Genomic DNA, 126,887 nt, shown 5'->3' with positions numbered 1-126,887 from the left:
ACATAGTTATGGATACTTATGTAGTAACAGCGTAAAAGCATGCTTTGCAGAAATAACAATCAGTTTCAGGGTCATGGTATCTTAGGGTGGGGGTGATGAGTGGGATCTGAGGAGTTCATAATAGGCTTCTACTATATCGGTAAAGTTGCATTTCCTTACAAGCATCTGCAGCAAATATGGTAAAGTTGGGTGATGGATACATGTTCATTATATCAATCTCTTAAGTGTTTGGTTCTCTGATTGCAAATGTGTCTAAGGAGATTCTGAAGCATTTATTTCATTTACTCACTTTGCCCCTGCCCCCCACTTCTGTAGGTTATTGAAACTGGGCTGAACCTCGACTTCTGAGCCTCCCTCTCTTGATGGCCAAGTTCAAGAGAAGCTCCTTAGACATGCCAGGGAGGCGGTTGGGTCCGACCCGGTTACTACAGCCTGGCATATGGCTCCCCAGCCTTCCTTCCCCACCTAGTTCCTAGACTTAGGTCTGTGATCTAGGCCAAGTTCTCCATTCGATCCCAGCTCCAAATGCTACTTAAAATTGGGCTATATTTAAAAATCGTTATTCTGTTCCATTGCTTTGGTGTTTTTCTTCAGGGACACTAACTTGACATTTGCGCAATTTCCTTTACTATCACTCCCTCTAATGATTTTTCTTACTTTCTGTTTTATCTTTTTCACTTCTATTTCTCTTCTTTATGTTTTCCAGAGTCCCTTACAGTCAGTGGTATCTACTTTCTCTTGTGTTTCTTGTCATTTTTTTGTTGTTTCTGAAATGTAGCTTTATTTTTCTTACACTTACTTTTTTTTTTTTTTTGAAGATTAAAAAGAAAAAAAGTTTTATTTATTTATTTATTTATTTATTTATTTTGGTTTTTCAATTACAGTTGTCCCCTTTTCCCCTAATTTCTCTCCCCCACCCAACCCACCCCCTCTCCCGCAATCATATCCCTCCCCGTTGTCCATGTCCATGAGTCTTTTATATGGGTTCTTTCTTACACTTACTTTTTAAATCTCCCTGTTTCTGTTCCATGCCCTGTTGTTTGGTCCTTCTGTTGGCAGACCGTCCCTTCGTTGAGTTCTTTATTTTTGCTTTGTCATCTTCCTGCCTAGCTGCCTCTACCTCATTACATTCAAAAAAGTTTAGAATGGAATGTTCTGTTAAAATTTTCTTCTGCTTTGTGGCCACATTTCTCTGATGACTTTTCATAGTCTGCAAGGAAGTTTTGTGGCTGCTTTTCAGATTTTTTTTTTCTGATAGTACCTTTGTGTGGATGTTTTTCCTACAGTGTCCTTGATTGGATGTTGAGTTATAATTCATTTATTTCTGAATGAGTTGGATTTTTGTAAACCAACTATTAGCAAGAGAATCCTATGATGGGAGTGAAGAAGCATTTCTTCTTCCTCAGCCCAAGGGTTTCCTCCTCTGTCATTATAGGCATGTGTACTTTATTTCATGGCACGTCGGTGTAGCCAGGCCTCCCCCGAATTTCGGGTCCTAACCTGGCTCAGGTGGGCTCTTACAGGTGGTCCAGAGCTTCCTTGGTTCCTTCCTCAGCCACTGGTACTGAGGCATCCTGTCCCTTCCTGCCAGTGTGCTTCGCTCTCTCTCCTAAGCTGCATCTGTGAGTCCTCCAGGTACTTTGGGACTTATTTCTTCCTCTCCCAGGGCTCCTGCCCTCTCCCTTCTCAGTCCTGCCTGCACCTAAGTTCTCTCCTCCTGGAGTTGAGTTTTCCCTGGGTGTTGCTGGGACCTGCATCCCCTGAACCCTTGTGTAATTTCTGGTCTTTCCTATGGCACCTGGTAAATCACATGTTGCAGTTTACTGTGCTGGCTCAGAGATGGCACTACACAGAATGTGAAATTTGAGTACTTTCTGACTAACTTGTTTCACTGAAGATATGTTAGTAGGTGTTTCACACCTTTGTTCTTGTTCCTCTGGTTTTCAGGAAAATTAGAAAAATTCTGAACAAAGTTGTTACCACGTCCCCATCAGTCTGGTGAAAAGTCCTTTGCCAGGCATTCAGAGCCATCCACAGGGTGGCCTTGGTTTTACTCCCTGCTCTTAAGTGTGACCCCTGCTCCAGCAAAACCAGTTTACCCCCCTCCCAGGAATGCATTGTGCCTGCCCCTTCTCTGTGTCCCTGCAGTTCCCATGACTGCCACAGTCCCTCCAGGGGCTTCATGGTGGCTGTTGTTTCTGGTCACCCAGCATGTTTAGATTTTACCCTCTCCCTTTCTTCTGGTGTCAGAACCTCTCCACCACCCACCAACAGGAACATAATCCCAGTTTGTGAATCATGGTGCTCCTTCTCTGACACCAGTTTCAAGGCAAGATAAGTGGTCCAGGCAGGGTCAGAGTCCCTCTCTGACTCTTCCTTCCACTAGAGCTAGCTGTGAAGTCTGCCTCCTGGCTTTGGAGTCACTGTGTTAAAGAATGTTCATCTGGAGGAACACCTCTTCGATAAAATTAAAGGCTTATGGGGACACAGAGAACAGAGGGAGAGAGTTTCCTTGCTTAAGTCCTGTATCCACCCTGAGGCTCCTAGTACCATAAGCCGGTCCATCACAGTTTAGCTCAAGAAATTCTGAGTTAGTTTTGTCTTGTGCAGCTGACTATCGTAACATGTATCACACTGTACGGTGATTGTAATTGCCTGGGTATTTTTCTGTATCCCACACTGGAAGCCCTTTAATGCGAGACCCGCCCTGCTTCACCACTGGGTGCCCAATACCCAGCATTGCACCTGTCTGAGACTCCAAGTTCTTCGTGAAGCCTTCCGCATCCAGTGAGAGAAGCTGTGTACAGCGCCTAGGACTGAACCTGGCACGAAGCAGACTTTCCCCACAGCTGCCTCCTTCCTGGCCCTAGTTACTTGAGTCAGAGGTGATGTCTCCCTCCTTGGCGCTTCTGTATCTCATTTAATCAAGTGGCATCTACTCATACCGTCTTACCTTAGAGTTATTTGCATTTCTCTTTTAAGTTTACAAATGTGATTGTAAATGCCAGGAAGGAAGGACTTAGCACAATGCCTCACACAAAAGAATCTGCAGTTGTTGAGTGAACAGCTGGATGCACAGTGACTAACATGCCAGAGGTGAGATGGAGGCCGGTAGTCTGTTTGTTATTGGCTTCAGGAGTCCTTATATTAAGTGAGTCACAGGGTAGAAAGGATCCTGCAGAAAGGGTAAATCTGAATCATACTTTCGCAGAATGTATGCATGCTGTTTGAAAATCTATTTAAGCCCTAACAACTGACCACAGCTGAGAAATAGCTGTGTTATCCCATATGCCCAGATGTCTTATTGCTTGGTGAAGACTGTTAACTTGTCCAAGCTGAATAACTGGAATGAGAAATAGGGCATGAGGAGGGCAAATGAGAGTGTGTAATGCCTTCAGTTCCGATAAGGGGAAACTGAGTGTTGTCAAGAGGCTAGAAGCTCTGTGTCTAGAACTATGTTTCTTACCTCTCACATCAGCCTCATACTTTTCTTTGGCTGGGTCTTCATTATGTAATTAGTAATAGTCTGACTGATTCAACCTTTCTGATAGAGCATACGCTCCAGAGGGCCAGGGACTTGGTCTATCTTGTTCAATGCTCAGTCTCCCAATACCTGAAACAGTGCCTGGTCCTACTGTGTGGAGCCATAGGGGGAGCTGCATACAAACTTATTGAATTCACATCCCTACAATACTGGTTGCAACTTTATTATCTTTCATGTATCTTGCTAAAGTATTTATATTTACATTTCCTTATCTGATACAGATAGATGTTAACAAAACATTTCAAGTCTAAGTTCTGTGATGTCAGTGACCTCCCCATATTAATTCACTAAGGTATTTCTAGTGCCTAAAACAGTAGACAATGTCAGTATTTATGGAACGAATGATTAGTGAAGTTTAAGTCGAGCAAACAAATGGAAACTAGATTTAGTAAGAATGCTATGCTGCATTTGCTTTAACACTTTTAGAGTTTGTAAAAGCAATCCGGCCAATATTCTCTCACTTGAATCTTGCAACAACCTTATGAAGTTTATTTTGTCAGTTTTATAGATGAGAAAAAGGCTCAGAAGCATGAAAGGGCTGGTCTAAGACTGCATAGCTTACAGGTGGTCTTGAACCCAAGACTTGATTCCAAATTTCTTTTTCATGGATACCTATGGAAGGTGAGACAGAATTAATAGAAAGCTATCAATATTTTATAATGGGAATTATAGAATCTTGGAGTTGGAAGTTCCAAGCCTCATTTTTCAAAATAGGAAAATAAGGATTGGAGAATTTCTACTTTCTATCTAAAAGGTACACCCCCAGCCTTCCCACAGAACTGGCACTTCCCTCTCAGATGGAAGGAATGGACTGAGCCAGCATGAAACCAAGCTGCCCTCTGCTTTCCTGCACCAGCGACCCCTGAAAGCCTGGCCCCTTTCTTTCGGGATTGTGGTCCTTGCTAAAGGAAACTCAGGTTTTCCCTCTCCCTTTACTTTCCCCGACATCTTTCTTGGTTACCTAGCAGGTGAAGGATGAGGGTAATGGAAGAGGCATCCAGCCAAGGTTCCCTGCTTCCTCCCCATGCGATCTGGTTTTGAAATGTTTACAACTCAGAGCCCAGTTTTGTGTTTCCTTCTTTCTCTGCTGCCCCATGGTACAGATTCCACTGGCTAACGGAGGGTTCACAGTGTCTGAAATCTAACGGAATCTCACCTCTGCCCAATAGGAATGACCTAATCAGGCCTTAGAGAAGACAGATTCCATTGTTTGGCCTCGCATCTCATTCTTTATGAGTCAAAACCTGACAGCAGTAGAGCACAAACCTACATTTTATCAGTAATCAAAGAAATGCAATGAAAAGCCAGTTTTCAACCATCACAGAGGCAAAAAATTATAGAGATTGATAATATTTCTTGCTGGCAAGAGAGTGAGTGAGCCCTCATACATTGCTGCTGTAAATATGAATTGTAACTTCTGGGAATGCAGCCTACTATTAAAATAAAAAATATGGAGATTACATTCAGTAATGTCATCTTTGTTCATTTATCCTGGAGAAATCAAGGTTCTGGTTTATAAGGTTATATGTTCAAGAAAGTTTACACAGCTTTGTTGTAATTCCAAAAACCTAAAAACAATGTGAATTTCTCTCAGGAAGTGTTGAATAAATTATGGTTTGTAATACAGGATATATTGCACAATTATTTTTTTAAGATGAGTTAGGGTTACACGTGTGGACTTGGAAAGCTGTCTATGAATATATCATGCGAATATAGTGACAAAAGTTGCAGAATAATGTTAATGGAGTGATTTTACTTTGAGAAAAATAAGGAAATCTATATGTGTTTATGTGATTATGAGTATGGAGAAAGAAGTGGCAGGATACCATTTTAGCTAACAGAATTTGTCTCCTGGAGGGTAGAATTGTAATGGAGAAGGAGATGTTAACACATCTGTATTGGTTGACTTGTACAACAAGCATGCAATGATATTGTGATTTATTTTAAGTGTAAAGTTTTTGAGAGATTGGATTTGAGAGATAAGACAGATGGGTTATAACCTAGTTTCTATCACTTAATAACTGAGAGGTTTGGTAAGTTACTTCAGCTCGGTTCTCTCTGTGAAAGGGGAAATAGCTACCTCAGAGTGTTTGATTACAGGAAGTAGAGTACACAAAGCATGTAGCACACTGTAATCCTTCTGTAAATGATAGGTGTTTTTTCCTTCTACACAAGCTATTTGGAGTAGAATATTAAAACACACTCAAAATGTGTTGGCTATGCTACTGGTGTGTTACCCTGACATTCATCTTGGCATTGGCCTACCAGAGAGGTCTCTATGGAAAAAAAATATCCTGGAGATAATCTCTATTTCCCCCTTGATTCTTACAAAGTAAGAATTAATATGCACTGATGCCTTGGCCTCCGGTTCCCTGGTACCTCACTTAAAAGTAACCCAAATGAGAAGTAGGAAGGAAGAGGGCCTCTGATAGCCAGAATGGATGCCTGAAGTTTTCACTTTTGCCAGATCATTTATTCTTATTCAGACAACCCAAAGAAGCTTTTCCAGCCCAGGCAGGCACCCTGAATGCAGCCAACAGGGACAGACAGCCTGGTCCAGGCCCCAGGTGCAAGTAGCTCAGCCTACTTTTGCAGTTTATGTAGTTGATATTATGTGGCAATGTTCTGTGACTTTTGTTCTTTCACAGGGCGTTTTAAGAAGTATCGATATTGATGTGTAGGGCTACAGGTTTTTCACTTTCACTGTTATATAAGTAGTCTATTACAGGAATGTACCACAATTTGTTCCATCTATCAGTGGTGTGCATTTGGGTTGTTTCCAGCTTCTGGCTAATGAACGTTCTCTACCTGAGTTTGGATGCACAGAGGCACACATTTCTGCATATGTACACATGAAATGGAATTGCTAGGTCATAGGGTGTGAATGTCAACAGCACACACACATTTGGTATTATCAGCCTTTAATTTTTGCCGATCAAGTGAGTATCATTTTAATTTGCACTCCTGTGATTAGTAATGAGGTTGAGCATTTTTTCAAATATTAATTGGCTATTTGAGGTTTCCTCTGAACTTTTTAATTTTTTTACAATTTTGTAAGATTTCTTTATATACTCTTGGTACTAGGTCTTTGTTGATTATGTGTTGTGGACATCTGCTGTGGCTTATCTCTTCATTCTTGGAGCCTTTCTTATTTTGAAATAATTTTAGACTTCCAGGGAAGTTACAAAAATAATGCCCTTCATCTAGCTTCCCCTAATATTAACAACTTTTACAACCACAGTATAATTATCACAATCACTTTTCATGACCCTGACACTTATGGTGAGTATTGGTCAGGTATTGGTAGAATGTCCCCAGTCTGGGTTTGTCTGATGTATTCTCAAGGATCAAGTTTAGGTATTTTGACAAGACTGCCTCAGAAGAGATGTGTCCTCGGTGTATTGTATTGAAAGAGTACATGATGTCAGTGCCTTATTGCAGGTAATGTTAGCCTTCATCACTGGGTTAATGTGCTATCTGCTGGGTTTCTTCACTATAGAGTTACTATTTTCATCTTTGTAACTGATAACTATGTTAAAGGAGATGCTTTGAGACTTTGATGCCACATTTCTCCTCAGATTTCTGCCCACAACTTGGTGACAACACTGTTGTGTTTGCCTAAAGGTGACTTTATATTTTCCTTGCTCTACTTATTAATTGGAATTCTTCTGTAAAGAAGAGTTCCCTCTTCTCGCCCATGTATTTATTTATATCGATAAAGAGCCATGGAAATTTCATTCTATGAGTGATACTTCAGTACTATAATTTATGTTGTTGTTCTGATTATTCAGCTTTTCACCATTAGTGCTGCATGAGCTGGCTCCTGTGTCTTTTTGGCATGCCTCATCCCTTTTCAAGTACTTCATTTTCTGGCTCCACAAGATGTTTCAAGATCATCTTATACATTTCCTGCGCAACCTTGGAATGAACCACTTCTTCAAGAAGCTTTGTTTGGTTCTTCTTACTGCAGAAATGATATTTAGGAACCAGATCTGGGCTCTTGGGGCTATCACTGTCCTCTCATAGGTCCTCTCAATGAAGTGTGTATAGTCACATGTATGCACACATCAATATTTTCTACATCTGTACATGTTAAAATTATGTTTACCTCAATACCCCTATTCCATTTTAACATCATAAAACTCATTCTAGTCTCCCCCACTTCCTGAGTTTAACTTCTTTCTCTGACAGTCTAATTAATTTTCGATGCTACATAAGCTACCACGCATGCAGTGGCTTACAGAACGCCCCCCACATATTCCCTCTGGATTTCTGTCATCAGAACTGAGGGTTCTGTGCTACCTTCTCATCCAGAACCTGACTGAGGAGGATGTGTCATCACACTCCTTTGGGTTTGGGCAGATTCACTTCCCAGAGGCTGTGAATTCACAGCAACTTTCTTTTTCAATTATGGCAATGTAGAGAGACTCTACTGCTTCAAGTCCATGGCCTCTAGACTCTCTCCAAATCAGTGCACAGAGCTGGTCCTCATGGTTTGTGTGTGTGTTTGAATTGATGTGCATTGGCCTTCACTGTGTGGATCTGCCATATTTTCAACCGTTCTCCTATGTTCAAGCGTTTAGGTTTCCAATATTTTGCATTTACAGACAATGCTGCAAAGAATAACTTTCTTGTCAGTATAAATTCTAAAGAGCTCAATTATCTTAGGTCTCACATCAAATTGTGAAACTGTGACATACCCATCCACACAGACCACCTTCACTCTGACTCACCTTTCAGGCTCCTGTAGTCATTGCCCTGGGGACGTGATCAAGCTGCTAGGCTCCTTGGCTACCCTGGTCACCTGGTATGTAGGCCTCTCAGAGCAACCACTCACCTGCCTTTCCAGGGTAGGCTCTTCTATTTCAAGCTGTTCCTTCCCAAGTCAACTTTTAAGACCTTATTTTCATCTTTAGGGTGACTGACTCCACTTCACCTCTGTTGTCATTTCAGCTGAGAGTTTGGGAGAAGATAAAAATCTGTCTTGAGCCCTGGCTGGTGTGGCTCAGTGAATGGAGCACCTGCCTGTGGACTGAAAAGTTGCCAGTTTGAGCCTCGGTCAGGGCATATATGTCTGGGTTGCCAGCTGGGTCCTCCATTGGGAGCAGGTGAGAGGCAACCAATCTATGTTTCTCTCCCTCTTTCTCCCTCCTTTCCTCTCTCTCTAAAAATAAATTTTAAAAAATCTGTCTTGAAATAGGTTATAGTTGTAGAATGCTGATCTTCCCCAAGGATTCATTAACTCAGGAGCTCTTTGAGCTTCCTGTTCAAGCATTCTGGGTGTTCACTGGCCTATTTAGACTAGAGCTCCCCAACAAAGGGCATAGTGGACACAGAGGATGTCCATACTGTCTTAAAATGTTTTCAAAGATTGTGTCTCCATTTATGTGGGAAAACAGCCATTGAGAATTCACTAAGATAGCTTTAAAAAGTCTAAGAACCAGCGTATTAAATTCTGTATTTGTTTTTTTAACACAGATTGGTTGGAGGGAAAAAGTATTGGCTTAGAGTTACCATCAAAATCATATTCATTTAAATGGTTATTTTAATATAATATACTTATTTTACACAAGTTTTTTAAAAATGTATTTAAAATGTATATTAATCACAACTTTTGGACAAGTAAAACTAAACAGCAAATATTTTAAGATGTACCTAGTTTTAAGACTAATGACGATAAAGAAAAAAATAAAAGAAGCTGACAAATGTGAAGTTTAAGGACATTTTATTTACTCACAAATTAAAAACTGTAACTCCAGGTGGTACAAAATGCACCACTGAACCCAATTACAAAGAACTGGTGTTAATACACAATTTTTAAGCAATGCTACACTTATTTTTGGCAAAGTGCTGTATTGTTTAGTCTGTGTATAAAACTGACCAGCTATGAATTAATCAGTATAAAATTTCTATAAAAACAGAAAAAATTTAGACAGTGGCTCAAGAAAAACAAGCTGCCATTTATGCATAGATTGATGTACAGTATAGAACCTAACCAAATGTCCCTTTGTAGTTTTCAAGTTGTTAAAAAAAAGTTTGTGTCCAGAAACACATCAAGAAGGCACATAGTACAATCTACAATACTCTTCAGTCTCTATAACTGATGCCCTGCCCTTGAAAAGCAAATGTTTTCACAATTTTACTTAAGAAAAAAGCCACTTTTTTTCTTTGAATAACACACACAATTATTGATTAAAGTTTCAAACCTCTGGAGGAAAATGCAACCAAAAAGCAAAACCACTCATACACAGCAAGCCTGGAAACATACACATCTAACCTCTCGAAGTACTGGTTTGGTTTTCAGAAATCCATCTAGAAAATGAATACTAACACTAAGGCAAATACAGAGCAAAACTGGGCATTTAATAATTATGCAAGTTTTAAAAAGAGTTGTTAGGGAAATTCTCAATGACATAGAAAACATTACTCACTGAAGCTGCTATTGCAAATAGAAAAAGATATCCTCATCTGTATGCCTTCCAGTACACCTCTTTCTCCACCCAAACCACTGAAATTGGTGTCAAAATTCAAGTGAAACTGCTACATGATAAGGCTGACACCAATGCATTATGTTGGTTTTCTAACTAAAGCATTTTAAATAAAAATTTAAGCATTAAAATAAGTAGATAATGATGCCATTTATAAATGCATCAACATGGGCGATGGCAGAAACCATCCGTGATAGTAGCCCTACTTTTAAAAGAATTTAATCTGTGTATGGGCCTTATAAAATAATTCTAAGGTAACATTACAGACATATGCTAGTATCTCCAATATAAGGAGCAGTCTCTTAACTGATTCTAAAAACAAAAACTAATACTTAGAAACTCTTAAATGTTCTGCATTAATCTATTTAAGTTTAAATGTCTATTTTTTAGCTGGAGTCCTTCATTTTTTTTTTTTTTTGTTTCTAACTCAAAGAAAATGAGGATAAGCAAGATACTCTTCTTTGCTCTTTTCTCTTAAGAAGATATAAAGACAACATATTTCCTTGAGGAGGAAGAGAAATAGGAAAAACAGATTCAACAAAGGCGTACAGGTTACCCACCAGTGTGCTACACAGATTTGAGAAGTGAAAAACAATGGGCAATGCTGAACGGCCCTCTCAAGTTTTAAGTAAACTTTCTTATTAGGATCAAAGCACTCATACAACAGAGAAGACATGTAAAAAGGGAAACTTTGCCTGGGAACTGGAGAAAAGAACAAAATGTTAAAAAAAAAAAAAAAAAAAAAAAAAAGCTCCCTGGAATAGGAAGTCAAAAATCGAATCACTTTGCACCTTCTGTAAACAATTCCCCACCCAGCCAAGCATGTAAATCCATTGCCACAAAAGATAAATAATGGATGGTTAATCTTCAACTTACAGTGCAGTACACAATTCAGTTACTTAGGGAAGAAGAAATAATAAACATAGAATATACATTATAAAATGTTTTATTAACAAAAACACAAACTCTGAGAAACATGATGCATTATAAAAACTAAGAAACTCATTCATAAGCACTGCTTGTGCACACCACACATTCCAGACTTTTTCCAAGTAACATTCTATATTATCAGTTTAGGAACACAGCACTAAATTCAAAGGGGTCTTCTTTCTCACTGCTTGAATTTTAAAGGAATATGCACTAAAGCACACTGTAAACCACTAATATTTACAAGAGCAAAAATAATAATTTATAATAAATTGTATTTTGGCTGTGTTTCAAAGAATATGTAACATGTTAATGTCATTCTGTGTTATTACTGGTCTTGTGCCTTGCACATATTAGATGCCTAACATCTAATGACCAAGAACTTCAACTGAATTATCTAACTACTTTCTTCAATTCTTACATGTGCCAGTTTTAGATAGAAACCACAATATTATATCACATACGGTGTGGTAGCCCTTACCCTGAAAAAATATCCCAAAGACTGAAATCATTTGTCTTCTACGAACAAGGCATAAAAAACTAGGCCCAGATAAGGAAAACAAAAAGGCAATAACTGACAGAGATGTAAATGTATTTAAGGTATCAAGAAATCTGAAAAAGGAAAAAATGTAAAAAAGGACCATTGTAGTTTTATACAGAAATCTGTTCATGCTGCCAAACAAATTCTCCTGACTGAACTTCTTTAGCTCATGAGGTACTAACAGCTTGCATGTAATATATTCAGAGGCTTATATCAAGAAAACATTTAGCTGGTCTATTTTCAAGTTACCAATAAATGGCCCTATAACAAACATGATGTAAAACATACACACCTTCATGAAAACTCTACCTTATCTCCCAACCCAGGTAAACACAAATAGTAACAAACTTCTAGCTCAATTTGACAAAACTTTACAGACTTGGCCCCTAAGAGAAAACAAATAAATAAAGGGGTGGTTGAAATGGAAGGGGAATAAGGAGAGAAGGAGGATCTAGACTCTTGTTCTATAGAGACATTCCTGGCACTTCATCAACGCCAGCAGAACAACCTAACACCACAGTCTAACTACACTATTTGACTGTTTCTGCCTCTAAACATCCCAGTCTAGTCAGAAAAGAGCAGAGCTCTTCACTTGAAAAAAAAACAACTCCCATGCTTGCCGGCATCAAGCTGCTACAGAGTTATGGAGAAATGTAATAATACTTTATATAACTAGATACTGCTTTTTCCCTTCGAACATTGTAGAGACGTGCACTTATTTAATGAGGGTTGCAGAGGAGATGGAAAAATAAGCTATTTGATTATGAAGGTGATACTACTGTTCTGTCAGCAGAATGTGCTTTGGATTGTAAATGTACTTAATTTAATTTCAGAAGATTTCAGTGAGTGTGGATGGCTCAGCAAACCCCATCAAAACTGCTAAAAGGTAAAGTGACTGACTAGAGGTAAGAAATAGATCTTCTCTGTGTCGAGTTAACTGGCCTCTGGGCATCCAGCCTGCACCCAGGCCTCATTAGCACCAACACTGAAGAACAGCTGTGGCAGGAAAATTGCCACAGGCCCCACCCCATCACTGCATTCAGTAGAGGCACCCTTGGAATTTCACACAGGTACAGTTGTGAAGAGCCCACTTCAAATCAGGATACAGTCCTCACAACAGCTGTGAGGGAGGTAACTACTACTGCCCCCCTGCTGTGGAGGAGACAGAGGCCAAAGTGGTTAAAGATTCTGCCTGAAGCCCGACTTAAAAAATGAAAACTCAAGGAAGCCAACCTGTCCCTCTTCATTTAGACACCATGAAAAGCTATCACCAGGAATTACTCCTCACCCTCGCTTGCCACTTGGCAGGACACACTCCATGGCAGAGGATCGATCACTGTATCAGAAATACAAAGCCTATCACTTTTCCCCGGGGCAGACATAAATATGAAGTCACTCAAGTGCCTGGAAAAGTACTTCTGAATTAGCTGATGTGAGGTGGTGAGTGAGCAGAGCTGGCAGGAAAGAATCCAAACAACTTAAATAGTGGACTAATGGGTTAGTTACAGACATACATTTTCCCCATCCAATTTAATCCCTCTGCACGTGAGACAAGTGATTTTGTCCCACGATAACTGTAATGTCTGTACCACGTCACACAGTAACATTGGAATTACTGAATGCACTGTTCACTAATACTTAATGTACCTGAACTCCAAAATGAACTGCATGGCTAATCAAGGGGGAAAGAACCCATACACACAAAAATATATCAAGTTTTCTTTCAAAAGAAAATTCAGCCATAATTCCATTATAACCATGGCAACTATAACCTGTTAATGCTCATGTTAGTGTGTAAAAAGGTACTTGTTATATACAGAAAAGATTATCAAGTACTGGTCAATAAAGTGTGTGGCTGACCCTGAGAATAAATTTTTGCTTACTCAAAAGATTAAGTAATACAAAATAAAATGAAAATAAAAGATGCCTATTCTCATACTTGAGAAGAAATGTCTTTAAAAGAGTAACTTATATATACACTTTAATAGATCTAAAGACATCCCCAAACACCAAACACTATAACTGTATTGATATGTTTCCAAAAATATTCTGAAAAAATTTACAAAAAAGTAAATGTTAAGAGCAAGGCATTATGTGATACACAGCATGTAAATCTGGTTTTTAAGATAGTGTCGAAACACACTGATAAAACTATGTGATTGGTCATCAACTGGCTGTAAAGAGACAGCATCCTCATCATCCAAACACACACATCCACACACATGTACAAACCAAGAGAAACAAACCAACGAAACTTGAAATCTTAGTAATTGTACTGACGTGGGCAGGGCTGATGGACAGCCCAGCTATTGTGCTTCACTTGCCGAGAGTGGCAATCCCTGGTAAGATTTTGGCGACGAAGGCTATTTCTGTTAAGAGACTGTCTTTCACTGTGTTCTTTTATCCACTGGGAAGGACGAAAGCTCTTGGGTTGTTCCAGAAAAGCTGTATGAGCTGCAACAGCTGCAACATAGCAATGAATATGCTGCCCCACTTCATTTTGAGCTTCCACTCTGGAACAGAAGAAAATAGGTGTGTACTAAATAACAGTATGTTATTAACAAAATTGCAAAGTTACTTAGCTATTCAATTTGCCACACTAATTTACAGTTGAATGAGAGCTTAGTGTCTCATGGCAGACAGACAAGTTTATATTTTGTGACTATTCTGACTGATAATGGTAGAAAGAAGCAGCCAACTTTTAACAGAACTATGCCTTAAAATCAACAGGTGGTTAATTAAGTAGACCATTTTTAAAAATTAAAAAATGCTTTACACTTTAAGTAAATTTCATTTACAAAGCAAACACATACATGCTTTTCTGGGAGGGAAACTAACATTTACTGAATATCTGCATTTGCCAACTATTTTGCAAATATTATGTATTTTAAATCTTACCATGATCTTAATAAGAAAATATTTTAATTCCTAAGTTTTCCTGATCAGAAATCTAAGGCTTAAAGATGTGTTTAGGTCACAATTATTAACTGACTTAGCCTGGATTCTAACACAGGTCATCTTACTCCCAAGGACCATGGTTATGAAGCAAGATGAGTATTGATGCACTGTGGCAACAGCACCTTCACAGACATTTTCTGAGTATAAGTAAAATTTCTAGGAAACAGGTTTACATCTGTATTTAACAGAACTATACATAAGGAAAATATGCCCTGGCTGGTTTAGCTCAGTGGATTGAGCGTCGGCCTGCGAGCTAAGTGTCGCTGGTTCGATCTTCCAGTCAGGGTACATCAGAGAAGGAAAACTCTGACTCCAAAAAACCTCCGCTGCCTTGCGGCATACCTCTTCAGGGGAAAGGCTAAGGGAGTAAACCCCGACAGAAAATCCGGAGCCGGAGTCCCTAAGGCGGTTTGACGTTGTAGTCAACACCGGCAACTCCTGCGGCGCACCTGAAGCCAAGCTGTATTGACTCCGTCTTTCCCTTGGACCCTTCAGCTGCGAAGAGAGGGGGGGTCTGCTGCATGGGCAACAGCAGACCCTCCATATCACCCTGCCCAGGCTCTGTAGCTTCAGCGTCATCGCAAGATGTCGATTCAACACGGGAGGAGACAGATACCGTGTCACTCCCGAGTCGGACTGCACAACCATTCTCGGCGGTGCAGATAGACACTTAAGAAGCTACACCATCGTCTCTCGAGACGGACGGCTGCCGACGACGACGACGACGACGACGACATAAGGAAAATCTATTCATTTAACACCTTTCTAGTAAGAAGCTATCTGCTTATTATTTATGTTGCAACAGGACACATTTTGGAATGACATATGCATAGCAATGTCATCAAGACCCTTGGCTACAAACTATATAATTTATTATGTTTTCTATAGTAAAAGCTAATCAAATAGGATATATATCTAAACTATTAACACAGAATATGAAGAGTTTTAAGATTTTTAAGGGGTATTTTACAGAAGAAGGAAAGTTATATATTCTGTCTATAAACACTAGAGGAAAACACTATTCTTTTTAAAAACACTATTTTTTTTTAAATAGTAGAATCAAAGCAGGTTGCATTAAGAAACTAATATTAAGCAACACAAACAAACGAACTAAATAGGCAAAGACTAGAATAGTAGTCAGTAGGGGGGAGGCGGGAGGGAGAGAAGGAGGGTAAGTAAGGGAAGGGTCTAGTCAAGGAACGTATATGAATGACTCATGGACATGGACAACGGGGAGGGATATAATTGTGGGAGAAGGGATGGGCTGGGAGGGGGGAACAATGGGGGGAAAATGGGACAACTGTAATTGAATAACCAAAAAATAAAATTTAAGAAAAAAAAAAAGAAACTAATATTGAGTGTCGGCCTGTGAACCAAGTGTTGCTGGTTCGATTCCCAGCCAGGGCACATGACTAGGCTGCACGCCAGGTCCCCAGTTCGAGGCGCGTGAGAGGCAACCACACATTGATGTTTCTCTCCCTCTCTTTCTCCTTTCCCCTCTCTCTAAAAACAGATAAATAAAATAAAATAAAAATAAAGTAACCTCGTTAAAAAATAAATTAATAAAAAAAACCCCACACTACTACTAATAAATAGAAGTTAAAATAAAGACTAGTTTTTAAAAGGTAGGCACTGTGAATCCTTAACTTCCCTGCTCAGACTCTTAACACATTATCACACAGTCTCAAAGGGAATAAATATAGTTATTCTGTGCCAGTGAGTCTTATAAGCAGCTTTCTCTGGCACTGCAGATGTTAAATGGTGAACTATTAAATCACTGGTAAGATTTAAAATGCTATTTAATTTTACTGCTAGGACATGGTCAACTTTATTTTAACTGGTTTACTATGGATCATTAAAGGTACATATATTACTTAATTACAGATTATAGTATTTATAAAAGCTGAAACACAATAAGACACACACTCTGAAGTTCACCTGTAATTATAAAGCACCTTATTTTTATGTGCTCTGTGGTAGTATCTCCAAGGATAGATAGGATGAAAATTACCTAGCTTTTGAAAGATATGATATATGTCCTGCTCAGAAAAGTTATTTATTTACTACATAGCCATTCTCCTAATTTTGGTAACACCTAATTTCTATCTTGATTTAGTGGGCCTTACTTATAAGAATTTCAAATCCAAAAATAAGGATAGTAAATAAGATTTTAATTATAATAACTTGCAGTACTTTCTTATATTCAAAAAGAATTTATATAAAGTTAAATATGCATTGTTTTCATCTGTTTATATATGGAAAAGTACCAATTTAACTTCCCTATTGTTATATCAAAACAAAACAAGATACACTGTATAAAAAAATGACATTTTTACTGCATCAAAACTGCAAACAGAACCAGATGCAGTGCAAGGTCCTGGACTGGATGCTGCTGTGTACAAACTAGATGAACTATTCTGGGCTCCAATGAGGTAATCGGTGCATGGTTTGTGTAGATTAAGTGAAATTTTAATTAAACAAACAAACAAAAAAACAGGTGGAGAACATTGCCTAAAGAAGCAGATTATAAAATAGTATATGCAACTGGATTCCATTTCGGTTAAAAATGGTGTGTGTGTGTGCCCACACGCATGCACGGGTACACAGGAAAAACAATCTGGACGGATGTGCCCTAGGGCCTCAACAGTATTCACCCCTGGATAGTAAAAGTGGCATTTTAAATGTCTGCATGTTTGCATTTTCTAATTTTCTACAATGCATATGTACTATTTGTATAATGTTATTTACAAAGCTGCTGAATACACACACACACACACTTTAAATACTGAAAAAAAACATAAATGCCAGTAAGTTTAAAGTGACTATTAATCATGCTAAATTCTTGAATGGAATTCCTCAGAGGTGAAAGCAGAATCAGGAAGAATTTTTAAGAACTGGAGAAATTAATTTGAATCAAGTATAAAGCAATTAAATCAATATACTCTCCAAAAAATTATATTGTAAATTTTTGTTGGAATGCCTCCTGATAAACTTAGAGGGCTGAATAAAGTGCCAGTTAAAGTAACATTTCCCATCAAAGATCTTACCTAGTAGAAAGCCTAGGTAACTATTGAAACAAACTGTTTTCCAATTTGTTACAAGTATATGTCTATCTTCATTCAAGATGAGCTACAATATCAAGACTTGACAGTGCAGTAAACTCTGGTAACTTAACAAATAATGAGCTGCTGGCTTTGCTTATATTTGACAAACAGGAAATACATACAATGGTCTAGTTTGTAGAGTCAGAGCCTAGACAATCAAAAAGGTCTTTTAGAGGCGATTTGGGCCCATGTGGGTGACTGGGAGTCTCCACTCCCCCTTCCTTCCCTTTTCCCCCTTCTTCCATTCCCCTTCCCCCATTCCCTTGCTTCTACAGGTCCTCAAGTTGGTCCTGGAGTTTCCTCTTACCTCTAACCCCTTCCCCTTTAAAAAATAAAAAAAAGGCATTTTGGATGACAGCACTAAATACAGGAATATCTGAACTGCTCCTAAGACTCAAATTCACCTGTACCGTTGACAGGCATTAAGGGAATTAATAAGGCAGTGCCAGTTTCCCCACAACATTTTAACACCATAGAGAACTTTCCGATAATGGACATCATGGACTAGTCAGACTTTGAGATAATTAACTCTGCCATGGGCTTTATTTTAGTGGGAGGGTGCAATCCTGAATATATTCCCTGAACCAAGGCCACAGAATGTCTCTAAGTTTGCTTTGGAACATACGAAACTTCACTGGCCAGGCACTCTCCTTGAACCTGTCCAGGCCCTCTAGCCCCCTGGCACTCATACAGCCTTTCAGACAACATGGGACCCCCATATGTCAACAAAACATTGTTTGGGTATGAAATCTCTCCTCTGCAAGGCAGAAAACAACTCTTTGAGCAAAATGTTTTAGTAAGACTGCCACTTTATTTCATGCTTAAGATTTCTCAGGGTTTCAAGGTTAAGAGCCATTTGATGTGACTTAGCAAGGACTACTTGGAAGAAAATAAAGAGTTTTATTTTTAGACATACTATTCTTGTTGAATTTGATACCCTCAAATAATCCAGTCTTATAATGCCAGAGTTATATTCTAAGGCACTTAGCAGAAATGCCAGTCTTTTCTTTCCATTCATTAAGAGAATATTATAAATGGATTAGCTCTATTATATAACTTGAACATACTATAATTTTTCTTTCTTTTACAGTATCTTATATTTGAATGTCATTTGTTTCCTACAAAATCATCCTTTTCCCTTACGTATTTACTGCTGAAAATCTCTCAGCATCTCAGCTACCTGCTTTTTTAAAAAAAGATTTTATTATTTATTTTTAGAGAGAGCAGAAGGGGGGGCGGGGACAGAAAGGGATTGGTTTATCTCTTAAATGCCCCTAACCAGGGACATGGCCTGCAACCCAGGCTTGTGCCCTGACTGAGAATTGAACCAGCAACCTTTTGGTTTGCAGGCTGGCACTCAATCCACTGAGCTACATCAGCCAGGGCTCAGCTACCTGCTTTTAAAAGGTTCTGCAAAATGATAAAAAATGTGTGTGTGTGTGTGTGTGTGTGTACACACACAGATACAGAAAGAAAAAATGTGGTGAAATGTTAACAAGGGCTTTGAAGACAATAAAAATACAGGTTAAGAGGATATGGAACTTTTTGAAAATCTCAAATGAACAAGTTTTTTAAAACTATCAATTACCTTGTGCACTATGCATATACTTTCATAAATCTCTAATAGAATTACTTTTGTTATCTTCTAAAAACTTAGCTTTGAATTTAGGAGAAATAAAATGCATGCTAAACAGAACTCCTGTGGGAAGTCAAATACTTACAACGTACCTCGGACTACCGGGGTTATGAAGCTCGTCAGTCTCACAGCTGGCCTCGAGACCAGGACAGGAGTTATGTACGGCATAGACAGACATGCTGGGATGTTCAATGAGAAGGTTTTCCATAGGACTGGTTTCCACTTTGATAGTGGTTAATCCACCTGCAGTGAAACACGGGGGAGGAGTGATAAACCAGCTCTCCTCCATCGGACAAGATTCAAACTGGAGGAAGCAGGAATCATTTGTATCAGCCAAGCACTCAAGAGATGCAGGTAAACAGGAAAAGACTGAAGGATGCTTGGTAGGTGCCTCTTCACTGATGTCTTCTTCCTCGTCTTCTGCTGCTGACAAGCCAGAGCAAGTGTCTAGATTAGAGTCCACGTGTGTTGCTGAAGTCCCACAGGAAGATGAGTGTCACAGTGGTATCACATCAAAGCACAGAAAAATAAGAGAGAGACACTGCTATTAGCTGATGCTCACATTCCTTCATTTAGGTCAGAAACAAAACTATTTACATTCACTTTTAACAAGTATAAAATAATTTCTGAGCACTGTGTGTGCATATGTGGTGTATTACTGTATGGGATGGATTGTTCTGGCTTTATGGGAAGGTTTTCAGACTGTTTCTGTTCTGCTGAGTAAACATATAACAGACCATATGTTACTGCTTGTCTAGCCTGAGGGTTTTCTATTAAAGTGCCCTGATTTCATCAGGGTGTAAGAGTTGCAAAACTGAGAAGTCTGACGTCAATCCATTTCATGGACTGATCACCTGGCACAGGATGTTTCCTACAATTTTTTAATACAAATTGTTTATTTACTTTTAATGCTTAAAAACCTTTAAAGTTACTAATTTACTTGTGCAAAAACTGAGATGCAAGTGTTTGCACTTGTGCTGTGATGATTAATGGCAGAGGATGCCTTACCTATGAAATCAACAAGAATCCATTCGTCATCTTCTTTCTCACTAAATTCGGGTTCTTGGTTGGAAGAAGTGTTGCTTTCACCCACAAACATTTTATTCAATCTCTGGAACATGTTTAAGGCAAGATTGAGACTTTGGCTGGATGTCTTTATAGCTGAGATTTCAAAACCCTGTCTTCAGTTACCTGACGGCACTGACAGGAGAATAAAGTGCACAAGGTGCTTATTCAACTTAGGCGAGAAGAACAGTCATTATCCCTAAAATGAAAAGGAAAAATAAGGTTATTTCAAATCAGCATATCTTTACATAATGTATGTGTGTGGTTTTAAAAGTGCACACACACATACATACACACGCTTAGAAGAAAGCACATGCCTTAGCCTTCAGTTACAGCGCTTCTTTTTCTGCAGGAGCCAGATGTAAGAACTGCAATATCTGTTATTTACAAAACATAAATGAGCACTTAAACACGACCTGTAAATATCTTAAAATGTGAAATAAAAAGGAAGGAGTTGGCATAAATACAGAGAACAGACTGATGGTTGCCAGAGGGAAGGAGGATTGGGGGACTGGGTAAAAATGGTGCAGGGATTAATTAGTACAAATTGATAGTTACAAAAACAGTCATGGGGATGTGAAGCACAGCATAGGGAATGTAGTCAATGATACTGTTATAACTGTATGGTATCAGGTGGGCACTGGAAATATCTGGGGGACCAATTTGTAAAGTATGACTATCTAACCACTGCGCTGTACACCTGAAACTTGTTTTATAATACTGAGTATCACCTGTAATTGAAAATAAAAATTTAAAAAGTTGAACGTGGCATTAGTGATTACAGAACTTACTTTCACAGCTCAATGCAGGCTGCTCCCCTGGCCTGTAGAGTTTCCATGGCCCCTCTCACTCTCAGACCCATCCTGGTGCAGAAGAGCACTTTATCACCACCAGTCTAGCACATAGCAAAGAGAACTTAATTTTTTCCCACAAACTTATGCACTGTCCTACATCCCTTCTCAGGAGCAGCAGCAGCACCCAGCAGTTATTCAGGCCCCAAACCTAGCAGCTACTCTTGGCTTCTTTTAAGTCCTACCAGGCTCCCTGCTCCCTACCCCACCCCTCCTTCAAACTATCAGCAAGTCCTCCTGACTCTTAGCTGCATGTGTGGCTCCAATCCACCTATGTCCCTCCCCCATTCTCATCCTAGTTGAAGCCAACCTTCCTGGTGTCTCTGCAGATTCTGCCAGTCACCACCTCCAAGATGGTCTCCCTGACTCTACTCTTATAAAATGAGATAACACAGACAACCTACTTGGCAAGGCATTTGGCACAAAGTTCTCAGTCAGTGTCAACTATTATTCTATAAATATTTATTGAGCACTATTATGCATTAGGTATAGTGCTAAATGCAGGGAAAGGGTAAATAAAGCCCTCCCATGGCAAGTGTAATGACTGGTATGCTACATGCCATGGAAGAAGTACCTGGTGTCCCTCAGACCTATGCAGGTAGAGGTCAGGGAAGGAAGGACTCCTTCAATAAATGACTTTAATCTTGAGTGGTTGGGAAGATCAAGAATGAAGGGGGTAAAGAAACACTGGGAATTGAGAATGAGGCACCTTCAGTATGGCTCAAGATCCAGATGGACAGTTGTGAGAGCAGGCTGGGGCAGAAGTTAAGGAGAGGGAAAAGTCAAGGATGACCCAGGCTTATGGTTGGCCAACTGGGAGGACGGTGAGACTATTTAATGGAACAGGAATACTGCAGAAGGTGCAGTTTGGGCATTTTAGAGAGGCTGAATTTGGGAAATCTTCAAGTCATGCACCTGGAGATGTCTAATATGTGGTTGAATATAGGGCTCTGGAGTTCAAAGGCACGGTCTCAGCTAGGGGCACAGACTTGGGGGTTGTCAACACAAAGGGGGTGACAGAAACTGTAAGAGTGGATGAGACTATCCAGGGATGATGAAAAGCACCTCACTAAATGACACTTCTTTTTCTGACGAGCATGAGGCTTGAATCATAACTTCAGACTTTTTTTTTTTTAAGAATCAGATAGGAACAATCAGGGTGTTGCAAGTTCTGATTACGCAGAAATACTAATTACAAGTCATCTGAACTCCAATCATCAATCTGCCCTCCAAAAGGAGGAATAGGTAAGGATTATCCTGATACAACTTCAGACTTCTGACATTTCACTTTCAAAACAATCATCTTCAGCTGTAAATGTAGTTAGAATCTGTAGCTGATTGAACTCTTGGTTCAATTCTTTACGTGCAAATTGGATTATTACAGTTGTCTGGCATGCTACTATAAATCTGTAGTACCAATGACTACATCTTCATATCAAAGACAGTTGAATACTTTTGTGGTTACAATCCATCACCCTCAGCCATTAAATATTAAAGGTGGGTAAACAGGAAGTGTCGCATGCATAACCAGTCTTCCTGAAACCCTTCTGGAAAGCGACACAGCCAAATCATGAAGGCTGGAGCTCTTGCATAAGAATTCAAATTCAGCTTTGTTCCATTTAAGAGAACTTAGAAGCGAAGTGGGCTATGTAGTTTGCTTAACCTCCTGTAGTATGACACATATCCCCAAAGAACTATCGCAGGGTTTAGCACAGAAGTTTTGAATACATAAGCTAAAAGGGAAAAAAGGTATTTTCAAAATCTTTTCCTCGTTTCTCTTAAATTATGGAGGCAGATATTGGCCCCAAGTACCTGTATATTTCTGTGTCTGCTGAACCAGTTGAGAGACTAATCCCAGTTCCCCAGAGCACTGGGCTGGACTCAGGCTCTGCACCAGATACAAAGCTGGGAGTGTGGGGGTGGGGGAGGGAGAGACACACCCCATAGGGGAACCCTTGCTCATCCTAAATAGCACCTTGTTCCCCAACTGTGATGCCACATGGGGCCCAGGCCAGATTAGTGGCAGCTACAGGGCAGAAAACATTGCTGGGGCCACTGTGGTTGGGCAGCTGGGGGTTCCCAACTGCTGACTGCCTGCTCTGACTACAGCTCCAACTGCAGACTGCCTGCTCTGGCTACAGCTCCAAACCCATGTGATGAAAGGCAACTTATTCTGGAACATACACAACTCCCACAGGAAAGGTGTATTCAGAGGGGCTTTCTGTGGAGCAGCACAAGTCAATCTTTTTCTGATTTCCTGCAGTTAGAGGCTGTTTCCAGATGTCCCATGCCGCCTGCAAAGGTAACCAACCGTGGGTGCAGTGTTCAGGAGCCCAGCCAGGCAAGAGAAGAGCTCATCATTATCTCTGCCAGTCGCTGTTGGTGTTTACGTAATACACCTGTTGAAGTCAGTGGGAAGGATACAGAATGGGAGTCTTGCCTATCCTGCCAATGACCCAGTGGCTGTCCCAGCCCAGTCACTGCTACTCTTCACCTTGGTTCCTGCCGAGGAACAGAGGCTCTCCACTGGGCTGGTTTATGTGCAGCTAAAGGGCAAGGCAGAACAGACTTCACTCCTCACTGCATGTCGCTGATTTTTTGATATTCACAACTCTAGGGCAATGATAAAACTAAAGTGAAAATTCCTAAAAGGACAAAATTACAAATATAGCTCTGAATTTAGTACAGAAGTAGAGGCAAAGAAGCCTAGGTGGGGTAGCGCTGCCTTTTTAGGGGGCACCTGCAAGCTTTCAGCCTTAACAAACCTCAGCGGAGCAGTCTCACCCCAGTGGAGAAAAAGAGACAAAGTGTCTGTCTGGGCCCGAGCATTTCAAAAAGGCAGCTTTGTCCCTGTAATCCAGCCTCAAAATACCTCCCTTTAAAAATGTCTTTATTATAAAATGAATGAAATCACATTAGAAAAAGTTTAGAAAATAGGTATTATCCCATGTCTTGTTGTAACCATTGTTAGTATATTGTACATTTTCCTTCTACAACAGTGTTTCATCATTAGTTATAGTCCAGTGAGTGCACAATTTTGTATCCTGCTTTGTTACTCAACATTTCATCATCAATGTTTTTTGCATACTTGAGTAGAAATGCTCTGTAAGCAGAGGAAGGTGGTTGAGTTGATACTTATGGGGAAGAGCATTCTAGTTTGAGAATTTAAAACAGGAGTTGCTAGTCTCCAAGAGCTTGCTAGCTACTCATTTTTGAGATAACACCAACCTAGAGGGAGTACGGCTCTGGAATTAGCCTGTTGTGTTTGAAATCCTGGCTCTGCTACTTGCATCTTGTGTGAACTTAAGATATTTAGTAACTTCTTGGTGCCTCAGTTTTCTTACCCCTAAAATGCAGATGTGGTGCCAACATGAGAATTAAGTGTGCATCACTTAAAATAGCACCTGGTACACAGCAGGTAAATATTAACCACAAGTTCATTCCAAAGCAGTTGTTGACTGTGAGCAAGTAGTTTAGCATCTTCAAGTCTGAGCGTCTTTACCTGCAAAATGTCTATATAATAGTTAGAGCTACAATTTACTGAATGCTTATTGTATGTGATGGGGCTTGAGGTACTTATTTGTCCCACTATACAAATAAGGAAACTGAGGCTCAGAAATTAAGCAATAGAGACGCTCAGGGCTGGAGTGGCATTAGAACCTAGGTCTGCCTCATTCCAAGTTCATTGCTTTTCCCTGCACATGATCTCTGAGGCTCCTTCCAGCCTCAAGTCTGGCTCTGTGAACTTCAGAGAACAGCGCTTTTTCAGTTGGTGTTGGCTGCCAGTAGGCGGCTCCAAAAACAACATTAAAAAAAAAAAAAAAATCCCACAACTTTGAGGATCTAACTTCAGGTACAGTTGTGGTTTCTTGACAGTTTCAAAAAACCAGGTGGCTAAACAAACCACATCTTTATTGAAAATCAGCCTCAAAATTATCCCTTTATATCCAGCCCCCCCCCCGACTTGTTTAGAAAAATAAACACGCTGAAAACGAGAAAAGTTGTCTTTGCTTGTTCCACTTTGACCTTTATTCAGCTACCTCCAAGAGGGTTCCTCTCCCAGGAACCTCAGTGTTGGCCCTGAGGCTGAGTGACAGTGGACAAAGACAGCAATAGGTGGTCATTCACAGCCTGTTGCCACTGAGTTTTGAAAGTAGGGCCATTCCCAAGAGAAATATAAGAGAGCACTCATAGGAAAGAACAAAAGAAAGGATGAAAAAAACAAGAGATGTTGGTTACAGAACTCTCTAGGACCCCGGTTCCAGGCAGGGGCCTTTGAGAATTATGCTGCCAATTCAGAAATACAGTGGCTGTGGCTTAAAATCTGAAGCTTCCCAAGTGCTTTTCACCACTGCAATGAAAAATCTGCTTCAATTACCAAGCAAGTGATGTCAGGATCTTGGAGCACCTCATAACTTCTGTTTAATGACCCCACACGCAACCCCTTCCCTCTCCCCAAAACTACTTTGTATTCAGAAAAGGTTTACTTTTAGTAATGTATGCCGAAATCCTTGGAAGTTACAAATAGAAAGGGGCTCTTCCATCATCTACTTAATCTGGAATTAACATATAAGATAATGAGCAGATATAATTAGGAGATTAAATAAAAACAAGGAACTGTCACTTAAAATTCATCTCCGAGACCTCTGAAAGAGAAAACACCATGTCCTTTAAATGGGCTGTGTGGCCTGTGTAAACGAGTCAATCTCCCTGGACCGCCGGTTTCGTATTCATAAAAGAGTAAGATAAAGCACTCAGTATACTGTATGGCACATCGCAAACCCTCAATCCGCGTGGATTAAAACGATTAGGATTTTAATTATGATGGGCAAGGAAAGTGCTCTTTATACAAGTGCAACCTCAAACATTGATGTGTAAGATGCAGCCCTCAGGCTGCTGTCGCCGGGTTCCGGGAGCCGCAGGGCCACGGTGCTACCAAGCGCGCCCAGGGCCGAGTCTAGCGGAGGGGACGAGGAGCCCGGGGCCGCGGACCGGGAGGGATGCGTCCCACGGCGGCGGCCAGGAGCCCCCAGGCGGGCCGTGCCAGCCCAACGGCCGAGTGCAGGAGCAGGAGTGGAGGGGAGTGAGGAGAAGAGGAGGTCCCGCCGCGGCCAAGAAAACAGGCACGCTCGGGGGAGGAGGCAGAAACCAAACACCCAACCGCCGCCCCGCGCCGCGGCTCGGCTCGGCCCGGCCCAGGTCCGCGAGGCCGCCTTTGCCCGCACCCGGGGTCGCGGGACCAGCCCAGGGGGTGGGCGGCCCGGGGAGGTAACGGGAGGCCGAGGAGCTCCCGGGCGGCGGCCCGAGGGCCGGCCCGAGGGCAGGGCGCGCGGATCCGGCAGCGCCGCCGGGGCGGCCGGGATCAGCGGACGCGGCCCCGGCCCCGCCCGCACTTACGTGGGCCTGACCGGCAGCGCGGACGGTGGCGGAACAGCAGCGCCCCGCTCCGCGGGGACCGGCGGGCGCGGCGCGGCGCGGGCCTGCTGAGGTAGCTGCGGGTCCCGGGAAGGCGAGCGCGGGGCCCGGCCGGCCCTCCTGTTGCTGCGCCGCTGGCAGCCGCCGGCCCCTCTCACTCCTTTTGTTGTTGTGCAGCGCTCGGAACAGCTGATCGGCCGCTCCGCCCGCCAGGGCCCCGCCCCGGGGCCGCGCCAGGCCTGGACCCACCAATCGGGGGTCCCGGGGCCCCGGGGCCGCCCTGCGAGAGGTTGTCTCTAACGCACGTGACCTGGCGCGGAGCCGGGCGACACTCTCAAGTTAGAAACAAGTCCGGGCAACAAAAGCCGGGCGCCGGGAGGAGACTATAGGGGCGAACGGAAGGGAAGGAGGATGGGGGTTTGGTGGGGCTGGCACTGGGGCGACTCGGGGACAGGAGAGAAGGGGCTGTGGATAAAGAAACGGGAACCCGCAGGAGTGTGAGAACCCGAAGGGCGAGAGGAAAACCCCAGATCCCAGCTATTCCTTTGGCCAAGAGTTTGTGGCACACACAAAAATTTTTTTTCCGTGAGAGGAAGATTAAGGACGTTGAAGGTTGTGGAGCCTAAAGACCCCAAGAGGCCCATTCAGGCCAATGTAGGGTAAAACCTGGACATGGAAGCGTCCGGCAGGCCCACTTCTTGGCTTTCCTGGAAGGAAAGTCTGGGTTCCAGTTATAGGGAATGCAGGGTTACCCAATCTCCTTTTAAAGGTAGGGAGCCGGGTCCCACCTTGCTGTGTTATCCTGACTGAACTTGCCCACAAGCTCAGGATTCAGCCTATATGGAAGGGCAAGGCAGAAGGGGCCATCAGACCAGGCCTGAAAGCCAAGAGGACAGGAGCTGGAGGGCCTTCTGCTCCGGCAGACAAGACCCCTGGAAAAACCCTGGAGGAAGAAGAGTTAGGAAAGCTGCTTCTTCCCAGGCTCTGCATCGAGGCTCTCCAGTGTCCCAGGGAGGTTATGACCTCTGTTCTGCTATTATCTGTGCAAACTGTAGGCATTTACACAGGGACCGCCTACTTATCCGATTATTTGTAGTGAGGGGAAAATGAGACATTGGGCTTGAAAATGCTTTCCAAAACAAAGCTGTGTATGTGTAGAGAGGGATTAGCTGTGTCTGGCAAAGATGGGAATCATGTTGATATGTATCCGCTCTCATGTGGATCCTGTTTAGACTGAGATGCAACTCCCTGATGTGGAGTGGAATTTGTAGCAATCTTCAACAGGTATGTACGTTACAGTACATACAGCATACATTACAGTATTTGGAAGACTCACATTCTGAAACTCATAAGAATCCTCTGGTTAATGTATTTCCAACAATACTGGCTTTAAAGGATGTAAACCAAAGTGCAGGGGATTAGCTGACACCCAGGAATAATAACCAAGACATGGTGGCCATTTGACTTTTTCGCAGGAGGTAGACCACGCCTATAACCTGTGGACTGGACAATCTCACAGAACTGAGCATGCTTTGAATTCTAGGTTTTGGTACATCAGGCTCATCTGTTTTTGCTTTGTTTGGAGGCCTATGATCTCTTGTTTCTTAGGAATGCATGAAGAGACTATCTTACCATTCAGAACCAAGGCATGATGATTATAAGGGTCTTAATTTGTAAAAGTCAAATCTAGACTTATCTTTTCCAAACTGATGTTTTATCACCATTAAAGGCAAAATGTGAAAGCACACAATACCTTGTAATGATTGAGAAAACAATGTGAGGTAGATGATATTTCCAAAGATGGTCACAATAATATCTCCTTCATCATGAAGTGGAGTCTTTTTCTTCCCCTTGAATCTGGGCTGGCCCTGTGACTGATTGGACCAATAGAATGTGGCAGAAATAATGTTCTAGGACTCCCAAGACCTAGAAGGCACTAAGAAGGCCTGACAACTACTTTGCACTCTGGGAAAAGCCAGCTACCACATAAGAAGAAACCACTGTGCTGTGAGGAAGCCTCTGTGGAAAGACCAGATGAAAAGAGTGAAATGCTTGGCCACCCCTAGATATTTAGCCCATTTCTGCTGAGACAGCAGACATATGAGTGAAAAAGCCCGCCAGGAAGTGTCAGCCCTAACAGAGATGAGGCATTCTCATTGAGACTTGCCAAAACTGCAGAATTGTGAGCAAATAAATGATTGTTGCTATAAGGCACTAAATGTTGGGGTAGTTTTAAAAGCAGCGTTGGTAACTGAAACACAAAACTAAACAGCAGAAAGGTCCATGGTACAAAGTGGAGTTTTAGATGTAAAAACATTTTTTTATCTTATCTTAAGCGTCATTTGCTTTCTGTTTACTCTCTTGCTGATTTATAATTTTTGCACCTGGTGCTTGTTTATCCCAGTGGTGTACGAAGGTACTGGTGGTGGGAGTGTGGGAGAAGTCTGCTCCTATGAGGGAGAAGTATTTTATCACTACCATTATTTGAAACCGTTGAGCATGAAAATAATAAAAAACAAGCCCTGACTGGGTAGCACAGTTAGTTAGTGTTGTTCTGATACATCAAGGCTGTGGGTTTGATCCCCACTCAGGGCACGTACAAGAAGCAACAATGAATGCATAAATAACTGGAACAACAAATCAATATTTCTCTCTTCCTCTTTTTCCCTTCCTCTCTTTCTAAAATCAATAAATAAAAAATTAAAAAATAAAAATAATAAACAAACTGACTTTTAGTCAGTTTTTAAATTCTCTACACACACACACACGCACAGAAATTCACTGCTCATTGCCTGTATCTGGGGTCAGTCTTTCCCACTGCATCCCTTTGTGGTCTGCCACTGGTTTACATGCACACATGCCCCGAGACTCAGGAGTGATGTCATCTCCACAGCAGAGAGCTGTCTGAACACAACCAAACTGTCAAATCACACAGCTGCAAACCAGCCTCTCATCTGTCAGTTGACAAAAACCCAGCCAGGTTCCCTGCCTGGGCAGACCAAGTGAATCCAACCATCCTTTAATTCAAGGAATAATTCTCAGTGGGTTGCTATAGTACCCACTTCCAGGCCGACCCCCTACTGTGGCAGTGACCCTTTCCCCATCTGTCAGAGTCCTCTGTCTGTTTTCCATGGAGCTCAATACACTCCCTTATCTATCCCAACAAAAGGGATTCAACCTCAAGTTTTTTGTTCTGAAGGACCACAGGGCAGGGCCATATTTATGCCAACATTCAGAAAGAATACAGCTAATGCCCCTGCCTCCTGCTTACAAAGGCAGGCTGTGGCATTACCCTCCCAGTTGCATCAAGGCTGCTAAAGAATATTGTTTCCTACCAAGCTGCAGATGGGGAACCCCATAGGGTGGCTAGTTGGGGCAACCTGGGGACAAGAAACAAGTCATTCAGTCTGTACTGAGGAGAACCTGAAAGTGAAGCCCGCCCAGGTTATTCTGAATCAATCCATCAACAAACACGGTCTCCTGAGCGCTGGCCACCCAGCCAGCATGTTGTCAAGTGTTTGGAAAAGACAGAATAGTTTTTGTTTTCATTTTTAATTTAGAAAAACAGTCACTTGGAATTCCAGTGAAACCTTTTGTCCTAAGAAAGGGAAGAAAGGGTCTGTCTTTGTCTCCAGAAAGCCTGAAACAGAAGGAAGCAAGAGGTTTGGTGAACTCCTATTTCTGAAATAAAAACAGAAAACAGAAAGCAAACTGGGCTGCCAGTTCCCATCTCTGGAAGAAGTCAGAAATGATACCGAGGCCAAAAGTGGAATAGCTTTTGAAGATCCTGGAACCTTTGTAGTTCCACATATTAGGTTTTTTAATCCTATGTCCACATGGTGATTAGAAACAAAATCCCGATGCCCTGGCCAGTGTGGCTCAGTTGGTTGGAGCGTCATCCTGGAAGGTCGTGGGTTTGATTCCCCAGGGTACATGTATAGGTTGCAGGTCAGTACGTGAGGCAACTGATTGATGTTTCTCACATCGATGTTTTCCTCCCTCTCTCTCTCCCTCCCTTCCTCTCTCTCTAAAATCAATAAACATGTTCTTTGGTGAAAAAAGAAAAAAATAAAAGAAATAAAATCCTGACAATGAAAAGGGGTCTGTGTGATGGTTAAGGCACCAGAAATGAGAAGGGGGGAGGGATTACCTCATGCAGCAGCCATTGTGTGGAGACAAGAGCCCTCAGGAGCTGTGGTAGCTTATGCTGGATGGTGAGTGATCCACGAGTTCCCCAGACTTACGATGCTGTCTCCAGTTTCTGTAAAGTCCTGCCTTTAAAGGCCGTTTGGTTTCTAGGTGAATGCACAATGTATCCCATTATTTAAAATTATATTAAAACCCATCCTTACAGCAGAGCAGAAAGCGAGTCACTCCTAAAGGGATGTGGTCTAGATACGTGACATAGGATGTGCCCATAAGCTTGAAGAGACCCACTGTGTGGGACAGGCCGGTCTGGTTCTGGGGCAGTTGCAGCGTTATCTCAAGTGTATGAGCAAAGCTCCCACTGCCAAAGCTACCTCTTCACTCACAGAGCCACTTCTGGGTCACTGCCCAGCAGTCTTCAGGTGCCAGAAACAGCTCCAGGTGGGGTCTGTAACCATGAATCACTCTGTTGTGGGGACAGCTTGAGTAGGACATGTCTTTCTGCCATTCTCAAAAGGATGACGCTGACAATATGATTGCTACTTATGTAAGCTACACAGTGCCTAGTCTGTCTAAGGAAAACTTGTTTATTGGGTTATTCTTTTCTCTGGAATTAACCACCTTAAATATCCATTCTATTTTTAAAGATTAATTTGTGTTCTTAAATGTCCAGGGTTTTCATGGCTTTGGCAAAGCCAGACCTAAACCTGCTGATAATCTGAGGCGGGAGGTTTTTGATTTCCAGTCTTTTGGGGCCTCTTCTCATGCTTTACTCCTCCTTGGTTGGAGTAGTCATATCTTGCACTTTGTAGATCAAGGTTGAATGCCATCCACCCATTCATTCAAGCCTAGTCTGTTCACAGCATCCATTCGTTCATTCAATGATTACTTAATGAGCACCTACTCTAATCCAGGCACAAAACAGACAAAGTCTCAGCCCTCAGGAAGCTTCCATCTTAGTGGAGAAGATAAACATAAGACAATAAGAAGGTACATATATAATGTAATAAGTACTGTGGGAAAATAAAAAAAGCCGGGTAAAGGGTTAGAGAGAGTCTGGTGGGGAGGTAGGATGGTCAGGAGGACTTTTCTGAGGAGGTGGCACTTGGGCAGCAAGAATGGAAGGGCTCGAAGGCAGAGGCAGCCCAGGCAGCCAGAACAGCCAGTGCAATGCCAGAGGCAAAAGAATCCTTGTGCTCAAGGATTAGCACTGTTCTCATGCTAAACAGTGTCACTGAGGGTTTGGTGCAATCTGGTATCTGACAGTTACCTGAGCAGACCCATAGGTCTACAGGTTGAAGAAGACTGGCCGCAGAACTTTGAATTCCTTTGCATTCTTTTGGGTTTTTGCAACAGTTCCAGAAAGGCATATAGGTCCCTGAGAAGTAACTTTTCATGTTTATCATTATATCATGAACCAAATTATAGAGCCCTGAGAACAGGTCTCACAGATTGAGTCTCAGGAAATCAATTGTGTTCCTTGAAGGGGAGGAAAGACCACTTAGGAGCATGTGCTATCTGGCAAGGAAGGAACAGGATATTAAATAGAGAGTTCCTGCTCTGTAAGAGGGTCAGTCACTTAGCTCCTGAGTGCCTCAGTTTCATCAATTGTAAAAGAGGGGAAAATAATACTAACTCAGAGAGACAATAAAAGCAGAAAAGTGCTCTGGCTGGTGTGGTTCTGGAGCACCAGCCTACAAACCAAAGGGTCGCTGGTTCAATTCCCAGTCAGAGCCCATGCCTGGGTTGCGGGCCAGGTCCCCAGTTGGGAGTGCACGAGAGGTGACCACACATTGATGTTTCTCTCCCTCTTTCTCCCTCCCTTCCCCTTTCTCTAAAAATAAATAAATAAAACCTTAAAATAAAATAAAATATATATTTTTTAAAAGCAGAAAAGTGCCTGGGACATGCAGGTGTTAAATGTTTGTTCTTACCATCACATAGAACATTTTCTAAGGATTTTATTTCTAATTACATTGTGAAAATAGAATTTTTTTAAAAGGAAAAATATTCTAAAGCTTAAAAGCTTTAGTAGCATCTGAGGACTTGAGCCAAAAAAACACAACAAGGTTAATAACAAAATAGCCTCATCTTTATTACATCTATAAGCAAGAACCACTGAGGTGGTCTAGACCCATGTTTGAATTTGTCCTTAGCTCATTTGCATTTTGTATTATCTAAATGTTTAAAGCCAGAGTTTGGAAAATAAACCCTTCCCTAGCACATACTGATACACATGAGTTACTTTACCTGCTCAAACACAAGTGCAGATGAAACCGATCAATCCTGAAAAGTAAACTCCTGGAAGCCATATTGTTCAGAAGTAAAAATAGCATTTAAAATGAGAAACAGCTGAACTAATGGTTAAGGGCACTAGTTCTAGAATCAGACCTTAATGCAAGTTGTATGACCTTGGGCTTGACCTCTCTTAGCTTCGGCTTCCTCATCTGTAAAATGGGGATGATAAGAATGCTTCATTAGGTTGTTCTGAGGATTAAATGAGATCATGCACATAGAGCACTTAATATAATGCTTGGTATAAGGTTACTAAAATGTTTTAAGTGCAACCTAAGTGTACTGAGTTCTGCAGCCTTCGGGAGAGTGATATATGAGACGGAGGTCAAGGAAGGCCTCTCCAGAGGTGAATTTTGAGCCAAGCCCTGAATGGTGTAAAGAAGTAAGTAGCTCTGTGAAGCTCTAACCAGTGACTGCTAGAGGCAGAAACAGTGGAGCTAGCACTGGAAGACCAGCAGTGCAGCTGGAGGGCAGTGAAGGGAGGGGGCAGTGGGAGGAGACAACTCAGAAAGATGGGCAGGGCACAGGTCATAAGGAACTTGTGAGTAGCATGAGAAGTTTGGATTTCGTTCTAAATGTGATGGGAAATTAGAGACAGTAGTCTGGAGTTTTAGACATGCTGAAATTAAAATGCTTTTTGGATACCCAGGAGGAAATGTTCAGGCAATTGAATATTTGAGCCTGGAGCTCAAGGGACAGGTTGGGGCTGGTGATGTAAATGTGTGACTTATCAACTTTTTAATAATATTTAAATCCATAGAACTGTATGGAAGTAACCTAGGGAGAGACTGTGGACAGAGAAGAGGACTGAGACCTGGGCCTGGACCTCTGAAATTTAGGAGAAAAAAGGATAAGGAATATTCAGTCAAGAAGCCTGAGAAAGAGCAGCCAATGCGGTGAGTGAAAGCTTAGTGTGATAACGAAATCCAAGAGTTGAAATGTCTTCAAGAAGGGAAGTGTGACCAGCTGTGGAGAAGCTAAATATGATGAGGTCAGCAAAGTGGGCTCTGGGTCTGACAAGACAGCCGTCTGCAGTAATCTTGGATGAGAAGTTTGATGGATGGGTGGCTACGGCTACGTAGCCCTGACTAGAGTGGGTTAACAAGAAAAAAGAAAATCACAAGAAAGAGAGATTAGGAGGTGAGAAAATGAAGAAAGTCTATTAGTTTGCTATGGCTGCTATAACAACATGCCATGGACTGGGTGGCTTAAACAACAGACATTAATTTTCTCACAGTTCTAGAGGCTGAAAGTCCAAGATCAAGGTGTCAACAGGGTTGGTTTCTCCTGTGGCCTCTCTCCTTGGCTTGCAGATGGCAGCCTTCTTCCTGTGTCCTCGCATGATTTTCCCTCTGTCTGTGTGGTCTGTGTTCTGGTCTCCTGTTCTGGTAAGGACACCAGTCATACTGAATTAAAGCCTGCTCCTACCGCCTCAGTTTAACTTAATCACCCCTGTAAGGGCCCTGTCCTCAAATACAGTCACATTCTGAGGTGCTGGAGGTTAGGGTTTCGGGGGGTGGCACAATTCAGTCCATAACACTAGGAAATTCTTTGTTAGGAATTTTTCTGTGAGGGAGCGCAAAGGATTGTGATGGAACTAGAGGTGATTGCAGGGGACAGGGAGCTTTTGTTTTTATTTTGAGATTTTACTGGGTGAGAAATTTCTGCTGCTATTATTGGTGAGAATGGCATGGTAGAGAAGCTGAAACTGTGACTGTAGGAGAGAGGGGGGTCATAACAGTTGCAAAGTCCTAGAATACATGAGAAAGGATGGGATCAAGAGGTGTTAAATGACTTTCAGTGGTCACTAACTTGTCAGTGGTAGGGCTTGCACTTGACCCCAGAAATTCTAACTCTGAGATTCTCTATCCACCAACTATATTTCAATACCTGTCCCTGGGAGCAATAATAACCATAACAATTCCCCAGGAAGGAAGCAGAGGAAACATGGTCACATATGGAATTATAGCTGCCCTGGCTGCCTACTGCCACCGCACTCAGGGCTCGGCAGTGGTGAGGGAGGTAGGTTATGGGTTCACGAAAGGGGAAGGAAGAGAAATAGAGGAGGCTCCATGTGACTGATGAACTAAAATACCCCCAGCAAGTCCAGTTTCAAAAGTGGTTAATATCTTGAATCTGTAACCCAGCATTGGCCTATTTATTTGACCTGACTTGTTTCCAGGTTAGCCCATTTCAGACATTTCATGTGTGGATTGCTGCCCTCTTTCACAAGCGCCAAGGAACACGTGGCTTCACAGCTTCATGATTTGGCTTCTACAAACTCTCTTATCATAGTACTTGCGTGTTGGAGCCCAGACATTAAACAAATCAGTCAATAAATGAGCCTTGGCTTCACATTTTGTACAGACAAATTTAACGGAAACACACACACACAATTTCTTAGCTGCCACACACCCTCTGTGTCATGGGGTCTTTGCCTGCAAACCCTTACTCTTCCTCCGCCTCGTCCTCCTTCTCTTCTTTCTCCTCTTCCTCCTCCTCCTTTTTTTGGTAACAGCTTTATTTAGATATAATTCACATATCATACAATCCATTTAAAGGGCATACTTTATTGGTTTTTAGTGTATTCATAGCGTTGTAAACCTTTCTTAACACTGTTGTTTTCATCTGAGTAGACAGGCTAATCTCCCAACGTTGGTGTGGCTCTGCCATTTTAGTCATGGCAATTTCCAAACCTGAGAAGGTTAGCTGGAGACTAATGTAAATCTGACTGGGACATTCCTGGTGTCTAGTGAGCAGCTGATGAATTGTACAAGGTCACTGGTAAAAACTGCTTAGTGCCTGTTATGTGGCTGTCTGTCTTGGAATGAATAAACAGAATTGAGGGAGTAGGTTTTACTACAGTGAGGGATGGACACTCTTCTTGGTGCTGAGAAAATGATGTCTTGGTATTTTTAATCCAAATGACAGAACACCAAATCCTGTCCATTTGTTTCACATATTTTTACAAACTGTTCCCCCAAATGCTCCATTTCATTATCCTCTCAAGTGTTTGTTTTGAAACCACGTATGTCCTCCTTCCTCTCATGGAAACCACCTGTAGCAGCAACCACTGGGGCTGGTACAAACATTTGTTTTTGATAAGAGTGTATTTTGAACGTCTGTGGTTTCAATTTCTATTTTTGTCCTTTGCTGTCGTAACTTTTTGATCTCTTTGTACATTTTACTGGTAGTTTTGCTTTTCCCAGGCATTTTGCACTCTGCTAAATGCGTCAGCTACATAACTGTGATAAGCCCGTTGCAAGATTCCTCTATCATTATTACCCCCAGAAAATATCTTGTGAAAGACATCAAGATTCTAAAAGGACAACACGTGGACATTTTTAGTCTTGTATTGATTATATACAATCATCCCAACCACTAGAGACTGTGCCAGGAGAATATCCCTTTCCTACAATAGAAAGGAACACAATAAAATAAAGCACTCAGTCCCAATTAGAAAATTTCTTCTCTGTATTAGTCAGGGTTCTACATCAACACATGAAATTAACCATGACACTTTCTTAAGTTTTATTTTTGTCTCTGAACTCCAGAAGTAACATGCCTCATACAGAACTTCTTCCTTAGCACCAGCCAACTTTTGATGTATTTAACAAGAACTTTTACAATTTTAAAATCAGTGTGCACTGGCCAGTGTATCTCAGTTGGTTGGAGCATTGTTCTGTATACCAAAAGGTCACAGGTTTGATTCCTGGTCAGGGCACATACCTGGGTTGCAGGTTTGATCCCCAGTCAGGGCATGTATGAGAAGGCAACCAACCAATGTTTCTCTCTCATATTGATGTTTCGATCCCTCTCCTTCTCTTCCTCTCTCTCTAAAAGCAATAAGAAATGTTCTCAGGTGAGGCATAAAAGAAAAATCAGTACAATTGTCCAATGATTTTCATTTTTCATCTACATTATTTAAATTGGTCCTCACAGCAGTTCAGTGAATAAAGTCAAGAGAATCATTATTATTTTCATTTTAGAAATCAGAAAACTAAGGTCTTCTGGCTGGCTAGTAACAAAACTTGCAGTAAAAAAATATGTGATTCCCACCCTGAGTGGTGTGGCTCAGTTGGTTGGGCATCATTCCACAAGAATATGTAATCTGAATTCTAGCCTAGGATTTCTTCCTGCCATAATCCTGGCTGTGATATATGACTATGATTCTCCAACTTCAGCTGAATCAGAATCACTTAGAGGGCTTGTTAGAACACAGATCACTGGGCCCTATCCCCAGCATTTCTGATTCAGTAGATCTGGAGTTGGGCCCAAGAATGTTCTCATTCATTCCCATGCTCCACCATTTTCTCCCTTGCCTTCCCTTTTTGAGCTTCCCTTGCAGCTAGGGGTGGTCATGTTACATAGTTCCAAATGATGATATGTCAGTAGAACTATTTTGGCAAAACCTGTGCTTTCCTGATGAACTAGGAGAAAAGTGACTCTTCACTTTTCCTATATCTCTCTGCCTAGAACGATATGTGCTTATAAGTATATATGTGAACTTATAAGTATAGCAGCAATACTGTGACCAATATATCAAAATTGGTAGGATAGAGAGATAGGAAGAAGCTGGGTGTCTCACATCCCTGAGCTGCTTACCTCCAAACTTCTTCTTATGTGAGAAAAACAAGATTCTAGTTAAGCCACTATAGTCAGGTTCTCTGTTACTTATACCCGAATGCATTTTCACGTGATACAGAGAAAAACTATAGAATGGCATAGAGAGTCCAGGGCACTATAGGAGAAATGGCATTTAACAAGCATTTGTGAGGCCCTGTTCTGTAGCTGACATTGTGCCAGGTGAATGAGATATGGGTCCCGCCTCCAAGGTATTCATAATCAAGGTGAAAAGGACACTATGTAAATACATGATAATATATTGTGATAAGCACAGAGGTATAAGCAAAATGCTATGGAAACCCGGAGAAGGAACCCTGCCTCAAGGGGTCAGGGAAGGCTCCCAGGAGGTGACATTCAAGCAAGCTCCTGAAGGACGAGTAAAGCGCTGTCAGGTAGAGAAGAGGGAAAAAAAACCTTTCTGTACTCATGTCCCTTTTCACCACTACCCTTGGGGGTTAGAGGCTGGCCTAGCTTGGGACAAGGACTATAGCAGGACTTCTACTTACACAATAGAGGATTCCAAACCCAAGCTGCCAGCAGAGTCAACAGCTCCAAAAGAAACCCAAAGTCCAAAAAGCAGGAGAGAAGTTGTGAAGGGTTGGCACATAAACCTGACAGGAGGTCTAGGGAACCAGAAATCTGGGGCCAAAAGACAAGAGCAAGAGATCAGAGGGCACACGGGGCAGGGCAGGGCAGCAGCCAGAGAAGATGGGTGAAGTTGCTTCTCAGGCAGGTAAAAAAATTTAGTGCACTAAATACCCCATTTCATTATGTCTTCTCATCCAATTTCATTTTTACTCTCAGGCCCCATCCTGTTAGGCTTGTAGGAAATTCAGTCTTAGTCCTTCCTGGGGCTTCCCCCTGCACTCAAGGCTGTACTGAAAGCCTGGTGTGTTACTCAGCTTGCAGAGCTCTTCAGTCCCCTGTGCTGCTTTTATTCTGTGTGACACCGGAACCCTGGCTGTAAGATCCCATCTCCCCAGTGTATCATGGGTATTTCCATCAAGTACCTGCTGCATCCTTCGGTGCCTACAGAAAGCAGGATACAGGTTCCTGATGCTGGTGGGCCCCAGAGACCTCTCTTTCCCTCCCCAGGCTCATACATTTCTTCTCGGTTTGGGGGAAATCCCTCCCTCTAGCCATGTTTCTACCAGAGACCCAGTCTCTAACCTCAAGCGCTCTTCAGCTCAAACAGATTAGGATCTGGGACATACGAACCAGGAAGGGAATTGCCTCCAGGCCAACTCTGCTATGCACCGGCCCAGCCTCTTCTGAGACTAAGAACAGATTCTTTTAGAATGGGTCAAGGAAAAGGGGAAAATGCAGGGGAAAAAACAAGTTAAGCTTTCAAATACTTATTGGGCCACGTATTGATGGTGATGGTTTGGTTTAAAGGCCTATGGGGTAGAACACACACATCCCAACATGTGTGAAGGCAGAGTCAGGAAAGGGTGTGATATGTTTGGAAAAGGGTGAATATCTGAGGAAGGATAAGAAAAAGGCTGGAGGGGATGTAATGGCACAGCCTGGCATGACCATTTGTGGGATTTTGCAGCAGAATCCAGGAAAGGTCAATAAGCTATGTTGAGACAAGATTCTGTGGGTTTTTTTTTTTTTTTTTTTTAAGGGGAAACTCTGATAGAAGGGTGGAAGATCAAGTTGTGAAAAGCCTGTTGTTGGCCATAGAAATAAGCCATATAAGGACTAGTAAGAGTTCAAACCAGTGAATAATAATGGAAGTAGAAAAGCATGGTCACAATTCTGGGATAAAATAAACAGAACTTGGTCACCGATTGGCTTTGGGGAAATGACAGAGAGAGAGAGAGGGAGAGAGAGGGGGAGAGAGACAGGGATGAGGAGAGAGAGAGAGAGAGAGAGAGAGAAGTTGAAGCTGACTCCAAGGTTTCTAGCTTATAAGACTGGCTAGTTGATAAAGCCATTTATTTACCTGAAGATGAGAAGACAGAAGACAGCAGACATTGGTAGAGGGTGGAGATAGGTGATAGAGTGGAGAGAAGTATGTAAACACATTTAGCAGATGAGACAACATGCCATGGGGGTATTTATGGAAAAGCATTCCAGGTCTACAGCAGTAAGTGGGTGCAAACTCCCTGAGGCAGGGACATACCTGGTGTCTTTAACAAATCATACAACCAATGTGGCTGGAGTGGAGTTAGCAAGGGAGGAAATAAAGTCAGAGAAGTTGGGTGGGAAATATTACGTATAGACTTGTAGAACATGGTAAAAACTTTATGAAAGGTTCTGAGCAGTAGTGTTGTTACAGAAACAGGGGAGTCCAAAAATCCCCAGAGTTTGCTGCTGGGGGATGGGGAGAAGTAAGCAGCTTTTCAAATGCTTCCACATGCTTGAGGCTGGTGGCTACTGTCTTTTTTTATGCAAAATGGCTTTAATGCATCCAAAGCCTCAGGCAGATGGGAGGAGTCTTGAACCAGGGGACGGTATGGAAAGCACACAGAGCCTACGTAAGGTTCTGTGAATGGTCAGAACTATTTGCAACGCCCACTGCGTCAGATGACGCAGTCAGGGATATATAAGCAGCTGCAGACATTTTAGCTCGGACTCTATCAGACTCTCTCAAGCTCTCGTTCGGGCTCTGGCTCTCACTGGCGCTCTGGCTCTGGCTCTCGCTCTCGCGCTCTGGCTCTGGTGCTCTGACTCTCTCTGGCTTTCGCTCATGCTCTCACTCTGAGACTCTAGCTCTCGGGCTCTCTCGCTCTCGCTCTCTCGTGTGCTCCCTCCACGTGGCTTGGTGAAGGGGCCTTCTCCATGTGGCTTGGAGAAGGGGTCTCCAGGCTGCTTTAAGAGGCTCTTGCCATGCAGTTTTGAGAAGGAGAGGAGATCCACACGGTTTGCAGGAAGAAGGCAGTTTGCAAGGAGGCTGAGAATCCAGGTGGTTCTGCATTGAGAGCTGGAGGGCACCACAGCACAGAAAGGACCTCCCCAATCAGGATTGAATGATTGGCAGCTGCTGGTAAAGCTGAACTGTGTTTGGAAAGTAGGGAAACGGTTTCTCTGACTTTCCTAAAACTAGCCTAGTCTGGAAGGGGGGAGGCAAGGATATGTGTTTGTGGGTATTTTAAAGAGCATAAGACTTAACAACAGAAATCCGCAAATAACTAAATCTATATAACTGTTAAATAAACAATTCTTTTTCTTTTCACCAAACTCTGGTATTGAGAGTTATAATTTTGGCGGCGGGCAATCGGGCCCCTAACTAAAGAGCCCGTGGGTTTGTTTTCAACTGGAGCAGCCCAGGGGTTCTGTAACAGTGTGACCTGATCTACCTTACTTTGAAAAAGCTGTATTATTCCAAGATGATACAAGGGCCAAGAGGGCAAGCAGGAAGACCAGCTGGGATTCTCCTGCAGTGTCTCAGGTGAGAGATGATGGAGCCTTAGATTAGGTGGAAGAAGTGATTGGATTCCAAATATATATGTGATAAGACTTGCTGATAGATTGGATTTAAGGTATAACAGAGAAGAGTCAAAATGACTTCACAGCTTTTAGTATGAGCATCTATAAGGTTGAGGTTGTACATCTGAAACTTATATAACATTGTATGTCAACTGTAATTAAAAGATAAAAAGTTGTTTTAGAAAAGTAGAAAAAGAAAAAAATTTGTGGTACAATCATACTGAAGAATACTACTCAGCAGAAAAAAGAATCAAACTCTTGGTACAGGTACTGATCTGGATGAATATCCAGAGAATTAGGCTTGGGTGAAAAAATATCAACCCCAAAATATTATATACTAATTCCATTTATATAACAATATTGAAATGACAAGAATGAAATTATACATATGGAGAACATATGAGTAGGTGCCAGTGTTAAGGAGGCAGTGAAGGTGGGTAAGGCTATAAATGAGCAACAAGAAGGACCCTTGAAGTGATGGAAAAGTTCTGTACCTTGATTGTCTCAATGTCAATATACCAGGTTTGACATTTACTATAGTTTTGTAAGACATTAGCATGGGAGGAGACTGGTAAAGGGTACATTGGCTCTCTCTGTATTGTTTCTTACAGCTGTATGTGAATCTACAGTGATCTCAAAATAAAAGTTCCATTAAAAGTGATTATAAGGAAAGTCTGATATACTTCTGGAGAAAAGTCTCATGCAGCTTAATAGGCTATTAAACAAGGCCCTGGCCCAGGAGCTCTCAGATGCAAGTTTACTGGTATACGGAAGTATTTTTTTTTTTTTTCCAAAAGGTCTTGGTAGTTTGAAAATGCTAATGGTCCCCAAAGCTAAAATTACTGCCTTTATCATGGGCAAGATGAAATCCAGTACATATAGAAACATCTGGAGAAAGTTGTCTAAATCCAGATGCTTTTACAGCCCTAAAATGGATATCAAAATGGTATTACAAGTATGTGAAATATATGTGCGTAATAAGAGCACATACTTGTAAAATAGTTTGGAGCATGTTATGGACACCACCTGTGAGTCTCAGCTCTCAGTTCCTACAATTCTGAGAGTAGCTTTCAGTGAGTAGCTGAGACTTGGATGTAGTGGCTGGTTCCTTCAGGAAGGCAGACTGACTGACCATCTGTTGAGTACCTCCCCTGCACTAAGGGCTTTACATTATTCAGTTTAAGTGTTAGCCCTATACTGGGAGTGGCTACTGTTACCCCCACCACAGATACTGAGTCCTTGAATGCCTCAGTGAAGACATTTGCCTCAAGTATTTACCTGAGTTTTAAACCCAAGGCATTCTGGGACTGAAACCAGTAAGTGGCGGCTAGGAAGTCAACCCCCAGGTCTGTCTCTTCATCGCTGCCTTTCTCAGCCTACCAAGGTCATCGCTTGGGTGGCTTGCACTGTCACGTGTTTGCCAGCCCCATCTGTGTCATACAAATTCAGAGCCGCCCCTAGGATAGAGCAAGTCCATTTACCCTCCCTATAGCTTCTGAAACCAGGCAGAGACTGAGAGGGGGTATGGGCGGGATGGAGGACCCCCATTCGCTCATACCTTGTAGGTGGCTTTCTTGAATCTATCTTTTTTCCTTTCAAGTTGTCCTAATTGTTCATTTTAACCAGGTTTTAATGTCCTAGGAGGGAAGTAGAGGGTGACACAGTGAGATGTATTCTTTCTTCCAGGCCCCCTCCAAGTGTGTTCTCATTGGGAGTTCCAGTGTGCCTCCCCAAGTTCAGATCCCACCAAGGCTCAGGGTGGTCAGAAACAGCACATTTTCAGAACTAGCACATTTTCAGAACTCCTGTGACCTGCAGTTGCTGGTCTCCCAGAAACTTTCTTTGTTGCTCTTGTTTGCTAGATTTTTGTGTTGTGCTCTTTTGACTATATTTACAGAATCTAGGCTTGGGAATAAGGAAGAGACGGAAGGCAGGCAGAGGGGAGGAAAGAGGCTGAACCAATCAGTGCTGGGAAGTGACACATCTAAAGAGACTGATGTCAAGGTCATGTCCAGTCTAATATTAGACCATTATTATATTTTTGCTGACAACAATGATAGGAATTTTATTTTCACCATCTTTAGCTGGTTCTTTCTTATGAGTATGTATTGTGTTACAGCTTCCTGTTCTCATTTCATGGACTTGAGTCCCTACTGAATAGGTACCTGAAATCAACCTGTGATGCATGGCTGCACATTGGAATCACCTGGGAACTTTAAAAATTACTGATACTGAGTCCCATCCCAACAAATTCTGACTTAACTGGGGCAGTAGTGAAATCTGGGAAGCAAGTAAGCCTTACCTGGGAGCAGTGGGCATCAGGCTCCTAAAAAGTCCCAGGGTGATTCTAGCATGCAGCTGAGACTGAGCATGTCGTCTCTGAGGATCTGAAATCTCCAATAAGTCCTCATTGTTCTGGTAACTCTTTTCCTAGGTGCCAGTTCCTCCTTTCACTGAGATTTTTGTCTCTTGGATGGTGCTGGCCTTTGTCAGACTCTGGGCTAGCTCACTTTCTGCCACCCGGGCAGCAACTGTTCTTCACCCTTGGTTTCACTTCCCCCGTGGCTCGGGTGTACTAGTTCCCACGTGGAGGTTGGGAGATGGGCACCTCCATTTACCATGTGGTTTTGCATCTCCACTTCCCTAAGGAAAGCTGCTCAGCCCTTATGGAGAGGGCTCTTTCTTACATTCAGGATAGCTATATTGTCTTTCATGTTCCTCACTCCCTACTTTCCTTCCTTCCTTCCTTCCTTCCCTTTTTTCTTCCTCCCTCCCTCCCTCTCTTCTATCTTTCCTTCCTTCCTTCCTTCCTTTTTTCCTTTTTGTGTCTTTAAAATCTCTTCTCAGAGCCTAATGAGGCAGAGATTTCAACATGAGTTTAGTTCACATTCTTGAAGCCTGGTAATTTTACTTTTACATTTTTTTAAACTTTATATACTTCAGTGTTATTTGAATTATTTCCCCAAAATGTATTACTAATGTAACAATTTTAAAAAATATTTTAATGAAAATTTACTAGGGTCTTCTGGTCAAGATGGTGGCATAGCTAAATGCAGGACTCACACCCTCATAAAACCACATCAAAATTACAACTAAACTACAGAACAACCATCATTCAGAACTGCTTGAAATCTAGCTGAACAGAAGTCTTATCACTAAGAATATAAACAAGAACGGTACCAGGGGCACAGAAGCAGAATGAGCTGGCCGCATACCCACGTGTGGCAATTAAAAATTGGGAGGGATATCTTAGCAGTGGAGATCTCTCCTGAAAAGCAAGGTGTCCCAGCCCCATACCAGGCTTCCCAGCCCAGGTTTCCAGCTCTGGAAGGAGAAGTCTGCATAACTTCTTGCTGTGGAAACCAGTGGGGAGTATAGTTGAGTGGATAGAGGGTATCTGGAGTCCCACGTGTTCCTCTTAAAGGGCCCCCATGGACTTAGTCAAACTCACTTGCTCTGAACTCCAGCGCTGGAGCCGCAGCTCAAAAGGCAGCCTTGCTGATCCCTTCACCCACAGAACTGGCAGGCAAGTGCCATATCTTAGTCTCAATTAACCTGGCTAACACTATTCCCCCTGCTCTGGCAATTCCCTGAGACCCTGACCCACCCAACTTTCAGGCCCACTCAGGTCTTTTCTAGTGGATTATCCAAACAATCTGTCTTGGCTCACGCTGTGGACTTTCATAACATCTCTCAAACAAGCAGCGTCTGGCCTCTGCGTACCCTTTACCTTTTGCTACGTGGCCCCAGGCCTGGTACTAGTAGCAGCAAGCCTTGATTTGCAACTTGGCCTCTCCCAGGCATCTCCAAGCCCAGCACAAGTAGCAGCCATCTGAAGATCACTTTCTAGCTTGTGCTAGGTGGCCCTGGGCAGACCAGCACCTCCCAGGAGATCCAGAAGCTGGTGAACAGCTTCCGACCATGCAGGGACATCACCATCACCTCTATGAGTAATACACTCAAGGGGCGGACTCAGTGGGCACCAGAGCCTCACTGAAGCAAGCCCTGCTTCATGGGGTCAGCACCTGCACAGAGATCCTCCACAGTGGTCATGGTCAGTCCTTGTAGTTCATTAGCCTGGAAATAAGACCCTCCCATTGATGTACCAAAGGCAATTAAGGTTCAACTAAAACAGGCAGGAGCACACAGCCCACATGAGATTTGGGGGTGCCCCTGAGGCACCGAACTAAGGTGACTGAGGAAGCTGCACTGCTGGGCCATATAGGACGCCTACTACATCAGACCACTCTACCAAGACTGAGTCATGTAGCAGCTCTACTTAATAAATAGAAACGAACACAAGAAGGCAACCTAAATGTGGAGACAAAGAAATGTGTCGCAAATAAAAGAAGAGGACAAAACTCCAGAAAAAGAACTAAACAAAATGGTGACAAACAATCTACCAGTTGCAGAGTTCAAAATACTCATTATAAGGATGCTCAAAACACTTAGGGGAAGAACTGATGGTCTCGGTGAGAACTACTACAAAGAGGTAGGAAGCATAAAAATGGAGATAGAAAACATAACAAAGAACCAGTCAGAAATGAAGAATACAGTAACTGAAATGAAGACTACATTAGATGGAAAAAGAAATAGGAGAGCAGTTCAGTGATTTGGAAGACAAGGAAGGAGAGAACACCCAAATTGGAACAGCAAAAAGAAAAAAGAATCCAAAATAAGAAGATAGCTTAAGGAGCCTCTGGGACAACTTCAAGCATACCAACATTCACACTATGGGGATGCTGAATGAAGAGGAGAGAGAGCAAGAAATTGAAAACCTGTTTGAAAAGATAATGACAGAAAACTTCCTTAACTTGGCTAAGGAAATAGAGACACCGTCTAGGGAACTCAGAGAGTCCCAAACAAGATAAATCCAAAGAGGCCCACATCAAGACACATCATAATTAAAATACCAAAGGTTAATTATGAAGGCAGAATCTTAAAAGTAATAAGAGAAAAGCATTTAGTTACCTACAAGGGAGCTCTCATAAGACTGTCAGCTGATTTTTCAACAGAAACTTTGCGCACCAGAAAGGATTACTACAAAATATTTAAAGTGATGAAAAATAAGGACCTATAACCAAGACTACTCTACCCAGCAAAGCTATTATTTAGAATTGAAGGACAGATAAAGAGCTTCCCAGGCAAGAAAAAGCTAACGGAGTTCATCACCACTAAACCAGTATTATATGATAAGACTGTAGATAAATATTTTGTTCTTCATATATTTTTATAATTTTATATATATATTAAAAGTGTATTATTTTTTATAATGGGTCAAGAAATTGAACTACACATGTTAACTTTGACAAGGTCATTCATATAAAAAGACGATTAATCAAGGCAATATGATTTTTCAGTATATAGTCCTGGCAACACTAGTTGGCTTTGGGATGTGATAGACCTGGGTTTTCACTGTCACTGTTCTCGGTATAGTCCTGGGAAGGCTACCTTCTCCCTAAGCCTCTGATTTGATTTTTCTACTATAAAGTGGAGATAACACTTTTCTCCTGAGTTAGTTGCAAGAACTGCATGGAACAATATCTACAAATCCTGAGCACAATAAATTAACAGCTACTTAGCAGTGGATTTTCCATAAAGCTAATGAAACTTCAGGGCCCTAGCAATGAGTTCACATGGTCATATGTTTTTGTAAAATTTGTAAATTTAAGATATTTCACAATTATTTTTCTTAAAACAGGCCCCCCAAATCTTAGAGAAATATTATTTTATTTTAATATAGGAATTGTTATCATACAAATGGGAAAATTCCCTAAGACCACACTGTGAGCGGTGGAGTCAGGATTCAAACCTGGGCATGCTGCATCTGAGGGGGCCATGGCTTCATCATTCTGTCTGGTTTCCCAAACTTACCTGGGCTGAAGAATCACCAGGGGCCCCCTATTGAAGTGCAGTTTCCAGGGCTCAACTCAGAGCTACCAAATTGCTCTTCAACGTGCTATCTCCATATAATGAGTTCAATACAAGTTGGCTAAGATTGTAATAAAAATTGTTTTTATTATAATAGAAGCTTCAATCTTGAGGTTTTCACAGAGGAGGCAGAATTTAAACTAACCGGTGGAGAACTGGCAAAACTTTGCAAAGAGGAAACAGGGGCGGAAACTCCTCTGTTTTTATCTTGTACCAAAAAAAAGTGATAAAATGTAACAACCTCTGTAATTCTGTTGTTTATGAACTGAAATAGACATTTACTAAGACCACTTAAACAGAAATGTTGTTTTCTCACCTAAAAAAATTTTGGTTAATTTTGCTCCTGGTTAAATGTTGCCAAAATCTGGTGTCAGCTGAGTCAAAATTATTATTATTATTTCTAAGTGAAATCCCATTTGGATCCCACATGACAAAGGATCAATATGGCTACAGAAGTACCCAACTGAAACAGAACTAGTGCATGTCAACATAAGAACTTCAACACAGCAGTGAGCTGGTAGATATTCACACACTACTACACTGGCACTTTTTTTTGCCAGCAGTAAATGGAAGAATAAAACTTCATGACACATTGAACTGGGGAGTGCAAAGAAGAAAACCCAACCAAACGGCCAGCAGATTTTGTGTCTGAATTGACATTTTGGGAACTAATTCCCCATATGTGACATTTGAATGTCCAGTATGCTTTCTCCTAAATACATAGCAATAGGCTTCAAAGGGTCTTAAACATGGAGAAAAAATTTGCTTTCAATTTTATTTGTGAAAATTCTCAACATACACAAAAGTAGTGTAATGCATTCCCATGTATCTATCACCCAGATTCAACAATTATTAACATTGCACTAATTTTAAGAAGCAGTTTAAAATTTATGGATACCAGTGCTTAGATGTTTAAGAATTTCAAAGGGTTAAAATGCCATTCAAATAATTTGGGAGAGGAATATAAATGCTTTTAAGTAATTTTCCTAATGATTTAGGCAAGAAAAAAAAATTAAATTAAAACACAGTGTAAAACAGTAAAAGGATAGTATTAACCTTTGAGGTAGCTCTTTAGTGTACTTCATAACCCTCCAAATACTATACTATATGGAGAGAAGCCTGTTTTCTATTATACTTCCTTTGGCAACACAAAGGCAAAACAGTTCAATTTAATTCACCAGACTTGTTGAGCCTTTGTAGACCCTGGGCTAGACCCCATGGGTAGAGTCCTAGTGCTTAGAGTCGCAAAGTTTGACCAGTTATTTGGAAGTCTTGATTGAGATAGTGGTGTTTGAGTGGCATCTTTAAGAGTGAACACTAGGCCTAAAAACAGATGTGGAAGGAGACAGAATCCCAGGCTGAGGGAACTGCATGTAGAAAGATGAGAAGCAGGAAGAGATAGGGTGGGTTTGGGGGTGTGGCTACATTATATTTTTTTGTGAAGGAAAAGCAATTGAAGAGCTGGAAGAATCTTAAAGGTGACGTCATGGAGCAGAAGGTCTGTCTATAGACGGACCCGTCTGGTCACCTACTGCCTTTGTTGACAGTGCTTGTTGCCAACCCAAGAGCCATTCCCTGTGTGTTTTCCTTGCTGGCAGAGCTACCCTTCTCTATAAAGGCTAAAAATGCCAGCTATTCATTTACCAGCCTTTCTTGTGTCTAGGGTATGGCCATGTGATCCAACTCTGGCCAGAGGGAATCCACAGGGATACTTCTGGAAAGAGTTTTCCCCCTAATAATAAAAGAAGACTCCAAAGCCAAAATTTCTTTTTGCTTCTGAACACAGTTGTATGACGATATGAGCTTTGGGGCTATGATAGCCATCTAGTGACCATAAGGACACAAGCTGAGGATGAAAGCCAAGCTGCTAAGGATGGTAGAGGAGCAAGATGGAAGGTGAGTCGGTCCTTGAAGACATCATTGTGCAACTCCACATATGCTACCCTATATTTGGAGCTAGATGTTATGTGAAATACATTTTCCTTATTGTGTGAGGGAACACAAAAGTGATTTTGGCATACCATTAGAGGAAAACATCTGTAAAACTCAAATGACAACATAAAGCTTATCAAGGACCTAGATTGGTTTTGCCTTATACCATATGGGATGAAGAAAACAGAAATGTCAGTAGAGCTCATAAGGCTCCTCCTGTCAGCTGCTGAAAAATAAAAGTTGGCTACGCTCTTTTGAAAAAAGATTTTATTTATTAATTTTTTCAGAGAGATGAGGAGAGAGGGAAAAGGAGGGGGAGTAAAACATCAATGTATGAGAGAAAGATCAATTAGTTGCCTCTCTCATGCTCCCAACTGGGGACCTAGCCCTCAACCCAGGCATGTGCCCTGACTGGGAATCGAACTGGCAGCCTTTCAGTTTGCAGGCTGGAATTCAATCCACTGAGCCACACCAGCCAGGAAAGAAGTTGGCTACTCTTAGAATTTGTTGTAAAGCAGGGAAGATTTGCTTTGTCATATCATCAAAGCTTAGTCTGACATCATTTTTAAAAATTAAGTAAAACTTCTGTATACAGAAAAAGTTATTGTAGTAAACTCTAGTATGATATTCCTCTGCCTTATCTAAATGTGTAAAATTATTAGGGAGGCAAGAGTAATCAGGATGAATTTAATAACATTTGCATCTGGCCCATGGAGTCTGGAGTTTGTGCCTTGGTAAACTGAAGTTGAATGGTGATGGTTGTTGACCTCTAATGTATTCCTTTTAATTGGGAATGTATTCTCTCTCTCTCTCTCTCTCAGTTCCCACAGACTCATTCAAATAATTGTGGGCTGTACACAGACAATAAAGAAGGGAGACGCAGAATTGGAGAAAGGGGCAGGGACAATGGTGAGGGCTATGTTCTACAAAGTACCATTTTTAAATTGATTTGTTTCACCCTCAAAATTCTAGAAAATATGAAGACCTTTTAAAGAACAATAACAAATAATGAGGGGACCACCTAGGAGGCAGTCTTAGAAGCTATGTTGCATTTCTCAACTTCATTACTATTGCAGAATTTTTCTTAGGTATGTATTTTGAAAGTAGAAATGAACATGAACCTTTAAGTTATGGGACCTAATAGATTTAATGGAATGAGCACTTGAAACCTGGCTTTAAATGATCTCGCCTCAGCCATTTACTTGTTTTAATTTCTTCACATATAAAATGAAATACACCATCTACTAATAAATGGGTAATTAAGATCTGAAATATCCACATAATAGAATATTATTCAGCCATAAAAATGAATGAGTGCTGACACATGCTATAACATGGATAAGCCATAAAACCAGTATGCTAAATGAAAGAAGCCCAACATGAAAGGCCGTGTATTATATGGTTCTTTTATGTGAAAAGTACAGACTAGCTAAATCTATAAGGACAGAGTAGATTAATGTATTAGCTAATAGGTGTGGATGGGGTTTCTTTCTGGAGTGGTGAAAATGTTCTAAAATTGAGTGTGGTATGGCTATATTCACAACTCTGTGAATATACTAAAAACTATTGATTGGTACACTTTAAATGGTAAGTTGTACAGTGAGTAAATTATATATCAATAAAACTGTCACTAAAAAAGAAATAAAAAAGGAACAATAATTTCTTCCCAGTTCAGATATGTTGTGACTTTCAAATAAGTTGTTTTTCAAGTAACAGAGGTATTTCAAATCATAAAATGATAATTATTTTTAGATTTCATTACTTCCTTAAGTTGAAAGCTGATATACTAAGAGTTTTCCAGAGATGACTGACATTTATAAGACCAGAGAGGCAGAGCTGCTTATAGCTGTGTGCATGAAGGTTAGATCAGAGGGAATATTTTAAAGTTCATGAGAATGTCTAGGGGAGGGACAAATAGCTGGACTGTCATGAGCTTCTTGAGCTCACAGATTGTTTCTGTCTTGTTCTCTTTTGTAATCTCAGCACTGGTATCTGTCTCAATAAGTTTAAATGAATAATGAATGGATAAGTAGTGAAACTAATTAACTGAGGGTCAACCAATGAAAATGATGAGACACCTTCACCTAGCCAATACACCATTTTACCAGCCAACACAGTCAAGTCTTGTTTTTATGCTAATAGTGAGTGGGGGATTTCGGTGTTATACTTATTCTACCACCAAGGGAGTGCTAATTCTCTTTCAAGTCTTGTAAATCACAATGGTTCTCTTTCCTCAAAAGTTAAAGAGGGCAAGTTGTACCCTATACAGTACTGACTTTATCAGGGTCATGGCTAAGATTCGCTTCATTTCTCTAAGTTGTGGTGAGTGGAGGAGAGGGTTGGTCTTGAGAGCAAAGCCTCATAAGGTCTGGTCTGGTCTGGTCATGCTGAGAGCACTGCGGGCCCCTGGGACAAGCTGGGAGGTCAGCTATGCTGCCAAGGCAAAGGCAAAGCATTCCTAAGGTGGTTTGAAATTAGGATGACAATTTTGTGTGGTCCTGGCACTGCAAGTCACTATAATGGGGACAGGAGTCACCAACCTCAGGAAGAAGCAACTACTCTTGATTTTTCCATCTGGGAAAAGTCCCGGGAAAGGACTCAAGAGTTTGGCCCAAGCTGGCATCATGTCAAACCAGTGCCACTGCAGCTGAAATGAAAGGGGACAGTAATCCAAGGAGAGGACTCTACTCTCTGTTACAGGTTCTTGAGGCTTCCCTCTCTCATTAAACTTTTTAATAAAAATCCTTGCTATCCACAGAGCTCTAATTAGACTCTCTGAAGGACACATAAGAAACAACCATAAACATATAACTGATGAACTTGAGGATCTGTACTGCTCATAACAAGAGCTACTTCATTCAAAGTCTGGATATTTCCATTTAGAAAATAAATCTGGCTTAAAAAAGATTTCCTCATGACAGGAAAAAATACAATTAGTTAATAAAAGATCTAGAACACACAGTGTTAATTTAACTGGGTGCCAAAGCCTTCTTGCAGATGGATGAAATCCAGATTTCTCTGCTTATGCTCAGACAGTAGGCCCTTCCCATCTGGGAAACTTGGCAGCAGTGATAGCAGAAGACTTATCCAGGAAGGGACTTTGCTTCACCTTTTATTTCTCTTCCTGTATCTCTAGTCACTTTCTTGGACAACATGTCTTGGAGCTAAATGGCATAAACTCTAAACCTCAAAATCCTCACTAAACAAATTACTTGCCTCAGGGAACTGTATGTACCTCATTAAGTAGATCATCTTTCCGTCCCCTCCTTCACTTATTTCTTCCAAAACAGACATCTAAAAAATCCAGGAAGTCAACAAAGGAACAAATAAACACAAACTGCCAGTAAAACCAGCCCAAATAATAAAAAATATCTCCCAGTCTCCAGCTCCCTGTATTTGTATAAACACCTTAAAAATATATTTGGCTATGACTTTTGATTATTCTGTCTTTGATGTTAGTTATTTTAGATCATAAATCTGAAGACCAGGGCCCATGTTTATTCAAGGGACAGTCTGAATGAAGTTGCAGCATAGACTTTGAAGTTAGGTGGAGTTAGACTGGGATCAGGCTCTACATTTACCAGCTTTGTAAGTTGGTAAACTGGGCAGTAAGTGACTTATTCTTTCTAATCTTCATCTGTAAAATGGGGAAAAGAATAGCTGCCTCAGACTTGGCATAGATTTTAATGACATTGTATATAAATGAAAAAGCAATCTAGAATAATCCCACCCTACCTACACCATTCTCTCCAGATAATTAATTCGATATGTTTTTTATCCTTCCAAAGTTTCTTTATGCACATATAAGCAAATTAAAAATATATTGTAAATATATTATATTTATATGTGTAAGTGTGTTCTTTTGCCTCCTTGTTTACATAAACAGAACATAAAACTGCTCTGTACCTTGTTTTTTTCACTTAATCTATCTTGGAAATCTTTCCATATCAGTACGAGGACAGCTTCCTCATTATTTTTTTTCTTTTTTTTTAAACAGTAGTACAAGATTCCATTGTGTGGCTGTAGCACAGTTTATTTAACCGTCCCTTAAAATGAGACACTTGGATTATTTCCATATTTTTTCTATAACAAATAAAGTTGCAGAAAATATCTTTGCATATACTGTCATTTTGCATGTGTGAGTATATCTAAAGAGTTTATGCATTTGAAATATTTTTAAACAACTTCCTGGAGGCATAATTTACTATATTTGTAATTTTGATAGTTTCCCCCCCAAATTGTCCTCTAATGGGGCTGTGCCATTTTGCACTCCCAGCAACGTATGAGAATGGGCCTAAACTCCTCCTAGAAGTGGGTACTTCCAAAAGGTGGGGGGGCAGGCAGAGAAGATTTTGACTTTCTTCCTTTAAAAATTACTACATATTAGCAAAACTTTTACATGTGGATATAGTCTTATGGTAAAATATTTCAAGCAGTAGAAATATATGGTAAGAATGTAAAGAACTTGACCAACACTGTTTTCTTCCCCGCAGCCAATCCCGTGTGCTGGGCTGTCCGGCTGCCAGATCCACTTCTCAGTCTCCACCCTCCTTGATTGACATTTGAGATCTCAGAAGACTCCCTTCCCAAGACTCTCTCTTCCTTTGCCTTACATTGAGACAGGCTAGTAAGCCAGCACAAGTGGAACAGGGAAACTGGGACAGATAGTTAAATGGCCAAGCAGTTTGCAGCCATCTAGTAAATGCCAAATCCTATCTTCCCTAACCAAGGACACTTAAGAGTAAATGTTACACTTGTCCTCTCTAACCAGAGAGTAAATAGCTCAAATCACCCTACTCAGGAAGATAGATAACAAACATCTAGTTAGCGCCATTTGTCCCAACCAAACCCAAGGATGGATGAAGTCAGGGGAATAAATCTCATTTTGGTGCATCAGCATAAAGCCAATGACTATACTATTGAGATCCTCCCCTAAACTCCCGGCTTTTAAAACCAGCAAGTCAAAGGGCCCAGCATGGGCTCTCCCTCCTGGGAGAACACAGTGAGGCATCTTCCCTTCCCTCTCATCTTCCACCCCCCACCTCACCCAGGTGCATTACCTTTGCCTTTCCCTCTCCTAAGCCCCAAAGGCCCTTCTTTTGCTTCTGTAACTCATTTCCTGACCCTACACAGCCCAGCTGGTTTACTTCTACTACCTCCGTAATTTTATAAATAAACTTTTTCTTCTAATTGAGTTCTTGGCTCTGAAATATTTCTTTGTCGAACTCAAGAACCGGAGTCCAATTTTGCTGCCAACACTGTGGGTAACACCATGACGTAAACATTCGTCTGGTTCTCTCGTGTTTCTCTGATCCTTCACCATCTTCTCTGGCTTCTCTTTCTTCTCTTGCCTTGAAAAACAGGTCTAATAACAGGCAATATTAATTGAACACTGATGATGCACAAGAACAACAGAACTCCAAACCACAAGAGGCTTAAGGTCTTGGGGCTGTGGTGGATTGTTGAAAAAAGGAGCTGCAACAATTTCTCACATCTCTCTAAGTGTATTAGTCTGCTTGGGCAGCCATAATAAAATACCACAGACCCAGTGGCTTAACAGATATTTTTTTTCCTCACACTTCTGGAGGTGATAAGTCCAAGATCAAGGTGCTGGCACGATTGATTTCTTCTTAGGCCCTTCCCCTCTCTTTGGCTTGTTGACTGTGTCTTCACGGTCACTCACACTGAGTTCTGTCCCTGTGTGTATCCATACCCTAACCTCCTCTTATAAAGACACCAGTTGTGTTGGGTGGGGCTCTCCTTGATGGGAAGGACAATGAAGCCATACTGTAAGGAACATGCTTACTGCTGTGGGCTGACTTGTGCCCCGCCCTTCCAATTCCTATGTTGGAGATAGCGTCTCTAAAGAGCTAATTAAGTTAAAATGAGGTCATTAGGGTAGGTTCTAATCCAACTCACTTGTGTCTTTACAAGAAGAGGAGATTAGCATACAGACCAAGTAGAGGGAAGATACTGTGAAGACACAGGGAGGAGAAGATGGTGGGGTGGGGGTCAGAACGAGTCACCCTGAGACGTACCTCTGTGGTCTGGATTTTTTTGAGTTAAAGGTAACTTTAGAACTGAGAAAATCCAGTGGAAAAAAAGGTAACTTTAGCTGCGGGCTCAAGAGAAGCTTCTGTTCCTCCTTTAACTACCTAGAACTTGAGTTAGGGGCCTTGACCTTAATAAGAGATTATCAGTTATAACCTTTTTGACCTATCTATAACTCAGGGAAGACTACTAACTACGGAACTTGTGCAATGCCCTTCTGAGGCCCCATGGTGCATTAACTTTACTCCCAGTCAGTATGTCTTATGGATCCATTTTCCCTCTCTGTCTCCAAACCTCTTAAGCATGTGGGGGTCTCTCATGTGTTCAGGGTTTTCATACATATGTATGTAATTTCATTTGGTTATTTTCTCTTTGTAATCTGTTTCATGCCTATTTGATTATTAGGCCAGCAAGAAGAAACTTGAAGGTAGAGGAATGTTTCTTCCTCCCCCACAACTGCTATCAACAGCCAAATAGAGAGGCTTCAGAAGAAAGTGTTTCTGGTGGTAGTTAGCTAGAAAATGGGAGGAAAGGGAACTAGGCATTGAGTTTAATAAACCAGGAAGCATAAGCCTGCTCGCTAGCCAGAAAGCTGCAGCTTCACACGCCAGGGGATTACAGCATTTCTCTGCCAAGAGGATTGACACTCCTCTCTTCTCCCCTCTGGTACCAGACGACCAGGTGGGAGTAGGGGAAGGCAGGCACATGCACAACAGAAGTCAAAATGGCACAGGGGGAGGTGCTGGATCAGAGAGGCCTGTCAGTCTAGCCTGGGGAAAGAAGGGATTGGTTGGGAGTTGAACCCACCCCCTGAAGCAATGGGAAGTGGCCTTTATCCTAGCCCTACTGAAGACAAGACTGGACTTTTTCCAGGGCCGATGAATGGAGATGGGACATTGGGAAGCCGGGAGGAGAACTGCCTTAATTTTACATCATCGATATATATACCACAGAGCTACATCCTCTCATCTGGGTCTCAGGAAATTCTTTTCCTTTAAATAGCACAAGAGCCCCACTTTCACTAGTAACAGATGGCGTTTCACCAATAACAAAACCAATCCTGCCAACACCTTTACAGTAAGTCAAGAAAAGAACTTATTTCAGGAAAGAATTTACATTTGAAAACATAAATCAGAAAGGGCCCATCTTAGGGCCAGCCCCTTATTTGGAGTTCATCCTCTCTTCTCAGGAGAGGAACATGGCAGACTCAGCCGAAGGGAGCAAGTTCCCCTGTGCTTTCAGAGGCAGCCACGGGGCAGGTCCTGGCCGAGGGCCAAGGTCACCCGCCAGCATTTCAGCAGGCACTTGAGAGAGAGAGAGAGAGAGAGAGAGAATATTAAGGAGACAGATTCTGAGCATATACTGTAAAAGAGAAAATGATCTTTTCTTCTAACAGAGATGCTTAGAACATCCTGATGATATTCCTAAAGTAGCCATGAATTTTTAAAAAATAATTTCAGTGACTTTAACAGGAGTCACAGAATCATTTCAGTGACTTTAACAGGAGTCATTTTGCTGGGGTTTTAAAAGTTTGCAGAGCTCCTCAGCCATTCTTGTTCCAACATGTAGAGTAGCTGACTCCCAATGAGTTGTTTTATTAAAGGATTCACAGGGCTACCTATTATTAGTGTATATTATTTTACTCAATGCTTCAGACACTTTGGCATTCATTTTACTGTTGCTATAGAAACCCGGGTCTGTAATAAGCAGCTCTTTTAATACCAACAATTAGGCATATATAAAAGAATGTTTTAATGAAGTGAAGCATTTGGAGAGCCCAGCCAGAGCACTGTCAGAGGAAGAAACTTGTTCTCCAAACGGTTACAAAATTAGCTTATCCTTTGTTACAATTGCCTTCTTTGACAACTGCCAAGTGTTCATTAGTCAGGCCTTCCTAATGATCTGTGGTTTTCCATAAAGACTGGAGGTTTGCGCATTTCTTAGAAACTGCAATTCCATCCACCCCCCTCATCCCCTGTCTCCTTACACCCAGGCTGCTCTCCTGATGAGAGGAAGAGGCCACTTCTCCTTTTTGCTATAAATCAGGAAAAGTCTATGTTTACCTTTAAGTTCCATAGACAATACAGTTTCTTAAAAAAAAAAATCAGTCAATAGAAAACAACTCTCTGTGTCTCCCTATTGATATATTATGGGATATTTGGAAGTCATAAATCTTGTCTCTTTTACATTCATTGCCTATAGCATATTTTGGAGAAATATTTACTAATTAATTTCACTGATAGGTGACCCATGCACATAGCACAAAAATCAAGAGGCAGATAGTGAAATACTAGTCTCCCTTCTATGCATGTCCCAAGTAACAACCATTGTTAACAGTTTCTCTGTATTCTTTCAAAGCTATTCCCTGTGATCAAACACACACACCGTGGCAGCATATTACATATGTTGTACTCAAATTTGGACATTATTCTACTTCATTGCACACAGAACTGCCTTCTTCATTATAAAGGCTTTCCTTTGTAATTATTTAAAAGTCACGCACTGAGTGCTACAGGCATCATGTGAGGTCTGGCAACATCAAGGTGGAGGACCACAAAGTCCTTGCTCTGAGGAGCCACACCAGTAGAAGCGGCCACCTGTGGAAGGGACGACAGTGATGGATCAGGTGGAAAGGGAGGTGGAAGCATGCAGGAGGCAGTCTGGCTTTGCTCAGAAGGGTCAAGGCAAGGCACTTAAGCAGCATCGTGAAGAGTAAGCTAGCCACCTCCCCCTCCTGGTAGACAACAAGGGCGAGTACATTTCATGTAAAGGAATAGGAAGTGCCAAGTCCCCTACAGTAGAAAATGGAGTGGTGTTCGGGGGAACTGAAAGCGGTTTGTTTTCTGGCTGGAGAGCCGGGGGTTTGTGTGTGTGTGTTAGATGAGATCAATGGCTCTCATTTTTTTTTTCTTTTACCACAATGCAGAGTTAAGAAATACGTTTTACATCCCCACAGTGTATGCAAAACGGAAACAAAATTTCATGAAACAATAATACCCTTATTACATGCACACTGTTTTGTTTCCTACTGCATTCTTTCTAAAGGGCCAGCTATGACTCACTACATTGATTTCACAAATCACTAATAGCCACAATCTGCAAGTTGGGAAATTATGGACTATATAGTGTCTAAAGTGTTACTGTATGAACTAGTTGGCCTTTCCCTGATTAACATGAAGGTGACCACTTTTAAAATTAGAATAGATTGACAAAACAAGCTTATCTGTATATTTATGTGGCACTACAATGTCTTAGATGTTGTGCTGCGTGCTAGAGGCTCAGTGGCAGGGCAAAACAAAACATGGCCTTTACTTTCATAGAACCAGAAATTGATCTCGCAGATGAATTATTTGATACAATAATAAAAATGTATATTTTAATATAAAAGCAATACTTATTGTAAAAATATTAAACTATGCAGGAGTATAACATACTAATCCCCTCTTCTTATAAGTGCACACACACAAAAAAATGTCCTTACTTTTTTGTGCATAAAATTTCTGTATTTATTTCACTACTATAGAAGGACTGAATTTTAGGTTGGTTGAATCTGTGACCCCTTGGGAAGTGTTTTTAAGGGGAGTGAAATTCAATTTCCCAGAATCTGATCACCCCTACTATGATGGTTAGCTATATGTATCATAAGCTTGACTGGGATAAGGGTTGCCACATAGCTGGTTAAAAAAGAAACATTATTTCTGGGTGTGTCTGTGAGAGTGTCTCTGGAAGAGATTAGCATTGGAATCAGTAGACTGAGTAAAAAAAAAAAAAAATGCCTTCATCCATGTGGTGGGCATCATCCAATCAGCCGAGGGGCAGACTAGAATAAAAAGGCAGAGGAAGAGTGAATTTGCTCCCTTAACTTGAGCTGAGACATTTGTCTTTTCCTGACCTCGGATATCAAGGATTCTGGTTCTTGTGCTTTCTCACTCCGATGGAGATGTAAGCATCACTTCCCCTCTCCCAGTCCCTGGCTTTTGGACTCAGACAGATTTACATGAATGGCTTTCCTGGTTCTCTATCTTGCAGATTGTGGGATTTTCAGCCTCCATGCCGCCTGAGCCGCTTCCTATAATAAATCTCCTCGTATATATCTCTATATATCCTGTTGCTCCTGTTTCTCTGGAAAACCCTGCCTGAATACACCTATCTGGAGAGAGTAGGTCTAATCAAGTTTCTGGCCCATTAAAGTTGAAGCTCTAAGCCTTTTGGTACCTCACCTTGGTAATGCCGCTTTGTGATGACATCTTACTGAGCAGCCAACCAGCTGGTCTCTCCATGTCCTAACTGTAACAGGAAGACTTTTAGGTGACTGAGGACACTGAACAGTGCTATTACAGCTGAGATGACATATAAGATTTGGGCATACTTCTCCGGATGCTTTTTGCCTGATTCGCCCAAGGCTGCTAGAGATTAGACTAATATTCCTGGGTTCTTGCATAAACATTTGCTTCAATTTGGCTATCCAGGACTGGACTCTTAAACTTGTGAAGGGGGGCTGAAGAGGAAACAATGTGAAGGAGTTGGATATGATCACACCTTCGGGGAGATTTCTTTGAATTGCTCACCATTCATTTAACAGATAGTCCCAGAATATCTGCACGTTGCAAATTTCTGTGTGGGTGGCTATGGGGGCCTCTGAGTTGAACAAAGTTCTCCCACCATATTTAACATAGAGCAGAAATAGCTTCATTGAGTGGTCTCTGGAGAAGCAGGGCATTTTATAGTCCATGTGTTTACCCAAGGTTAGACACACAGGGGATCAAGTTAACCTACCCTTATTTAGCTGTAAAAGAATTTGGAGACAATGGAAAGAGGATTTAGTGACTCCTACAGTGGCTAAATTATGTTCAGACAAATGTTGTTTTGACATTACTTTATGAGGGGTTTTATATTTCCAGTATATTTGGTTCCTGATCTATTTATAAAACGTTTCTGAGCTTGTTCCTCATTCTTTTGACACTTACTGATAAAAATATCTTTTGCTCTCAGTTTAGAGCTTGTTTCTCCAAAAGGGATATATGTTACTTTATTTCTCTTTTATTCATTTTCTATTCAAGCTAAGGCAATTTACAACATTATTTGTTGAACTTGTGCAGCAAACACCTCCAGGCCAAAAACTCGGTCTCATCTATCATTTTTCCTCTGCACAAAAACTGGCACATAGGAGTGCAACTTAGAACAGTTAACTTTTATTGAGCACCTACTACACAGATGTAAGCCCTGCAACCAACTTACTTATGATCCAGTAGGGAGAGATGGCCAAGGATACAAACAACTAAAATGAGAAACAGAATCTATAAAGTGTCACCAAGAATCACAGACAGTTGCTTTAGGGTTCTGCAAATGATTCTAATTGGTTTGGTGGTTCAGTAAAATTTTTATAGAAGTAAATGAAATTGGACCTGGAGTGGTTGTTAGGATTTCAACATTTATTTCACGTTATTGAACACCCATTATACTTGATGCTGGGATGCAAAGTCTCTGTGTCCAGTCAAGAGCTTAGAGTCTAGGCAGAGGGGATGACATGTATTCATCGAGAACCTTCTCAGGGACAAGTAAACAAAACCAAATCATGCTCGCTAAAGCAAGAGCCACTTAAATGGCTTGTGCAGTTGTGAGGTGCAGGCAGGTAAATGGCATCAGGCATAAGTAGATCTCAGAGGCCAAATAATGTGATCTCTGCTTCAGTCTCCTCCTTTTTCCCCATTACAATAGTACTTCCTCTATGTGGTACTGGTTAGGAGTCGTGGCGTGGAAACTGGCCACAGACAGCTTCTGGCTTACATCATCTCGGTTAGTAGACTTAAGCAAGAGAGATCTTTTTACTTCCCACTTATAGGATGCTGAGAAGAGACACTGATTGGCTGGACTTGGGTCATGTGCTCATAATTATAGCCAGGCAGGAGCCACATTCAGGAGCCACACCAGATCCACAATGAGTGAAGGAAGGGCAGTTCTCAAACTTTGGGGGACCTGTTACCAAAGGATGGGAGGGGCCATGGGGGAAGGGATGCTGGGCAGATGACTAATACAGATACACTCTATAAAAGTAAACAAAAAATTACAACAAAGTGTGACAAAGGAGGTAATAGAAATGTTCATTAAGTACCATAAGAACACTGGTAAAGGAGTGATTGATGTCATGGAGAGGGTGTTCCTGAGGGTCAAAAATAATAAGCAATGGAGTAAAGGTGAGAAAGCAGCGGAGATACTTACGGACCAATTTGTTTTCACACTGGGTGGGTAATCCAAGAAGAACAGAAGGAGCAGAAGATGACAGAGGAGGTTTTGGAGATATGTGCAAGCAATGTCTCTGGGCCCTACTGGGGAAGGCTTTTAATACAAGCTCAGTCTATAGTACATTGGTGGGTTCATAGGGAGGGACATGATTGGAATTGTACCTTAAAAAAGGTCCCCTGACAAGAGTGTGTGGCACACAGTGATGCTATTTACTTACTAGCCCCTGACCCTACTGGCCTCTCCTCCCCCACCTCCACAACCCTGGGGACCCTTGAACTTCCCTGTGGCCTCTGCCTCTTCAGCTTTAAACTCTCCTGCATCTCCAATTTTGTACCATCTAGGAAAACTCTAGACCAGGGGAGGCCCTCTTTCTGTGCTTTCTTCATATCTGACTTGAGGAGCTGAACAATGTTGCAGAAAGCCACACTCCAGGGCAAAGTGGTGCAAGATAAATTCAAGACAGCCAGCTTCCAACAACTCCACAGGCCTGACAATCCATCTTCGCTCCTGTTCACTCTTCCACTCCTTTAAACTTCTATCCTCCCCTCTCACTCCTCTGCTACATCCAGGTGGTGGACATCACCTTCTGCTTCACAGAGAGAACTGAATCCCCTCAACTCCCCACCACCTAATCTCTCCTTCTCCTCCTCTTGCTTTAGGGGTGAATTCCAATTTGTCCACACGCTTACCAACACTTATTATCTTCCATTCTTTAAATTATAGCCACTGTATTAGTTTGCTTGGGCTGCCAAAACAGAATGACACAGATTAGGAGACTTAGACAACAGAAATTTATTTTCTTACAGTCAGGAGACTGGAAGTACAACATTAAGATGCCAACAGGGTTGGCTTCTGATTAGGCCTCCTTTTCTGGCTTGCAGATAGCACCATCTTGCCACGTCTTCACATGGCCTTTTCTCTGTGCGGGGGTGTGAGAGTTCTCTGGTGCCTCTTACTCTTCTTACAAGGACATCAATATTATTGGATTAGGGCCCACCCTTATTACTTTATCTAACTTTGATTACCCCTAGCTCCAAATAGTCATATTATGGATTAGGGCTTCAACATATGAATTTGGGGGGAGGGGGACACAAGTCGGTGTGAGATGGTGTCTCATTATGGTTTTCTCTAGCCATTTTTGCTGTCTCCTTTGATGATTCAACTTCCTCTGTCTAGCCATTAAATGCTGAAGCTGTCAACACCAGGCCAGAAGCCTTATCCTCTTCTCATCCACTTCTTTCTCTCAGCCATTGTTTTCTTCCCTACAGTATCAGTTACATGTTAGTGACTCCCAATATTGAAATGGAGAACTCTCTTCTGAATTCCAGACTCTTATATTGAACTCTGTTCAGTACTTGTATACTTTACATATTTGTCTATTTTTAAATAAACTCTTCTATAGTGCTTACTATGTGCCAGGCACTGTTTTAATTACTTTACAATCAGCCCATTTGCTCCACCTAACAACTCTATTAGAAAAGTAATATTATTCTTAGCTATAGATGAGGAGACTGAGGCTAAAAGATTTCTGTTAACTTGCGTGTGTCCCCACAGCTGGTAAGTAGCAGAGCCTAGCTTCATACCTGAGTAGATGGCTCCACAGTTTATGCTCTTAAGCACTTTGCTATGCTGTTTCTCAAATAGACCCTTAAACTCAGCTTGCACAGGGTCTAATTTCTGATTTTCATCCCTACATTTGTTTCCTAGAGCTGCTATAACAAGTTACCACAAACTGAGTGGTTTAAGCCGCAGATATTTATTGTCTCAGTTTTGGAGTTAAGAAGTACAAAATCAAGGTGCTGGCAGCGTTGATTACTCCATGTCGCTTTCTTAGCTTCTGGTACCTGCAGGCTTTCCTTGACTTTTACATTGTGTTCTCCCTGTGTCTTTACATGGTCCTACCTTTATGCATGTCTCTGTGTCCAAATTTTCCCCTTTTAAAAGTATATCAGTCATTTTGGATTAGAGCCCACCCTAATGACTTCATTTTAACTTGGTTACCTCTGTAAAGACCCTATTTCCAAATAAGATCATATTTGAGGTAGCAGGGGTTAGGACTTTGACATAGCTTTTTCTAGGGGACACAGTTCAACCCATAACAATCCCCAAACCTGACTTACAACTTTTCCCAGCTCAGTGATACCTTAACCATTTGTTCAAGCCAGAACCTAGGAGCCATTCTCAGACTTCACTCCGTCCCTATGGCCACTGTGCGGCCAGGTCCTATTATGGCTCCTAAGTCATTCTTAGTGTCTTTCCTGCCCTCCATCTCCACTGTGGCCGTCTTGGGTTGTGCTCTCATTCTGTCACCTGGACTTCCCCAGTAGCCTAGAGTGGTCTCTACCCACCCCTCCCATTCAGGCTGCGGATTATAGTAACTGGTCTCCCCAAACAGTTCTGATATCTGACTGTGTCCACTCCCATCCTCATTCCTTCCCTGAATTAAAACTCTGTTGGCTTCCCACTTGCTGTTAAGATTTGCACCAAAATCCTTAACCTGACCCACAAAACCTTCCTTGATCTGCCCTGGCCCCGCTCCTGGCTATCTGCACTGTGCTTCTCTTTGTTCCTGGGATGAGCCTTGCTCCCTCCTTCCAGGCGGGCACTTTGCCCTGTGGTGCCCTCTGCTTAAATGCTCTCTCAAGTTTTCTCTCCTCTCTAATCTCCGCCTTTACTCTCAGCTCCTGTCCCTTTCTTGGGGAAGCCTTCCCTGGTTCTCAGAGTTGGTTAAGTTTCCTTCGTTATACTCTTTCTTATAGAACTGGGTTCCTTTTCTATACAGCTCCTACTTCTGTTTGAATTAGCCTCATTAGGGTTTTCTTTTTCTCAGCAGCCTCCCCCAAACTGTAAGCTCAGTAAAGGAAAAATGTGTCTATGACACATTCAGTACATATTTTTTGAGTAAATGATAGAGGGCTGGTTATTCTCTGTTTGCCCCTACTTGATCCATTCCCTGTTTCTCCACAAGGGGTGGCTGACCTCGGCCGACTGCAGACCTAGCTGACTTCTGAATTTTGCAGAGGGCAGCACCAGAAGATCAGAGGGCAGAAAGAGAGGGGTTTTCTAGCCGCTTCCCTCAGTTACTATAGCTCCTGAGGGGCAGCAGCTCTGGAACACTTAGGCCCTCGACATGGTTACAGAGTCCCACTGTCGCTTGTTTCTGGATGTCCCCCCATTACTTTTTAAAAATTCTTTAGCTTGCTGGAAATGCTATGAGTAGTTCTCTGACCCTGGCTAATAACAAATAGAGACCAGTTGTAAGACTGTTGTTTAAGTAGGAGGCAGTGAAGCCTGAGTCAGGAGGAGATACGAAATAGAAAGATGTGGTTAGATGTATAAGTGAATCCTACAAAGTTTAGTAACTGAGTCTATGTATGAACTGTATGCTCTCTAAGAACAGGCATTGTATTTCATTCATTCTTCAACCCCAATGCCTAGCCCTTAGTACAGCGGTTCTCAACCTGTGGGTCGTGACCTCTTTGGGAGTCGAACAACCCTTTCACAGAAGTCGCCTAAGACCATTGGAAAACACATATATAATTACATATTGTTTTTGTGATTAATCACTATGCTTTAATTATGTTCAATTTGTAACAATGAAAATACATCCTGCATATCAGATATTTACATTACGATTCATAACAGTGGCAAAATTACAGTTAAGAAGTAGCAACGAAAATAATTTTATGTTTGGGGGTCACCACAACATGAGGAACTGTATTAAAGGGTCGAGGCATTGGGAAGGTTGAGAACCACTGCCTTAGTAGGTGCTTAGTAGATGGAATGATTAATTGGAAGGGTCAAAGATATTCAAAAGTTCAAGCCTGGGTAATTCCCCATAAAAAGGGGGGAAGTCAGGTTAATTTGCAAGCAATAGTTAAAATAACAGTAAGAATGACATGGAATGATCCTGTAGAAATAGCATAATTTTTAGGGTTAAGTGGATCAAAAGCCCAACTTTCTGACCGAATCTCAGGCAAACTGACTCTTTGAGGTCAGTTGCCTTATCTAAAAATGTGCTGCTGTGAGGAATCCTTGAAATTATGCATGCAGAGCATACGCCCACCCTGAGAGATGTAACACAGAAACCAAAAGACATCAGGGACCATTCACAGATTTTCCTTTGAAGTATATTTCTTGTCACCATGGAATAAGCCATTACTTTCCTGTGTCTGTTACATTCCTTCCTAGAACACCACGATGGTTTATAATCTTCCTTCCACCTGCCTTTGTGGAATCCTAGGGAGTTACAACTTGTGCCTTCATTACTCAGTAGACTGTATTTCAGCCTTTAGAAATGTACTCGTAGGGCGGGGCTGCTGACAGGAGCCTTCCTCCTCCATTGTGCTTTTATTTTAAGCACTTGAGTTAAGACCATTAGGAGTACATTAACCCCATAGCAGAGATGGAATTCAGACTCACACCCTCTTTTCATCTTCGTTGCTAATTGTAGCCTTTTCTCCCTTATGGTTCTCCAAATGGCTTTTGTCAGGCCAATTCCTTTTGGCCTTGAAGATATAATTTCCCCACCCCTGCTTCACAGCTGGCTTCGTATTCCAGTCTATTAAGAGGAACCAATATAGTTGTCTCCAACATGCTGTATAGGATTTGCTGGGGTAGCTATGAATGTTTCCCTAGGAGACAATGCAGTTGTGGGAACTGGGCAAACAAGAAGTTCCCTTTCAAGATATTTATAATTCAAATAATGACCTCTGTTAACCTGCTACCCAGAATTAACCTTCCTTTCTAACTCATGAGAGTTGACTTCCTTATTGTTTTAATTGTCACTCCTCTCTCCTTTAAAACATCTCTGTGCTCAAGGCCTTGAGTGTCCGAGAACTTTCATTCTTCATGCAGTTTACTCTGGTTGAACATTCATAACTTCACACACGCTATTTCTATCAGATTACCAAGGCAGGTAAGTGACTTCAGATTGAGAAAGCATGCTTTGAAGGTGCAAATACTGTATATTATACATATGCATTAACACATTAGAATAGTAAGACTCCGTGAAGTGCGTAAAATCCAGTACGGGGTTGGTGGGAGAAATGCACGGAATTTTCATTTGAAACATACAAAAATTTCTTTCCTCCCCTACCCGCCCCACCAGATTTCTTAGACTATAGGTTCTTATATGAAAATGCTCCTGCTACTGTGTGGAAATATTTGCATCCTATCCAAATAATTTCAGGGTTTCTCAAAGCCTGAGAAAGATCCAGGCTGACTCTATTATTTTTGAGGTTTTTAGACTATATTAAATGTTCTTTTAACCCTAAAATTAGGTTTAAAACTTGTGTTTTGAAAGTTTACATTTCAAGAGTTGATGCCTTTAACACAAGAAAATTACAACACAAAACTGTTGTGCTAGTCAGAAGATAATTAAAAGATTTAATTTTAAAGTCCAAAGTATACTAAAGGTAATACAGTTTAGTTATTTATGGACTTTAATTTTAAATTTGGATAAGGGTGTTTTCTTTCAATCCCATCACAATATCTTTGTGTAACTTCCTTTTGAGGTAATGTCAAAAGCCTAAATTCAAGGCCCTTAATAAATATGGGGCCAGGACCAGGTGGCTTCTGATTCTGTGCTCTCTTATTTCCTCCTCTCCCTCACCACAGGCTGAGAATATTTAGTTAATAATTGAGAAACTATATTACTATTTAGTAATACATAATAAATTAAAGATAATCATCATCAGGTCTTATCCATTCCTGTTGTGTAAAGAAAAGCTTTGTATAATCTTTGCTTGGCTTAAGTACAACAAAGGGCAGATTCTAAGGCCAGTTTCTCCCCTAACTGCTAAAGCCAAGGTTTTCCTAAGCTAATTTTTATAGGTGTCAGTTTGATCTTTTTTTAAATTGTTATTTCCTGCTTTAATAAGGATGTCTTTATTGTGAGAAAAAAAGGTCCCAAACATCAGGCTGTTCACAAAAATAACCCACAGTATCAACTTTAGAAAACGAATCTTAAGACTATTATACTAATAATTATCCTAGAGAATGCATTTGACATGCCAGCTCTCATTCACAAAATACATTGTTAAATTGTGCTGAATAGCCCCACATAGCACTCTTACGTGGGGCTAACACATACACCTCTAACTCAAAGCTGCTCTCAGGTGCTACTCAACTAATAAGATTGCCTTTGCAGTTAGGGAAGCAACTACTGAACTCATGTATGAATGAAAAGAACTGTACTCCCTGCATAGCGAGATTATTTTGGAGACAGCTGATAAAAACCATGCATCCTTTTTATTGTTGAGTCGTAAAGAGGTATCAAAATTAAAAGCAAAAATTACAGGGTAAGAGTTAACTACTTGGAACGTCAGACGAAGTGAAAATGGGACTAGGAACAGGACAATTATGAATTAATGAGCATGGGAGCAACAAGGATGGGGAGAACGGTGAGCATGTGCTGAAGATACTAGGGGAGAGCACCTGGTGAAAACTTTGGTCTTAGACAAGCGCCTAGGTAAAGAAGTCATGGGATGACATTTCTAAACCCCACTATGTGTTAAGAGTCATCCTCACCATTGGCGCCATCTCTGTCATCCTCTCCTTCCTCAGCCTCTTTTGCATCATCCTTGATCAACTCCAGTTATGAGGAACAGACACAAATGGGACAGACTTAGAGGCACTTCATGTGTCCCCGATGCCCCTCCAACACCTCTTTCTTTCCTTTCCCGTGGTTTTCACCTAATCCTCCCCTGCCATTTCCATTATCATCAGCCAGTAGGTCCCCCTCCTCAGCAGTGTCATCTGCAGCTCCTCCCCCTGCAGACTCTATCTTCAGGTTAGTCTCATCTTTCTCCAGGGAGATGCTGCTCTGCTCCTCTTCTGACTATCCTTCTTCATCTCTACTCCTCATTTGCTCTGTTCCTTTTCAAGTCTTTCCAGTCTTTCCAGGGGAGAATCCACTTTTTGTTTTACCTAGGTCAATTCCATTTTTTTTAAAAAAAAAATTTATTTATTTGTTTGTTTATTTATTTATTTGTAGAGAGAGGGGAAAGGAGAAACAGAGGGAGAGAAACATCACTGTGTGGTTGCCTCTCACTCACGTCCCCAACTGGGGACCTGACGTACAACCTAGTCATGTGCCCTGTCTGGGAATTGAACCAGCAACACTTGGCTTGCAGGCCGATGCTCAATCCATTGAGCCACAGCAGCCAGAGCCTTAGGTCAATTCTTTTTTAATGCCTGAAGATCATCTTCTTTCAACTTTCCAGACTTGGAAGAAGATCCTCGCTGTCCACTCTTAGAATCGAAGCCACCTTTACCATTTTGTGAGGTGTTTCCTGATACACATGGGCATTTCGAGGGCACTCCAACCTGAGCAATAGGAGGAGGAATACGTTCATCCTGTCATAATAATCCTGTTGAAAGTCCAAGTCCAAGTCAGAAGAGGAGCCGTACATCTCTGCTGCAGATCGTTTCACACCTGCTTTTCCCCGGTTCACTTTTGGCTCTGCAGCCAGATTAATATCTAAGACCCAGCCAGCAATTATCCTGCCATCCTATCCTGCCACCACAGCCTGGGTATTTCTCTCATTAACATATTGAACGAAAGCAAAGCCCTTATGAACAGAGAAACCCACAATTTTGCCATATTTTGAGAAGACAGCCTCCGCGTCAGATTTCTTGACCACAAGAGTATTGAGATTCCCAATGAATACATGGGAGTTCATGGATCAAGGATATGTCTTGTTGGTAACATTGCTAGATATTGTCTTTGATGATTGGGTTCCTCTCAAAGCTGAAACATCACCCAGGAAGGGTGTGCATTTGTTCTGAAGGCCCCTTGGCTCCAGGTAATCCTGGCTGCTGCTGCTCCAGGCTGGGCACCCATGTTGCTGCAGCTTGTGGTTTGTGAGGGGTACTGTACAGGAAAAGCAGGGTGGGATTTCAAGGGAAACAGCAGGAAGATGGCTTCTGTAGCTGAAGATCAAACAAATCTCTCTGGAGGGAGATGCTAGATTCAATTCTGAATCTGCTACTCCCAGGTTCTACGTGGAGAAGATGTCTGCTGATTGAGGTCAGAAATATGGCCCCAGCTGCTCACTTTGTCTCTTCTCAAAAATGATCTATCTTTATCAATCATAAGCTCATTATAAAGGAACTCAATTTATCCTGAGCTATTACTAAAAATGCTAATTAATATTTTGGGGCACCTCCCATTTAAACTTTATTTTCAGATTTAAATGGGAAAACAATTTTTTATTCATGTCATGGGATACACTATTACACATATACATGTGTTTATACATATATTTATAGTTGTAGTAATATCCTGAACTCCATGCTTGTGAACACAGACACTTATCGCTGTTATCCAACACCTAACATATATATATGAACATGTATAAGTAAATGTCATTCACTCAAATTGATGCCGATAGCCTCGTGGCACACCCCCCACCCCTGGGCAAGATGGTGGCAGGAGGAGGCATTACATTGAGCATGCATAAGGCTAGTGAGACAACTGGATGGAGGGGGAAGCCCTCCTATTCCCTTCTGGTACTTGATTGGGGATAGTACCAGGGGAGGCCAGGCATACCTGCCATAGAGGGCAAGATGGCAGCAGGCGGAGGTGCTGTATCAAAGAAACCTGTCAGTCTAGCCTGGGGAAAAAGAAGGGATTGGTTAGGGGCTGGACCCTCCTGAAGTACATGGAAGTTTGGGCTAAGAAAAGCACCTGGTCTGGCCCACACAGGAAACTAATATAAACCCAGGGGAAGGAAGGGTTGCTTTCTTGCCCACGTTGGGAATGTACTGGCTGGTGTGTTTGTGGGATATTCTGGCCATGGAAGCCACATGGCCAGTGGTGCTGCCGGCCCCACACCCAGGCTCTGAGGGTGGAGCCTGAAGCTGGATAGAACCTGGGAACAAGCTAAGCCACCTGGATGATTGTGCAGCAGCTGCCTGAGGTTCCCAAAGGACAGTATTTTAAATGGGAGAAGGAACTCTGGACACTGCCTTTGGTTTTGGTCTGGTTGAGGGTGGTTGGGCTTTCCTCTGGTTTTCCAGAGGGGATGGGCTTTTGAGACAAGAGTCTGCCATTCTTTCCTTTCTCACCAACCTCTGCCTCTGGAATTTGCCTTTCGGTGGTAGTGGGCAACCAAATCCCCACTTGGTTCGGTAAGAAAATGATTGCCTTTGATTTGAAAACAACCTGTCTCAATTTTAGTAGCACAGAAAAGATGCTCAGCCATCTGCCTGTAATTTGTAGCTGAAACCACCCTTTTGTGTAGACAACTTGGCTGTTCCATGGTGTTGATGAAACCAGATATAGTTGGACTTAGATCATCAGTCATCTTGCTTTGGGAATTACTGGGTCAGTGGGTCATAGGAGAGAGAAGGTAGATGGTGCAGCAGAGATCCTCAAAACAGCAACAGAAAAGGGTGTAGGGACTGGGGTCTTCCTACAATGCTGAGCAATCTCTATAACCTCATCTGCTCCAGGCCAGCCTGGGTGGAAAGTAGATCAGTGAAGAAAGTTTAGGCAGCCTGGGTCCTAAGTTGAGCTTCTCTTTTTTTATAAAGTAGAAAGAGCCAAGTGGAGATGTAATTTCAGCAGAGATAGAAAAAGAGGGCAGAGAAAGGTGTGTTTAGAGAATAAAAGGAATTGACAAATTTATTCCCTATTAAACACAGAAAAACAATTTTGAATGTCAAGCTTCCCCTTAATATATTTAAAAATTTATTAAGCAAACAATAATTATTTATTAATGTTTCTTTTAAAAGTTACACATTTTAAACACATTTTTTATTTCCTCACAAAACACAGAATGCCCCTTCTCCCAAAAACATACTGCACTAAATTAATATACCTGTAAATTCCCCAGCACATAGACCACAAGGCCAAGTAGCCTTATGTGTTGTTTTCCTGAAAAAGAAAACTGAATTGTCCTTTTTAAAAATTCAACTGGTGAGTTGAAAACAATGAGAATGAAATTATATTCAAGTGAAAAAAGAATAAGATCCTAAAGATTGAGCTTTTTCTTCTCCCCTATAATAACTTAAATGCAAGTTTGTCTAGGTAGGTGTTACCACCTGGTTACTACAGTGCTTCTGAATAATGAAAAAACACAAGTTATAATTATTTGAAACAATAACTGTCTTTACTAAGACAATTGCAGGGTTGTTTTTGTTTGTTTGTTTGTTTTTGTAACTAGATATCTAGATTACAATTTTCCAGGGCTCTATGGACAAGTACTCTGATGCAAAAGGAAGGGTTCAAATTAGGATAAACTTCAAGATCTTTTCTTGTTCTAAAATTATGAGTATTGCTCATAAAAGTTAGAAAGTTTTATAGTAATATTTGCAGGTCCCTCCTGAATTTTTTTTTATTTCTCTTTAATACCCAAAAAAAGGAATGTGTTCCTGAGGGAATTTGTGATTGTTTACTCAGCTCAAGTTAAACAGTGACTGTGTGGCAGAGAACAAAATGGCAATTACTGGGCTTTAATTCCCAAACTTGACATTAAAATGAGACATGGTCCCTTCCAGAGTCTTAAAAAAAAATCCCACTAGTGTGAAACCTCAGTAGTTGCAAATGAGGGGTCTTTAGCTCTGCCAGCTGGGCTCTCTTGGGAGCAGGTGCTGAGGCAGGGAAGGGATGGGAAAGGTTTCTTTCTGGGGAAATAAAAACTGTGAGAACGAACAGGAAGAAAGCTGGTATAGGCAGGAGGAGCCACCCAATCTAGTCAGAGCTGACAAAGGTGAAGCACAGTTTGGAGGAAATATCTAGGCCTGTCCACTTCCTGCCTCAGTCATTGCTGTGGGCTGCCTGGGAAAGAGCAGGACCCCAGCAGTCTTAAGGAGCTATAAGCTAGCTGGAGGCTCAGCCAACCAGGCTCTTCTCTCTGGGTGACAAATGGTTTGGGGGCATCAGAGAACCTCCAGGTACCCTGTGCTAGTTTCACTTTCATCACATTTCTAGGTGAGCCTCCTTTTCTCTCTAAAAGCCCCTCAAATTTCACCCATTTCCCTGACCCTCATCTTCTCCCTTTCTCCAGGAGAAATCTAGGTTCTTCTCACTCTGTGAAATATCATATTCTTGACTGGTTAAAAACCAAATGGGGACCCATGTCTTTCCTATAGTAATTCTAGAGTCTTATTGATATCTATCATTTTGAGGGCTGCCTTTTTTTTTTTTTGTAGGATAGATTCCTAAATATGGGGTTTTTAGGTCAAAAACTCAGTTTATTTTGAAATTGAAAATATAGTTTTCACATACTGCCCCACGTCCAGAAATATGAGAGTGTCTGATTATTCACATTCTCACCAGCTTGGAAGTTATCAAACTTTTTAACATTTGCCAAGCAGATGGACAAAGATTCAGTTTTGTTATTATTTTAATTTGTATTTCCCTGGCTGCTGGCCAAATTGAGCAACTTTTCATATGTTTATATAGCATCTGTACTTCCTTTGATTCACTGGGTCATTTGTCTTATTGATTTATACAAGCTTTAGGTAAAATAAAAGATCTTAACTCTTTATTATGTGTGTATGCTGTAAATATTTTCTTTTAATTTACCCCTTGTCTTTTGATAGCCAGTGGGCCAGCAAAGACGCAGGCCCCCTGTTCGTCAGCTCATATTCCAATGGGGTGACATATGAAAGACACATAATAGTAATACAACTTGATAAAATTATACATAGATAATACATCTCAATAAATGACAGAGGAGTAGGTTAGCTTCTAATATCTGCAGCAGGCACAATTTGTTTTCACATTAAAAATACTTTTTAATGGGTAACGAACACAATGTAACCTTGTTGAAGGCCAATGGCAGACTTTTATCATGAAGTCAGGCAACAGGATCACTACTTGTAAATTTTGCCAGAGCTTGACCACTCTTAACCTCACTCAACTTCTACCACTTCTCACATGTCCCCTGCTCAGCCTACCACTCCCAAATTCCATTCTTCCTCAGAGTGTTTCTATCCACCTTCCTGTTTCCAAAGAAAGGTATTTGGTAGTGTTACAGAAATTTTGGATAGACCTCCAGTGAGTCTTGAGACACTGACTATACACATTCAAGACATCTGAGAAACCTTACTTTCTTTAAATAGTTAACTTTGCAAAAAAGAAGTTTCAGACTTTAGTAGTTTAAAATAGGAGAGCCTAGTTTCCTGTTTAGCATTCAACTAATTTAACACATATTTGAACATTATATTCCTATGTTCATGAAACTTATATCCTAATTGGGGGAGAGACATTAAGTTGGTAAAAACTTAAATTTATATCTCAGATTATGATGCACACTACAAAGAAAAATAAGGTTGCATAAGAAGAATGTTATGGGTTGAACTGTGCCCCTTAAGAGATGTTGGAAGTCTCAGTACCCATGAATGTTACTTTATTTGGAAATAGGATCTTTGCAGATGATCAAGTCAAGATGAAGTCATTAGAGTGGGTCCTAATACAATATGACTGGTATTGTTATTAAAAAGAGGAAATTTTTACATGGACAGACATGCACACAAGGAGAATGCCATATAGAGATGAAGGCAGAGATGTAGGTGGTGCTTCTATAAGCCAAGGAACACCAAATATGGCCAGGAAACCAACCAGAAGCTGGTAAGATGCATGAAACAGACTCTCCTTCACAGCCTTGAAATCAAACCAACTCTGCCAACACCTTGATCTCAGACTTCTAGCCTCTAGAACTGTGAGACAATAAATTTCTGTTGTGTAAGCCACCCATCTGTGGTTTTTATTAAGGCAGCCCTAGGAAAGAATACAGAGAGGGAAGGTAAGATTTTAGACAGGGTGACAAAGGAAGTTCACATATGAACAGAGAATAAAGGCAAGCAGATAACCTAGAGAAACGTATATCAGGCAGAGGGAACAGCAAGTGCAAATATATTCTGGTAGGGGTATGCTTGGCAAATGTGAGGATCACCAAGGTCAGGGTTATGAATACAGAATGAGCAAAAGGGGGAAAGTGGAAGGAGATAAAGCCAGACAATGTAGGGACCTACTGGTCATATGTGGCCAGTTAGCTTTTCTTTGGGTGAGATGAGAAGCCATTGGAGGGCTGTGGGCAGAGAAATGACATCCTCATTGTCATAAGTAGAGTATTCAGTTTTCTGTTAGGCAGAAAACAAATTCCAAGTTCCTCATTTATGGATTTGTTTATGCATCTGTATTAGCCATGACTCTTTGGGTTGAAGGGACAGAAATCCAACAGGACTCTCCTAAACTAGGGAGGGAACTTGTTAGTTCACATAATCCCAAAGCCCAAGAATAGTTAAGGCAGAGCTGGGAATAAACATGGGCATCAACCATACCATCAAGAATCTGTCTCCTTTTCTCCTTTCACTTCTGCTTTCCTCTATGTTGACTTTATTTGCAGGTAGGCTTTTATTCTTTTGCAGCAAAAGAACCTCTAGCAGCTCTAGACTTCCATGCTTCTTAGTATTAGAAATCTCAGAATTCCCCTAAAGGGTGATGTTTGCTTTCCTCGGGTCATGTGCCTAGACCAATAATAATCAATGGTGATTTCTATAGATAATTATTTGGCTGACTGGCCTGGATCATATTTCTATTTCTGTGGCCCACAGCAAGGTTGGATTACTTAGGTGGATGAGGAGAATTTACCAAATGAGTTATGTATGTCAGGGCCACCATGTTGTAGAGCTTTGGAACTCTAATTCATGTTATAATCTATGTGAATGGGACCTCCTGGAGCTATGTACCCACTCAACCCTTATAGGTCATACATGGTAGTCCTTGGTTCTGTAACCTAAGGAAGGCAGAAGAAAAGCTTTGTAGGCAAAAACAATATGCATCTCCTAGTATATGTAATTCTAAAATAAGTCATTTATAACCTAAAGAAAGGACTTGTTTGGACTTCTGGCCAAGATGGAGGCCTAGACTGACACACTCCATCTCCCTCCACAAATAAGAAGGAATACAACTACTGCAAAACCAGAAATAACCAGAAGTTCCAGAAAATAAATGGAAGTTCAACATATGAAGTTATAAAGAAGTGGTGCTCGTCTGACAGGTAGGAGGGGCAAAGCTGGGGCAGAGAAGTCAAGCTGTGCTGGCGGCAGCGGCAGCAGCAGCAATGGTGGCAGGACAGCGGTAAGCACAGACACCTGCATTTAAGGAGAGATGAGAAGTGCCTGTGGAGCACGCCCGGCTGCAGACCAGACCTGTCAGCTTGTGATTCCAACGCCATGGAAGGCAGACCCCCATTGCCTTGGACTGTGAAGCCTGGAGAGGGTGGGGATGGAGGAGGAGGCTCCCAGTCTCTCAGTGAAGAGTGAATGGCAAGAATCCATCTTGAACCCCCACCCCCACACAAAATGCCACAGCATGGTGACAAGGGTCTCCCTGTTGTGATGAGAGCACGGGGCTCCGCCCCCTATAGCATAGGAGGTGTGACAGCCCGCCCAGGATGCAAAGGTAAACACAAAACTGTCAGGATGGCACAGATCATGACAGAGATCCCAGTGACACAGCTGACCAGACAGCAAATATCTAATCTAACGAAGCAGCAGATAGGAAATCTTTCTGAGGCACAGTTCAGAGCTTTGGTTATAAGAATGCTTACAGATCGAACAGCAGATCTTAAACAAGATGGGGAAGGAATGAAGGCTAGTCATGCTGAAAAGAACAAAAACACACACGAAACTAGTGGTGAGGGAAAGAAAACCAGGGATCAAATCAACAAATCAGAACACAGGGAAGGAACAAACAGTCAATCAGTGCAGAAAGAGGAAACAAAAAGTGAGGAAAATGAAGAGAGGCTCAGAAACCAATGGGACAGCTATAAGTGGGCCAACATCTGAACCATAGGGTTGCCAGAAGGTGAAGAAGAAGAACTAGAAGTTGAAAAATTATGTGAAAAAATAATGAAGCAGAACTTCCCTAACTTGGGGAAGGAAATAGATTTACAGGTCCAGGAAGTACAGAGAGTTCCAGAAAAACTGGACCCAGGGAGAGCCACACCAAGACACATTATAATCAAAATGTCAAAAATTAAGGATAAAGACAAAATCTTAAAAGCAGCAAGAGAGAAGAAGAGAATTATGTACAAAGGGATCCCAGTAAGACTATCAGCTGACTTCTCAAAAGAAACTATGCAGGCAAGAGGGGACTGGCAAGAAATATTCAAAGTAATGAAAAGCAAAAACCTACAGCCATGATTACTCTATCCAGTGAAGCTGTCATTCAGAATAGAAGAACAGAGAAAGTGCTTCCAGGACAACGTAAAACTGAAGGAGTCCATCAGATCCAAACCACTGTTATATGAAATGTTAAAGGGACTTGTTTAGAAGAAGCATCAAAACTATGAACATTGAAATGAAAACTGTATCACAACAACCAGCAACAGAAACTAGGGAACCGAAACAAAGTCAAACTAAGGCAATGAGAGTGGGAAAAGAATTATAGGTACGGGGAACATTATGGAGGGATATCAGCAGGGAGGGGGAAGGGAGAAAAGGGAGGGAGATGATACAGGAATCGTCGTCATCGGCAGCCGTCCGTCTCGAGAGACGATGGTGTAGCTTCTTCAGAGTCTATCTGCACCGCCAAGAATGGCTGTGCAGTCCGACTCGGGAGTGACATGGTATCTGTCTCCTCACGTGTTGAATCGACATCTTGCGATGACGCTGAAGCTACAGAGCCTGGGCAGGGTAATATGGAGGGTCTGCTGTTGCCCATGCAGCAGACCCCCCCTCTCTTCGCAGCTGAAGGGTCCAAGGGAAAGACGGAGTCGATACAGCTTGGGTTCAGGTGCGCCGCAGGAGTTGCCGGTGTTGACTACAACGTCAAACCGCCTTAGGGACTCCGGCTCCGGATTTTCTGTCGGGGTTTACTCCCTTAGCCTTTCCCCTGAGGAGGTATGCCGCAAGGCAGCGGAGGTTTTTTGGAGTCAGAGTTTTCCTTCTCTGATGTACCCTGACTGGAAGATCGAACCAGCGACACTTAGCTCGCAGGCCGACGCTCAATCCACTGAGCTAAACCAGCCAGGGCATGATACAGGAATAAAGAAGCATAATAGGAGTGAATGGAGTAGACAGGAAGATGTTGAGAAGAACTATGTGCACAACCAATGGGCATGGACTAAGAGGGGGGGGCAACTGGTGGGAGGGGCATCACAGGGTAGAGGGGAACAAAGGGAAAGGAATTGGGGCAACTTTAACAGCATAATCAATAAAGCATATTCTTTAAATAAAAGAAAGAAAGGAATTATTTTTTAAGACTATTTATGGCAAGGTCTTGGCCAGGCTTTTGGCTTCCTGGAACAAAATATTACTCATAAAATACATATCTACAGTAGGTACGTAAATAAATTTATTTTATTTAGGAAATAATTTCCAATATCCCCAATTTAGGCATGTTCTTAAACTTATGGGAACCAAATTATTCACCTTTGATAACAGCAGTATAAATAAAGTTGCAATTCATAAATGAAATGGTTCTTCCTTTCCAAGAACTTTGTGCATTCAGTATTTCATGACTATGGATTAGGCCCCTAATATTGATAGGGACTGTGTTAGGCATTGCAAATATGTGGGGGAACCAAAAAAACCTTATTCCTGTCCTCATGAATGAGATGGACACTGGACAATGAACCCACAAATAAATACATACTTTATACTGAAGTAAGTAGAAAGAAGGAAAAGAACTGAGTTCTACCAGAGAAAATTGACAGGAGGTGGGGGGTTAATTTAAATTGGGATCAGGGATTTATATGAGGCTGTGACGTTAAAGCAGAATGTTGAGGGATAAATAGAAATTAACCAGATGAACAGTGGGAGAGGGATGGAAAGTATTCCAGGCAGAGGGAATGGTATGATATCAGTAGAGATTCCTGGTCAGGCCCAGAAACATTATCCCAAACACCTCTTCCATTGTTGCGTTCCACAATATTTCAAATTAACTAAATTATACACATTCCCTTATCATCATTACATGGTAGATTGACTGTATAAAATTTCCCCTGTAATTACAATGTACATGTATTAACATATTAATAGATGAAGATCACAAAGTAACCAAAATTGATCAAAAAGTGGAATTTATAAAAGAATGACTATAATGCTGACAATGTTTCATGCTGACAATATGTTTTCAAGTATTTTGTAATGGCTTAACATTTCTGGTTCTATTAACTTCATGGCAGGAAAGGAGAGGATGAAGGGACTTTTTAAAAAGCTGAAGATACCAGGTATATACAGGAGGTTAGTACAATACTTAAAGGTAATTGTCTGAAGTTCTATTCCAACATTTGCTAAGTGAAGGACAGAGACCTGCGTGCTAACTGCTGGTGAGGAGTTAAAACTTGGACATTGTAGTCCAGGCCCTTGATCAATCAAAGTCCCAACAGGAAACGAATGGAACACTAGGAAGAGCTAATTTGGGATATTTAATATACAGAGGGACTGTTTTCAAAGGTGTATGTATATAGGCATTTGGTGCTTCTCAATGAACTCTTTAAATCTTTATTTTTTATTTATTATTTTTTAATAATTTATTTATTTGTTTGTTTGTTTATTTTATTTTTAGAAAGAGGGGAAAAGAGAAAGAGAGGGAGAGAAACATCACTGTGTGGTGGCCTCTCACTTGCGCCCCCAACTGGGGACCTGATGTGCAATCTAGTTATGTGCCCTGACTGGGAATCGAACCAGTGACACTTGGTTCACAGGCCGATGCTCAATCCACTGAGCCACACCAGCCAGGGCTAAAAAGTTTTTTAAAAATTCAATTATAGTTGACAAACAGTATTATATTAGTTTGTGTACAACATAGTGATTGGACATTTATATAACTTAAAAAGTGATCATCCCAATAAGTCTAGTACCCATCTAACACCATAGAGTTATTACAATATTAATGACTGTATTCCCTATGTTGTACTTTACATCCCATGACTGATTTAATATCTGGCAATGTGTAGGTCTTAATCCCTTCCCCTTTTATTCACCAATCCCCAACCAAACTCTCTCCCATCCGGCAACCATCAATTTGTTCTCTGTATCTATGAGTTTGTTTCTGTTTTGTTTGTTCATTTATTTTGTTTTTCAGGTACCAAAGTGAAATTATATGGCATTTGTCTTTCTCTATATACTTATCTAGGTCCATCCATGTTTTTGCATATGAAAAGATTTCATTCTTTTTTATGGCTGAGTAATATTCCATTGTATATATGATATATGTACCCCTTCTAATCCATTTTTCTGTTGATGGACACTTAGGTTGCTTCCATACAGTGGCTTTTGAAATAATGCTGCATTGAACATAGGAGTGCATATGGCTTTTCATATTAGCGTTTTGCATTTCTCTGGATGAATACTCAGAAGTACAATTGCTGGGTCACATAGTAGTTCTATTTTTAATTTTTTGAGGAACCTTCATACTGTTTTCTATAGTAGCTACATCAATCTTCATTCTCACCAACAGTATTCTCTTTTCCCACATCCTCACCAACACTTGTTTGTTGATTTACTGATGACTGTCATTCTGACAGGTAAGAGGTAGTATTTTATTGTGGTTTTAATTTGTATTTTCCTGATGATTAGTAATATTGAGCATCTTTTCATATGTCTATTGGCCATCTGTATGTCCTTTCTGAAGAAATTTCTATTCAGGTTCTCTACACATTTTTAACTGGATTTTTTTTGGTGTTAAGTTGTATGTGTTCATTAAATATTTTGGACATTAACTGTTTATTGGATGCATCATTGGCAAATATCTTGTCCCATTTAGTAGGTTGTTGATGGTTTCCTTATGTGTGCAAAAACTCTTTAGTTTGATGTAGTGCCATTTGTTTATTTTTTCGTTTGTTTCCCTTGCTCAAAGAGACATATCCAATATATATATATATATATTACTAAGACAGAGAAGGAAAACTCTGACTCCAAAAAACCTCTGCTGCCTTGCGGCATACCTCCTCAGGGGAAAGGCTAAGGGAGTAAACCCCGACAGAAAATCCGGAGCCGGAGTCCCTAAGGCGGTTTGACGTTGTAGTCAACACCGGCAACTCCTGCGGCGCACCTGAAGCCAAGCTGTATTGACTCCGTCTTTCCCTTGGATCCTTCAGCTGCGAAGAGAGGGGGGGTCTGCTGCATGGGCAACAGCAGACCCTCCATATCACCCTGCCCAGGCTCTGTAGCTTCAGCTTCACTGGAGAGGACACTCCAGCGTCATCGCAAGATGTCGATTCAACACGGGAGGAGACAGATACCGTGTCACTCCCGAGTCGGACTGCACAGCCATTCTCGGCAGTGCAGATAGACTCTTAAGAAGCTACACCATCGTCTCTCGAGACGGACGGCTGCCAACAGGATATTACTAAGAGTGATGGCAAAGAGTTTACTGCCTATGTTCTGTTCTAGGAGTCTAGGAGTTTTATGGTTCTAAGTTTTGTATTTTAAGTGTTTAATCCATTTTGAGTTTTTTCTTGTATATGGTGTAAGAAAGTGATCCAGTTTCTTTCTTTCCTTTCTTTTTCTTTTTCTTTTTCTGCATGTGTCTGTCTTGTTTTCCCAACACCATTTATTGAAGAGCCTGTCTTTATCCCATAGTATGTTCTTGTCTCTTCTGTGATAGATAAATTGGCCATGTAGATGTGGTCATATTTCTGGGCTTTATATTCTGATCCCTTGCTCTATGTATCTGTTATGCCACTACCATGTTTTTTGGTTACTATAGCCTTTAGTATAGTTTGATTCATGTAGTGTGATACCTCCAACTTTGTTTCTTATTCTCAATATTGCTTTGGCTATTTGGGGTCTTTTGTGGTTCCATATGAATTTTAAGATTATTTGTTCTAGTTCTGTGGAAATACCATTGGTATTTTGATAGGGATTGCATTGAATCTGTAAATTGCTTTGGGTAGACTAGACATTTCAACAATGCTAATTTTTCCCATTCATGAGCACAGTATATCCTTCCATTTACTTGTATTTTCTTCAGTTTCTTTCTTCAATGTCTTATAGCTTTCTGAGTACAAGTTTTTTACCTCCTTCAATGAGGAGGCAAAGAGATCAGGAGAAGAAATGTTTACTGGACCCAAGAGATAGAGAGAGATAGAGACAGAGAGGTAGAGAGTCACATAGAGTCATGTAGAGTTGCCACTCTTATGAGAGAGGTTCAGTGTCCTTCAGTCAAGGGTTGTAGCCAACTGGAGGGAACTTTACAGGGAGACAACAAGGGGATTTAGCAACCTGACTGCCCTCTCCTTCTTCCCTTCCTTTGACTTCTAGCTGAATCCAACTAGAAGCCAGAACTCATGAGCATCCATTAATGTGGTTCATATAGGTCAACCTTCCAGGAGAGTAGGATGGAGAAGAAGAGTAGATCTGACCTGAAGGGGAAAACAGAGATATTCTTGCCACAGTTCTCTACAGGCCAACTCTCATGTATTTAGCTAGCCAATACCATGCCACCTAGATCCATCAAGTTTTTCCTGACCATATTTCATACTTCACAGAGATTGGATATGTACTTAAAATACCCAGAGTGCATATCTGATGATTCCTAGAATACTCTGAAAACTAGACAAGTAGTGTCAACTCTTGCTTTTCTAGTTTCAGAGTTATTTGCTTTCTTTACATCTAGCCAGTCAACTCCTAAAAATACATAGTCCAACAGACTTCTGTAACGTTGTGTGCTTGGAACAATTCCCTAAATAAGTGATGAGATCCTTGAAGAAGGGCATTTTTGTCATAGTACTATCACCTCCATCACTCATCTTGGTTTTTAAATATTGCAAACATTTTCAAACAATGAAAAATAGTATGGAGAATAAGATAATGTATACCTACATATCTAGCACCTTGACTTAAAAAGTGATAATCTTTGATATGTTTGATTCAGAATTTTTAAATAAATAAAATATCACAGATAATGTTGAAGGCCTCTTTTCACCTATAATTAACCTTCTTTTTATTCATTCATTAAAGCCTTCATCCATTAACTTTTATTTAAGGAAGATGTACTGAGCAACTTACTATACTATAAAGCCAGGGGATAAAAGCAAGTATGACTGAGACGTATTTTCTTTCCTCGAGGTGCTCCCAATCTAGTTGTGTGGGGGCAGATAAGAAAACACCTGGGAACAAGGCAAGTGAGAATGTGGAAAAGGACTGTACGTTCCAAACATCTGAACAAAAACACATGTAAATATGCACATTAAGTACAAATTGTATTGAACTGATTTGCAAACAGCTGTGTATGGCACCCCAATGCAGGCACAAAAAGAGGAAATAAGAGAAGGAACAGGAGGAGATGAAGAAAAAGGAAAACAAAGAGAAGAAAAAATGGACATCATAAGCCCTTGGCCTCCTAACCATTTCCTCTTACAACACACACACAGTGGGTGAAGGGGTGATGTTCATAGATATGCTATGCCCTCCCGAGCACTTGAACTAGAGGCTGTGGCTTAGATAAGGTATTTGCAGTTTCTGGTATGCTACTATAACTCCACCCTTTTCTTTCCCATGTATTAGCATAGGGATAACCTGGAATCATCTCTGATATATATAAACTATTTTAAACTTTGGTTCTTTAATTTTGATTCAAAACAATTTATGCAGAGGCAATCCACCATAACCACATGACAACTACGATAGGTCTTGCTGTGTCTTATGTAAGAGCCACCATCAATTTCCCATCTTTTGTACATATGATTTTTTGCAAGTCTATAGATTATTTAGTAGTGATATCCCCAGAATGTTTGATGGTCTATTTTCAGTAGGTGGGAGGGAACATACAAAGGAAAAAACCTAAAGAAATGACAGCTTCTGCATTGAAAAATTGACAATATAAAGACCACAGTGGAAGCCAAAGAGCAAAAGGGATAAAACTACAATTATGCTAATGTAATGACCACTTTGCCTTGTCTTGTTTCTCGTAGAATTGTGTGGTAGACACCCTTTTAATGAATGAAAAATCTGCCACTTAATAGGTATTTGACCCTGGCCAATTTTATTAGTTTTTAGTGCCTAGTCCATACAAGCACATGGGCAGTATTAAATGCTCAAAAAAAAAAAAAAAATCAATAGATAACTAACTTTTAGGTCTAAAAGTGTATAATTGAGTATATATTTAAAGGAAGTAATTGAGGACAAGTACACTATATTGAAAAGCATGATGCACTCAAATTCCACTTACTCATTGACAATAAGTTCTTTACAACCAGACAACTGTAAGCTGTGACTATTAGATGTGTAGTGGAAACTTTTCACAAGGATAACTATTCTTTTCAAGCTTGAATTTCTTCACAGTCTGATATTCTGCTGGGTCTGGTTTGCTCTTCCAGTCAGGAAGATTGAAAGCCTATAGAAAATCTTGTTGCTAATTAGAAGGTGCCCCTTCCGGATTCATGCAACCTTACAAGTTCATGCATCTCTGCAAAGAGAAAGACTCCCCTTCCTCAGAGAGAGCCTCAGACCAGCTCACCCCAGCTCCACTCGTCCCCCGGGCTGGGCACATTTGTGCAGTGCATAAACTGTACAACCAGGTGCTTTGTTTCTAGTGCCCCAAAACATGGCTTTCAGAACAATGTACCGAACACTTTCCAATGCTGGGCACTTGGCCAGGAACTGGCAATAAAAAGGAGAGTGATATAGAGTCTACCTTTGGAGTCTGGGAAGAGGGCCATGTAAACAGATTACCACAGTAAGACCTCATAAAGTGATCAAAGAGAAACACTCAAATTGCTATAGGATCACAAATGAAGGAACTATTCATTTTTCTTGGATGGCTCTGCAGTCAAGGAAAATTCAGAAAGGAAGAGGCATTTGAATTGGGGTTCATAGGATGACTAGAAATTAATGAAGTGGGAAAAGGGTGTTGGTACATTTGGTGACAAGGACAAGCTCAAGAGTCTTCTCCCATACCCCAAACCACGGGAAAGGCTTGGGTTAAAGCTTCACCACTTTGATCTAGTCTTGGGTCCCACCTTTTATATGGGTTTATCTTTCTATGTCTCTTTTGGCTTTTGAAGCCAAAAAGACAAACTCAGCAATGGGGTTTGTATAAAGAGTGTAATAAACAATGTTCATTTGCCAGGACTGTCCCCCTGCGTAGCTCTCTGGGGAGTCTGTGGAGGCAGTAGGTGGTTGGTCAAAGGCCAAGGATTTGGGAGTGTGGCCACATGGTCTCCTTGAAGATACAGCACACAGGACATTCCAGGAACTGAGAACAGCATAATCCCACGATGTTTTGTTTGCCAGATGAAAATTTCCTTAGCGACAAACATATTTAATTTGCTGTAGGTGTGACTTTTGGTTATGCAATAGAATTGTGAATCAGAGTGTAATTTTTGAGAGACCTTGACTGCTTATTTCCCTGGAAGGTTCAGTAAGTTTTGCTCAGAAAAGCTGTTCCAAGACCACAGACTACATTCCTAACTCTAGTGAACCTTTTCCCTTGTTGGCATGTCTTCATGGTTGCCAAAATCAGAAGAGAGCATGTGCATAGCATAGCTCCACACAAGCCACCAACACTCTCAGAAAAACAACACTGTGTGTCCTTTTGGCATGAAATCAGACAGGCAGAACTGTCATACTCAGGCATCAGGCTGATCATATGGGGTGGGGGTGGGGGCTGGAGGTAATGACGAAGCTGTTTATAAAGTACATGGAGGACTAGAAGCTTCACTGAGCACTGCTGTTCTGCACAGTACTGTCATGAACAACAACAAACCTGCTGATTGTGTTTTTACTGATTAGTTCCAAGCCAGCTATTCCAGGGCACACACTCATAAACCAGGTTCTCCTTTGATGACCCCTATGTTGAAATAAAAGGTGGTGGTGAGTTATGTAGAACCAGCCCTCAGAAACTGCCCGAGGGCCCTCATTGCAACAATCTGATAACCACAGAAAACACTGAGGAGTACCTCCCTGCTCTTGTTTGTGATCTCCCAGTGCCTGAAACCCTCCTTCTAAGTTCCCACTGACTGCCGAATGGAAAACCCTGGCTCACATTAGTACCAAGAAGTCATTAAAGAGAACGTGAGACAAACCCAAGAACACTTTGTAAACATGAAAAGAACATTCCTACAAAGTAAGCAGGCACATTGAAACATGTCAGGTCAAAGAATAAGACCAAGGGCAGCCTTAGAAAGTCGAGGGGTCTGTCAGCCTGTATTTTTAAGGATCCTGCCAATGTGGGGTTACATGTGGATCAACAGGAAAGTATCATACACCAAAATATCCTCAATCACCCTATAAAGACTTCACATTCTTCAGCTCAGGAATGTGAAAAAGATAGCATCATTCCACCAGTTGCCTATGCCATAATCTAAGAACCATCACTTATTTCTCTCTTTTTTCATTGCCTTCCTCCAACCACACCATCAACCCATCAGCAAGTCAGCCTCCAAATTATATATCGATTTATCTTCCTTTTTATCTCTACTGCCACCATCCCAGTCCAAGGCACAATAACTCTTGCCCAGGCAACCTCAGTAGCCTACCTACTGGTTTCTACATACTCTCTTTGGCTCCCCTTCACCTCTGACTTCTGTGTGAAGGAGGCCTTTCTAAGCATAAATAAATGGAAAAAAAAAGTTATAGCAGAAAAAGTTCTATAAATTTGACAAACCAAAAGCTTAAAATTTTAAATGTCAAAAAAATAACCAGACATATTCCTTAGTATGAGTGACAGGATTTGGGGGTGAGAGAACATTTACTCTTTACAATATATGCTTTTGTATTATTAAATTTATTCAGTGAGTATGTGCATATTTTAAAATTAAAAATGACACACTAGGTTATAAACAAGTAAAAGTAAACAACAAACTGGAATATTTAATACAAATATTACAGACTTAATACAATTGATAGCCTTAATATATAAAACCTCACATGGATTAAGAAAGAAAACATTAAGACCATTAAAAATATTACCCATTCTTAAAATAGGTGAAGAAAAATTTATACTTTGAAACAAACTACTAGGTTTTTAACAAAAAGATCTCACTAATAATCAAATAAATAAAAATTAAAAGTGAGAAAATAACTTTTTGCCTATTCAAGTAAGCAAGACTTCAAAAAATATATATCTGTTACTTTCCATCCACAGTCTGTGGGAATAAATAAGAATTTTGGCAATGTCAGATATTTCAAAAGTTCACAGCCTTTGACTAATGATTTTATTTTTAGGAATTCATCATAAGGTAATAATCACAGTTATGAACAAAGATTCAATTATAATGGTTCATCTAATAATTTTTTATAAAAAGCCCTGACTGGTGTGACTCAGTTGGTTGGGCATAGTTCTTCAAAGCAAAGGGTTGCTGGTTCAATTTCCAGTCAGGGCACATGTCCTCATTTGGGGTGCGTTTGAGAGGCAACCAATCAATGTTTCTCTCGCACATTAATGTTTCTCTCTCTCTCTTTCCCTTTCTCTAAAAATAAATAAAATCTTTGAAAAAAGAATTATTTATAAAATCATACTTGGAGAAAATATAAGAATGAGTAACTAGGGCACAGTTAAATAGACAGTGTCATATCTATCAATAAGACTAATTATAATGTCATCAAAAATGTTTATGGAGGCTTAATATAATACGAATACGTATTTCCATAGGTTAGGTTTAAATTTACCATAATTCCAATAGAAATACTCTCAAATTTTTTGATAGAAAAACCTATCCTAAAAGTCCAATGGAAAAACAAACAAGAATAGCCAGGAAAACTCTGGGAGGGGAAAAGAACAAGGAGAAAGGCCTAGTACTACCAGATATATACAAAATCATATTTTAAACTCATGATACTTAAAAGAACGTGGCACTAGCAAGCATACCAAAGCCTTCTAGTTGATGATTATGTGTGTTTCTTAAAATATAGTCATAAATAACTTTGTTAGCAATGGCATGACAACTGAGATAAGTATCAAACTGGTGATAGTAATGATTGTAAACAGGCATCACAAAACCACTGGGAGGTATGGCCCCTGGTGCTTCTGCATTCTTTATCCCTTTGTCTTGTCAATCATTACTGCCTGCGTTATACCATTAAAAAAGTAAGGTAACAGGGGTCTGTAGCAGAGAATAATCTTCCTGTAAGTAAATTACCCTAAAACAAATTATTATATTCTATGGAGTTGCTTGCATCATTTTTTGGTCTGAAGATACCTTTTGGTTACAGTGGCCATTACACTTTTGCCCCATCAGACAAGTTCTGTGGTATCAAGTACATTCACATCATTGTGCAACCATCGCCACCATCTAGCTCCAGGATTCTTTTCATTTTGAAAAACTTAAACTCTACCCATTAAACAGTAACTCCCCATCCCTCCCTCCTCCCAGTCCCTGGCAACCACCATTCTAATTTCTATATTTATGAATTTAATTACTCCAGGTCTACCTTATATAAGAGGAATCATACAGTATGTGTCTTTTTATGACTGGCTTATTTCACTTGACATAATGTCCTCAATGTTCATCCATGTTGTAGGATGTGTCGGAATTTCCTTTTCTAAGGATGAATAATATTTTCTTTATGTATATGCCACATTGTTTATCCATTTATCAGTCAGTAAACATGTGGGTTGCTTCTACCCCTTGGCTATTGTGAATAATGCTGCTGTGAACATGGGTGCACAAGTATCTCTTAGAGTCCTCACTTCTGTAATTTTATATTTAAATTTTTTTGCACCATGGAAACTGCATTAGTAATCAATTGCTGTGTAACAAACCACCCCAAAATTGATGACTTATAACAGCAATAATTTATTATTTCTCCTGGTTCTGTGGGTTGGCTGGATGGTTCTTCCACTTGTTTACCTGACCTCAGTCACATTCAGCTGGGAGATCTGGTGGGCCCACAGGTCCAAGTTGACTTCATTCATATGTGTGGCAGTTGGTCTTGACTTTTGCCTAGTTCTCCTCCATGTTACCTCTTATCCTCTAGTAGGTTAGGCCAATTTCCTTATATGGCAGACTCAGAATTGTTGAAGAGGGGAGAGTAGAAGCTTCAAGGTTTCTGAGGTGTATACTCTGGAACTTGGTTGGTGTCACTTCAGTTATTTTCTATTGGTCAAAGCAAATATCAAAGTCAGTTCAGATTCAAGCAGTGATAAACAGAGCCCACCTCTTGATGAGAGTAGCTGCCAAAAAAAAATTTGTGGCCATTTTTAATTTACCCCAGGAATATATTACCTATTCAAAAACATTACATAAAAGTGTTTATGAGTAAATCTTAATGATATGGGAACATTCATGTTATAATATTTTAAATAGCAGGGAGCAAAATTATAAATGAATGATGATAATTTATGTCTATACCACCATTGTCTCCTGACTTCCCTGCTGCCTCCCTGACTACTCTATTTTCAGTCTTTTTTTCCTGTTTCTACTAGATATAATGGATCAACTTAAAATGGCTTAAAAAGTAGGAAATATGGATTATTCCACATAACAAAAAATCCTGAGGAAGGGCAGCTCCAATGGCATCTACTCACTGATGTCAGCAGGGACCCAGAGCCAGGTCAGCGTTTCAGCTTGATTCTTAGGCTAGTTTCCCTCATGAAAGCAAGATGGCTGTTTCAGTTACAAGCGTCACATTTAGAAATGACAACATCTAGAGGAAGAAGAGGTGTGCATCTTCACTGGGTCTCTGTGCCCCTCTCATCTCTTTCTTTTGAAAGAAAAATTTAAATATACAGAAAAGTTGAGAGTGGTGCAATGACTAACCATATGCCCTCTACCTAGGTTCAACAATTGATAACATTTTGCCACATGCTACAATTGCTTACTCTCTCTCCTTCACTCTGTGAAAACATGAAATATATGTTTTTTTTTTTCCTGTATCATTTGAAAGTAAGTTGTAGACATCATGACACTTTAGTCCTACACAATTCAGCTTATATTTCCTAAGAGTAAAGATGTCTCCTGTAGAACCACAATATCATTACACTTACTAGAAATTGACAAAATTTGCCTTGATTGGTGTGTCTCAGTTTGTTGGGCATCGTTCTGCAAAGCAAAAGGTTACGAATTCAATTCCTGGGTCACGGCGCATGCCTGGGTTTTGGGGTTGGTCCTGGGTCTGGGTGTGGTCCGAGCATGGTCCAAGCATGTAAGAGAAGCAACTGATCAATGTTTCTCTTTCACAGAGATGTTTCTCTCCTTCTGTTTCTCCCTCCCTTCCCCTCTCTCTAAAAAATAAATAAAATCTTTAAAAAATATTTTAAAATTAGCAAAATTACCTAACATTACTTAATGCAGTTCAAGTTCAAATTTCCTCTGTTGTCCCTAAAATGTGTTTTTTAGCTTATCTTTTTCAAACCAGAAGCCAATCAAGTTTAATATATTACATTTGGTTTTATATTTCTTTAGTACCTTTTAATTGAGATTATTCCCCCAATTTGTTTTCTCATGACATTAAGTTTTTCTTTTGAATTATTCTGATATGTTTCCTCATGGTGTCATTTATCTTGTTCCTCTTATCTTTGTATTTCTTGTACACTTTAGATTTAGAAACTCAACTAGATTTATGTTAAACATTTTTGGCACAAATATTTCATAAGTGATGTATTGTCCCTTGTGGTCTCCTTTTATTAGTGAGGCAACTTTCTCAGAAACCTCACAGTGAACTTTTCCACAAGTGTCATTGATCAAAACAGGGAAACATGCACTGTCCTGGGCCAGCCTAAGCACCGGAAATACAATCCTTAGATGTACTTCTGTGGGCTGAGGATGATGCCTGGCTCCTCTAAAGGAGGAAGGTGGGTACATGCACAAAAAGGGTTCTGACAGGTGGAAGAAGGAGGCGGCATCCTTTCCCTAACCCTGTTGTGAGTCAGCAAGTTCCATTGCTGCTGCCTTCACCATGTCTGATAACCACACACTTTTCTCCATCTCCGCTGCTACACTTGTCCAAGTCACCGACAACACTGGCCCAGTCTCTAGCCAAAAACTCCTAACCAGCCTCTCCCTGCTGCAAATCTATTCTCCAAATGGACACCAGCGTTGTCTTTTGAAATCTAAGTGGATTATGTCAAACTACTGTTTTACTCCCTCCAGTGGCTTCCCAGTACACTTAAGATAAAATTCTGAAATCTCAACTTGACCTATAAAATGTCACATAATTTGGTCCTTGCTTACCTCTCCAGTCTCACACGGCCCACCCTCCTACACATTCAAAAAGTGTCAGCTACACAGGCTTTCACTCTGTTCTTTAAATGTGCTGAACTCATTACTGATTCAGGGCTTTTGCACTTGCAATTTCCTCTTGTGGAACATGACTCCCACTCTTTGCCTGGCAGCAGAATATATTTGTTGCAATGAGCTAAATTGTGTCTCCCCTGCCCTCCAATTCATATGTTGAAATCCTAACGTCCAATACCTCAGAATGTGACTGTTATTTAGAGATAGGGTCTTTAAAGACATAAATAAGGGTGGGCCTTTATCCACTATGACACAGACACACATGGAGGGAAGAGCATGTGAGGACACGGGGAGAAAGTGGCCATCTAAAGGCCCAGGTGAGAGGCCGCAGAAGAAATCAATTCTGCTACCATTTTGATCTCCGATATCTAGCCTCCAGAACTGTAAGGAAGTTAGTTTCTGTTATTGAGGCCACCCAGTCTGTGGTACTTCGTTATGGCATCCCTAGCAAACTATATGGTAGTTAAGCAGCTGAATCCTGAATTCTGGAGCAGGCTTCCTGGGTGTAAAATGTGCCTCTGTCTGTGTAACTGTGGGCAGATTACTTAAACTTTTCATGCCTTGGTTTCTTTTTCTGTAAAATGGGGATGGCAGCAATAGTACCACGAGCGTGACAAGCATCCAATTTGTGCCAGTCTGAGGGGTTTTCTGGGATGCAGGGTTTTCTGTGCTAAAACCTGAGCAGCCACCCTAAAAAATATGGTTGCTGTGAGGCCGAATTAATACCATGTTAGAAGAATTCCTAGTACCTGGTAAGCAATTGATAAATAACAGGTATAGTTACTATTAATAATATTTCAGATCTTAGTTTAACTATCACTTTCTCAGAGATAGTTTCCTTGACCCCATAATCTGGATTAGGACTCCTTGTTAAATTCTTTCATAGCATTTGTTTCTTCTTTTTTGTTAGTGGATTCCCAAAATCCATTCTCCTTATTTTCAATAATAATAGGACCTCTGATTTCTAACTGGGCTCATGGCTGCTTGGAATAAAGACTATTTCCCATCTTCCCTTGTAGAAGAGTAAGTTTTGGTCAATGGGATACTAGCCAGTGCACTATGTACAAATTCTGGGTTGTATCTTTAAAGTGGCAAGTTCTTAAGCCAAGGAAGCTGTGGAAAGAATTCAGGGGGTCTGTAAACTTGAATGGGAAAAAAATTTACATCTGTATTTTCACTAACTGCTAACTAAAATGTAGCATTTGTTTTAACTATGAATATAAGCAACAAAGCATGAAGTATTGGGTTGGCCAAAAAGTTCACTTGGATTTTTTTTGTAAGATGGCTCTGGTAGTGCTTAGTTGTCTTTAACTTCATTTGAAACGATTTTGTTAGATTGTATTGTGACAGCTGTCATATCAGCAAGGATTTAAAAAAAAGTATCAAAATTGGTGAATTTTTGTGTAGCCATTTTAATATTAAAGTTGGAAGAAAAGATGCAACATTTTCAGCATATTATGCTTTATTATTTCAAGAAAGGTACAAATGCAACTGAAAGGCAAAAAAAGATTTGTGCAGTGTATGGAGAAGGTGCTGTGACTGATTGAACATGTCAATAGTGGTTTGTGAAGTTTTGTACTGGAGATTTCTTGCTGAACAATGCTCCATGATCAGGAAGACCACTTGAAGTTGATAGTGATCAAATCGAAACATTAATTGAGAACAATCAATGTTATACCATGCGGGACGTAGCAACATACTCAATATCCAAATCAGTAAAGCTATTGGTGAAAATGACAAATGTGTTTTTTTATTTTATGGAAAAATACCACAGGGACATTTTGGCCACCCCAATATTAGCAGTAATTATGATTTTTCTCACCAAATGAAATCATTTTGCCATATGCCACATTTTCATATCACATAAGTTTTACAGATATCTAATAGTTTATGGTCATCACCACTATGAAATCTGAAATTAAGACTCACTGCTAGATCTTATAATTTAATGCTTAAAGCAGCACATATATTGCTCTATGCCATGTCACAAAAATGGTTAAGGACTCCTTCCTGTCTTAAAGAGAAGGGCATCTTGCCCTTTACCCTTTCACTCTTGCTTCTGGCTGGCATGTGGAACCAGTAGTGGGCCCTCTTGAACATACAGGTGAGGGAGAGGTAATGATGACTCCAAAGTGTTTCCCCTGGTTGTGAAAAAGGGGACTCTGTCCAGATAAATGAAGAGATTGAGAAGAGGAGTTAGTTTGATTTGGTTTTTAGACAGGTGGATTTTGAAGTAATGGCAAGATGTCCAGATGGAAAAGTCCAGGTGGAAAAGTCCAGCTGGGCAGGAGATCAGAATTGGAGATGAAGATGAGTGATTTCTTTTTTTAATGGAGCAGGTTAAAACTGGTATGAAAACACTAGTGTGTGACTGCCAGAGCTAAAGAACAGAAGCCCAGAGGGAAAAGAACATTATGCAGGGAGGACTGAGGTCCTGCAGGGGCTGAAGAGAGGCAGTCTCAGGGAGCAAAACCAAAGCAGGGTGAATTGGCTAGAGTTCTCAGGTCCAGACAACAGAATACTCTCCCTTGGGTTTAAGGAGAAACTCTAAGCTGGAGTCACAACTGCAAATAGCTGGAGTTGAGGCTGAAAGGTAAGTAGAGGCTATATCATTCAGGGGGCTTTATCAAACGCGCAATCAAGATCGTCAAGCAAGGAAGGGTCATGATCAGATGTACATTTTAGAAAGCACTTGTCTGGCTGCAGCATGAACAGTTTGGGCAAATCTGGAGGTAAGAGGTGTCAACTCCGATCCAGGTGTAGGTACCTGCTGGCTTGCACCAGGTCAGGTGGTGGCAAGTGGACCCAACTCTAATATTTGAGGGGCTTGAAAATAAGAGTATCAAAGAAGACTCACATACTATGTGAATAAATATTTAAAAGTTATAAATCTAGAAAACTGTCAAAATATTCTCTATCCTCGTATCTGGATAAATTCATCTTCAGGACCTGGAAGGGAGGGGGAGAGGCTGGCGGAATCGGTCGGATTTACGAGGGGCTCTCCTGGAACCCGGAAGCCTGGGAGAGCGCGGCGCCCACCCCGTTGCGGAGAACCACAGCGACCCCTGGCTCTCCCCCGAGCGACGGCCAAGGGCCGAATTCCCGCCGCTGAGAGGAGCGCCGCGGGACCGGCGGGGGGCGTGGCCTGGCGTGGCCTGGCGTGACCGCGGCCCCGGCGCGGGGGTCGAAGTGCACGCGACGTTCGTGTCATGGCGGCCTCCACGCTGATCTCAACCTGGGTCCCGCTACGGCTGGGCGTTCCTGGGCTGTGCCGCCGCCGACCGCCCAGGGGCCTATGGGCGCGCACGCGGCGGCTCCCGGGGTTCGTGGGCTCCGGGCGGAGCGTGGCTGCAGCCAGCGGACCGGGCGTCTCGGGCACTGACCGCTACTGCATGGAACTGCTGCGGTGAGCGAGCCTGGCCTGCCCCCGGCGGAAGGTCGGGGAGCAGCCCCAAGGGGCGCGGGTGGGACTCGTGGGCTGGGGGTGGCGGGCGAGCGGACCTCTTCCTTTCTTACGTCCCATAGCGTGTGCGCTCCGGTGGACTCCAGGTGAGGGTGTATGGGGAAGTGAGGGAACGGGAACTTTTACACGGGCCGCAAAATTGTGGCAAAATGTCGTCTGTCACTTTGCTTGATCCTTAATTTTTACCCAATTCAACATTTTGCTTGCATAGCTTTTTTAAATTTCAAAGACGACTAGTACTTAATTACAACAGTAGCTGAGTTTTTATGTGTCAGGCACTACGCAAAGTAGTTTACAAGGACAGTTGACCCTTGAACTACTGGTTTAGGAGCACCCATACTCATCCTCACCCCCACTCCTGCCAGCGCCTTTGAAAATTCTAATATAACTTTTGATTCCCCCAAAACTTTACTACTAATAACCCACTGTTGACCAGAAACCTTACCAATAACGTGAGCAGTTGATTGCTGTATTCTTACACTAAAGGAAACGAGAGAAAATGTTAAAAATAATCATAAGGAAGAGAAAACACATTTACAGTGTGTATTGAAAAAGAAACGAAAACAAAAAACACTCGCAAAACCCACCCTGCCCAAATCCGTGTTCGAGGACCAACTGTAATTAACATAATCTCTGTTACAAATTGTGACGGACAAATGTAGACCTACCACCTGGGTTATGAGGAGTAAAGCATAAAGAAGAATGCCTGGCATAAAGCAAGGGCGCTGTGAGTGCAGTATAAGCCATTAGTATCTCATTTAATGGACTGGGAAACCGAGGTCGAGAAGAACTAGAGAATTTACCTGAGGTTCCCCAGAATCGCCTCATAAAGTCAAGGGCTTGATGATAAATTTGTTTGCCCTGGTAACACCAGAAAGCCTGGCACATGGGAATCACTGTTAATCATTTGTGGAATGAAGTTGGTTGAATCAGGTTCCCTAACACATCTAGGCAGGGGCCTTGGGATCCAGGCCTGACAACAGAGACCAATGGCTTGGCATCCCCCTCCCCTTCTGCTGCCTTAATTCATGACAGTGGTAAAAATGTTCGAAATGTCTGCCTCAAGGACTTCTGAGGTTTTAGAATATTTGAATTATCCTGGAGTTGGTTGGGCTAGTAAATCTAGTTTTTTAGAATTCATTTTAGCAAAATGTAGCATAACACAACAAAATTCCCATGTGTCTTGTTTTTAATAGCATTCCTCCTCCACCTTGTTTATTGATTACTTATAGGGGAAACAAGATAGCAGTAGTGGAAGTCAGGGCATTAAGAATTCTAAGTCAAAACTGCTAGAAGGTTATGTTTATTTTTTATGTATTTTACCATTCTTTTGATGATAAATTTGTTACCAAAATGTATCATATATATGTACCATATCCACTTGTCCAGTGAAATTTTTCTTTAATATTAGTAGTGTCCTAACTTTCCTATCCAGAGGTGAATAATCACTCTTACCAATTTCTTATATATTCTTCCAGTAATAGTCTATAGATATCACATAATACCTTTTCTCAAATATCTAATTACAAATGGCCAGATCTTTACTCTGTGTTGATATTTGAGTGGAACAGAGGCTGTTGCCTCTAGTGATTTAATTAAAAGCCTGGGTTTTGCAAGCAGATTTGATCTGAATTATTTCCAGCTCTGTCACTCGTGGAAGTTACTTATCTTTAAGATTCAGCTTTTTCCTCATTTGTATATTTCTACTTCTATGCCTTATAGCTTGGTTGCAAGGATTAAATGTGATGATGTATGTAAAAATGCTGGCACATAACAAAGGATCAATCAGCAGTTTAAAAAATAAAAACAAAATGAAACTAGAAAAGGAGATTAGAACTTCTAGTTTCTAATCGTCCATTGATATTTGCAAGTTTTGGCCTCTGAAATTATTTGTGCAGAGTGATTTTGGTTATGAATCTTATGCAGGGCCTCCAAATACCAGAAAAGATACCAGGCTATAATTTCAGGTTAGCCAGCCAGCGTTCCTGGGAAAACCTCAAACCTAATTTACTTAAGCATCTTGGGGTTTGGTTTTGAGGAACTTCTGCCTCAGGCCTTGGGATTGCTGCTATAATAAGGTGGTGTCTGGAAGGGCACTTGTTCTCCACCCTCCTCCAGCCTCAGGAAGGAATCAGTTCTTCCTCTGCTTTCATGGCCCAGGTCCATGGTATTAGCACAGCAGACCTAACATCAGATAGGCTTATTTCTCATGTCTGTCTCTCCCTACTAGGTGAAGTCTGTACCTATCTGCAGTGGCTAGCACTGTGCCTGGCACATAGTAGGCACTGAATAAATGTTAGAATTAATGAATGAATGAAAGGTTGCTGGACTTGTTGCTGTATAAAGCCATTATAGTATGGCATTTCTTACTATCAGGGACAGTTCTTAGGTATCTTGGGGTTAGCCACTTAGGATATCCGCGTGTACCAGTAAAAGGTATCTATAACAATGATCCTGAGTGATGATGAAATGGTTAAATAATTAGGGTATCCTACTTTTAATGTAAGGAAGTAGGCAATATTGTTTAGAAAAATTTCCAATGAAAAATTTAAAAAATTGTTAACAGGGCACAGATTTAGCTGTGTATAATATCTTATTTCTCAAAAGTTGTTACGGTTCTATTATATCTTAATATCATTTTTTTATTTCCCTGTAAGAAACTTGAAAGACTAAACATAGTGGATATTTTTAGGAGATCTGAAACGGAGGTTATCAAGTCTCATTTTGCCAATTAGGAAAAATAGACATGGCTGCTATTATTTGTTAGTAACTAAGTTGAATGATAGAAATTGAAATTGTAGTTTTGATTCCTATTCAGGGCTTTCCCACTATTTCATACTAACTTCTAAGTGTTCTAAACACTTGAAGTTCACAGACTTTTAATAATAAATTTAAAAATATTTATATTTATATACATTTAAAAGTATAAACTGTAGAGATGTTTTACTCACACTGTCCATTTTGTAACTGAAATTGCTTAAAGTGCGGTAAACGATCTTTTGTTTATGTGGAAATTGAGGGAAATTGTAAAGGCAGTGGCTAGAAGATATTTAATTTCTCTGTTAGGCACACGACAAAATGTGAACCAGTTGAAAAATGGGAATAGTCTATTGCAGTACCTAAAGTTCATGGATTGAGGGTGGACCCATTTCATAGTGAATACTACTTTATCGGAAATAAATGTTATAATAAGATTCCAGCATATTACAATGAAAGTAGCCATGTTGATCGGCAGTCTGGTAAGTTCTTCATACTCAACTCATCTCAGAATGAATACAATAAGGACTATATTTTTAAAACTTTTTATTTTGAAGTAATTTCAAATTTACATAAAATTATAGAACTAATACACAGAGTTCCAATATACCCTTCACCTAAATTCCCTTATTAACATTCTGAACCATTTGAGAATAAACTGCAGATATGATGTCCCATTACCCTCCTCATATTTTAGTGTGTATGTCTTAAGACACAACGATTCTCTCCCATACAACCATAGTACAACCGTCAAAATCAGGATGTTAACATTGCTCCAATATTACCACCTAAGCCACAGAATTTATTTGAATTTTGCTGATTATTCTGTTATGTCTTTCATACATCTGGGATCATGTGCTGCAAAATTTAGTTGTCAGGTCTTTATTCTTCTCCAGTTTGGAACAATTTCTCAGTCTTTCCTTAGCTTTTATGAGCTTGACATTTTTAAAAGAGAACAGGCCAGTTACTTCAGAGACTTTCTCAGTTTGGGTTTATTTAATATTTCTTTATGATTTATACATTTTTGGCAGATATTTTATAGAAGTGCTTTATTCAGCATCATATCAAGCAGCACATGATGTTGATTTATCCAATTATTGAGGTGTGAAATTTTTATTACTTGGTTGAGAAGGTCCTTTCAGGTTTCTTTTATGTAAATTTAATAAGAATGTTAATTAGTAAGTAATACATATTTTGTAAAATGATACTTTGATACTATGTAAATATCCCACTTCTATCAACTTTTACCTGTTTAACATTTCTGGACCTTTATTGATATTTTTGCTTGAATCATTTATTACTTTGATAGTTATTAAGTGATCATTTAAAAAAACACCATCATGTCTTCTAAATTTATCAGTTTGTATTGTACTGGTTGTTAAGTGTTTCCTTCCCTTCCTATTTATTTATTCTTTAATTTTATATTGATACAGGCTCGTGGAGTTCCATTGCAATATGTTACTGTCATTATTTTTTTGATGCTCAAATTGTCCTAGACTTGGCCAAAGAGAACTTTGTCAGGTCATTTTTTTTTTTGTCTTTTAACAAGCTTCTTCATTCTTTAAACATTTCTTTCTGCTCTAGAGGATGTTTCAGGCTTATCTTGTATTTTCCCTGCCCCAACTCTGGAGTCAGTCATTCTTCCAAGGGTTTCTAGTTTTCTTCAGTGGAGAAAGGCAGGTGTGTTCACTGATACTGGGGCTGGGGTGGGAGGGGTGTCGTTGCTTCTAGGCTCTCACAGCAGACACTGCTGGGAAACGTAAGTACCGTATGTGTGAGTGCATGTGCATTAACAGTGAGCACACCCCCACTCATAGATCGTTTTCTGTCTTTATCTCTAATCTGTTTGTATCTATGTATTAAAAACTGTTGAGTTGATACTAGTCCTTGCTGGAACTATTTTCTTGATTTCTACTGTGTTAGCTCCTTTGAATTACTACAAAGTGATTCTGAAACAATTAAAATTATAAGTACTTAGAAGTACTTATATAGATAAGTAAAAAAATTGAGATTGATTATTTCTTATTTTTAACTGGTCTGGGATTATGGGCAGATACTTTTCTTTATTTGTAATTAAACAGGTATAGAATATAAGAAATTTCAGGTCAATTTTGAGTGAAACTATTGTTTTTAGGTATTCTGGTCAGTATTTTTTTGTGTGTACAGTTTGGAAGTGAAAAGTAACCTCTTTTTTTTTTTTTTTTTTTTTCCTATTTGTTATAGGAAACGAGATTATGAAGGTTATTTATGTTCCTTGCTGCTTCCTACAGAATCCAGAAGCTCTGCTTTTGCACTGAGAGCCTTCAATGTGGAACTCGCTCAGGCTGGTATTAAAATACCTTAAAAATTATTTGCAAAAATGTTTATATAATGTGTTTAATGCTGAACAGTAAAGAAATACAGTCATAATTTGTATGTTAGATGTGTGTAAGGTCTCTGATGGTGTATTTTTTTTTTTTTAATTTAGGCTTAACAATTCAGTTCCAAAATAAAACTAGCTAATGAACTTACTGTTTCTGGAAATATGATTCTGGAATTTTTTTCTTTTTCTAACGATATTATAAAACTATACAATTAGCCCTGGCTGGTGTGGCTCAGTGGCTTGAGTGCCGGCCTGCAAACCAAAGGGTTGCCAATTCAATTCCCAGTCAGGGCACATCCCTGGGTTGAGGGCCAGGTCCCTAGTTGGGGGCGTGCTGGACACTACCATACATTGATGTTTCTCTCCCTCTCTCTCTCCCTTCCTCTGTCTCTAAGAATAAATAAATAAAATCTTAAAAAATAAAGAGCTATACAATTAACATTGTGTATTTGTCTGTTAATAGGATAGGTTAATCGGAGTATTACTGCTTATCCTCTCCAACATTTGCATATAGCAGTTTTTTTAACTTAAAAAAAATTTTTTTTCCAGTTACAGTTGATATATAATATTATATTAGTTTCAGGTGTACAACAGAGTGCTTAGACATTTATATAACTTACAAAGTGATCACCTTGACAAATTTAGTGCCCATCCAACATCACACATGGTTATTACAGTATTATTGACTCTTTTGCCTGTGCTGCACTTACATCCCCATGACTGTGCGTAACTATCAATTTGTATTTCTTAATCCCTTCACTTTTTTCACCTACTCCCCCAAACCTCTTTCCCCATCTGGCAACCATCAAAATGTTTTCTGTATCTATGAATTTGCTACTGTTTTGTTTGTTCATTTATTTTGTTTTTTAGATTCCACATATAAGAGAAGTCATATGACATTTGTCTTTCTCTGACTTATTTCACTCAGCACAATACTGTCTAGGTCCATCCATGTTGTTGCACATGGAAAGATCTCATTCTTTTTTATGGCTGAGTGATATCCCATTATATGTATGTACCACTTTTGTGTACATTCAGCTTTTGATTGTCACTTAGGTTGCTTTCATATCTTGTCTATTGTTAAATAATGTTGCAATGAACATATGATGCATATGTCTTTTTGAATTAGTGTTTTGGGTTTCTACAGATAAATATCCAGAAGTGGAATTGCTGGGTCCTTCTTTGTCTCTTGTCATAACCTTTGTTTTAAAGTCTATTTTGTATCATCTAAGTATTGCTACTCTATCTTTTTCTTCTTTTGTTTTGTTTTCACTTTCATAAAATATATTTTTTTCCATTCCTTTTTCTCTGAGAGAAAGGAGCCATTTTAGCCCCATCCTGAAGCCAGACAGTTCAGTTCCTCCACATATATCCCTGGTGCTTTTGAGCTTTTCCCCAGATTTGGAGTTCAGAGCAAGTGCATGGGCCCTTTAAGAGGAATGTCTGGGACTGCAAAAGCCCTCCATCTCACTGTCACAATCCCTGCTGGTTTTCATAGCCAGAAGTTACAGGGGCTGCTCTTCCTGGCACTGGAATCCTGGGATGGGGAGCCTGGTGTGGGGCTCGGACTCCTGGCTCCTTAGGGGGCACCTCCACAGGCAAGACATCTCTTCCAATGTAAAAAAATATATATTTGTTGATGTGACATTGGTTAATAAAATCATATCGTTTTTTTTTTTTTTTTTTTTTTTTTTTAACCTTTCAAAGAAGTGCTTTTATTTATTTACAAGGCTTAGGAAAGGGAAATTGCCCTGGCTGGTTTAGCTCAGTGGATTGAGCGTCGGCCTGCGAGCTAAGTGTCGCTGGTTCGATCTTCCAGTCAGGGCACATCAGAGAAGGAAAACTCTGACTCCAAAAAACCTCCGCTGCCTTGCGGCATACCTCTTCAGGGGAAAGGCTAAGGGAGTAAACCCCGACAGAAAATCCGGAGCCGGAGTCCCTAAGGCGGTTTGACGTTGTAGTCAACACCGGCATCTCCTGCGGCGCACCTGAAGCCAAGCTGTATTGACTCCGTCTTTCCCTTGGACCCTTCAGCTGCGAAGAGAGGGGGTGTCTGCTGCATGGGCAACAGCAGACCCTCCATATCACCCTGCCCAGGCTCTGTAGCTTCAGCGTCATCGCAAGATGTCGATTCAACACGGGAGGAGACAGATACCGTGTCACTCCCGAGTCGGACTGCACAACCATTCTCGGCGGTGCAGATAGACTCTTAAGAAGCTACACCATCGTCTCTCGAGACGGACGGCTGCCGACGACGAGGAAAGGGAAAAAGCTCTAGAAAAAGGAAATTTCACAATAGGTCTTCAGTGAGGGCCCAAGTGAATGAGTGGCCCTGGTAGGGTCCAGGTTGGAGTCTTGCTCTTACTAGTGGCCACTTCCAGGTTGCGAGGACTGTTCTCCCCTAGTCTCCCCATTGGGCCCTCTTTGGGCCTTAGCAACTGGCCTAATGACTTCCATTTTTAATAGACTCTTAGGGTTTCCCTTGAATTTTCTGTCACTTTGCTTTTTTGCACATACTGTCTTATTTGTTCATTCAGTCAGCAAGTATTGTCTGCAATATGCTAGGCACTATTTTAGGTCCTGGGGTATAGAGCATTGCATAAAACACACCAAGTCCCTGCACTCAAGAAACAAACAAAGGCCCTGGCTGCTATGGCTCAGTGGATTGAGTGTCGGCCTGCGAACCAAATGTCGCTGGTTCGATTCCCAGTCAGAGCACATTACTAGGTTGCACATCAGGTCCCCAGGTGGGGGTGTGAGTGAGAGGCAACCACACAGTGATGTTTCTCTCCCTCTCTTTCTCCTTTCCCCTCTCTCTAATAAAATAAAATAAAATAAAATAAAGTAAAATAAAGAAACAAATTATAAAAAAAAAAAGAAACAAACAAGTACTGTGTAGTATGTTGGATGGAAACAAGTACTATGGAGGAAAATTAATGGGCTTAGGGAAGGCTGGGTGCAGCGGGTCCCTGTTTTATGTGGAGTGGTCAGGAACAACATTACTGGGAAGATGGCATTTGAGCAAAGATTTGAAGGTGGCAAGGCTGAGATATGAAGAGTATTCTAGACAAAAGGAACGGGAAGTGCAACATCTCTGAATTGTGTGTCTTGATACATTCAAGAAAAGGCCAGTGTTGTGTAGCAGAGGAGGGACGGGGAGCATGGGAGGAGATTGGGGTAGAGGTACCTGGGACAGACAGGTAAGGTCTTGGAGACCATTGCAGTCACTTCAGCTTTACTCTGAATTAGGTGGAAACCATGGGAGGGTTCTGAGCAAAGAAGGACATTGCCTTTCGGTCATGTTTTAAAAGGATTACTCTTGATTCTGTATTGAGAATAGACCATATATGCCACTGGAATCTGAATACTACACATTGCTGAGAGACCCATGTAGTATCAAAACCATTAAAAAAAAAACCCTAACGTTTATTTGGAAAAAATTTTACACAGAAGTGAGAATAGTACAAAGCATACCCGTATACCCTTTTGTTAATATTTTGCCCCATTTGCTTTATCATTTTATCTGTATAAATATACCCACATCCATATTTCTTTAATGAATCATTTTAGAGTAACTTAACTATACCATGGCCCTTATGCCTATAAACTTGAGTGTGTTTTGTAAGAATAAGAATATTCCTTTATATAATCATAATACAGTTATCAGTTTGAGTATATTTAATATGGATACAATACTTTACCATCCAGTTTCCAGTTTTGTCAAATAACCCAATAATGTTCTTATGGCATTCTCCTCCCCACCCCAGCCTTCTGTACAGTATCCACTCTAGGACCATGTTATGACATTGTCATTTAAAAAACAATACTGATCCTTTTTAAAAATAAGAGTGTTTCTCATTTGGAGCTTGTTTTATTTTTTGTCATGATTATGTTATACATTCCTAGCCTAATACTTACAACCTAAGTGGTACATGTCCTTTTCAAGGAATCACAAGGAGGCATGACATATCCATCTGCCTCTTACTGGTCATACTAATTTTGTCACCATTCAAGATGTTAATATTTTTTTCTTGTTAAATATGGAGACATTTTAAGACCATGGTTCTCATTAGAATTTACCTCATAGATGACAAACAGGTACATTAAAAGGGGCTGAACATAAAGGGAAATGCAGATAAGAACCACAGTGAGATACCACCTTGCAACTGGTAGGATGGCCATTATCGAAAAGACAAGAAACACCAAGTTTTTGGTGAGAATGTTGCAAAAAAGGAACCCTCATACTGTTGGTGGGAATGCAGAGTGGTGCTATGGAAAACGGGAGTTTCCTCAAAAAATTAAAAATGAAACTGCCATATGACTCAGCAATTCCACTTTTGGGTATATATCTGAAGGAAATGAAAACACTAACTTGAAAAGATATGTGGACCCTATTATTCATTGCAGTATTATTTACAATAGCCAAGACATGGAAACAAGCTTAGTAGCCATTAATGGACAGAAACAATCTAAGTGTCCATTGATGGAAGAATGGATAAAGAAAATGCGATGTGATGCACACATGCACAAGTACATACACACTCTGGAATATTATTCAGGCATGAAAAAGGAAATTCTGCCATTTGACAACCACATGGAAAGACCTTGATGGAATTATGCTAAGAGAAATAAGTCAGACAGAGAAAGTCTAATACCATATGATCTTATATAAGGAGTCTAAAACAAGATAAAACAAAACAAAGCCCCCAAACTCAGAAACAGAGACCAGGTTGGTGGTTGCAAGAGGCAGGGGTGAGAGGTAGGTGAAATGGGTGCTCTCAAACGTACAAACTTTGTTATAGACGAGTATGTCTTGGGGATGTAATATATACAGCATGGTGACTATAGTCAATAATACTGTATTGTATATGAAAGTTATTAGGTAGATTTTAAAAGTTCTCATCACAAGAAACAAAGTGATGATATGGTAACTGCATTTATTGTGGTGATTATTTCACAGTATATACATATATCAAATCATGTTTTACATCTGAAACTGATACTGTTATATGCCAATTATATCTCAATTAAAAAAAATTTACCCACTAGATTTAGAATGTGTTAGTGATTCTTGCCTGAACCTGACAAGGCCATTCTTAATTAGTAGTGAGGGTGACTGTCTAATATTAATCTTTTAAATCATTATTTAATGAATGAAGGAAAGAGCTTATTTAAAATGTATCTATAGTACAATTTGCTTTTTGTGGTGTACAGTTTTATAGGTTTTGAAAAATGCGTAGAGCCATGTGTTCAACACCATAATCATGATACAGAACAATTCCAGCAACCAAAAAATTCCCTCATGTGCCCCTGTGTAGTCAGCCTTGCCCCTCACCCATAATCTTTTGCATATCCTTTGATTTCAGGTTATTTTGAAGTACACCTCAGATATACCTTTTCATCTGTAAATGTTTCACTATGTATCTTTAAAAGATAACTCACTTTAAAAATAACCAAAATGTTGTTATCATACATTAAAATTTTAATAGTAATACTTTAATACGGTTAAACATCCGGTGTTCAGATTTTCCCCATTCCCTCTCTCTCTCTCTTTAAATCAGGATTGGAGTAAGGTCAACATGTTATAACTGGTTGATCTAGCTCTTAAATTTCTTTTAAATTAAATATTCCTTCTTTCTCTCTTTATTATTTCCTTGCAGTTGTTTCCTAGAATCTCTCCTATTTTTGAACGCCTACCTTGGAAATATTTTTTGAATAAGCATCAAATAATTTGCAGGCTTTTACTTAGGAAACATAATGACAATTGAAGGAAAAATTACAGCAAATATATAGAATTAAACTTAGTTTTTGGCTGAATTATGCGATTATGCAGTCACAAATACTGATTTTTGAGACTAAACAGTGCATTTATTAAAGTTTTTAAACCTTATTTATAGGTTAAAGATTTAGTTTCTGAGAAAACAATTGGACTGATGCGAATGCAGTTTTGGAAAAAGACTGTGGAGGACATATACAGTGACAATCCACCACGTCAGCCTGTGGCCGTTGAACTGTGGAAGGTAAAAAAAATTTGCTACTTTTAATTTATGAGAATTTTACTTGAGCATACTTTTTGTTGCATACAATTTGGATAATAATGATGGGCAATCTATCCTGAACATATTCTTAGGCTCATGTAATGTCCAGACATGTATTAGTTTGGACAGAAGAATTTAAATCACCCACTAATAATTTGCATAGACCTTTGGTGTATTTCTTTATTAAAGAAAAAGAGAGGGATCTGGTCTCTTTATGTTACAAATCATTTTCCATATATCGGGTTGCAGCATTTAAACCCTACACATTCTGAAGTAATGGCAGATAAATTTTCCTGTGAAGGGAGACGTGCTCTCACTATTGTCCAGACACAAATCTAAAATTGCCTTTCTAGTTTGATAAAATTGCCTATTCATGGGTGAATTTTAGGTATTAGAGAATAGAAACCTATGGGTTAGAGTATTATTTGTATAGCTAGATATGTGTAGTAATTAGTTATACATAAAAGCAGTTATGTGGATCCCTCATTCACAAACAGCCATACACAGTTTAGAAATATGCTAAATTATGAAGGGAGGAAGGGAATTAGGTGTGTTTTGTGACTAATAATGTGTCCCCATTATAATATGATGAGAGCCAAAAGACAGTTTCTGTAGCAGGAGCCGCTGACAGACCTGACAGGGGTACCTCTTCTCAGGTCTGCGCCAGCAGGGGCAGACCCTGTTTCTGGGCCCCAGATTGACTTCACAGAGCCCCAGTAAGGATGGAGAGCCAGGCCCCACACCGGGGACTGAGAAGAAAAAGTGGATGGGAAGCTGTGAGTATTAGACTAGTTGTTTACCACTCTTCATCCCACTTCAATAACTTCAACCTAGGTGACTCAGTTTAGAGTAAAGTTTCTCTAAAATCCAGGAACTCTTTCTGTTTATTATTTTATACACAACCCTGACTGCATAGAAAGTTCTGACTTTTGTCAGGAAATATCATGGAAGATCCGAGATTCCTTTAACACAAATTTATCTTGCCTTGACTTAAAAAAAAAAAAAAAAAAAAAAGAAAACACCTGAATTATAGAATGTTTGCATGTGTACCAATTTGTCCAATTTTATAGTAGCTGCTTAAATTGTGATGATTAATGTTGGCCAGTTTTTTGATATGACCAGTGCTGAAAATTAATATGAGTATTTGAAAGAAGCAGGTAATGTTCAGAGCATTTGTCCTTGTTATAGCTTCTTTATTCTCCTCATTCTGCAGGAGCATATGCTTATTGTACCACCATCCAGTAAAACTTTCCAATGGTTATTTGAAGAGGTTCAGGTTCTTTAGACAACTAAATAGGGACACAGTGGCAGTGTGTTGTCCAGAGAGCACTTTCCCTGCTGCACTCTTTCATTGGTGCTTTTACAGTACGAAATAGTTGAATATCTATTTCTTTAACATTTCACATGGGTTTCTCTGTTTCTCTGTTTATTAATATTGTAGGTTAAATTTATGTTAAAGCCAAGGTTTTTATTCTGTTTGACTTCTGTTTCCAAAGTTTTAATACTTTATTCAGCTGGTTTTCAGCTTCTGACCAGTATTTATTTTTTACCTTGATTTTTTTATTTCCCTCAGAATTAAATGAAGAACTGTTTTTGTGGTCAAGGGACTGCAGCCATTATAACTTCAGCCTTGACTAAGGAGGAGTCTGATTTTTCAGTGGTTATTTATTGAGTACTTTTCTGTTCCAGGAATGGTGTTTGATGGTGTGGTTACAAAGATCAAACATACCCTGCCGCACTCAGACACATACAAAATAAAACAAGAGCAGGACTCTGTAAAGACTGAGGAATCTCCAGCTGATTCCTAGGATTTGGGGGAGAGGCTTATGGGGAGTCCTGCTGTGTAACAGGAGTAGTGCTGAGGGCACTTGGGAACCGACTTCATGCAGTCCTGTTAGCTTCTTTTAGGTTTCTGCCAAGCAAAGTGGGCTCTGTTCTCTATACTTTCATCCTTTGTCACATAAGTGTCTATTGAAGGGCATGCTAGCTAGCCTTTACATTTTTATTGTCTATGACATCTTAGAGTCTTAGTTGAAGTTTAGGATATTCCTAAGACTTTATGTTTTATAACTATTACTATTGAGAAAATATATCACACTTAGTGTTGATTGGCAAGAAAACAATGTTTTTAAAATGCATCAAACTTTCAAAAAGGATTCAAAATTAAAAAATAGTTTAAAAAGAACACCGGTATACCCTTTACCCAGATTTACCTATTGTTAACATTTTATTCTATTTGTTAATCCTTTGTACTGTTCACTCCTGTGCATGTGAGCTTGTGTTCTTTCTAGACAGATAGATAGATATATGTATATTTTCACACTTTAATTATTTTTTCTGAATCACTTTTGAGTGTAAGTTATATACATCATTGACTTTTATCTCTAAATATTTACTAAGTATTTCCTAAGAATAGGGACGTTTTCTTCATAACCAGTACAGTTACTCACTTAGGTAAATTTAACTTTGATACAACACCTGTATCTAATTTTCCATTCATATTCCAGTTTTGTCAAGTTAACCTAATAATATCTACTGTAGTGTTTTTTCCCCCTCCAGTATAGGACCCAGTCTAGGGTCGTTTACTATTTGTCATGTCTTTTTAGCTTACTTTAACCTGGAACATTTCCACAGCTGTTCTTTGTCTTTTATTACATTGACATTTTTGAAGAATACAGCTCTCTAATTTTTTTTTCTTTTTATAGAACATTCCTTATTTGGGATTCATATGATGTTTTCTCATGATTAGATTCAGGTTGTACATTCTTGGTCATAATATGTATAGACAATGTCTTCTTCATAGGGTATGCCATCTGGAGGCACATTTTGTGCATTTGCTCTTTATGGGCATTGTTAATTTTCATCATCCAGCCTAGGTGTTTTTCCCCTTGTATATTGATTATTGATATAATTCCTCTTGCAACTATAGGACAATGCAAGTATCCTACTCATTAATTTCCCCCGAAACTTAGCATTCACTGATGGCTCTTGTCTGATTTAGTCTTTACTGTTATAATTGCAAAACGATAATTTTCCAATTCTAATACTCTGTCCACATTTACCACTTGGCACTCTACTATAAGCAAGAGCTCTCATTCTCCTATATTTATTTATTTGTGTATTAATTATTATTATGGACTCATGAATTGCTCTTTGTTCAGTTTATAATTCATTATTATACTTAATTATTTTGATGTTCAAATAGTCCCAGATTTGGACAGTGGGAACCCCTTCAAACTGACTTCTATGTCCTTATGACATGCCTCTCCTATTTTTGAGCACTTTCTATTTTCTGAAACAATAAAATATTATAGAATTGTCTTGAGGCTCACTTGCCCCAACTCTGGAAATCACCCATTTCTCTAGAGCCCTATTTCTTTGGAAGAAATGCTTTTAGAGACCAAGATCTGGGTGCCAGGTGTGCTCTTCCCTACTGAAGTGTCTTTAGTTGCTAAGATAATACTGTGCCTTGCAGTTTATTTCCTTTGGAGTTTCAGTTACTTTTTTTCTTTTTTTTTTTGGAGTAATGGTTCTTTTCATTAATTAGAATCTTTATTCTGTGGTAAGAAGTTTGTGTATAGTAAGTAAGCATCACATAATGTGCTCAGTATTTAATTTAGTGGTAAAGTTCTAGATATTTTATCTTTACTTAGAAGTGTTCTGAAATATTTTCTAGGGACATTTTTTCTCCCTGGTATTTAACACAACTGTCTATCTGTGATGAGTTATGACAGATGTTCCCTTACCTAGTTTTGTATTTGGTTTGTTTATTTTATTTACAAATCATTTCTAGTACTTTCTAAAAATTTATAATACACTTGTTTTTTTAGGCTGTCAAAAGACACAATCTGACTAAAAGATGGCTTATGAAAATCATTGATGAAAGAGTAAGTTGAAATTGCTCATCTTATGTTTTTCTTCCTTTTGGATCCTAAAGCTAATTTTCATCAAAACTTAAGTAGTCATACACATACATTTATGAACACCCAGTACTTAGATCTCTGTCCAAATAGTAGAGGGAATAAGGAAAGTCTGATGGTTCTAGTGAATGGAATCCTATAACTAAGTTTTTAGAACTGAGTTCTGTTCTAGTTCCAGCCAAGCATGCGAATTGCTGAGTGACCTGGGCTAACCTGTGTAATCTTTCTGACACATTGTTGGCTCAGTGTCCTTGTTGGTCTGATATTTGTCATGCACTATTGTCATAAAAGTGTAAGTTTACTTAACTTTATGTGGATATAATCTGTTAATAACCGTAAGTTATAGTAACAATAATATAAACCAAAATGAGATAATGGCTTAACATTAAGAAAAATTCCTCAGTTGACCTATAGAGTTAACTAGCACTAAGAAAATATATTTTTCAGGTGTCTCCTGTTTTTATGATGTAAAGAAAATTTGAGAACTCAAAACAGAAATAACTTTTCTGTTTGATGGAAAATAACACTTGGCATTTGTAGGGAGGGCTATTTAAAAGTAAAGGACTAGGCTCAATCTCCCCTCATTGAGTTTTAGATTCAATGCAATTGCCTATAAAAATTCCAGCTGCCTTTTTAATGGATATTGACAAGCTGATCCTAAAATTCATATGGAAATGTAAGTGACCCAGAATCACCAAACCAATCTTGAAAAGAACAAAGTTGGAGGACTCCTATTTCTCAATTTTGAAACTTAACTACTAAGTTATGGTAATCAAATTGTGTGGTATTGGCATAGCATAGATACATCGATCAATAGAATAGAATTGAGAGTCCAACAATAAACCCATAGATTTATATAGCCAATTGATATTTGACAAGTGTGTGAAGATAATTCAGTGGAGGGAAAGAATAGCCATTTTATCAAATGCTGGGACAACTGGATAGCCACATGCAAAAGAACGAATTTGGACTCCTGCCTTACACTATATATAAAAACTTACTCAAAATGGATCGAAGATATAAATATAAGAATTCAAATGGTAAAACTCTTAGGAGAAAGCATAGGCATAAATTTTTGTGACTTTAGGATGGGTAGTAATTTCTTAGATATGATAACAAAAGCATAAGTAATAAGAAAGTATATAATTGGACTTCATGAAAATTAAAAACTTTAAGAAAGTGAAAAGACAATTCATAGAGTAGGAGAAAGTATTTTCCAGTTACATATTTAATAGGGACTAGTACCTAGAATATGTAAAGAACTCTTACCACTCAACAGTAAAAAGACAAATAATCCAATTTAAAAATAGGGTACGGATTTGAGCAAACTTTCTTGAAGGTAGGTATACCAATGACCAATAAGCAACTAAAAAGATGTTTAGTATTTTTTCATTATGGAAATGCAGATCAAAACCACAATGAAATACCACTCTACACCCATTGGGATATATGTTGATTATAATAAAAAAGATGTTGGTGAGAATGTGGGGAAGTTAGAATCCTTCATACATTGCTGATGGGGATGTAAAATGGTACAGCTGCTTTGGGGAAAGTTTGGCAGTTCTTCAAAAAGTTAGACAGAGTTACTACAGACCCAGCAATTTCACTCCTAGATTTGTACCCAATAGAAATGGAAACATATGTCCACCCAAAGCTTGTACACAATGTCTATAGCAGTATTATTTATTAATAGTCCAAAAGCGGGCCCTGGCCAGGTTGCTCAGTTGGTTAAGAATGTCGTTCCAGTATACCAAGGTTGATGGTTCGATCCCTGGTCAGGGCACATACAAGAAGCAACCAGTGAATGCATAAATATAAGTGGAAGAGCAGATCAATCTCTCTCTCTCTCTCTCTCTCTCTCTCTCTCTCTCTCTCTTTTCCTCCCTCTATTAAAACCAATAACGGTTTTTAAAAAAGCTTTAAAATTAGTCTAAAAGTGGGAACAACTCATAGTCTATTGATGAATGAATAAACAAAACATGATATATCCACACAATAGAATATTAATCATAATTCTTCAGTTAAAAAGAATGAAGTACTGGGAGATCCAAGATGGTAGCAGAGTGAGTAGAAACTATACCCACCTCCTCCCAAGACCAAACTGGAAATACTACTAAAATATAGAGAAATCAGCCCGAATAACCAATTGAAGACTAGCTGAAGAGAAGTCTTAAAACCAAGGATTTACAGAAGAAGCCACTTCAAGACTCAAAAAGGGCTGCTCCTACTCCCACTGGCAGTGGCTGAAGTTCCAGAGGTATATCTCAGCTGTGGACAGGTTCACCGTGATAAGTGTGGAATCTCAAGCCCAAGTTGGAGCCCAACAGAGCACCAGAGCTTCGAAGAGGCTCCCCACATAACACCTAGCTCTGAAAAGCAGTGGGGTTTCTATCCACCAGGAAGATAGGGGAGTCTGCTAGAAACTCAGGTACTCTCTTAAAGGGTGAACACGCAATATCTCTTTTGCAGCCACTCACCCTGTGCTCCATTGAAGGGAGGGCAGAGCAGCCTAGAGATAGTTCAAGGAGAGACTGGGGTTTGTGGCACTGGGAGAGAGAGGAGGGAAAACTGCCAGGACGCCCTGTGCTGAGTTACTGCCGTACTGAAGACGCCATCTCTCTTAGGTGAAGCGTGCCCCTCAGTGTGGCGTCAGCTTGGGGGAAAGCAACTGTTCCACCCTCTGGTCTCCATCTTGTCCTACCCTTTGGAGTTTCCACCCTGCTAAGCAGTCAGCAGTGGGGTGTAGAGGTCTGGGCAGAATCTGAGACAGTCTGAATTGTGTGGCTCTGGGGCGGGGGCCAACCTCCCCCAGACCGGAACAGCACCTTACTCTCTCTCAATTCCCAGGGGCCCCTCCCTGCTGAGATCAGGCTCCTGGCAGAATCTGGGTCAAATTCAATAGCATGGCTCTAGGATGGGAAATTTTTCCCTCACACACATGACCGGTGCAGAGCCTTCTGTTGATAGAGCCAAATCTTGGCCTGTTTAGGCCTGATAAACTGCTGATGGCTCTCTTAAGATCCCACCACCACAAAGGTGTGTGAGCACCCAGCGAGTGCCAGCTAGACTTGGTATATATCGTGGGACATTTGCTGAGTGGCCTCAGATCCAGCACCGACACCAAGATTGAGCCTGTATAGATCTGGAGAACACCTCTTGCCCCTATCTGGTGACTCACTGAGTATGCAACTTGAGTACTGCCAGAGGCTCTTTTAAGTGACAGAGTCTAACTCCCAGTGCCAGTGCAGCTGGCAGGGGGAGGCAGGCGGAGGTGGACTTTGGGGTTCCTAGGGACTTTTGCTGACCTGCTCTTTGGTCCAGTGCTGGACTTGGTGTGCAGCTTGATCCTTCTTGGACACATTCAGGCTCAGCAGAAGGAGCCACAAACTGCAGATTGCTTTGTAGCTCCAAATAGATTGCCCAGGGCCAATCACAGGAAGTGTTGACATTGACCTCCAAAGAGGCCCCACACCCAGTGGCCAGCTTCAGACAATATCAGAGCAGGACCCAATTAGCTTGACAAGCAGAATTTCCAAAAAGATCTTGGCAGGCACCAGACCCTGCTGAGGCAGATGTTGCTTTGAGTGGTTACCACAGGCACAACAGCTTGTACGCTGGGGTTGGGTTTGATCCTCACAGTCAGCCAGCCTGAGGGTTGACCCCCACACACACACACACAAATGTGCCATAGCAATCAGGACTCAGTCACAAAGGGAGGGTCCACATAACCCACACAAGGGACATTTCTTGAGCACCAGCTCAGGTGATTAAGGAGACTATGATGTGGGGTCCCATACGACACTACTACATAAGGCCACCCTACTAAGATTGAGTCATAGCAGATCTACCTAACACATAGAAACAAACAGAAAGGCAGCCAGCATGGAGACAAAGACATGCCCCAGGTGAAAGAACAGGAAAAATCTCTAGAAAAAGCTAAATGAAATGGAGACAAGCAATTTACCATATACAGAGTTCAAAACACTGGCTATTTGAATACTCAAGGAACTTAGAGGAAAAATGGATGAAATTAATGAGAACAAAGAGATAGTAAATATAAAAAAAGACATAGAAACCATAAAAAAGAACCAGTCAGAAATGAATGATACAATATCTGAAATGAAGAATACACTAGAAGGTATAAGCAGGAGGTTGGATAATGCAGAGGCTCAAATTGGTGATTTGGAAGATAAAGTAGAAGAAAACACCTAACCAGAACAGCAAAAAGAAAAAAGAATTAAAAAAAATGAAGATATTGGGTTGGCCAAAAGGTTCTTTTTTTTCCCCCCATAAGGTGGCTCTAGTAGTTCTTAGTTGTCTTTAAACTTCATTCAAAACAATTTTGTTAGATTGTATTGAGACACCTGTCATATCAGTGTGCATTAAAAAAAAAACTGAATTGGTGAATTTTTGTGCAGCCATTTAATATTGAAGATGGAAGAAAATATGGAACATTTTTGGCATGTTATGAGCTTTATTATTTCAAGAAAGGTGAAAATGCAACTGAAACACAAAGATTTGTGTAGTGCATGGAAAAGGTGTTATGACTGATCTAATGTGTCAAAAGTGGTTTGTGAAGTTTCATGCTGGAGATTTCTTGCTGGATGATGCTCCACAGTCAGGTAGACCAGTTGAAGTTGATAGCAGTCAAATCAAGTCATTAATTGAGAACAGTCAACATTCTGCCATGCGAGAGCTGACATACTCAAAATATCCAGATCGATAATGTTATTAGTGAAAAAATAGACTTTAAAACAAAGGCTATATTAAGAGACAAAGAAGGACACTACATAATGGTAAAGGGAGCAATCCAATTGGAAGATATAATCCTTGTAAACATTGATTTACCCAACATAGGAGCACCTGAATATATAAAGCAAATATTGATAGACATAAAGGGAGAGACTGACAGTTGTAGTAGGGGACTTTAAAACCCTCTTGACTCAATGGATATATCTTTCAGACAAAATCAACAAGGAAACAGCAGTCTTAAATGACACGATAGATCAGATGAGTTAAATTAATATTTTCAGAGCATTTCACCCCAAAGCAGCAGAATATACATACTTTTCAGTGCACATGGAACATTTTGTAGGATAGACCACATGTTAGGACCCAAAATAAATCTCAATAAATTTAAGAAGATGAAAATTATATCGAGCATCTTCTACTATAGTGGTATGAAACTAGAAATTAATCAAAAGGAAAAACCCTGAAAACCACACAAAGACATGGAGACTAAATAACATGTTACTAAACAATGAATGGGTCAACAATGAGATCAAGGAAGATACATCAAAAGATACCTTGAAAATAAAAATGAGAATGCAACAACCCAAAATCTACGGGACAGCAAAAGCTGTACTGAGGGAAATTCATAGCATTATAAGCCTACCTCAAGAAACAAGAAAATCTCAAACAAACTAACTTTACACTTAAAGGAACCAGAAAACAATAACTAACAAAGCTCAAAGTGAGTAGAAGGAAGGAAATAATAAAGATCAGAGCAGAAATAAATTAAATAGAGTCTATAAAAACAATATAAAAGGTCAATGAAACCAAGAGCTGGCTCTTTGAAAAGGTAAACAAGATTGACAGACCTTTAACCAGACATCAAGAAGTAAAAAAGAGGACCCAAATAAATGAAATCAAAAATGAAAGAGGAGAAATAACTGACACCGAAGAAATACAACGGATTGTAGGAAAACAGTATGAACAACTATATGCCAACAAATTGGGTGCATCTGGATGAAATGGATAAATTCCTAAAACTGAATCAGGAAGAATCAAAGAATCTGAATGGACAGATTGTAACTAGTGAAATTGAAGCAGTAATCAAAAGACTCCCAACAAACAAAAGTCTTGGACCAATGGCTTCACAGAAGAATTATACCAATCATTCAAAGAACTAACGCCTATCCTTCATACTATTCCAGAAAATTTAAGAGGAGGGAAGGCTCCCAAGCTCATTTTACAAGGCCAGCATTATCCTAATTTAAAAACCAGATAAAGACACTACAAAGAAAGAACATTATTGGCCACTATTTCTGGTGAACATAGATGCTAAAAGTATCAACAAAATATTAGTAAATTGGATCCAGCAATACATTAAAAGGATCATACACCAGAATCAGGTGGGATTTATTCTGGGGATGCAAGATTGTTACAGTATCTGCAAATCAATAAATGTGATACACCACGTAAACAAAAGGAAGGATGGAAATCACATGATAATATCAATAGATGCAGAAAAAGCATTTGATAAAACCCAGCACCCATTTATGATAAAAATTCTCAACAAAGTGGGAGTAGAGGGAGCATACCTCTATATAATAAATGCCAAGTATGACAGACCCACAGCCAACATCATACTCAATAGGCAAAAACTAAAAGTGATTCCCTTAAGATCGGGAACAAGACAGGGATGTCCACTTTCACCACTTAGTCAACGTAGTACTGGAAGTCCTAGCCACAACAATCAGGCAAGAAGAAGAAATAAAAGGCATCCAAATTGGAAAGGAAGAAGTAAAACTGTCATTACTTGCAGGTGAGATGATACTGTATATAGAGAACCTTAAGGATTCCACCAAAAAACCTATTAGAACTGATAAATGAATTCAGTAAAGTAGCAGGATGCAATATAAATAGCCAGAAATTAGTTGCTTTTCTATGCACCAATAATGAACTATCAGAATGGGAAGTTAAGAAAACAATCCCATTTACAATTGCATTAAAAAAATAAAATATCTTTCAATAAGTTTAATCAAGGTTGTAAATGGCCTGAACTTGGAAAATTATAATACATTGAAGAAAGAAATTGAAGAAGATAAAAATAAGTGGAAGCATATACCATGCTCATGGATAGGAAAAATTAACATAATTAAAATGCCCATACTATCCAAAGTAATCTATGTGGGGAACTCCTTGTGATTTCGGGAATTGTAGCCCAAGCTGTGAGCCAGGCAGCCCTCCCCCTGCCCACTCCACCCCCTGCCCCGGGAAGCCTCTAAGTCTCAACAGAAAGCTGGAAGGTGGGGCAGACAGGATTGAAGGCCACTCAGAGGGTTTCCATGGGAATTGCATTTAAAGAATGCTTATTATGCTTTGGAGCTTGCTCTGCTTTTCTTATCTCTTAGTTAAGTATAAACAATCTCTGGCAAGGAATGTATGAAACCTTGCACCTAATGTCAGTGTGGTGTCAAGATGTTTAATACACCCTAACACGGACTGGTCACTGTGCCCTGTATATTGAAACTTGTAATCTGTAACTGTCAACTTTAATAGAGGTGCCTAAAAGCTATTGATGATTTATGAATTTTGACCTTGTATCTCCCATGCTGCATACCCTTCTCAATAAAAATCATGAGAAATGGAGGTCTTGTACTTTCTCCACTAGAGGAAACAGCTTTCTCTTTCCCCCTCCAAGACAAAATACAGTGTCCTGGATAAATTTGTTCTGCTGTGGTCTTGAAACCACTGCTGGACAGAGTCATTTCCAGCCGAGCTAGGACATTGGAGGTAGCTCAGCCTCATATCTGTAGATTCAACACAATTCCTATCAAGATACCAATGCTATATTTAACAGAACTAGAACAAATATTACGAATATGTATATATTAAGCCACACAAGACCCCAAATAGACACTGCAGTATTGAGAAAGAAGAACAAAGTTGGAGGAATCACACTACCTGATATCAAAATATACTACAAGGCCATAGTAATCAAAACAGCATGGTACTGGCATAAAAACAGACATACAGATTAATGGAACAGAATAGAGAGCCCCAAACCCATGCCATTATAGTCAATTAATATTTGACAAAGGAAGCAAGAACATGGTTGTAGAATGGGATCTCTTCAATAAATGATTTTGGGGGAAATTGGACAGATGTGTGCAAAAAAATGAAACGGCCTCCTCCTTACACCATACACAAGAATAAACTCAAAATGAATTAAAGACTTAAATATTAGACTCAAAACCATAAATATATTAGAAGAAAACATAGTAAAATCTCTGACATTTATAGAAGCAATTTTTTTCTGATACATCTCCTTGGTCAAGGGAAACAAAAGAAAAAATAAATAAATGGGACTACATCAGACTAAAAAGTTTTTGCACAGAGAAACCATCGACAAAATAAAAAGACAACCCACTGAATGGGAGAACATATTCACTGGTACATCTGATAAAGGATTAATATCCAAAATTTATAAAGAAAGTATACAACTCAACACTAAAAAAAAAAAAAATTTGAAAAAAAAATTGGACAAAGGACCTGATTAGACGCTTCTCCAGTAGGCAGATATATGAAAAGATGTTCAACATCAGTAATTATCACAGAAATGCAAATTAAAACTACAGTGAGATATCACTTCACACCTGTCAGAATGGCTGTCATTAATTAATCAACAAACAAGTGTTGGCAAGGATGTAGAGAAAGGGGAACTAACATGTACTGTTGGTAGGAATACAGACTGGTGCAGCCACTGTGGAAAGCAGTGTGTAGTTACCTCAAAAATTAAAAAAGAAACTACCTTGTGACCCAGTAACTCCACGTCTGGGAATTTATCTGAAGAAACCCAAAACACTAATTCAAAAGAATATAAGCACCCCCTATGTTCATTACAGCATTGTTTATAGTAGCCAAGATTTGGAAGCAGCTTAAATGCCCATCAGTAGATGAGTGGATAAAAAAGTAGTAGTATAGATACAGAATAGAATACTACTCAGCCATAAAAATGGAAATCAAATCTCACTTTTTCGACAGCGTGGATGGACCTTGAGAGTATTATGCTAAGTGAAATAAGCCAGTCAGAGAAAGATGAGTACATATAATTTCACTTACATGTGTAATCTAATAAAATAAACTAGCAAACAAAATAGAAACAGACTCTTAGTTGTCAGATGGGAGGGGTAGGGGGGCTGGCTGAAAACAGTATAGTCATTACCAGAAGGAAGTGTGGGTAGGGGGAGGCTGGATAGGGTAAAGGGATAAATGATGATGGGCAGAGAAATGACTTGAGATGGTGAACACAATACAGTATACAGATGATGTGTTATAGAATTGTATACTTTAAGCATATAATTTTATTAACCAATGTAATTCCAATAAATTCAATTAAAAAAAAGAATTAAGTACTGATAGATGTTCCAACATGGATGAACCTTGATAACCTAATTGAAAGATGCTAGATAGCCATGGCTGGTGTGGCTCAGTTGGTGGGAGTGTCATCTGGTAAACTGAAGGGTGGCAGGTTCAATTCCTGGTCAGGGCACATGCCTGGGTTGCTGGTTTGGTCCCCAGTCAAGGTGCATGTGAGAGGCAATGCTTTGATGTTTCTCATATTGATGATTCTCTCTACCTCCCTTCCCCTCTCTAAAATCAATAGGCATGTCCTTGGGTGAGGATTAAAAAAAAAAAAAAAACGATGTCAGATACAAAAAAGTCACATATTGTATCATTGTATTTTTATAAAATGTCCTGAACAGAAGGAGATTAGTGCCTTGCCTGGGGATGAGGGGAAGGGAAATGGGGAGTGACTGCTCCATGGATACAGGATTTCCTTTTGAGGTCATGAAAACATTCTGGAATTAGATAATGGTGATAGTTGCAGAACTTGGTGAATATACTGGCCTATATATTTTTAAAGGGTAAACTTTATGTTAAGTGAATCATGTGTCAATTTTTTTATTGTACAAGGTCTGTACATATCCCCCCCCCGCGCCCCCCCCCCCGGCCATGATCATTGCTGATGTCAGTTTCTCCTGATTCAAAAAGGAAGAAGGGGTATAGTACCTTGACAATGGAGTGTTTGTTAATGGATTATTATAAAAGTGGCTAGACTTTACTAGGATTTACATTTTTCTGTTTTTTGAATAATGTGACTTGAGTTTGTTCAATTCATCTGTCCTGTTACTTTATTGAGCATGGTGTGTTTTGGGGGATGGGGGACAGGTGATGAGTCTCCTTTGTTTTTCTGGTCACCTTTTCCTTATTGAGAGCAAAGGCTTAACAGTCAAATGTGTGGATTTGAATACCATCCTTACCATTTATTAGCTGTGTGACCTTAGGCATATTACTTAATGTGTCTGTGACTGAGTTTCCTCATCTGCAAAATGGAAAAATATTATTTCGTTAACTTTTGGGGGATGCTAGGATTAAGAAGATAACATCTAAAGTGCTTAAGAGCTCAGTAAAGTCCGTTTTTCACAAAAACTTGGGCTTTCAAAGGAATTAAAAATTAAGCCGACTGATGCTTACGGTGATTTGTGCATTGAGATTAATCCTGAGATATTATTTTGAGGGGTGATTTGTAAGATTGAATGTGTAGAACTTTAATATTTTAATCTTATTTTTTTGTATACTAAACAATATATACTAATATTTTTATTTTTATGCAGTCCTTTCGGGCCAAAAATCTTGTCTTTATAATTTTGATGATTAAGCAAACTATTTGACTTCTGTTTGTAGGAAAAAAATTTGGATGACAGAGCATACCGTAATATCCAGGAACTGGAGAATTATGCTGAAAACACACAGAGCTCTCTTCTTTATTTAACACTAGAAATATTGGGTAAGGTTCTTTTTTTTCTATTTCATACTTCTCCTTTTTGAATAAAACACCTTTCAGACTTCACTCTTTCATAATGTGACAGTCTAACCAGTTTAACACTGAAGCTTTTCCTTGCATCATTTGTAAAGAAACAGTATTTTTTTTTGTTCTGTTTTTTTGAGCAAAAAGGGGAATATATGTCTTTCTTTGGAGTGCAGACTAATCAGAATACTTAGGCTCTAATAAAGTACTTGAGCTACATCATGGGAGTGCCGTAGTTAATAATCTGATAATTGCTGATGATTTTACTTTTTAAGCGTCTCCTACAGTTGGAAGGCCTGTAGCTTTCCTCTTCCTTCCCTGTCAGTGCTACTTCCCCATGTTTAAAAAACAAAAAAATAGAAGAAATAAACTTGCATTTCTAAGTTTTTATGAAACCTTTCTTTAAAAAAAACAAACAAACAACTAATTTAGATGGTATTTTTTCTCTTTTGACTTTATTCTGAGTTGGTGAGGTCTTATTATAATGAGGAAATCATTTGGGACAAGGACAATACCATCCATTTGAAGAAGGTAATAGATCTTATGTCACTCTGAAAGAATAAGTAACACAAGTCCCTATTGAATTTCCCAGGCCTGTTCTGCCTGCACATTTGGTGACATGTTTGCCAACACAATGAAAGGAGGGAGCAAAGAGCAGAATGTGTGCTAAGCATATACTTAAAACGAGGTCGTATGGAAATTGCACTGAGAAGAAATGAAAAGACTTGTAATGTTTTTCATGATTGCTGATTAAAATTCCAAATGTGTTCTTAGTGTGCTGAAGTCTGAGGAAAACTCTTTTCTTTAAAAGTTGAAGTTAAGAAACCTGCTAATGGTAAATGGTCAGCTTGTTTTTGTGCCTAGTTAGACCCATAGATCCTCTTTTTCAGATATGAATAAATTAGTATTAACAACGAAGTTTGCATATTGAGGTGATTTATCTTTGCTACTTCTATTGACTTGTTATGCATTTAAAGAGAAAAGAGCAGCCCTGTTGTTTAATTTCTTAAATCATAGGTATAAAGGATCTTCATGCAGATCATGCTGCAAGTCACATTGGAAAAGCACAAGGCATTGTCACTTGCTTGAGAGCAACGCCATATCACGGTAGCAGAAGAAGGGTGTTCCTTCCCCTGGATATTTGTATGCTGGTAAGGCTGTTATTTGTATGCTCTATTACCTCAGGAATGTGGGAAGGATGTTATCTCTTGGTTCTTTGCTTAATCTATTCAAGTAACTGTTTTGAATGAATGCATATTGCTTTTTGCTCCTTGATTATGAAGTGAGACTTTTTATCAGTCTGGTATTTTAGGTGTCCAGTGGAGCTATGAGTAAGAAAACCTGGAGAACCTCACTTGGTGTAGCGTCATGTTGATGCCTTACTCCCTTCCAAGCAATTACAGTAATTATTCCTAATGTTCAACTTAGCTGTTCTTTATTTTAAAGGAGGAAGCAGTCCTTAAGAACATTGTTTATGAGAACCTTTATTTTCTGTATGAGATTCATTATTGTATGTACTTTTAAACTTCTTTTGTTTTCTTGCTTGTGTATTTTTGTTTTACCTATAGCTGTTGTTAATAACAGTCTTGTTGCATATTATTTCAGGAGAGTGTTTGTGTATGTGGGTCTCTGTATGCATAGACACAGACACATGCACATATATGTACGCATACATATATTTTATAAACAAAATAGGCATTATACTGTACATACTGTTCTTTCACCTGTTGTCTTGAGCTAAGTTAGTTTTAAGTGTGCTTTTTGATTGCTAATATAATGTATTTTTCAACACAGCATGGTGTTTCACAAGAGGATTTTCTACGGAAGAAACAGGATAAAAATGTAAGAGATGTGATATATGACATTGCCAGCCAGGCACACTTGCACCTAAAGCATGTAAGTAGCCTTTTATTTCCCCCCAAATCATTTAGGGAACTATTATTTCTGCCAAGTAGGGAATAGCATGGTTATACTGTTACCTACTTGGCAGTGCATATTCTATCTCTCATTGAAATCACAGTGGATTTATCTCAAGGACTATTGTAAACTTTCTCCCCTTTTTAAAAAATCCCCTTTCTCTCTCTCAGCACATGTATACCTGAGGTTCCTCAGTTAAGTCCCTCTCCAGTCCATGCACTCGCCGTTTCTCTCAGGGGGCAGCGTATCTTTCTGCGTTGCAGGGCTCTTGCCCCTCCTGCCTTTCCAGGACCTCAGCAGTCCTGGCTGTTTTTTTTCAGTTGGCCTCTTTGATAACTCGACTCTTTTATCTTTTGGTTTATTGCTGCTGCCTTCTGAAGTTACAGGCAGCCTGTGGACCCTTCAGTTTACTTTTCCCTCACTATTAACCTTTTTTCAATAAGTAAGTGGTCTGCATTCATTGTTACTTCAAGCCCTCACCGCCCTGATGCTACTCGTTATGCTGTAATTTGGCTTCCATCCTTCCTACTCTAATAGTAATCACTAGTAAATAATCTCCTTTTGCCACATTTAAAGAATGTCTGATTTAGAGAGGGTAGATGTTTATCTGTGTAGATATACATACAACAGAGGTAGAATCAACTAGACTTGATAAGTGATTGGATTGAAGCAGGATCAGGAAGAGGGAAAGTTGAAGGGTACACAGAGTTCAAGTAGAGATGGAGATGGTGCCATTCAGAGACTATAATGAAAAAACAATGGTACCCTAGGAGCTGATGAATAGATTTGAGACTAGCTACTAGACATCATTGAATATAAGAGGATTAGAAGACATGTAGGGAGATGGGCTATTGAAGAATGTAGGATTGTGGCTTTAAAAGGAGATCAGAACTGGAGGAAGAGATTTGGGAGTCATCCACATGGACATCTGCGGTTGTTAAAGCTCTGATTTTGGATGATGTCCAAGGAGAATGTACATCTGGATAAGAGGACCAAGGGCAGACCTTGAGGCCCACCTTCATTTCTCAGGTAGAAAGAGAAAAGGATATTTATTAGGAAGAAGAAGGAGGAGGAAAGAATGATCAAAGAAGTAGAAAAACTGGGAATCAGTGTGTTAGAAACCAAGAGAGGAGCAAATTCCATTAAGGGGGAATAGTAAAATCGTGCATGCTACAGGGAGATTAAGAGAAAAGAGGTAGGATGATTAGTAAATCATGGGTGATTTTGAAAAGAGCAATTTTAGTAGACGGGGGTAAAACGGAGGGTAGTGGGTTAAAAAGGACGTCAGGACATAGAAGTGGTTTCTAACAACATAAATGAAGTCCTGGAAACAGGAGTGGGCATCGTGAGCACAGGGTGATTGGCACCAACCTGAGTGCAACCGGGTTTCATAGTCCAGACTAGCAGGGAGGCATTAGATAGATGAGGTTAGAGTCAAGATGTGTAGGCCTCTGAAATACAAGATGAGTAAATAGTTGAGAATTGATCTATCAGGGGCATAGGTTAAAGAAAATAAAAATAAAACAGTGACTTAAGAACATTAATTTGGCTGGCTATGTGGAATGGATTAAAGGTTGGGGATCACAGAGACAGAAAGATCAGCTAGGAGGATCTTATATTCATCTAAACAGGAGATGGTGATGATCTAAGCTGGGAAGGTGCTGGGACTTGTTAACGTAAGTATTTCTTCATTTATCCCCAACCACAGAGCTAGAGGGTCAAAGTTATAAGATGTTAAAAAGCAACTGAAAAATGCCAAAGCCATTTGGTAAGAAGGAATGGAATTCTTAATATAGTCCTTTCTCCTAAGTCCTTTAGGCACAAGAAATTAATTGTAGTCTGCAGGAGATAGGAGCTATTTTCTTGCTTTTGAGAGAGGCCTCACCATGTTGTTAAACTGCTGGTGTTGCTTTGTGTTTGCTTTCTGAGGGAGCATGTTTATTTCCAGAACTATTTATATTTAAAACCAGTTCCCCTTTGTCTTCCTTTTTAGGCTAGGTCCTTTCACAAAAGTGTTCCTGTAAAAGCATTTCCTGCTTTTCTTCAGACGGTAAGTCGATTACCAGAGAAGCTGTTTAATTAATGAAGCAGATGTACATGACCGCTTTTTCTGTTTTATGAGGTTCCCAATGCAGTGCTTTAGTCTGGAGGCTTTGTTCCAGAGCTTTATAAAACTGGTCATTTTCTGTTTGTGTCTTCTAGGTCTCTCTCACACACATATGTTTCTAAGATTTATTCATATTATTGCTTATAGCTATAGTACATTTATTTTACTGCAGTGTAATATTTTATTATGTAAAGTTTATCTTCTTTTGGACAAGGAATTTCTGGGTTTTTTGTTAATATCACACAAGGCAGCTGTGCACACTCAGGCACATGTCTCCTGTTATACATACATACAAGCCTAGGGTTTAAAAAGTAGGTACTGAATTTGTATGTACACTCATCTGGGAGGAAATCCAATCTTTGTTTTCTTTTTACTCCTCCGCGTACTCTGGAGAATCCGTGAGCCTCTGTTAGATCACAAGGCTGTGCGTCCCAACTCCAGGGGGAGCTGTGCTCCCGGACTGAGGAAGGAGCGGTGCCTGTAGAATTGTGTGGGGCAGAACTAACGGGCATCTCTGTTTAATAAGAAAGTTATTGAAATAGAATAGTTTTTAAATTAGTAAAAATAAGTGGAAGCTATAAAGAACAGTATCCTTGTCAGTGTTTTCCAACCGTGCTCCCACATCACAGTGAGAGCTTTGTCAGGCCTTATGTGATGAGGGACGCATGGGTCACGTTTGTAGGGACCTGTGATTGTTCTCCCCGGGTGCATCATTTTCCAGCAAGAGTGTGGAGACCCATTAAACTTTTTCACAGTGTAATTTTTTAAACAGCTTGGGTTCCTCCTCATGGCACAATGTATTTTGTGGTGGTGGTTAATCTCCTTGATTGAAACATTCCTTTTCTGTTCTACAAAGTCTAGTAATAAAACCTGGCAAACAATTTCCCTGATCTTTTATATTTTGACCAGAACAGTAAAAATTATAATTAGGATTGGCTTGCTGTTTCTAGTACTAGCTCTGTTACTGGCCTAATGGAAACTTCTTAGAACATGCTTTTGTTCCTCTGTCCCTTTTGAAATTCTCATTTAAATTCTTGGCATGTACAAGACCATCTCAGGGAAAGTAAAAGAGCCTTAATACTTGTGATTTTTCTTCAGTTTATTTTAAAGACTTAATCATTCGATGATCTCATGACCATTTTTCTTTTTTTCCAGGTTGTTCTGGAGGACTATTTAAAGAAAATTCAACAAGTGAATTTTGATATATTCCACCCATCTTTACAACAGAAGGATACATTACTTCCATTATCTTTGTATATTCGGTCATGGAGAAGAAGATACTAAAAATAATTTCATGGCACTGATGTTTATTTACTTTTATTAGTTTTATAAAAGTGTACTAGTTAGGGTTCTTGTTTACAAACAGCAGATACTGTTTACTTGAGGAGAAAACAATTTGTTGGGTGGATGGCAGTAGCTCACAGAATTCATAAGAAATTACTGAGGGGTTTGGGTGCCAAAACACTGTTGAGATTCTTCCACAGACACAGCCATTGTCACCTCCAGCCCAGACAGCGTCTGTTGTACCATCCCTGTAAAGCTGCCGTCCCAGGAGGCAGCCTTGCTTTAGGGCTTAGGCTGCAGGTCATGCTTCACCACCAGGGGGCAGAGAGAAGAAATATCTACTCCCTTCCTCGCCCTTGAAGAGGGAGGGAGGAGGGCCTCAAGTAGTACTGGCTTTGCAGGTGGAGAGCCAGAACCCGCGTGTCCAGGACAATTACAGAATGAGTTTGTTTAGGGGTTCCTGAGGGTGAAGTTAATACTTGAAGAGTGTCAGTCACTATGTTGAGGATTTTATATCCCTAACATTTCATCTTTACAACCCTGTGAAAATTTATACGTGGTAAAATAACCTCTTTAGGGTAAGACAGTTGGCTGTCAAGTGCTGGAACCCTAATTTGACTTTATGTCTGACTGATTTGAAGCCTTTACTTTTTTGCTAATGTCACTGCTTCACTCTGTCATTTCACATTATTGTGATCATGAACAAAGTTGTATTTACAAAATTTCTATTAACGTAAATTATATTAAAATTATAGTGAACATTCATTAAGGGATACTACATTTTTAAAAACTAGTGTACTACTTGAGCTTCCCACTGATAATCTTTGGGCTATATGTACACTTTCATCAGTGTTCTCATTTGATTTTTAAAACTCTGAAATAAAGAATTTTTGGTAATTAAAAATTCTTAATTATAAAATACATAATAATTGCAAAAACAAAATTGTTTGCATTACTGGTTATGGCCAATCTGGACTCTGACTCCCAAGGCCAGGATTATGCCACAGTTTTGCTGCCTTTTCAGTGATCTTGTCTCCTGCCCACTCACGCTCTGGTATACTTCCACTATCCCATCTCTCTTAGGTCTTTAGTTTCAGCTATGAATTAGTGCCTACTACAGTTGAGAATTAATAATGGCTTAAATACCACTTTTTTTTTTTTTTAACAAATAAACTGAGAGCATCTTGTTTTGTTCATCTTGGTATCCCCCAACACCTAGAATGGATTCTGCTTTAGAGCAGGTAGAGGTTAATAAATATATAATTGAATGAATGTGCAATGTGTTTGTATATGTTAGTATATTCTTAGTTGATACTGACGCTGAAAGAATAGCCTCTTGTCTAATTCTGTGGCTTTGGAAAGCCTTTTAGCTTATCTGAAAAAGGCAAGTACAAGGAAATGGGACACATTTCCTCTTGGGATTCTGAAAGGTCCAGGGTTGCAGAGTTCATTAGAGATAGTCTTTGTTAGCATTGTCTTTGGGTCTTCCTAGGTTAAATTTGGCGGCAATCAGTTGCTAAGCATCTTGGTTCTTGTCTAAAGACCTTAAAAAGAAGGGTTTAAACTCTTTATTGGATTACTGGATTCTTTACTGGCTCAGAAGCCAGTTTACTATTAAGTAAATAATTTCAAAATACTTCCTAAGCCATTTTAAATTTGATGTTTAGAGATTTGGATGAACTAAAGTTTCTAGTCTCCTAGAGATTAAGATGCGATCTTATTCAGAGACATTTACTGTACTGTTCACTTGCTGGCATAAAAGATACTCCCTTAGATGGTACCGTTGTCCTTTTCCATTTTTCACATCTCTGGGCTTTTTTAATAGAGCATTTTTAAAGGAGTCAGGTACATTTTCAAAACATTTAATATGTGTTTTAATACTGAATATATGGAACATAATAGAAAACAAATGTTAACTATAAATTACAGATTAATCTGAATGTAGGTCAGGTTGCACATTATTATAAAATATGTTTTCAGTAGTTCCCAGTCAGCCAGCAGTATTCTTAATCTCCTTTTGGTTAAATCTCTCCTTTTGTTGAAATTAGTGCTAACATTTACTGAACATGAATTTGGACGGGCAGTGTGCTGTGCTCTCATATGCATTAAT

At 40.2% G+C, this 126,887-nt stretch overlaps 2 protein-coding genes, 1 long non-coding RNA gene, 1 other non-coding gene and 1 pseudogene across 5 annotated transcripts; 2 read left to right on the top strand and 3 right to left on the bottom strand.

Moving 5' to 3' along the window:
- Positions 1-10,962: 10,962 nt before the first annotated feature.
- Positions 10,963-26,681, bottom strand: TP53INP1 (tumor protein p53 inducible nuclear protein 1). 2 transcript variants are annotated; one of them, XM_090283551.1, is made up of 5 exons: positions 26,512-26,681; positions 21,055-21,126; positions 20,207-20,462; positions 19,291-19,669; positions 10,963-14,013 (listed from the first exon to the last, which is right to left on the bottom strand). In XM_090283551.1, exons 3-5 carry the CDS (start codon positions 20,316-20,318, stop codon positions 13,764-13,766), a joined length of 741 nt encoding a protein of 246 aa, XP_090139677.1. In that variant the 5' UTR covers positions 20,319-20,462; positions 21,055-21,126; positions 26,512-26,681; the 3' UTR covers positions 10,963-13,763. The 2 variants fall into 2 exon arrangements, with proteins under 2 accessions (XP_090139677.1, XP_090139676.1); XM_090283550.1 differs by lacking the exon at positions 21,055-21,126.
- Positions 22,254-22,378, bottom strand: LOC150004223 (U8 small nucleolar RNA). The gene has a single exon (XR_016512514.1). It is a non-coding gene; the product is annotated as a U8 small nucleolar RNA (small nucleolar RNA).
- A 6,829-nt stretch (positions 26,682-33,510) lies between the features above and the next one.
- On the top strand, positions 33,511-53,819 carry LOC150004221 (uncharacterized). Its single transcript, XR_016512373.1, has 3 exons — positions 33,511-33,866; positions 48,749-48,858; positions 53,388-53,819. It is a non-coding gene; the product is annotated as an uncharacterized LOC150004221 (long non-coding RNA).
- Positions 53,820-67,702: 13,883 nt separating this feature from the next.
- Positions 67,703-69,749, bottom strand: LOC150004220 (heterogeneous nuclear ribonucleoproteins C1/C2-like; annotated as a pseudogene).
- Positions 69,750-93,526: 23,777 nt separating this feature from the next.
- Positions 93,527-125,173, top strand: NDUFAF6 (NADH:ubiquinone oxidoreductase complex assembly factor 6). Its single transcript, XM_090283546.1, has 9 exons — positions 93,527-93,738; positions 98,776-98,875; positions 104,812-104,934; positions 108,783-108,839; positions 119,346-119,448; positions 120,487-120,620; positions 121,264-121,365; positions 123,380-123,436; positions 124,649-125,173. Exons 1-9 carry the CDS (start codon positions 93,542-93,544, stop codon positions 124,775-124,777), a joined length of 1,002 nt encoding a protein of 333 aa, XP_090139672.1. The 5' UTR covers positions 93,527-93,541; the 3' UTR covers positions 124,778-125,173.
- The last annotated feature ends 1,714 nt before the right edge of the window (positions 125,174-126,887 follow it).

Source organism: Furipterus horrens, unplaced genomic scaffold (genome assembly GCF_987537825.1).
Source record: "Furipterus horrens unplaced genomic scaffold, mFurHor1.1.pri manual_scaffold_7, whole genome shotgun sequence".
Taxonomy (NCBI): Eukaryota; Metazoa; Chordata; class Mammalia; order Chiroptera; family Furipteridae; genus Furipterus; species Furipterus horrens.
The sequence above is the reverse complement of the archived record's forward strand: the minus strand, read 5'-3'. Positions and strand labels throughout refer to the sequence as shown.

What these genes read in the sequence shown, in the direction of transcription:
- TP53INP1 (XM_090283551.1), bottom strand. Translation starts at nt 20,318, where the DNA reads ATGTTCCAGAGATTGAATAAAATGTTTGTGGGTGAAAGCAACACTTCT. An exon ending in GATTCTTGTTGATTTCATAG is followed by an intron (nt 19,670 to 20,206) that starts GTAAGGCATCCT and finishes GTGGGACTTCAG; the next exon opens with CAACACACGTGGACTCTAAT. An exon ending in CATAACCCCGGTAGTCCGAG is followed by an intron (nt 14,014 to 19,290) that starts GTACGTTGTAAG and finishes CTTCTGTTCCAG; the next exon opens with AGTGGAAGCTCAAAATGAAG.
- NDUFAF6 (XM_090283546.1), top strand. Translation starts at nt 93,542, where the DNA reads ATGGCGGCCTCCACGCTGATCTCAACCTGGGTCCCGCTACGGCTGGGC. An exon ending in TACTGCATGGAACTGCTGCG is followed by an intron (nt 93,739 to 98,775) that starts GTGAGCGAGCCT and finishes TATTTGTTATAG; the next exon opens with GAAACGAGATTATGAAGGTT. An exon ending in TTCCTGCTTTTCTTCAGACG is followed by an intron (nt 123,437 to 124,648) that starts GTAAGTCGATTA and finishes CTTTTTTTCCAG; the next exon opens with GTTGTTCTGGAGGACTATTT.